The sequence below is a fragment of the Melanerpes formicivorus genome, unplaced genomic scaffold (assembly GCF_026170545.1).
Source record: "Melanerpes formicivorus ecotype bairdi unplaced genomic scaffold, bMelFor1.0.p_v2 SCAF_3, whole genome shotgun sequence".
Lineage (NCBI taxonomy): Eukaryota > Metazoa > Chordata > Aves > Piciformes > Picidae > Melanerpes > Melanerpes formicivorus.
The window spans coordinates 11,733,837-11,878,015 of NW_027142355.1; the positions used below are offsets into that span (position 1 = coordinate 11,733,837).

Genomic DNA, 144,179 nt, shown 5'->3' on the forward strand with positions numbered 1-144,179 from the left:
TTCCATTTCACATCTCCCAGGCTGCTGACTAAATTTGCCTTCATGTGAGCTAAGTTTAGATGCATACTTACATTCTATCTAAGTGAAGATTTAGATTCAGCATAAAACTAGTTTCAGAGCAAGTGACAGGGGGATTAAAATACAAGCAGCGCATAAGCATACAAGGTTGACATCATCAGAATGAAATTACTTTCTCCTTATTGTTCTTTATAGACTGCATATTGACCATGAAAGTGAACTGTTTTCTGTAGCATGTTCAATTGACTTTGGGAAACTTCTTTAAATCAAATTGGAAACATTTTGAGATTTCTCAGGAGAATAAATGAGAAATAAATAGCAAAGTGGCATTTCACTGAAGTGTCTAGTCACCAGTCATCATTAGTTCTGACAGACAGAACAAGATGTTTAGAAAACTTGTTGAATATGGTCTGTTATCTAGCTATGTACCTAGGCTTTTATCTGATATAGCTCTGAGGTTTTTAAATAAAAAACAATGACTGTTGTATTTGGGGGTGGAAAATCTCTTTATCATAAGGACCTTGTTGTCAACAGTACATTGTTTCTGAGCTATATACAATTTATTCTATGGCAATATAGTTCCCTTTGTTTTAATATTGCTGTGAAAAATCAGGAACATTGCAGTTTGCCTGGTGAAGGGCAGACAAAATCTGCTCTTATTTATGCTTGAATAAATCTAAAACAACTGTTGACTTAAACTGATCATTTAGATGCTCACTGCTGTACCAGAAGAGAAACTGATAGACAGAATGATCATTTTTTTCTATCACATCTGTTCCCGCATTGCTGAGCCCAGGGTTCTGATGGATAATGTGCAAAGTCTTTGAAAAACCCATTGTCCTCCATCCTAGATCTTCAGCCTTGTTCTGACCCTAGCTCCAGTCTTTCTCTGCTATATTGCAGAGACTCGGAAACTTCAGAAACCTTTTCCATGGCTAAGGACTTACAGGCCATGACCAAGGCACTTAAGCTTCTTCTAGATAAATTATATTGAGCTCTTGGCATTCTCTAAGCTTTTCCAGACTTCAAATCATTCATGCAGTACTTTTCTGAATCCCTTCCAATTTATCAACATACTCTTTAAAACAGGGATCCAAGAAGTTGTCAGTTTTCCAGTAAGGTTCTTGGTAATGCCTCAGAGAGAGATAAATTCTCTTCCCACCTCTCATCAGTACTTTATTCCCATGCAGCCAAGGATTGCTTTAGCACTTTAGCCACTTGGCTAGACTGGGAGCCCACCAGCAGTCAGCCATCCATTGTGAAACAGTTTCTTGACCATTGCTTCCGAAATACAGTCTTGAGTCCCATTACCCACATGAAAATATTTCAGCAACACAGTTCTGTCTTTGTAATTCAACTCAGTATTAAAAGGCACTTTATCCAAGGATGCCCAGATTCTCTGTCATCAGATAGCTCTGAAGGACTGCCCTTTATCACCTACTCACTGTCCCCTTTTTACAGGCAGGGCCAGTGGGGTGTGTTCGCACCCAAGTTGTGAGGGCTGTTACAGAAAGAGGACCATAAATGAGCACTTTCGTGAAATCTTGGAGAGCACACTGGGAGACTGTATTCTTACATATAATTGCTTTCTGAATCTGTCCATTAGCCAGTTTCTGAGCCTTTTGGATAGAGGTTTGTATAGCCTTGTGTACAGAGATGGGTTTTTCTTTGTAACAGAATGTCATGAGTTATCAAATGAAATACCTTACAGTGTCACGTTCAGCAGCGCTGTTACTTTTATCAGTCAAACTGCATTTCAAAGAAAAAAGCAACATCAAATTCAAAAGAAATACTGTTCGGTCCTCATTTGCCTATGCATTAAAAGAAAAAGAAAAAAAAGGCAACCAATCTGCAAAACCTCAGCAAATAAGAAAATATATTCAGTTATTTACATTTTCAAAGAAAAATCTTCAGTTCATCTGCTTTGCAATATTCCTGAAAACAGAAAGGTTTTTACTCCTTCCTGATATTCAGCAACTCCCACAACATCTGAGACAGCTAATTTCACTCTCAAGCCATTTAAAGCAGATGGATTGTAGTCATGCACAAAACTCTAATGAATAAGTAAAACTACAGTTACTTATTATATTATATAATAGCCATTTGTAAAGAACTGATCATTGAAGCAATTGAAGTTTTCAGTTAATTGCCTTTGTCTGCCTCCGTGTGCATTTACTGCCATCCAGCGCTCCTGCGAGATATGACTCTACCGTCCACCAGTAAGAGCTAACCCAAAGCAATATTTGACTCTTAAGGAATTCACTGACTGCATTTGCAGAATAGTGCTGCAGGTATTTTACAGCAATAAGCTGGCGCATCGCTCTGCTGTGGGAGTGTTTGAAATGCTGCGGTATTCAACTGTGCTGACAGCTTCCTAGTGACGGGACTCTGATTTTCCTGCCCTGGGGGTAGGGCTCTGTCTGTCCAGGTTTGGAGGGGGCTTATTTGAGCTGCTGTTTTGCAGGTCTCAAAGAGAAGAGGTGTAATGAAAAATACTCTAATTAATGGCTTGTTTTGTTTTTGAGATGTTAATCTTCTGCTTGTTTTATTTTAAATCCCCTGCACACGATTGGATTTTGCATTTTGTAGCCTGCAAGTATTCAGAGAGTGTATTGCTTCTGCTTCACTGAAAGATAAAGCTCTGTACACTTGAAAAATATCTATCTTACTGGGGTGATTTCTTTTTTTTTCTTTTTCTTTTTTTTTTTTTTTTTTTGGAGGGTGGAGGGGGAAATCAAGCTTCATAAGATCTGCACACATTTGTATAATGTCCAAGAAAGTTAAACTAGCAAAGATGGGGAAAGGAAGAAAAAAGAAAAGAAAAGAAAAGAAAAGAAAAGAAAAGAAAAGAAAAGAAAAGAAAAGAAAAGAAAAGAAAAGAAAAGAAAAGAAAAGAAAAGAAAAGAAAAGAGAAAAGAAAAGAAAAGAAAAGAAAAGAAAAGAAAAGAAAAGAAAAGAAAAGAAAAGAAAAGAAAAGAAAAGAGAAAAGAAAAGAAAAGAAAAGAAAAGAAAAGAAAAGAAAAGAAAAGAAAAGAAAAGAAAAGAAAAGAAAAGAAAAGAAAAGAAAAGAAAAGAAAAGAAAAGAAAAGAAGAAAAGAAAAGAAAAGAAAAGAAAAGAAAAGAAAAGAGAAAAGAAAAGAAAAGAAAAGAAAAGAAAAGAAAAGAAAAGAAAAGAAAAGAAAAGAGAAAAGAAAAGAAAAGAGAAAAGAAAAGAAAAGAAAAGAAAAGAAAAGAAAAGAAAAGAAAAGAAAAGAAAAGAAAAGAAAAGAAAAGAAAAGAAAAGAAAAGAAAAGAAAAAAGAAAAGAAAAGAAAAGAAAAGAAAAGAAAAGAAAAGAAAAGAAAAGAAAAGAAAAGAAAAGAAAAGAAAAGAAAAGAAAAGAAAAGAAAAGAAAAGAAAAGAAAAGAAAAGAAAAGAAAAGAAAAGAAAAGAAAAGAAAAGAAAAGAAAAGAAAAGAAAAGAAAAGAAAAGAAAAGAAAAGAAAAGAAAAAAAAATGAAAAAGAAAAATAGTGCATCCATATTATACTGGGGCTGTGAGCTGCAGAATCAATCCTAATCCTGGCCAAATCGTTCACACAACATTTTTGGAAGCTCTGTAGATACACTTTAATTTGGGTGGGTATGAGATACCTAAATAGCTTTATGTACCCATCCATCTTCCTTTGTACTTTCGAGGTTTACCAGCTAGTAGTATTGTCCATAATCACAATGAGCTAATATATTGTGGTTAAAATTTACTTAAGAAGAAATGTGTATTTGTGTATATTAACTGATGCCTATTTTGCCACTGCATGGTTATTTAAGAAGCTGTAATACACAGCACTGAATTACTTTGTGTGTGTGTGTGAGAGAGAGACATTGATCAAACACTGGAACAGGCTACCCAGAGAGGTTGTAGGATCTCAGTCCTTAGTGGTATTCAAAATATGACTGAACATGGTCTGGAGCAATCTGCTGTGACTGCCCCTGCCCTAAGGAGAGGATGGACTGGACAGTATTAATTATGCTAATGAGCTAACTACTTTTTGTTTTCTATTATGATAATGAGCATCTAACAACACAACAACTCATATCAGCATTCATAAATACCACATAATTTAACTTCCAGAATACTGAAATAGCCAAGCACATGCTTATGTATCAGAACAAGCCTACTGGGATGGATATTCACATTAGGCTAAGCACACAGCAGACAAATATGTAAGCTTTACCTCTTTTAACACAACCACTGCTCTGGTATCTGTGATATAGATCATGAAGTATGTTTAAAAGTGACAAAATGAAGGTTATATGGATACTATGAGATGTTGTGTGTCCAGGGGAGATAGAAGTGAAAACACCTTTTGGTACATCCATACATTCCCCACGTAATTCTTCAAGTGCACACAGTTCAGCTGCTCCATATATCCCATGTAAGTTTGGCCTCAGACTGGAAATACAGGAGACGTTCACTTCTACATCTTTGTTTAACCATGTAGGCTGGTGTAAATGAAGCCTCTTAGCTATTCTGATCCAGTTGGTCCTTGTCCACCCCAGAGGAGTAGCACCCCAGAAGTCCCCACCATTCCCTGGAGCACACATCCTGGCAGGCAGAATGCCATATACCTACCACAACCATTCCTTTCTCCATGAGAAGAAAATAAAAAGCCTCCATAGGTCTCACTTGTGTGATAGGACAAGGGATAAACTAAAAAGGGGGTAGACTCAGACTAGCTGCAAGAAAGACTATGAGGAACTACTGAATGCAATTTTTCAGTGTTAGATTTCGTACTACAGTATTATATTTTACTTTCAAAATCATGTTCATTAAAAATTTCTGCCTAGCATAGAGAATTTCAACTGAACCTTAAAAAAACATTTTCACCTTTATAATTATTTCTATTTTTTTTTCCTTTCAGAATAGTGAGTCAAAGGGGTTTAATGTGATTCATTTTTGTTTTTCAACTGATTCTAAATCCAGATGGTTTTACATTCTTCAAATGCCTCAAACACAGATGACAGGGAAATGCAGATCCATTCTAATAATGAAAAGCCTGTCCTGAAGACTTCCACCTTCATGTAAAGAAAAACATCACAAACATATAAAAAAAAATCTCTGACAGGACTTTGCTGAGAACCTATATAGAAGACTGGAGAGCAAACTGTCATTTTTCAATCCTCAGTAGAAAGCAAAACAATTTATTACTGGATTTCTTTTTTAAATTACCTTTCTTTACAGTTTAGGAAATATCACAGGTGCATAAAAGAAATGGCTTGATCTTTGCAGCTTGTGGGAGTAGTGGGGAGGATGCTTGTTGGTATCACTTTTTTAAAGAAAAGGTAGAGTATGGTCCTACAGCTGGAGTCAGCAGTAGCTTTTCCACAGTCTCAAACTGCACCAGGGGAGGTTTAGGCTGGATATTAGGAACAAATTCTTCATAGACAGTGATTGGCCATTGGAATGGGCTGCCCAAGGAGGTGGTGGAGTCACCATCACTGGAGGTATTTAGGAGTAGACTTGATGGGGTGCTTGGTGCCATGGTTTAGTTGATCAGATAGTGATGGATGATAGGTTGGACACAATGATCTCAAAGGTTTCTTCCAACCTGGTTTATTCTACTCTATTGTAGTCTGGTCTATATTCTATTCTATTCTATTCTAATTCTATTCTATTCTATTCTATTCTATTCTATTCTATTCTATTCTATTCTATTCTATTCTATTCTATTCTATTCTATTCTATTCTATTCATGTGTGCCCTTGTATGTCTAAATGATACTCTTAACTCTAGGCTGGCTGCAGATTGTCCTGAACGAAGTACTAAGAGCCTAGTGAACTTTGATACTCTCTCTCACTTTGATACCCTCTGCTCACAGCTCAAAATGGAAAACTGGTTATTTAAGCCCATTTAAAAATACTAAAAGGAATATGTAGCACAGGGAATGCAGCTGAAACAGAGAAAATAGGTTTCTTTTTGAAGCGTAAAAAGAAGAATGGGTTTGTGTTTTTCCACAGATGTCTGTAAAATTAAGTAAGGAGAAACCCCCTTGCCTCTTCAGTGAGATTTTTTATAGAACCATTTGAAATTACATTTCTTCTGAAGTTTTACCTAACCTATAGAATAGAATGGTGCCAGAATAGACATAAATCCCACCAAACCTAGAAATATTAATTGGGCCTTATCTATTGTGAATGGGATCTGAGAGTCAACACAACTCCTCAAAGTAACATGGCAGAGGTAAATTCATCATACAGAAATGTGATGGCTTGCATGAGTCCTCTTTTTGAAGTCTGGAGCTGGGTACCATTACCAAACAAATTTGTGAAGCTCACCAGAAGATTTCTATCAAAAAAGTTCTTTTTATTTAGCATGACTATAGGTAAATGATGGGAGACACAGTCTCACCAAAGAGAGGACCCTTGGACCCTCAATCTTTCATATATTCTCAGGAGGCTGACAAAGACCAACAGAGGTAAATTAGAGAAAGGAAAGTGGGTTGCTGCCTAATCAGCATTCCTTCCCTAGGATTTTTTGCTATGAGGTAGAAAAGCCTGAAGACTGATGTCACAGGGGGAAATGGGAGCAAAACCGGCATAAAATCCTATTTCCATGGATTGCAGCTTCAAGAAAAGATACATGCTATAGACTGCAGCTTGAAGCAGAAGCATCTAGATGTTTCTAAATTAGATGGTATTTTTTGAACAGTTTGTTCAAATTTTTATGTGTGCTTCTGTGAATATTCCATCTTGCATCAGGACAAAACAACAAATGTTGAAGAAATAAGTTTTCTCCTGGGATGAAAAACCTAATTTCTGCTTGGCTATAGAAAGTAAACAATCTGCAGTAGCTTAGAGGCTTAATTAAAAGCAGACTATACCTGTGGTAAGAACTGGCAAACATTGATATTTTAATGGCTTCTGTGAGCAATAAAAAAAAAGCACAAACTGAAACAGAATCAAAAATCCACTTGACTTTGCAGTGTAAGGAGGAAAGTAATTCTGAAGATCAGCAAGGCTTTGGGACTCCAGCCTTTGATGATGGTACCCTTGGAGATAAACAAGACTAAGCCAAGCACTTAAGTGATGCACTGGATAGAAAATATTACCTTAATGAGACGTATTTTATAGAGTTGTGTGGTTTTACTACCAGGCCATGATTAAGACCTAATGAAAAACAGAAACAGAAGTGCTTCTGAGATAGGGGAAACAAAGTTTATTGCTACCATTGACCAAACAGTAAACAGGTCCAAGCGGCTTTAACAGGACTTGCTGTGCAGACAGGGAGCTGCTGTGACAATGCAGATGGCCACTGTGGAAAATGCAGTAACACCCAGTTGAGATTACATGGATAGGATCTTAAAGAAAATACACTAACCCCTACAGGGTTTAGTTTTATTTTAAAGCATTGAACCTCCTAAGAAAGGCCCTCATTTGCTCTAAGGGCTGGCTCACAATAGAAAGACATCACTGCAGTGCTAAATAGGATTCACAGTCTAGTAAGAAGGAATAATTAATAGCCTTTAACAGCAGAGCAGGAATTTGAACAGAAATATGTTTCATGTTCCATGAACAGCAAACATTCCTATCAAAATCTCATCCTTGCTACTGCTCTAAAACACACTCCAAGACTCATCCTATTTGTGTGAATAGTTTCTAAATGGCCCATTTGTTTAGAAGTTCCTTTTTGCTCTGCTTAATCTTCCTCCTAGAATGAGAGTCACATTTCACATTAACGGTAGTGCCACAGCTCGTGGACCCTCTGCAAGTGTTGCTCTCCTTGCTGCTGCCTTCCCTTCACCAGCTTGCTATGAAGTTCATTCCACACTGATTCATGACCAGGGAGAAGAAGCAATAGCAAGCTCTTTCAGTCTCAATGATTTGTTCGTCTGTTAGTAAATTAAACAGGAGGGGAAGCTGGTTAATCTGGCAACAGGAAAGCTTTCTTCACTGAAACTTCACAAAAAACAAAGAACTGTTCAGTGGGCATTCATTTGTTCTTTTGATTATTGTAATCCTCTAACAAAGATAATTCATCTGGAGTTATGTTTAAATGAAAATAAATAAATAAACACACAAAGAAATAAATGTTCATAGTAATTTGTACCAGAGTCATACAGGAGAAACCTATGGTGTTTGTCAAGAAAGATTATAATGGAAAAGCAGAACACACACAAATTATAACCAATTCTAATCCTTTTTCTCCTTTATTTTAGACAAGCTCATTCCAGGAGAACTGATTTTCTGCAGTAGCTGCCTTCACTCACAGGGCTCTGATGAACAATCAGCACTGTGCACTGAAGCATGTACTTTCAATGTGTACAGAAATTCACAGTTCAAGAAATTCCCCAGATCAACCTGGAGATGGAATAGCAACAGAATTAGATGTGTTATTACAGATAGTGACCCAACACCTTCATTCTTCATCTTTCATTTACCTTTCCCTTTGCCTGCATCCAAAATGACAAGCTGAGTCTGTCTTCACTCATTCTCTTCTGTGATACAGTGTTTGATGATATTTCTGCAGGCCAAGAATATTATTACTCTCCTTTTAATTTTGGTGTTTTTCTCCCCTTGCTGTTCTCATAGAAGCCACATATGGATGGAAGAGATAAACAAAAAATTCACAGTGTGCAGGCTTTGAATTAAAATAAAGTTCTTGCCTCCCAGTTTTTTCATGTAGGAAAACACACAAAATAGACTGCATTTCTTCAGCTTTTCCAAGAGGAATCATTAGGTGATTTTGCCTTTGCCAGTGAAAGCAGCAACAATTTCAGACTGCGACAGGTGGGATAATTTTAGTATCTCTTGTTGTCTACAAAGCAAACTTTTCATCCTAACAAACTTGTCATCCTCATGAGCCTGCCACCGTGTCTTTGGTCATCACGCTCTCCAAACAGCAGCTTCACCTCCCCTGTGCTGTACAAGTCACAGTGACGGAAATCTCTGTTACACCAAAAAGAGTGAGCCAAAACACCGGTGTCTCTGGGCCAACCCAGCACCTGCAGCTGGGGCAGAACACAGCATGCTGGCTCCTGTCAGAGTGGCCAGCAGTCTGCTGGGATAGGAAGATATTCAGGTTAAATTACAAGGATTTATGAAGTCCAGCATTTTTAGTGTATCTTCACTACCCTTCTTCAAACTACTCTGCAAGGCATTAACTTCTTTCTGAGGCACTGAGGCAAGGGACATCAATGCTTTTCAGGTTGTAGAAAGCGAACCTGAAATCCACAGAAGCCTATTCATTTAATATATATTTAATCTAGCAGTCTCAGTTTGGATTTGCTGAAATCACTTGAAGCATCTGTCCTGCTGAAGATGAACCTGGCACCAAGTCTTGGGTTAGTAAGGCATTGCTGGGCTGTGATAATGCTGGAGTTTTTGGGAGCATGCTACCTGACACCCAGCTTTTCAAAGCCATGCAGGCTGTCAGCACTAAGTGTTCATGAACAACTAACCACATGTAAAGAAAGAAAGGTCGATATCTAGTTGCCCTTATCCCCACACCCCTCCCAATTTATTACAGCCAAAACCAGTGGCAGGCAGAACCTAAAGTCAGGTGCTGGGACAAGAGTATTTTCAGTTGTGCCTCCTGCCATGCAAAGGCTGTTGCAGCAGCTGTAAGCAGCAGCCTCCTGCCTCCAGAATTATTTCCTCACTTGTTGGGTGACCCAGGATATCACAAGATCTTCATATCAGATGTAAAAAATAACTTGTTCTTGAATAGCAGGTGATATTTTCATATTCTAGTTCAAACTTTTTTCTTAGCAGGCAAATGAGAGGGGATTTTTAATTAGAATGGAAAAGAATTAACCAGGTTGGAAAAGACCTTTGAGATCATCGAATCCAACCTATCATCCAACACTATCTAATCAACTAAACCATGGCACCAAGCACCCCATCCAGTCTCTTCCTAAACACCTCCAGTGATGGTGACTCCACCACCTCCCTGGGCAGCCCATTCTAATGGCCAATCACTCTTTCTATGAAGAACTTCTTCCTAACATCCAGCCTAAACCTCCCCTGGCGCAGCTTGAGACTGTGTCCTCTTGTTCTGGTGCTGGTTCATAAAAATACTCATAGTAATTTTACTTTAATAAACACCTTTACTTTAATATCACACCTAGGACTTCCAGCTCCTCTCACATCATTCAGGTCTTAAAGTTTTATCAGCAACATCAGCAGCACAGAATTTGTCTGCATGGTGCCATCGTCTCTTACCGGTGCTGCCTGAAAGTTCTTTTTGTCCTTCTGCATCAGCCACCTGCCCAGTGGGTCATCCTCCATACAATTCTGCATAGCCATCAGTCCTGTGGAGCTCGCCAGGCACTTTACATGCCAGTATTAGTGATGGCTTTCATTCATTTTAAGTCCCCTAGCAACAGCATATGGTCTAGCATGCAGCAAAGTGTCTTATGGTGAGTGCCAGGGTTGTCTCCCTATCTATTTAGCTCTTAAGCCCTGTAGTTAATTTCTCCATCATCCTCCCTTCAGGTCCCCAGTTACTTTCCCAATTCAAAGCTATTGTCCCACAAGTACATTATCTCTGCAGTTCTCCAACTGAAGTTCCAAGAGTGGTGAAACATGGAGTCCCATCACTCAGCTTTGTGGCTGTGAGGACAAGAGGGACCTAAACATGTGGGGAATCAGGTTAACATCTTTAGAGACTTCCCTTCCCTAACACTAGCACAGTGGGTACAGATTCCTCACAGAGCACATTTGATGGTGTGCCAGTGACGGAGGATTTCCCTGAAGGTACTTTAATTAGTTCAAGCTGGCTTATTCTACCACAGGAGAGCACAAAGGTCTCATAGATTTATTGTCACAGAGCTCTGAGCTGATGCACCTGATAGCAGCCTGCAACAGATCTGTTTGCCATTAAATCATTAGCAGGCCACAAAAATTGAAAATAAATCCAGCTGCTATTCACCAGACTTTGGCCATTTCATAATCTTACGAAACACAAAAATAGCTATGCTAATGACATTGTTATGAATCCAGCTTTATTGCTAGTCATTACCATTTTAAAGTGTCTTAAATGGACTAGTAATCACCATAGCAACAAAGCAGCAGTCAGGAGGAATACTATCAAGAGAATCCCATGTCTTTAAAGGGAATATGGCTTTTTACATATTTTCAGTGAAATCTGGGTTTCTTCTGATTTTAAGCCTCATAACAGACCAGAGAATATGAACATGCCCATGAAAGCACAGAATATCCCCAGTCAACACCTCATATTAATTGATGCCATGTTTCAGGGGCATAAGTAGAGAGGCAAGTAGGAATTAGTACATCAGGAAGGATCTAAGTATGCATTAGGGTAAAAAACACATTACAGAAACAAAAAGGAAATCTTGCACCTGGGAAAGCAAATAACTGGAATCTAGAAGACTACAGTGTCTTGCTGTACCTCAGGCTTCTGGAGGGTTTTTTATACTGACTTTTCCCACTTCTGCCTTCTCTTTCCATAGGTAAACACTCACAGAGCCTTAAAATGACCTGTCATGTTACACACCATAGTCTGAAGTCATCATTTCAGTTGTTCCTTAGACACTGGCATCCACAGCTAAATATATTACAGATGAGATAGAAACATTTTCAAAACTCTGTGTTACTGCCTGGTTTTAAAAGTTTACATCTCCCTAAAATAAACAATGACACTTAAATAGCTATTGTCTCTTTCCTAGCTTTTCCTGTTTCTGGAAAAATTGATGGTTCTCAGGAAGAAGCAAACTGAGTCAAAGAGATATAACAAAGATTTATTATGTTTAATAACCTTTTGTATTAAATTGCCTTTTTTTTCATTTTATTTTTTTTAACATACTGACTCATATCTGCACATATCCCTGAAAAACTCTCAGGATAAAAATTCCTCCTGTGATATTCATAAAAAGCCAAGTTCTTTTCTTGTTATTTTTAGGAGAATGGGTTGGCCTGCAGATGACAAATTTTCGGTTTCTTCAGCATGGGTGCAGCTCCCATACCTGCCTCCAGCTTCCAAGGGGGTCCAGCTTGACTCAGTGCAGTGCTTTTCCTGTGCACGGTGCTGTCAGCAGAGCTGCAGTCCCTGAAGCAGAGTGCTTAAACGGAAGGCCCACGGCCTCCCCCGGCTGTGCTTCCTACAATGGCACAAAGAATAGATGAGCAACTAGCACCCCCTCCTCCGCTTCTTTCTGTGAGGTCTGGTTGAGGTTTTGAGAGAATGAGTGGAGAAAAAGTGAGCACTTGAAGGAGCTGCATGTAGCTGGCTAAGCACAGCTCTCACAGCAGCATACCAGCTCTCTAAATGTTTGCACGGGGGGATTTTGTGCGGAGCTAACTTGTGCACACAGACATTTGGTTTAGCTGTTTCTGTTCATTATTCTTTAATATTATAAACTCAGGAGTAGTCTTTAATGTTTATTCCATTTCTATTAAAAAATTACCTTTAAAACTGATGGGCATTGCAAAACTGGAAAGGGGAACATGGGAGCAACTGTATATATCAGCTGCATTATGGGCACCAAAAATATGCCTGCAGCTGCAGATGCAAGAGGAGCTAAACCAGCATGTAACAGTTTGCTGTCCTAGAAAGGAGTGTACATTGCTCTTCTCATTGCCTTCAACTCCTCTTCCAACCTTGGTGACTCTGTGATTCTGGCCTCCTGCATTGCCTTTGCAGAAGGCAGGAAGCTCTTAGCTTGGTGCAAAACCAGTCAGCTTAAAAAGTTTGAGCAGGTGACAGAGTTTAGGCTTTTCAAGGAGGTGTTTACCCAGTTGGAACTGGGGACTGGCCCACCTACAGAAGCAGGCATTAAAAGGCTCCTGTCATCTATAAGTAAGGGGAAAGCTGTATGGTGCACGGCGAGTGTACATTAAGCAGCCCAGCTTGTCAGGAATATAAAATAATAAACCTACTGAAATAGTGGGAATAAATTTTAAGTATGAGTTAGCAGAGCAGCAAGTCTGGGTTGTTTGCTGAGACCATATGATTTTTTATTTCACTCTAAAGTCACCAAACACAACTGATATTTACCACATGGTGACCTCAAATGAGGACCACAGTGCTCATGTTTTAAAATGGCTGTTAGGACAATATAATAAATCCACATTCTTCCCATAAAAATTCCATATACATTTCTTGATATATGAAGATAGCATCTCTCCTCCTTTTCCAAACACCCTTCTGAACCCTGTTTCAGGCACAGATGGTGGAAGAAGCACTAACAGCCATCATCATTCCAATTTTGGACTGAAGCTGCTTGCCCCCAACATCCCATCTGTCCTCCCTTCCTGCAGACACCACTTCATTCTTGCACCACTCAGACCAAGCCCAGGGTTTAATTCCTCTCTGCTGTGCTTTGCTTTCCTTGGAAAGTGCCCAGAGCCACTCATCTTGCAGAAGGACTTGAGCACAGACACAGCTGCCACCACTCCAGGAGCTACGCAGTCAGGGTTACTTATTTTGGGAAGTTGTAGGGGTCAGCACACCATGAGAAACAATGTGAAGCTCCACCTGTTAGCAGAAGGTGGCTTCCTGAGGTATCTCTCCTGCCAGGTGAGCACTGTGAGCAATAATGGTGACCTGTGAAGCTTTGGGAACTTTCCTAGAGCATGTCCACTAACCAACACCACTCATGTATTTCCTGCAGACATCCAAAACACAGGGTGCTTGCAAAAAAACCCTGTCTGAATACTGGACAGCTCTGCATTGATATACTAAGCCCTTCCCCCAATAAAGGTAAAGGCTACTATTATGCACATATTCCAGCAAAATGTCCCTATCACCATCCCCCCTCAACCTTTTTTTGCAAAGAACTTTTGTTCCCAAATGCTTCTCAGACCATAAATCTGCACATTTATAGACTTGCATGATATTTTTAGGAATCCTTTTGTTTAGAAACAGCTCTAGTGAGTGTTATTGCTTATTCCTGTTGTGTGTCTGATTAATATCAATACTAATATCGATATCAATATTAATGTCAACATCAATATTTGTGTCTAATGATGTTTCCAGTCAGACTAGACCATTTTTCAAAAAGCAAAAATACCACTGTATATAGCTGTTTGACTTACAGATTTTATACTAGGAGCAACCCTTCCCAAATACTTCTCTGACCTAAAAAACTCAGGAGAGGATTTTTAGAAGTTCTAATTGTGAGAGGTTAAAACCTCAACCCTGTGCTCAGGACTAGCATGAAGATACCTAAGCAAAAACTGGCTAAGGTTCAGACCTTCTCAAATGCCATTTTGCAGTAGGCAGCTATTTCTCTGTTATTCCTCTGCAAACATGTTTTGCTTGACATAGGCTTTCAACAGTAAGAAAACTGGCTTTGTCAAGAAAAGATGGACTGCTTTTCAGTGCTCACATAATGGTTTCAAGAAGCATCCACTCCTTTGAGTTGTGCAACTCATGGGGGGCAAACACGCACATCAGTTGGAGAAAATGGAAGCCACTGAGTATTGCAGAGATAGCAATTTAGCTCCCATTTACACAAAATAGAAGATGCAAAAGATACAAGGCAGCTTTAGTGAAATGGCGATGCTGATTGACAGCTGGCTGAACACAAGTGTGCTCAGCTAGCCAGGAAAGCCAACAGCATCCTGCTCTCTAGCAGAAATATTGTGACAAGCAGGACCAGGGAAGTGATTGTCCCCCTGTACTCAGCACTGGTGAGGCTGCACCTCAAATATTGTGTTAGTTTGGGGGCCCTCATTACAAGAAAAACATCACTGTCCTGGAGTGGCTCCACAGATGAAGCTGGTGAAGGGTCTTATGAGGAGCAGCTGAGGGAACGGGGGTTGTTTAGTCTGGACAAAAGGAGGCTGAGGGGACACCTTATCACTCTCTCCAACTATCTGAAAAGGAGGTTGTAGAGAGGTGGGTGTTGGTCTCTTCACCATAGTAACAAGTGGTAGAACAAGAGGAAACAGCCTCAATTTGTACCAGGGAAGGTTTAGATTTTATATTAGAAGAAGCTTCTTCACTGAAAGGGTTATCAAACACTGGAATAAGTTCCTCAGGGAGGTGACTGAATGACCATTGCTGGAGGTGTTCAAAATACATACAGATGTGATGCGGAGGGACACGGGTTAGCACCAGACTTGGCAGAGTTGGATAAATGGTTGGACTCTACGATCTTAAAGGTATTTTCCAATCTAAACGATTCTAAAATTCTATAAATTAAAGTCTGTGAGAAGCATTAGCACAAAGCATTTTTAGTTTTATTTAAATAAAAATTTTAATTTATACAAGACTTCCTAAACAAACAAGATTCTCTTAAAAAATTTACAGGGCAAATCATTTCATTATTTCAATTCTTCATACTGTATAAGTCCTTTGTCAAACAAAAGTTACACTGATAATGAATTATTTACAACTTCAAAATAGAGACTCAAACTTCAGACATAAAAATTTTAACACCCATTATATTTCAGTGATTAGTAGAAATTAAACATCTGCCAAAATGTACAGAATTCAATAAAAACTACCAGTGTTTTAATACAAGTTTAAGTAGCCAAAAAAACCAAATACATCCTTTATCCTTTCATGACTGGGTAAAATCTCTCTTCTCTTTATCTGCGGAAACAGGGGTAGGGTTTTGCTGCTGGCATCCAGTGTGATGTTGCTACTAATAAATAGCTTATTTCATTCAATCTTGCCTCACAAAAGCTACAGAGCATGGAAAGGCATGATTTCATATTTCAGCTTTTTTTTTTGCCTTTTGAATTTAAATGGTTACCAATAAAGAATTAAAGCAGTCAGTTTTCATCTCCCTTTTTTGTTTTGTTTTTAAAAGGGACTCAAACTAACCAATGTACGTCTTCAGAAGTTAAATCGATTTATGCACAAATGATCTAGCAATGAACCACAGGCATTAAAAGAATTGCAAATATAAACAGCAAACAGACAGACAGAATGACAAGAACATTACTTGCTGCTATTAGAAAGCAGCACTTTACATTTAGTGGCATGACCCAGCCTGTTATTAAATCATGGCAGCTGATGCAGCAAAACTAGGTAGGAATATTGGAATTTAAGGAGAGCGCTTCACTGTAATTCTAAAAGTCAAGTATGTATTTACTCAGCATTCATCCCCTTCTGCCCTCCAAACTTGGGAGGGTGCAGCAACAGGAAAAGCATGAGCAAATGCATGAGCAATTTCACCAAGGTTACTCTCTGTCTCTGAAGTCATTATGCCACAGAAGCAGTTACTTAGCAGGAGGCTGGACAAGCCCATGTGAAGTGAACTTTGCAAGATATGTACATAGATATTTGTCTGTTATATTACAACTTGTGTGTGTTGGTTTTAACCCAGTCTGTTTTCTACATATTGGAATGGAAAAATGCTGCATTGCAGTTTGCACTAGGTTTACTGCTTTAAGAATTGCTAACTATTAGGTTCACATTGTTAAAGTGTGGAGTAATTTCAAACAAACTTACTAGATTTTGTAAGAAGTTTGTAATTTCTTTACCCCGAAAAAACCAAAACAAAACACTTTAGGAACATGTTGTATGCATGAGGCATTTCAGCCTGGTAAAAGGATGATATTTTCTTTTCTTCTTTTTGGAAGCCAAGGTATGATTAGCTATCGTGGCACCATCACCACAGGACCTATAGCTCCTCCAGCAACCAGAATCTAGGACAACCCCATATGCTAGTGTCAATTAGTGAAGGGTGGGAGAAGGTAGTAAGTGCAAGTCAACCGATTTCCTATGTAAACTGATGTTATGATTAGAGCGAAGGTATAAATTACACTTGAAAAATGATACAAAAATAAGAAAAAGAGCATGCTCTCAGTAAAAAATATAGTCTTCTGTTTCTTCAAAAAAAAGGGATAACCTTAAACACACCCAAGGGATTTTTTCTTAAGACAAAACAAATGAATCTGATCAAGATTTATATAACATTAAGCAATTTTTAATGCCTATTTGTCAGTCACACTTACTGTTCAGGGAAGCTTCTAGAAAGGAAAACCAAATGATAATACACAGCAATTACAAAAAGAGTTTAAAGTAGGTTTGATGAAAAAAAATTAAGATCCAGGATTTTTATTTGAACTTAAAATCTGCATCTGTAAAGTGAAGAAATGATAAACTGCTAAGCTGGTTCCCCACCAGCTTCACTTATATTTTATGTTTCCAGGCCCTCAGTTCCACCATACCCAAGGAGGTTTTAGAAAAACACCCCTTTTCAGGTCATGTAGAGACATGTCCATGTGCTACCCTGAAGGGAGAACTCAAAAATAGAATTTTAGCCATTATTATGGATTTGCCCCCATTCTTGTTCACATTCCCACCCAGGACAGTTTTACCCCATCACTGCTTCACTGTACAATACCCAAGAAAATCACAGTATTCAACAATATTTCTTCATATCACATTCATATTAAGTTCTTCATATCATACCTCTTCCCAGCCAGACTGAAATAAGGTTTGAACAGTTTAACTGCCACCTTCTTCATTACTTCTGCATTTGTTGAGAGACTTTAATTAAAAGCTGCGTTAAGAGTTAAACATTTTTTTGTGCTTATCTCCCTTCTCCTTTCTTTCATTTTATGCCTTTCAGTATGCAGAAAAAACCTACTGCTTTAAAGAAAAAGGAAAGAAAGATCCATCAAGTTAAGTCCCATGAGAATTTGCATCTCCATTACTTTTTGGGGAAGACATTCATATAGTGTCTGGAGACATCCATAACGTTCAACTCAAAAGACATAGCAAAGGACAAGGCATACTGGAAGGCTTGGTGTAACTCCTACTGTGCTTTCATGAAAATGCAAATAAAATTCTAAACCTCTCAGTTGGGTGCTATTATATAAAGTATAAAAGCTATCTAAAGGTCAGTATGTGCTTGGCTGCTAAAAAAGGCCTGAGAGAGTTTAGAGAAGGAGCACAGCCCTCCTGTGTTACCTGGTCCCTTGGTTTAACTGTTACTAATGTTTAATTTTGCAAAGGGATAAAGAGCAACATATCAATGTCTCTCAAATTAAGCTCTGAAAATGAACTAGTGCTTTCAGCTGCTACATTATGGTATTTTATTACAAGATAGCTCAAGAGAAAAGCCACATTAAAATAAAAATAGTCATGTCTCAGTTTCATTATTTCAACCTCCCCTAACAAAAAGCCTGCAAATCTTCAACGCATCAACATACAAACACCTTGTACACATAACATGTACAATAGTTGAGCCCTTCTATGTCAAGTATCTTCAGAAATACAAATATATGATGCCTAATATTTTAGGAACAACATTTTGGTGCCCTCTTTTATAAAAAGTATCCACTTGCCTTCCTTCCTCTCACTTTGGTTAATTAAGAAAGGAAGCTATAGTTACCAACTTTCTCTTCCAATTCACTGTACAAGCAATTGAAACATCTATGCAGGAAAAACTGAACCTAACCAAATTGGGAAAACATCCTTCTGCAATGCAAGAATTAGAAAGGAGTTATTTTAAGTGCAGTTATATATATGGAAATACTAAGATGATCATACTTCCTTTAATAAAGAATCTAAGCAGAAACTGAGCTGAAAAAAAGAGAATTCAAGCTGCTGCAGTCATTCTTACATCCCAGGGAAAAGTCACTGATAAATGGTCAAATGTATCCTTAGTGATATGAGTGGAGTTAAAGCGATGAATCCATTCCATTTTATTAGTTCTTTAAGTATCTTCCCAGCTTTTAATGTCAGTAAATAAACATTAAAAGTGCTTAATGTGCAAGGCTAATCGTGATGATAGCACTTTCACTGTTTTGTTTCATTTTATTGATTTTGGTTGTGGTTTGGGTTGTATGTTTTGTGTTTTTGTTGTATTTTTTTTGTTTTGTGTTTTTTTTTCCCATTGTTTTTTTCTTTTAATCTTTTTTTTTACAAAACCCTTAAAAACAAACATGAAGGCATATATAAAATACACTTGATTTATGTAAGATAGAATATAAACCACCAGACAAGAAAAATTATTGCAAAATAGATGAGGATGTTCATTTTCTTTCACTACCAAGTTGTAAAATAAGAAAGTTTCCTTTAGGTCTTCTAGAATAAGATACTAGCTCTCACTACTTGATGATGCAGAGGTTATTTTCACATATTGGTTGAATATGGTCTCAAAAGCTTCATCTCTGTGTACCATGGCACCAAACACCAAAGGCTAAACGAGAGGAGAAAAAAAAAAAATCATGTCAGTCTGGAAATTAAAAATCTTCCTCTAGGTACAGCTTTGAACACATTAATAGGAACAGGAATAGTACTCAAAGTGCATTAATAAAGACAAACATTTTTTTTCCTACTAGACTAGTTTCTAAGATTTGGGGTTTATTATAACTTCATGAAACAACCATGGCATAAAATGCATTGCACAGAGTACTAGCAATGGAGAATATTTCACCTCTCTTTCCATACAATCAGTGCATAACTTTCACCTGATATACTGCTGCCTCCATTAAAGGTATTAAAAATCTTTATCAGTGCATCTTTCTTTAAGCTCACAGAACACTTATGCAGGTAGATGAACATTTTCAACTTCATAATTAAGTACTTTTCAATATCAAACAATGATCAGAAAGCCTGGAACAATGCTTGTGTGTCTTGGAGAAATGTTATTTGTAGGTGATGTTGTTGCTGTGCCACTTTCCACCATTTTCCAAAGATCAGAGAGAACAAGAGAGGTCCCTGAGGACTGAAGGAAAGCCAATGTCACTTCAAAAAGGGCAAGGAGGAGTACCCAGGAAAATACAGTCCAGTTGGCCTCACCTTCATACCTGGAAAGGTTATGGAGCAGCTCATTCTGGAGGTCACCTCTAAGCACATGGAAGACACTATAGTTATCAGGATTAGTCAGCATGGATTCACCAGGGAAAATCATGCTTGACCAATCTGACCCTCTGGGGTGAGTACTGGGAACAGTGCTGTTCAATATATTCATGGACGACCTGGATGAGGGCACTGAATGCACTGTCAGCAAGTTTGCTGACACCACCAAACTGGGTGGAGTGGCTGACACACCAGAGGGTTGTGCTGACATTCAGCCAGACTTGGACAGGCTGGAAAATTGGCAGGGAGAAATTTAATGAAGTTCAACAAGGGCAAGTGTAGAGTCTTGCACCTGGGAAAGAGCAACCCCATATATCAGTATAGGTTGGGGACTGACCTGTTGGAGAGCAATGAAGGGGAAAAGGACCTGGGGAGTCCTAGTGGATGGACCACAAGCCAACAATGTGCTCTTGTGGCCAAGAAGGCCAGTGGTATCCTGGGTTGTATTAGAAAGGGTGTGGTTGAGAGAGGTTCTCCTCCCTCTCTACTCTGCCCTGGTAAGGACACATCTGGAATATTGGGTCCATTTCTGGGCCCTTCAGTTCAAGGACAGAAAACTGCTTGAGACAGTCCAGCAGAGCCATGAAAATGATTAAGGGAGTGGAACACATTCCTTAAAAGGACAGACTGAGGGAACTGGAGCTCTACAGATTGGAGAAGAGGAGACTAAGGGGTAACCTCATAATATTTATAAATATGTAAAGTATGAGTGCCAAGAGGATGGAGCCAGGCTCTGCTTGGTGATGCCCAATGACAGGACAAGGGGCAATGGGTGGAAGACAAGGCACAGGAAGTTCCATGGAAACAGCAGGAAGAATTATTTCACTGTGAGGGCAACAGAACACTGGAACAGGCTGCCCAGCGGGGGTGTGGAGTCTCCCTCTCTGGAGATACTTAAGACCCACCTGGATGAGTTCCTGTGTGATCTGGTATAGGTGATCCTGCTTTGGCAGGGGGTGGTGGACTAGATTATCTCTTGAGGTACCTTCCAGCCCTGAAATTCTGTGATAGCCTTCTGTAATGGGCTAATTAGCTAGGCAGATGAGTGGAGAGCAGTGGATGTTGTGTACCTTTACTTCACCAAGGTTTTTTCACTGTCTCCCATAACATCCTTAAGTAAACTCAGGAAGTGTGGGGTAGATGAGTAGACTTTGAGATGGATTGAGAACTGGCTAAAAACAGAGCTCAGGGGGCTGTGATCAGCAGTGCAGAGTCCAGCTGGAGGCCCACAGCTAGTGGTGCTCCCCAGGGGCCAGTACTGGGTCCAATCCTGTTCAACATCATCATCAACAATCTGGATGAGGGGATGGAGTGTACCCTCAGCAAGTTTGCTGATAGTATGAATCTGGGAGGATTGGCTGATATACCAGAAGGCTGTGCTGCCATTCAGCAAGATCTGGACAGACTGGAGAGTCAGGCGGAGAGGAACCTAATGAAATTCAGCAAGGACAAGTGTAGAGTCCTACACCTGGGTGGGAATACCTCCATGCACCAGTACAGGTTAGGAAAGCAGCTCCATGGAGAAGGACCTGTGAGTGCTGGTGGACCATTAGAGAGCAATGCACCCTCGTGGGCAAGAAGGTCAGTGGTTTCCTGGGGTGCATTAAGACGACTGTGGCCAGCAGGTCAAGGGAGGTTCTTCTCTCCCCTAGTGAGGCCTCATCTGGACTACAGTGTCTAGTTCTGGGTTCCCCAGTTCAAGAGATACAGGGAACTCTTGGAGACAAACAGCGGGCTATGAGGATAATTAAGGAGAACAGAAGGCTGAGAGGGGATCTGATCGATGTTTAAAAATACCTTAAGGAAGGGTGTCAACTGATGTGGGCCAGTCTCTTTCCACTGGTACAAAGTGATAGAATAAGGGGTAATGGATACCAACTGGGACATAGGAAGTTCTGTCTTAACACGAGGAAAAACTTCTAAACTTCTTTACTGTGTGGGTGAAAGCACTGGAATGGGTTTGCTCAAAGAGGCTGTGGAGTCTCCTTCTCTGAAGACTTTCAAAACCCACCTGGATGATTTTCTGCTTTGACAGTGGGGCTGGACTAGATGATCTCCAGAGGTCCCCTCCAACCCCTGCCATTCTGTGGTTATTTTAAAACTAGGTTTAGTCACATATTAAGAAAAGCTTTGTTCACCCAAAGCATATTTGAGGCTTAGAGAAACTCAAACCTTTAGCACCATAACACTGAAACACAAAAATTGCATCTGATGATCACACCCTTCCATCCTAAAGCCTCCTCACCCAGAAATACTCTCAAGTCATTAGCTTTTCATTCCAGACTGCACAACAGAGCAGCCCTCATGCTACTGATGAAAAGCTGCTGGGGAATGGTCAATGAGGGTAGCAGAACAGCAAAATATTTCTGAATTGTTAGACTAAAATAGTTCAGATGCAGCAGAAGCAGCTAAATGTTGAAATTAAAGTTCTGAAGCCAAATATACAGAAAGCCAGTCAATTCAACTAAGAACTAACAAAACCACTGACAAAAGGGGGAAAAAAGTGAGTCTTTTATGTTGGTGCTAGCCAGAGAAGACAAAAAGGGCATGGAGTCTAGCACAGCAATGCAGACAGAGCCAGCTACTTACTTTTTGTGTAGATGGTGTTGATACAGCAATACCCATCCCTGATCCCGGGAGAACAGAGAGCACTTTATACTGAAAAATAGAAAAACAAAACAAAAAACCCACACCATAAAACACAGATGAAAGCTATCTTAATATACTGAACAATTGCAGAAGGTGCTGAGAAGGTTACACAACTTGTCACTGGTGTATCCTCCCAGCCATAACTAACAGACTCCTATATAGAAACAAGCAGCAGCCAGACACCGTTCTTTGGCCATGGAGTCATTGGGCACAGCATCACCTGTAAAGTGAGATGCCTGGGGACCATGCCAGCAGCTGGTTGGTGCAGGCAGGTGGTACACCCCAGCCATATGTGCATACCTATGTGAGTGTGCCTGTGAGCATCACCTAAATGCTTCCCCTGGAGTAATATTCATTCACTGGAGCAGCGAGCAGACCAGAAAAAAGTTGCTTCTTCAAAGTTAAAGACAAACGGGGTATGTATAGGTTTGGTTGTTTCATTTTGTTTGCTTGGGGGTTTTGTTTGGTTGGGTTTTATTTGGGAATTTTGCTTGATTTGAGTTTTTTCAGGCTTTGTTGGTATTTGGTTTTTCCATTTGTTGCGTTGTGTTTGGGAGGGAATGTTTGTTTGTTTTGGTCTGTTGTTTTGTTCTTTGTTTCTTTTAAAGAAAGACTGTAATGCTAAGAAGGGATACAAGTGGCTGAACGGGAGAATATCCCAAAGAGGAAACAGACTCCAAATCTGGTCTGTGTTTCCCACTCTCAAATAAAACCAGGTACAATACATTTTTATGCTTGGCTACATGGTCCCTGGCTTATCTTCACTAAAAACCTACACAGCTGAAAAGGACCTTCACGCCACTAAAGGCCTACTAACCAACAAGCCAGCACTACTTCCAGTATGATGCTTTAAAATCCATAAAAAGTGAATTCCAATGGGAATGTTCAACTTATGCATAAGTTGACTGCTTTACAAACACATGATATAAATAGAAGGAATTAATTTGAAAATCTAGAGGTACTTAAGCAGTAGACTTTAGGCTGAGGTGTGTCTTTACACAGCATAATTTCATCTGTGGCACTCATGGATACAAGATGTAGAAAGCAGTAGTGTCTGTATTTTAGAACAGGACAAGCTCACAGAAGGTAACAAAATGTGACATTAAAGGCCACAGAGAGTGATACAAGACCTCAGTAAAGCCATTAGTGACTGCAGGCTGATAAAACTCGACTGGACATTGTAGTTGCCATACTTCCAGTCATTAATTTCTTGCCTCTTGTTAATGACAAGATCTCAACTAGATGAAACTCCAGCCTGATCCAGTCTTACCATTCTAATTATTTACTTTTCTTCACTGACAATCATCTCTCATCCCTCTGCGGCATCTCCTTTGAAGATGGTGCATCAACAGTCAAACAAATTATATTACACAATTCCTCCTAATAATAAATCCTCTTAATGCCTAAACAGTTCTAGTCAATGCAGGAATTAAGACACAACACAACTTAAAAATTAAAATGATTTCAGGAGTGTAAGAGTTTAGTAAACTACTTTGTTTTTATGCTCATAACGAGTTTGCTTGTGCTGAGTCCAAAGGGCTAAACAAACAGTTCTGGGAAATATTCCTGATCAAAGGATTACATTTTACATACAAAACAACATAAGCAGAAAAGCAAAACATGACAAGCTGAACAGAAAACCAGCTACTGCAACACAAAACAGACGTACCTTTTGAATATCTGTTATATCCGTTAGCTTTATAACTTTATTTCTTTTAGATGAGCCAGATTTGGAGCTTTCAAAACACAAATAACTGGAAAGAAGGAAAGAAAAATGTTCATTTTTTATATAGTAATCTTAGAAAAAGTTCACAAAGTTCTGTCACTTCAGAGCAAACACTCGTAAATTCTAGCAGTTGGCAAACCTGTTAGAAAGCCCAGAATCAGAGTGAAAAAACCCCAAACTTGTATTTCTATTACTGCAATGAATGGTTAAACCTGACAAGCATTTTAAAGACACTCAAGCATGTATATCCTTAAACAACTGCAATATCAAATCCAAAAAAGAAGATTAATGGAAAACACTGTGTTTGTTTCACATTATTGTGATGCAGACAAAAGCTCAGATTTCTAAATGCTAGAGTGCTCTCCATCAGTAGGTGACGTTGCATACAGATGAGTTTTACTTTCACTCATTCACTCCAGGAATTTCAGTGCAAGACCCAAACGGTAGTGATAATAGTAATGTGGCCCTGGGAGGCTGGCGGGTAAAGCATTCACAGAAATAAAAATCAAGTACTAGTTTTGAAACCAAGGCTTGATTTTGTATTTTCTTTTTGTTGCACATTGTTTCAAGGAAGCAACACATTCAGTTTGGTTTAAAAAAAGAAAATAAGAGTATATGGCAAATAACCACTAATCACAACTCTTCAAATACACTTAGATTTTAGGTTTCTTTTTCAGTATACATATAATCAACATCAAGAACTGCAGCTACTAACAACTACTATTCTCCATTGCTATACAAACCCTTTCATGGCAAGATGACATTTGTTAAATGTTACCACAGCCCAGATTCAGCTCTCCCCCTCCTATGGTGCCTTTTTTTTGAATGTTTTAAAGCACATGAAAAGGCATTTTTGTTTCAAAATATCATTAAAGGATTACTTCTACTTTCAAACTTTTTAGTACCTTAGGTATTTCCCTCCTAAGAAATGTGTGGAGTGCAACAACTCACTTTTCTGTGACATAAAGAACTCCATTCCTGATGTAGTCTGTGGGCATCTTCCTATCTCTGTTTATCAAGCAACAACGCCAGCCATTTTCACACACTGAAAGTTGTAACAAGAAATGTTGCTTTAAGAAACAGATGTTACCCCCCAACAGTTTCCTCATAAAACAGCAGCAAATACTGAAAATTAAACCAGATCCACGAAAATAGAAGTGTTGACAAAGAAGAGTCTAAATCAGGTGAGTTTAAACATCACAACGTTTTAACAATGGTCTTTAAAAAACCCCAAACAACCAAAACCGAAAAAAACGCCCACAGAATTATTCCCCTTGCATTACCACAAAAGGCACACCAGGCTGTGCATTCTTTCAAAGAACTATAAGGACAGGGAGTGAAAGACACTGTCTCCATTCATCCTAATTTAAAGGAAGTCCTTTCAATCAAAAGGACTTATAGCCGTACATTGCATGAGAACGGGAATTCAACTTTAAACCTTGGAAAGCGCTCTACGACTGTAGCCTTTCGCTGCACAGTACCTGCCAAAGGACGCTCATTCTCTGACAGGTTAAAAATTTCATGGAAATTGCCCCTCTTGGTGGTATGAAAACGACTCGTGTCTTCATCTTTGCTTATTCCAGCTGGGGCACTGGAGCCCACATAACTTCTGGATGCTGCTGTTTGAAGCTGCAGAAAAATAAACACAATTCCAAAATTTGAACAGCAACGTTAAACCTGGGGTCTTAAGAGTAACTTAGATAACTATTCTTCCTAAACTAGCTAACTAACTAAATCTGTAACGCAAAGTTAACTTTGGAATATTGCATTAAACTACTGCTACAGCACACAAAACTCTAATGTGCTATCTGAACATAGCTTTTCAAAGTGGCAGTCTTCGGGGAACACTGTCTGCAGGGGTGAAAGCACATGGTGCTAAACAGACCTATCTTAAAATACCACTTTACTGTAGTGAAGAATATATGCAACTGTAGCTAAGTCTCTGCACAAAGCTCCAGTTATGATAATAGAAAAACAAGTAACAGTTAATACATTATCACTATTGGTCCATCTCCAAGAGACAGACAAAGCACAAAATATTACTGCACAAAGTAAGTTTAGAAAGAAAAAAGAGCAAACAAAGAAAAAGCCACACAAAACTGCAGAAGCTCATTATGAATACAAATACTGAAATTGAAAAGAAATGTTCCACGCTAAGATCCATACCTTTTCATGCCCTGACAGCTAGCAGGAAAAGAAACAAACAACAGAAATGTGACAGTGACAAAAAGAAAAGAAAGTAGTCTATTTAACAGTATAATATATAGAATAAAACATGAACTGAGTGACACTGCCAGAACTTGCTCACAAAACAAGAGACTACACACAAACAAAGGCAATTAAAAAAAGAAGTTATCAGTGGTTAGAGCACACCAGTTTATTCAGGTTGCCTTAGAGCTACTGATCTTTGTTTTCACATTGCACTGAATTTTGGGTGTTGACTTGTGAAATAAAATCAGAATGGTTGTCGGCATCCTTGATGGGGGGCAAAAAAGGTAGCATGGAGTTCTCAAAACCCAGCTACCTGAGTAAAATCTACTTTTACACTGTGGATACTGCCCTAGCAAACAAGCCTTGCTTCTTGAAGAACAGAAGACAGTTTCTTTTGGAAAGTTTGCTTCCATTTTCCTTTTCATCTTGGGAAGGGCACCATATGACTCCAAAGGCTGGTTTTTGTCACTGAAGCATTAACAGCTCTGTTCTTAGCCCTACTGTACACAAAGAGTTAAACAAGTGGCAAACTGACAACATGCAGATTCAGAACTAAGCCCTTCTGAAAAGGCCTGATGCTGTCAGAGGCCAATTGGCCTCCGCTGCCTTTTTTTTTTTTCCCACCTAAGTTGGCAGCATTCAACACTGTAGGATTAGTGCTAACAAAAGAAATGCAAAGCAAATGAAAAAATGTGCACTGCAATTGCTGACTAGAAACCATGCTGCCAACAGGCAAAGCAGAGGGTATTTACTGTCCAGCTTTCAGGGCAACTGTAATAGAATGATGCTCCAGGGGAAAAGAATAAAGAAAATGGACATTGAAAGCAAATGGTTGATGGTAACTGTGCTATTGCTTCAGTTACTGCCCTTCTGTGGTGTCATTAGCATCACTAAGCCCCTGGAACCAAAGAAAGTAACAGCTTCTCCAACCATTTGTGTGCACATTAAAAATCAGATGAATTTTCTGAAGGCTTTCTTGGACAGCTTATTTAGCACAATATGCATGTAAACAGATGAAGCTCTATGGCCTAAAACATGACAAATATCAGGGCAAGAAGTCCAATGCCTTTTTGTACTGAAATATGAAGTATTCCTGCTTTCTGCTACAAGGCCTCCTACGTACCCATTTTATGAATCACAGAATGTTAAGGGTTTGAAGAGGCCTCAAAAGATCATCCAGTCCAACCTATACCAGATCACACAGGAACGCATCCAGGGAGATTATGAAGAGATGTTTAAAACTTCAGTACCACAAGCAGTCCCATGAGTGTAGACATGAGAAAGTTCTGCTCTTTTAGTTCTAGCCCTTCCTAACACAGGCAAGTGTTTTCCCTACCTTTAAAGCCAGCAGCTAATTTATCCACATCCACCCAGGCTTAAGACAACCTATGGTCATTACAGCGGAAAACAAAGCATTGCATCTGATTTTGATAAGGCTTAATTCATAGCTGGGAGTGACTGGATTTGTAATGCTGGAAGAGCCCTGACTATCTAAAATGTCACCAACAACCGGAGCATAGGAATACCTGAAGGTATTCCTTTCCACTTGAACTGACACCATTTTTTGGCACACTTCCTTTATCCATCAGTTACTGTTGTCAGGATTATTCTCTAAGGACATGGGGTCAGAGTGGTGGTACAAGCAATTAATTGTCTAGGTATATGGCATTGTGTCTAGGTTTATGGCATCACACACACTGTTTCATGATAAGAAGCCAAAGCAAATGCACATATGCTGGCACTCATGCCTTTGGGTTCTTCCTTTTCTATGGAAAAAAAAACAAAACACCACCACCAAAAAAACTAAAAAAAGCCTTATTAGTTTCTAAATTTCTGTGCAAAAATCTATTTTTTTTAATACTATGAGGGTTCCAGAAATATCTCATGGGGTAAAAGGAGTTTGTGCAAAGTTACTGAGACCAGGCTGTTTTCAAAGACATTTGGAAGCAGATAATGCAGTCCTGCAAATCCTTTTCAGGCAGATGATCCAAATTTGTCAACTCTGACACAGCAGTACCAAAGTCTTATTCAGTACTTGTGAAAACTTAAGCCATAAGAGATAATTCTTCTGTGTAAGTTTATGGATTCAAGTTCAGCAATTCAAAGCCTTTCCACTTCCAGGGCAGATCAGGGACTCTGCATGAAGCTGCCATAACCACCACAGTATGTGAAGGACAATCTGCACATTTGAGAGGCAGAGGAACTTTTAAGTTCATCTTCCATGAGCAAGAGAAATATGGGCTACGGACAGCTCCATCTATGTGCTCGTTCACCTCTCTCATCCCTTGGAAAACAGGAGCAAGAAACTAATTTTCTGTTAGAGACTGTCTTTCCCTACTACTTCCTTCTGAAATGCCTAGATTTTGCAGCAGTTATTTTACCCCTAACTACTCCATCACCTCCAGAACCTCACATTCCTCCTTCACAGGTTAACACTCGAAAGTTCATGTGTCAGTCTCTTTTAGTTTCCAGTTGTGTACTCAGGCTGAATTATTGCTATATGCTGCACCTTTTAGTCAGGGAACTTATTACACTACTCAGATACTAAATGAATGCAATTGGACATCATGATAAAATGAAATTTGACTGAGGTTTTATTACAACTATTTTTATGTTTAAACTAATAAACACTGACAAATTCAGGGACAGGGAAAAGAATAAACTGCTTTTCAGCTATTACATCAGGCCCAAAACAACTTTGTAAAGATATACAAAACCCAACTGTTAAAGATTTAACTATGAGATTTTAACAAAAGAAAAATTTACTGTTGGAGTACCAACAGGGTGACAAAGTAATCTATCATTGCTATGTTAAAAGGTCATCCAACTAAAATAATCAAAACACATACTGCCTAAAATCTGTAAACTACTCTGTTACTTCTGCTAACACTTATCCCATTAGTAAGATATGTATTATACTTAAGCCTTTTAAATTTCTTTTTCACTAACTTTTCTTTTCCTTTTTATTAACTGTTCTTCAATATGCCCAGGCAGCTGAATTTCCACTGTAAAATTATTTCTGAAAACAGAGAAGGGGAATACAAGACAACTAAATTTTGACAATAAAAATCACACAGAATTCATGTTACAGAAATTGATTATGAATATTGAGTGTGTTATTTTAGTGTATGCTTCATATGATTTCCAGCACAATTTACACACACATTTTGATAATTGATTCCTTTCCTATGAGAAACAGTATCCATATAAAAGCTGTGGATCATGATAAAATAATTATAAAAAAAGAACAGAAGTAACATTGACTGTTAGGATTTAATTAACCTTCCTTTTAATGTGCTCTAGTCACTGGGGAAAAGTGAAAGGGAGAAAGGGATCCAATTTTCAGATGTTGGGAACAGCGCGATAAAAAGATTTATTACCCTTACCCGTCTTGACACTGTAGCATTAGATCTATCTTTGAGCTGAGGATCTGTTGGGAGACTTGTCCAGATGATATAAGGAGTATCATACTTAGCTCTTAGTCTGGGGCATCGTTTGAAGATGAAATCAATAAGGAAAAACTTGATTCCAGCATAGAGTCCTGAATAAAAAGTAATCACTTTAGTACACATGTCAAAGGGGAATTAATAACATCACTATTTTGATCATGTTTTAATAAGTTCACGAATGAAACCAAATTTGGTATCTTCAGTCATAGCATTAAACTGTTCTCTCAGGTTTAACATTTTGATTCTTCTTCCAAAGGCAGAAAATTATTTTTCTTTTCCTCAAATGCCCAGATTCCTTCCACCCTGCCCCACACTCTTCTAAACCACTTAATGTAGCTTCGTTTTATGCAGAACAACATTAAAATAGTTCAGACATATATGCCTTATTACCAGAAGCATTCTGAAAACATTCAACTCTGCAGCTCCTTGCAAGAATTTAAATGGCAACAGAGGGCTCTCATGTACTTCATTAAACTCTATCTTCCAGTATATCCTCTTATCTTATGCAGGGTATTTCCTTGAATTCTACCAGATTAAGAAGGGCTTGAAATAATCTCTCAAAACTTCACTGAATCCAATTCAGATGTCTTTCTAAGAGTCAGAGTAAAGAACATAATTCTTCAAACATTTAATTTAATTGCTGTGTCAAGTGAACCTACGTTTACATTCAAGCGAACACAGTTTGAAGTTCAGTTACATGAAAAGTAATACTCATTATATAATTACTGTAATGAAGAAAAAAAATCCCCAAGAAAACAATTCTTCGTTCACAGGACATGGCTTCATATAAAGACGAGACAGTCCCATACTGTAGCAAAAGCCTTCTTTTGCCAGTTCCCAGCTAAGAATTTAAGTATCTGCAACTTCACCCACAGAAAGCTGTTCAGTTCACCTGGCCTATCCACCAAGTTTTACAGGTAGTCCCATCAGAACTTTAACTTTTTTCTAACCCTGCCATCTGTGTGCCTTCTATGTTGTCCCACGTATTTCATTTGCAAGGATGTACAAGCAAAAAGTAACCAAAATATAGGGCTTCCTGGAAGGAGGCCTTATAGCTACCAGTTTGAAGATCCCTGAGACTTCAAACTGTTTGCTGTAAGGATGAGGTAACACCTCATCATAAACCCCTGCTCTTCAAGGACTGAATGCATTATCCAATCTTTTTCTACCTTATTATGTATCCAGAGATCCTTTCCAAAATGTACATGACAAACACCAAATAATGAAAGTACTTTAAAACAATTCATTTTTTGTTAACTCTAAAATCCTCCCTCTGTAGATGACATTAAGCATCAACACATTAAGTCTAGATTGTAACAGGTCACTTATTTATTGCATTTACCCATTGCAAGCCCAATAATCCTGTAGGGTAAAAAGCAGGATGCAATAAATGCTGCCCATAGGGCAATGTAGAGCTTCTGTGTTATTTCTGGTTGGACCCACATGAACAAGCTGCAGACAAAAAGAAATATATTATTACTAGTATTCCAGACATTGGTCAAAACTTGATTTAAGATGGGGAGAAAAAGACTAACATCAGATAACTTACTTTTTAATTTTTTCCAGTATGTCTGCCATCTTGCCAAAAAGGTTCTGCATAAGAAGCATCAGAATTAGAACTGAGTCCTGCATTATCTGAGGTTTTTCTGTCCACACAACAGACACCAGCAGTTACCTTGCTCTGCTGCTAACAAGTAATTCCCAGAAGTGATTTTTTAAAACTAATTTTTAGCCATTAAAGTACTTCATAATTGAGTAAATAAAAAAATAGGATAGCAATATGTGATGATTTTCATCTCATTTAACCCCTTGTTCTGCCATTTGTGATTGATTGCTAGAAGTGAGGAAGCTATTTGACCTCACTGTCACAACTGGAAAGTGTTTACATCACAGCAAAGATTTTAAATTAAGCTGTCAGTCTAAGAGTTAAGAGCTTCTGTCAGTAGGTAAACAAACTGGGAGTTTCTTCTCACACTGAGTACTGAAGTCTCAGGAAGTGTTTACTGAGCTCATCAAACCTTAGACTCTCAGCTTCTTTAGAAACACACCACCAGGTGTTTACCAAGTACCCTTTGCATTACTAGGTTCCATGTAAATCCAGCAGCTGTTGATGGAGACATATCCCTGCTCAGAACTAAGGTTATTCAGCCATCCTCTCTAACTCATTCTTGCTGCCACAGCATCTGCAAAGTTCATTTTCCCAATAAATTTCCACAGGTGTTCATATAAGCATGAACACTACTACTAGCAGAAAGAAAATGAGCATACACAGTTGGCAAGAGAATGGTAAATTACATTCAACAGTGACACACCATGACACATGGCACTAGGCTGCAGTTCAACTGGATAGTGGAGTCACTGTTAGGAGTTAGGATACTTCAAACTGATGGAGCTGGGAGGAAACCTGTCCTCACCCTCTCCCACACAAGCAATAAAGGATTGGGGGCTGGTAGTGTTTAAAACCGACTCTCCCAGACATGTTGTGCAAACAAACCTGAATTAATAGGGTCTCTTCATCACAGTTCTGCAACTTGCACACTTAGGATACAGACCCATACTACAGTACACTGGTAAGATTCATAATCTGATCTATATTATCAAAAGCTCATTCACAAACGTTAAGGGGAAAAAAACTGTCAGAAGCTCCTTCGTTCTTCAGACCTTGCTCAGAGCCATGACTGGAGAATCTCAACTAGTTCTCTGAAACATCACGCTGTTCCCAGAAGTTCCAGGCATCTTTCTGAGACCCTTGCTGCTCATAGGTAAAGATCCCCATGCAAAGAAAATGTTGCTTTTTAAAGTGTCTGTTTCCACACACTGCATAACAAAGTACTTCGACTGCTTGGACTATGAATTTCCTTGTCCAAGTGCAGCACAAGTACCTGTGCCTTCTGAGCCACGTCTAGAACAAGCTGAAACTTTTCAGACACCGTCAGGTCCTCTTTTGGAGGTTCCTTGGGCAAGAAAGAGAAAATCCATTAACTTTCAGCTCAGCTAAAAATGAAACTTTACAAACCTCCTCATGACAGCATGACCCTTCAACATTCTGACAGGTCTATGGTCCTTTCTCTCTAAACAGTCTCTGAAATTGCCAAATTTCAGTCTTGCTTCAGATCTACTGCTTACATCTTTCATTGATGGTTATCAAAGCTTTTTCTCCATGTCATATGTAAAAATAGTTATATGAGGCCATGAAAGAAAGTATTTAGAGTAGCCTGGTTGCAATGACTACAACCACACACTTAAACTGACCTCTTTCTTGCTTCATGCAGAAATGTAGAGGGTTTTAGTGTTTTATACCTAAAACTTTATTTAACTGAATTGTTGGCCTTTTATGAATTACAAAATTATCCTTGAAATAAGGCCTCACTAAGTCTTAAGAGGTTTGAAATTCAAAGAACTCCATCTGGGCCACTCAGTTTAGGAAGGATGCTGGAACTTGGCCAGAGAAGGGCAACAAAATTGGTGAGCGGTTTGGAAGACAAATCCTATGAGGAGAGGCTGAGGGAGCTGGGGGTGCTTAGCCTGGAGAAGAGGAGGCTCAGGGGAGACCTTATTGCGGTCTACAACTACCTTAAGGGAGATTGTAGACAGGCAGAGGTTGGTCTCTTCTCCCAGGCAACCAGCACCAGAACAAGAGGACACAGTCTCAAGCTGTGCCAGGGGAGGGTTAGGCTGGAGGTTAGGAAGAAGTTCTATACAGAGAGAGTGATTGCCCATTGGAATGGGCTGCCCAGGGAGGTGGTGGAGTCACCATCATTGGAAGTGTTCAGGAGGAGATTTGATAGGGTGCTTGGTTGCATGGTTTAGTTCATTAGGAGGGTTGGATAATAGGTTGGACGTGATGATCTTCAAGGTCTCTTCCAACCTGGTTTATTCTATCCTATCCTCTCTTACACTAATGCAGTGCTTCCTGCCTAAAGCATGACACGCGAGCATTTATTTTAAAAATGTTACAGAGGCAACAGAATGCAAGGCTTACTGAAGATCCCACAGGATCTAACTTGTCTCAAGCTGTTACAATAACATTTATTCCAGAAATGTCATTCAAGACTGGAATACTTTACAGTGAAACACCCAAACCTACTGCTGTTACTGAATTTTTTTTTAAATTTTAAGAGAGGAAAAAAAGCTGCAGTGTCTTTATTTGCACTTGACTCTTTCTTCCTCTTACTGCTGCCCACATAATCATAAAAGGTTTTGAATGTGCAATTTTTAATGCAGGCATGTGGGTCAAAAGAATTAAAGACCTACCATGGGTTCAGAAACTTCAGGCACAATGCTCCACTGTATTCTCCAACCCCTAGAAGTTATGGAAACAGTTAAAGAGAGCAAGTACTACTACACCTGCCAACACAGACTACTTGTAAGGCATTAAAAAGTAACTTTTAGCAGCAAGCACTTACAGCTTTAAATAAATAACTAAATCCCCACATCCACAAAGAACCCACAAAATAATGTAAGCACAGGTGGCCAAACACAGCTTCACAGTGATATATTTTTTATATTTTTATATATATATATATTTATATATATATTAGCTGTGTAGATTCACAGAATCGTTGCTTGCAGGTTTTGCAGCAGAAGTGGATTCTGTGCACACAGCAAATAACTATGAGTATTTTTTCCCAGGATTTTTTATGTGATCAAAATTATATCAACTTTTCCTGGAGCCTATTTGTTACTGGCAATTTCCAAGTAAGAGTATCACACAGTAAGCATTAAGAAACAAGAAAACTGTTTTAAATTAGGCACGTCAAGATCCTCCTCTCACCATTTTAAGCGCCTTAAAGGCAAAACACCATCAGCCTAAAAGAGCATTTTTGAATACTCATCTTAGTGTTTTGGTTTGTAGTTTTTGTTGTTGTTCTTGTTGATGTTTTTTTTGTTTTCTTTTGTTTTAAAGAAAGGCTTAATTTTTAGTAGAGAATGAATGTGTAAATGAAAGATACTTTACATAAAGTATGCCAAGGGCCACTGAAAAAGGCAGAAGTGCTGTTTTAGGCATAGGTGAAAATTCTGTCCAGGAAAAAGCAGTAGGTTCTAATATATAAGGTGATGTTCCCCAACTACTTTGAATACTGCAGAGTATTTTAGAATTTTGAAGTGTTGAGGAATATATCTGAGAGCATGCAGCATTCATGTATGATGATCCAAGTCACAGGAAATGAAGGTAATTCCTTGGAACAGTCAAAAGTCATAGAAATCAAGCAACAAAATAAAGTATATTAGACTTTGAATTTCACTTTGTTAAACTGAACTCACAATGTTAAAAAAGGTAACAGTTTACAATTCAGTGCAAGAACAACAAAGCATCTTTCAAGCAAAGCATGATGAAAGATTAATCTAGTGCTTAAGTAAATACCTGGCTATGAGGTAATTTAGGGACAACCTCAAAATTGCTAAAAATAAGAACATGGGAATGGCCCAGCCATGCCATACAGCATTCATGTATATCTGCAGATTAAGAAGGAAGAAAAAAGAGATGTGGATTACAAACTGCAGTACAGTGAGCTACACAAAATACCATTTCCCACTGTACTGTTTGGTTCAGAATCACAAAAGCCAGACCACAAAAGGTACTAAATTTTAGCAGCCCCATGACAGACAATAGCACTGTATTGATGCGTGTGAAGTACAAACTGAACTAAATTTCCAGAGATGACAGTTAAATACTGCTCAGCTGCTTGACAGAATTAATATTTTCAACAATTCATTTACATGAGGGTATAAAGAAAAAATAGTAAACCTTGAAGTCTGTGAATATGCTATATAACCATGATATGGTCAGACATCACCTAGATGAGGTGAAGCAATGGCATAGTAGAAGAGTTATAACAATTATATTGGCGATCAGTCACTAGTGTCCCCCAGGGATCAGTGTTGGGCCCAAGTCTTAAGAGGTTTGAAATTCAAAGAACTCCATCTGGGCCCCTCAGTTTAGGAAGGATGCTGGAACTTGTCCAGAGAAGGGCAACAAAGTTGGTGAGGGGTTTGGAACACAAATCCTATGAGGAGAGGCTGAGGGAGCTGGGATTGCTTAGCCTAGAGAAGAGAAGGCTCAGGGGAGACCTTATTGCTCTCTACAACTACTTTAAGGGAGGCTGTAGAGAGGTGGAGGTTGGTCTCTTCTCCCAGGCAACCAGCACCAGAACAAGAGGACACAGTCTCAAGCTGCACCAGGGGAGGTTTAGGCTCAAGGTGAGGAGAAAGTTGTTCACTGAAAAGAGTAATTGGCCATTGGAATGTGCTGCCCATGGAGATGGTGGAGTCACTATCCCTGGAGGTGTTCAAAAAAAGATTGGACGTGGTACTTGGAGCCATGGTTTAGTTATTAGGAGGTGCTAGGTATTAGGTTGGACTTGATGATCTCTGAGGTCTTTTCCAACCTGGTTGATTCTGTGGTTTTGTGAATTAGCCCCTTACAAGGCAAAGAGGTAAACTCTTGCTCTATTATTTCAAGATAGCTAGATCCCAAGTTTTTACCAAGCTTAAGACAACTGCAGAAAATCAGGCCTTATTTTACCTAAAAAATAGATGAGAATTACTTCAAATAGTATTCTGTCCACTTTACAACTTCTAAAGCTACAGAGACTACTGCTTCCCTGCTGAAAGATACTAGGTTTTTCACTGGTAACCCCAAAATGAAGGATTGCTCTGGCTTCAATATTCCAGAGCTTTCTGAGTAACAGCTGAAGATCCTTCTTTCAGCTTTTATGTGAAGAATGGGTTTGTTAGGAGAGGTGAAGGAAAAAGGAGTAGATCAGAATGGAGTGAATACAGAATGTGGAATTCTCCTTTTCAGTATTTCTTGAGCTGTGCTGTGTAACAAAATGTTAAATAAGGCTCTGTAACTTACAGAGAGGGACCACTTAATGAAAAGGTGTGTGACATTTTCCCCAAACAAGCTGTATTAGGTAGGTAGGTAGTTGGCAGGGACTACAATGGTAGTTTCTGTGAGAAGCTGCTAGAAGATTCCTCTGTGTATGACAGAGCAAGTGCCAGCCAGCTCCATGACAGACCCACTACTGGCCAAGGCTGAGCTCATCAGTTATATGATAGCATATATTGGAAGGAGGAAACATTGCTGTGCAAGAGCAATTGCAGCTGAAAAGAGAAGAACATGTGAGAGAAACAACTTTGCAGACACCAGGGTCAGCAAAGAACCAAGAGGGAGGAGGTTCTAGAGGCACAGGTGCAAATGTTCCCTTGTAGCCCTCGGTGAAGACCATGTGCCACAGGCTGTCCCCCTGCAGCCCACAAGGTTAATGGTGGAGTAGATATCCACCTGCAGCCCATGGAGAACCCTACAATGGAGGAAGCCCACACTGGAGCAGGTTCCTGGTAGGATGTTATCCCATGGAGGACCCCTGTTGGAGCAGTCTGTTCTGAAGGACTGCACTTCATGGAAAGGAAACATACAGGTGAAGTTCATAAAGAACTATAGCCAGTGGGAAGGACTCACATTGGAGAGGTTCATGGAGAACTAACACACTGGTATAAGGGAAGAGTGTGAGGAGTCCTCCTGCTGAAGAAGAAGGAGCTGCAGAGAAAACATGATGAACTGACTGCAATCTCCATTCCACATCCCCCTGCACTGCTTGGGCAGAGCAGTAGAGAAACTAGGAGTAAAACTGAGTCAAGGAATAAGGAAGGAGCAGGGATTTTTTTTCTCATTATCCTACTCCCATTTGACTTATTTCCCCAAGCCTGTTTTGCCTGTGACAGTAACTGCTGAATGATCTTTCCCTGTACTTTTCTCCACCTACTAGCTTTTCATTGTATTTTCTCTCTCGCTAGATGATGAGGGCAGTGATAGAGCAGTTTTTGTGGGCACTTGGCTTCCAGCTAGGGTCAACCCACACCACACAGGTTCATTCAATTCAGCTACAGCTGCTGGTAATAATTTCCTTTGATATAAAAATATTTCATGATCAAAAGACTTTATATCATTTAATTGACAGTTAGAAGAAAACAAATCACAATTCCTTTAACAGTCATGTCACTCTGTGGTAAGTGAACCTCCTTACAGAGCATGGGAATGATTGAATTTAGCTCATAGACCTGATGTTTCCACATTAAATGGTATTCAAATCACGGCATTTTAGAATAGAATAGAATAAACCAGGTTGGAAGAAACCTTCAAGATCATCACGTCCAACCTATCACCCAACACCACCCAATCAACTAACCCATGTAACCAAGCACCCTGTCAAGTCTCCTCCTGAACACCTCCAGTGACGGCGACTCCACCACCTCCCCGGGCAGCCCATTCCAATGGGCAATCACTCTCTCTGTGTAAAACTTCCTCCTGACCTCCAGCCTGAACTTCCCCTGGTGCAGCTTGAGACTGTGTCCCCTTGTTCTGGTGCTGGCCGCCTGGGAGAAGAGACCAACCCCTGCCTGTTTACAACCTCCCTTCAGGTAGTTGTAGAGAGTGATAAGGTCACCCCTGAGTCTCCTCCTCTCCAGGCTAAGCAGCCCCAGCTCCCTCAGTCTCTCCTCATAGGGCTTGTGTTCCAAGCCCCTCACCAACTTCGTTGCCCTTCTCTGGACTCGTTCCAGCAAGTCAACATCCTTCCTAAACTGAGGGGCCCAGAACTTTGTGACTCATCTCTAAGTATGATCCTAATGAATGGCAAAAATGGTGAATTTTAGTCTCTTATCAAATATAGCCACTGTCAGTATTACAACCCTAGACAACACGAGATTTGGCAGAGGCTGAAATACCATTCAACAGGACTGAGAGACAGGAGACAAGAAACAAGAGAACAAAGCCCAGATCATTTTAAGTTATTTTAAACAGTTACAGAACTATGCTACAACCCATAATGGACCATTAAAGTGGCTTTAAAATATAATGCAAGTGGTATTTTGTGTTAAATGAAATTACACTATTTGCTATGACTTAACTGCAGCATATATAGCAGTTTCAGTGGATTTCAGTAAATAGTACATTTTCTAAAGGTTCTTATTACCCTTGGAGGAACTGGATAACTTACAATAAAGGCAATAGCAGAAGTGTAGATAGAATACCAGTCTGATAAGGCAGAAAGATTCTTCACAAAATTAGTTACAGGTTTGGCACCTCTCTCTAAATGGAAACCAAGAAAAAACACAACTGTTAGAATTAGCTGTCAGTGGTTAAATTGTTTGCAGATGACAAACAACCAAATTAGAAAATTAATAGAAATATTCAAAGTCAGATAATGATAAAAATGCTTATCCAAATTAAGAAAAAGGAAACCTATCAACATAACTGAACAATTAGTTAAGTAACAGATTTCCAAAAAGGAAAGTCTTAAGACAAAGGTTATGTTTAAACACTTGAAGTACAGACAAAAGTAAACATTACACTCTACAAAGGTACCTTGGATGCTGATACAAATCTCTTCTGAGTCCTGTCCATATTACCTTGAAGACCAGTTCATCCCTTGTAAACCATTGAGGAACAACTTGCTGCTTCTTGACCAAGCTAGGCTAACAGCAGGCTAGATCCTTCTTGGCTACATTTCTGCAGAAGTCTATCTATTGGTAGCACTTCACTGCTTACTACTCCTAAAGCAAGAAACCTTGCTGCCTGAAGAAATTTGTCTCTTGCCTTTGCAGACCTTTGGTCTCACAGTAACTGCACGGGATACTAATCTGTGCTGGAAGAAGCACCATGCCCATGAGCAGATGCACGCAGCCAGCCAGTGACAGCAGGAGGAGATGATCTTCAGCTCCCCAAAAATCACTTATCTATACCCTACTCTTCTAAGCTATTCCACTTGGTCAAACTAGCTAGGGGACACAAGAAAACCCGAGAGCACCTTTGCTTCCTCTGCTGGAGTACAGCAAGCCCCAGCATCATTCGCCCTCATTTTCATTACATGTCACAATTTTGGAAGGCTTTCCTAAAGACAACTTGCATCTTGCTGTCCTAGTTTGTTTGGCTTGAAATTCAGCTATTCTCAACACACTTCCTATGCAAAGTAATTAACCAGAACTAGATTTACTTGAGCATCAGCAACAGCCAAAGCAGATGATGAAGTGAGTGGAAGAGAACACACAAGGCACTGGAGATCGCAGACACAAGCATTTCTTCTGTCTGCTCTGTTCCATTAAGCTACACTGAACCTGCTGGGAAGATCAGTATTTGGAATCTGCTGGCAACAAGGTTCTGGAGAGCTCCAAGCAGTAATCAGGCACCCCTGGACAACAGAGTTCTAGATTTTGTGGCTCACCTAGTGGAAATTAAGGACCACTCGAAGCTTAAATTTAATGCCTTTTTTAAAAACTATGCACATCCACCACGGAGAACAGATCACAAGTATTCTCCCAAATGAAACTAGAATGAATAGCAGTATTAGAATAAGGAGAACAAATTATTAGAATAAGGAGAACAAATTGACCTTACACAGAGATTACAAACCCTTGTTTCAACTTCACCTTTCCCTCTACAATAATTTAACAATTTGGAGCACAAATCAGACTTCTGTTTTGGGCTTTTTTTTTGCCTGGCAGCAACTCTTTCCTGCACAGAACTTTTGGAGAACTTACCTAATTTGTTTAACCTGTCATCTTGCATCTTCCACCTCCCAAAATAACTTATTAGCTACCCAAGAGACAGAAATGCAAGACACACTCAGGGTATGCATCATCCAATAACTTCTCCTTTGAATGCTAATAGACTTATCAAGCAAGCTACAAAGAGCTGAGGTATCAGCCTACAAACACTGTTACTTTTGCCACTGCTTATGAATTGACAGAAGTATTTCAAACCACTGTATTTTAAAACACAGCAATCCTCCCAATTACTAAGAACTAAGTTTAGTTCCAGAAAATAAAATATTTCAAAATACTTACTTAATCTTCTCATATTTTCAGTTAATCTGAAAAATAATACATAAAAGCAACTTGTCACATAGGTAAGCAGTGCACAGCTGCATACGTTCGATCCCTGAAATACTGCTCAGCTATAAATTAGATGTTTGTGCATAAAGCATTCTTGCCTGTTATGAAATATCTCTCCAGTAACTAATACAGCCTACCTGGCATCAGACCACAGTTTTTGAGAGTCATATGACAGAACCTAGTACATACTACCACTCTTGCTCTACATCAGACAGCATATAAATTTTAAATGTCATGTCTGGCCTTCACAAACTGCTTGAGATGGCTCTGTACTTGAGTTTAATTACTTCTTTTGAGCATGAGTTTGCAGAACATGTAAAGAGTTGTGAAATACAACTGAAAATATTAAAAAAATGCAAATTAAAAAAACACAACTTGTAAATAAGCCAACAGTTTCTCACAATCATGCTAGGCATATACCTTCTTGCACTAAGTGGTTCTTCTGTTTCCACTGTACTCTCTTCTGGCTGAAATCTGAAGTCTTCAACATACTCCCCAAATTTGTCAAAAAACCATTTCTGGACTCTCGAACTGACTGTGTGACTACGCTTATCTACAAAAAAGAAGCACTATGTATCAAGATAATATCAAAAGACATCTTCATCCAAAGCCTGCCCCTATTCCAATACACCATGCTTCATTGGGAAGCAGACTTCACACAGCTTTCCTGTCGTTTGCCAACACTCCTCACAGAAATTCAGTTCTGCCACTGCACAGAAACCCTGACTGCACTAAACTGAGGGTGATTCCTGCTTTGCTCTAAATATGGAACATGGAAGCATCTTATTAGCAGAAATACAGAGTTCATTTCAACATCCTAACAAGTAAGAATTTTCAGTAGACACTGTAAAAACATTTTCTGTTCAGGAGGTTCTTGCAAACAAGATTGCTGTAAATCTCAGTGCTCCTACTGTGCTGAAGGGTCAGCTCTAGAACAGCAAATGTAAAGCATAACGCTCCTGAGCAGAGAGCAGGACAACCACATTCAGCCACCTGAATTTGACAGCAAAGGGAGATGGAAACTTAAGCAAGATTCTGTAAGAGAACTTTTACTAGCCCTTTTGAACAATTTATAGGCTGTAATAATTGTACATGTGTGATTCTGCACACACACATACATAAAACATGCCCTTTCTTTTTTCCTAAAGCGAGGCTACAGAAATTATGCTGTATATGCCACCTTCTATATACGGAATATACAGTCATACTACTGCCTGAGAAGTCTCATGTATAGCAAAGCGATGAAATAATGCACATTTTCTATACACCAGTTTCAGAGGAAAAATATAAGCATATATATATGGATATATATATATGGAAATAATATAAGCATATATATATGGATATATATATATGTGGAAGTAATATAAAATGGAATACAAAATGGAGTACATGGAAGTAATATAAGGCTAAAGTCCTTAATGTAACACAAGTGAGATCAGTTCTTCTTACAATCACTTTCTGCTTTACTCACAGCTCACAAAATCACTGCCTAGAAGGAACAGATGGACCACTCTTTGGAAAGGAAGGTCAATACAGCAATGTCTCAAAGAGGACACTGGTCACAACTATTCTAGGACCAAATTTCATACAGAACTCTGTAAAACCAAGATGATTAAATAGAGGCATGAAAGATTAACCAGTTAACTACAACAGCCAAAACTATTATTTTAAGCATGTGACAAAAATCAACCAGTGCCCAGAAAATAGAGTCAAACTATTTATTAATGAAGGACAGTGGCATCCAGAAAAACAAAGTGACAGTTTACAGATGACAACACTTCTGTTGGAAAACATATTCATGACATAGTTTCCCACATCCAAGTACTTCACAAAGTAACAAGAAACAAACAACAACAACAAGAAAAAAAAAGACATTGAGTATCTAAGACTGAAAAAAATGGCAGGTAGAAAGTATTGACAAGATAGGAGTAATGACTTCAAATTTAGTCTGCACATTTATAAAAGTCTCAAGAGAAGAAAGCTTAAGTGTACTGAAAGATTGAGAATCTGCTTCTTGCCTTAGTTCTTTCAGAAATTACAACATTACTGAATTCATTGTAAGCAGTATCTTGAGAAACCTAGATGATGGTGTAGATGCCCAAAAACTGAGTTACTCTTAAGCTTATTCCTTCTCCAGAATATACTTTGTTTTAGAAAAAGGAAGAATAGGGTTTCATTGCTTATAAGAGCTTTTTCAGCTGAGATCAAAACAGAGTTAAGGGTGGTGAGACACTGGAACAGGTTGCCCAGGGAGGTGATAGAAGCCTCATCCCTGGAATTTTTTAAGGCCAGTCTGGGTATGGCTCTGAGCAACTTGAACTAGCGCGAGGTGTCTCTGCCCATTGCAGGGGGCTGGAACTAGGATGACCCTTGTGGTCCCTTCTAACCCTGACAATTCTATGATTCTATAATATATATTATACCTGTTTTCTTGCAAGACAAGGATCAGAAAGGCATGCAAGAATGAAGTTGTTAGGCAATAGGTTTCATTACATTCTTAAATGCTTTACAGTACATAATTCCTTGCTTGCACATGCAAAGTCAACTACAAAATAAATGCAGAAACCTGTTTAGAGAGATAAGAAGCTTTTCAAATTATCTTTCATATTCAGCTTCTTCAGAAACCTGCTTAAGGATCCAGCAAGTTTATGGGTAAGGTTTGGTGTTCTAAGGATCAAAAGGAAGGGGTGAAGGAAATCCAGCTGAATCAAAGTGTTAGCAGAGATCTGACCAAGATTACCTGTTCCATTGGCTTGCGCCTGTGGCTTTGCAGGTTGCTGAGCTGAAGTCACCTCTTCCGTCCTACAAATAAAATAAACAATGTGAAATGCTATAGATGATGAATTTTTTCCCTTTTAGGTAAAGGGACCACCACAACCTCCATGGTATCCATGGCTGAGGTAATGTAACCGGACAATAGAAAACCAAACTATGACAAAATTCAAACTATTAACCAAGTCAGAGAAATTCCATTCACTGGAAGGAGAGATGTGGCTTAGTCATTTCCTGTCACTGACAGCTCAATTTTGTCTTACAACTACTACATAATTTAATATAAAATTTCACAGAATCACACAAATTCAGAGCATGTTAAGGGTGGGAAGGGACCTCAAAAGATCAAGTCCAATCCCTGTGCCAGAGCAGGGCCACCTAGAGCAGGTCACACAGGACCGCACCCAGGTGGGTTTTGAACTTCTCCAAGTGAAGGAGACTCCACCACCTCCCTGGGCAGCCTGTTACAGTGCTTTGTCACGTAAACATAAGGTTTTTCCTTAACCTCCTATGCTCCATCTTGTACCCATTGCCCTTTGTCCTATCATTGGACATCACTGAGAAGATCCTGGCTCCATCCTCCCACCACACCCTTCCTGGGTTTATGAACATTAATGAGGTCACCCCTCATTATCCTCCAAGCTAAAGAAACACAGCTCCTTCAGCCTTTCTTCATGAAGGAGATGTTCCATTCCCTAAATCAACTTTGTGGCTCTGCACTGGAGTCCCTCCAGCAGTTCCCTGTCCTTCTTGGAACTGAGGGGCCCAGAACTGGACAGAATGTTCCAGATGTGGCCTCACCAGGGCAGAGTACTAGTAGCCACATCTCATGTAATACACCCTAGGATGCCATTGGCCTTCTTGGCCACAAGGACGCATGCTGGCTCATGGTCATCCTGTTGTCCACCAGGACTCCCAGGTCCTTTTCCCCAGAGCTGCTGTCCAACAGATCAGCCCCCAACCTATACTGGCACAGGAGGTTGTTTTTTCCCAGATACAAGATTCTACATTTGTCCTTGCTGCCATTAAATTTCTCCCCATCCAAGTCTTCAGCCTGTCAAGGTCTCACTGACATAGCCTTCAGGTTTGTCAGCCACTGCTCCAATTTATTGCATGACTTAAGCATTTGAGTTGTACATACACTGCAATGCCTGTCAGGAAAACTCTTTCCTTCAGCAGCAAATAAAAAGAGATTCCATACCACAAGATAATAACCACAGTACTGGAACAAAACCACAGTTTAATGCATGAACCTTGCCATTGTTACTAGAGTCAAATACCGCTCATCTTCACAATGAGAGGAACAGGTGGTAAGAATTATTTCAAATGTTAAGTTTTAAGCTCTTCAAATGCAGCAATAGCAGCCAATATTAAAAATACCTTTTCAAAACTTGCAAAACTGAAATAATGGTCTGAAACCCAAAAATATTCTAAAAATGTATGGCAAGTAGCAGGCATCATTGGCCTCATCTTTCAAAATGAATCAAGAATAATATTCTCATCCACTAAAAGTGAGCATATCTTGGAAAAGACAAATGCTTTTGTCATTCTGCATACATGCAAGGCTTTAAATTACATTTGCCCTATCCACAGCCTCCACTTGCCAACTTGTCTTGAGAATACTTCATGCTTCAGTCCAAAAGTTGTCAGTTACTCATGTAAATATCCTACAGAATTTTTTTGAAGCAGCAGTTTGACAACATAACACCAGCTGCAGAAAGCTTTACTTGACAGGGATTTGTATGATTGAAAAAATTACTGCTTGAAACAAAAACATGTTGGTTATGCAATTTCATTATCACTCATTTATCAGACAATACAGGTGCTTTCAAACATTCCCTTCATCTTTTGCCCCTCAGGAAGGCAACCAAGTAAGATGTCAGTAAATGGGGAGTGAGAAGAGGGATCGCACTGTACTGTGCAGACTGCAAGAATAAGGATATGTACTTCTCTCTCCTGACAACCCTCTAAAGTACATTATGGAAGGATCTCGCTGTTACTGCCTGCACACAGAAAAGGCTACAGAAAGAACACACTAATGTGTTCTGTCTCAACATCAGCATGCATCAATGAATAATGATTGAGAAACCAGAGAACTAATTACCTCTTCCTTCCTAAGCACTCCCCATATGTAATGAGCTTTTCACATCCTTGTTCATTTTTGAAAGGAACATTTAGAAATAATTTACTGATTTATAAATTATAACTGGACATCTATCAGTGTGGAGAAGCTAAATTTGACAGTTTCTGCTTTCAAATCCATTTTTATTCACACCCCTACAGGACTTTTTCACAGTGGCTTCTTATTTGCATCAAATCTTTTCAAAAGCCATCCAAAATTTCCTCAGTTTGTTTTTCCTAGTTAAGGTTTAACTTTGGTTTCTGTGCCTTTTCCCCAGTTTCTATACAAACAATGGGTTCCTCATCCAAAAACTCCTCTGCTTATTATTTCCCCAACACACTTGCATCTCCTCCACTTCCAGCTCTGTCTCGCTAAAGACAGACAGAAATTAATGCAGTCAAACTTGCACAAATGATTCTATAGCAATGTCTTGAGATAGTCATTCACGAACAGGTTCACACAGACGAAAGCCAATTACTCAGCCTGTTCCAGTCATGTAAAAGCACTTCAGGGGTATTACACCTGAATGACTCCAGTGACAAAGCCGAGATGGCATCCCACCACTGCCAGCCTTGAGAGCCTTCAGGCTGGATCTTCCTTTGACATGCTGGGATATATTTTCAGAAAGAGCAAAGCGTCATTACTCCCCATGTTTCTTGAGGGAAAAAAAACAAAACCAAAACAAGAATCTCATCAAGAAGCAGTTGTGGATAGCACCTCACTGGGCTCCATCAGGTGATGGTTTGGTATTCTTATTTTCTTTTTTGGCTAAGTCTTACTTGCCATCTGCCTGTTACTTCTTCCCCATGAAGAACCTGACCTTTACGAATCATCAGGTTAATGACAGCTCATTACTGCACCTGTGAATCAGGCTATAATTAGCCACTTCAGACAGATATGGGCCAGGAAGCTCAGAATTCATTGTTTAGGCTTGCACACCCACTGGGAAACTCTATCTCAAAACCAGGTCATGTCAAGACCACTGACAGAGAAGAGAAACTACCTTTCTTGCAGTCTCTGAAACACTCTTCATGCCAGAGATCAGTTAAAAGGCTGGAAAACATAAATGGTCCCCACAACAATGCAGCAAAAGACAGTGTTTCAGGTTAGGAAGGTTCCTAACCGCGGCCTGCACTGAAGAAAACAAGCTGCACTCATTCCTCTGGGACCATGCTTTCAGCCCAGAAAAGAGATGTGATTGGTAACATCAACAGACCTCCTACCTGAAGCTAGGTCATGTTTATGCAACTAGGGCATTTAAAAGCACAGATTAAACAGCCAAATGAAGAAGACAAAGATAAATGTCCTTTTTTAAAAAAGACACTGCAGACGAGAAGCATGAATGTCAGAGTGGTTCATAATCAGCATACACTGGTATACTCAATGCTGCCCAACAGAATAGCACCAAAGCATTTTTTAGCCACAAGTATGACAAAAGTTAAGGGACTGAAAGCCATTTACCTTTAATAAATACTCTGGTTTGTGCAAATTAGGCCTTGAATACAGCTGCAAGTTGAGGTGTATGCAAATGAAAACCACATCAACAACTGGGATTGCCTCCAGAGCAACCTCAAGCTGAGGCATCTTCTCAATGGACAGAGTCAGCCATGCTCTCAACATAACGTGTGGAAGACAGCATCATTTAACAAGAGGCCAGGATAAGCAGCACAGAAGGAATAGTGGCTTATGCAGAAGCATTGCCTACTTGCTCCTTTTAAAAAAACATCACAATGATACTAGTAAAAAGGTCTGCTCGAGCAAGAGCTTGTTGGCAGGTGGTTTTGCAAAACTTGGTTTTGTGAGTTTTTTGTTTTTTTTTTTTTTTCTGTGTGATGGAGCTAGCTCACAATTTGTAAAACAAAACAGCAACACCCCACAATTTAGACTGAAAAAGCATTGCTCTCACAGACTATTCCAAATTACACATGCATTGCTCCGCTAGCAAAATGTCATATAAGTTTCAATTGTCACACCAAATGTTGGGATATCCTAAAGTGGGTCTACGGAAAACTTCAGCTGAGACACCATGTTTCTGAATACTCATACACACAAACAAAATCCCTAAAAATGCTTCTTGCACTCCTCTATGAAGGCACTCAGTGAAAGAAGCCCACATTATTCAGAATGAAAAAACACACTAGATTATGAACTCGATGATCTTTGAGGTCCCTTCCAACCTCAGGAATATTGAAAACAAAGTTTTCTCCTTGCTGAACACTTTGAAGCATGTATTTATATAGCTACATGTACTGATCTACTTCAAATACCTTTGAAGATTGCAACTACTAAAATAATTTCTTCCTTCTTACACCCCAGCATGGTTTGGTTTCCATTAGTAGCTCACTTCTGTAAGTAAAGAGTACATGCAAACATGTTTATATGCATATCTATTTAAGGATTGTATGAAAAATTTACTTGAGAAGGCAGACTGAATTTGGTTTTGTTGACATAAGCAGAGACAACTTTCTGCTCTTACTTTGCTTAATGAAATTAAGTTTCCATCGGGTGTAAATTTGCCTTATTATGTATTCGACTGTGTCAGCCAACACTTTGCCTGTAGTCCTAATTACATTTTTAAATACTTTTAAGTGCAAAAAGACAAAAAGCAGTGAAGACAACTTTCACACAATGGAGTGCAAGTGCTAAGTGGAAAAAATAGACAGCCTTATTTTTACTCTTCTGGGTAGAAACTGTGAATTTTTCAGTCTTATTTTGTTTTCACATTGTGCGTATCTGCCTGTCCCCAGAAAGGCCAGATCACCAGATCAACCCACTACACCAGTGCATGGCCACAGGGATGACTTAGGAACCAGACTCCTCCACAACAAACTCACAGAGTCTCTGTTAAGTGTGCATGCAGCTTGGCACATTAGGTCAAAACTGCACAGACTGATTTTGCATGGAACCAGTAACTTTGGAAAACCATCAGTGAGAAACAGTAGCTAAAAAAATCCCACTGTACTGGGAACTGAGGATAAGAGGGAAGGCCTAATTTATCTTCTCTAAAGCCTTGGTAAACCCATACTGAGTACTGCATGAATTCAATCTCTTTGTCTTCAGACAAAACAGTTACAGAACAGCAACTGAACTGATGAAAGGGATGGAGAATTCTTGAGGTTGCACTGGAAAAGTTGGAATTTTTCAGAAGAGAGGAAAAGACTGGTTAATGGCAGTAAATAAACTGAATGCTGAGCAGTTATTCACTAAATCTCAGAATTCTGTAACCATGAGGCATCCCTTGAAATTACTAAGAAATCTGTTAAAAAGGGAAGAAAACAGATTGCTTCTTTAGGTCTTTTGTAATGTATCGCCTCTATAACTTCCAGTGGTAGATAGCTCCAGCACTTTCAAGAGGCAGTTAAATATATTCACGGATAACAGGTCTGAAAACATATACTGAGAAGGCAGCAACATACCTTCTGATACTCCTAGGGTGTTTGTGGATGCTTATGAAGAGCAGCTGAGGGAACTAGGGTTCCTCAGTCAGAGAAAAGGAAACTCAGAGGAGACCTTATTGCTCTCTACAGCTAACTGAAAAGAGGCTGTAGCAGAGTGGGAGTCAGTATCTTCTCCCAAGTTACAAGTAATCAGAAAAGAGGAAATGACCTCAAGCTGCACCAGGGGAGGTTTACATTGGATATTAAGAAAAAATTTCTTCTCCAAAAGGGTTGTTAAGCATTGGACCAGTCTGCCCAGGGAAGCAGATGAGTCACTATCCCTGGAGGTATTTAAAAGATATATAGATGTGGCACTGAAGCACACGGTTTAGTGGTGGACTTGGCAGTTTAACATTTGTGGTTGGACTTGGTGATCTTAAAGGTCCTTTCCAACTATACAATCCCATGATTCTATAGGAGTAGGAGGCAAACAGGCCACAGAACTCCACTAGTCCCATATTTTTCCTGACAGCTTGACAATAAAAGCATTTTTACACTTGGAATGAGTACAAAAGGAAGCAGCAGGCTGGGAAAAGTTTGCATGACTTTGGGAAACCTCCTACCAAAGCAAAATGTTTTGCCTGTTTGTTACTTCTCAGTAACTGGCAGTGCTCATTGCATTCAATTACCAGCTCAGCCTGCACTGTCTCCTGATGACAGTACCTGAAAGTGATCCTACTACTTAGACAAGCCATCTTAGCTTCTACTGAGAAAGGTAACATAGGCAACTACATATGCAACTGGTCTAAATCAATGAGGTCACCAAGCTGCTGCCAAGATCTGAAGCCCATGCAGCTGGGCAGGTTTAGAAGACACATCATCAAATGTGATGCTTTACATCACAAAGGTGAGTGCCCTCAAGGCTGAAAGGACTGAGGGGTTTAAGGAGGCATGTTCCCATTTGTCATTGCCGTGCTAAAGAAGGCTCAAACTCCAGTCACTCACATTTAGGGTTGTGCTGTGGTACTGGGTTATCCTTGCTGCTTCTACAATAAGAGTAACAAGGATTGTGCTGTGTGGGGATGACAGAGATTTTTAAAAGGCAAAGCATAAGCAATGTTACAGCAAAGGTTCTGACATTCAGTAACACACACTGCATGCTGATAATTCCAAGTGAGATCTCAGAGGAAGAGTATCAGAGAAGGTGAAGTGAAGAATACCCCAAGCATCAGGACGTGTCTGTGGCTAGGGCAGTATGTGCAGTCAAGTAATTCAAGTGTAAGTGGGTGTACAAGACTTTCTTTTTCAGGAAAATATAGACAGCTCCTCTCTCTGTGAGCTACTAATTTATTTCAAGAGAATCTAGGCTGGAAATGGATGCTTTCACCAGAGCTCCTCTGAGCCAGATCTCAAATGGCTTTCAGCTTTATAGTGAGGGTCTCTTACCTTGCTTTAAGTACTTCATTCACTTTTTGTTCTAGTTCTAATCTCCTCTGTCGCTCCTTTTCTAGCTCCTGCTTTAATGTTTCAGCATTTGTTTCTTCTCTCAGCTTCCTGAGCTCCTCCTCTGTTCATTAAGGGAAAAGAAAAAGATACAGTTACTCTGAAATATTTCTGCAAGAAAATTAAAACCTAACTATAACAGATTAGGTAGTGTGTTTTTTATCTGTGCTATACTAAATACAGTCACCAGAAAAAAACAAAACAAATGAAGTAATCAAAGGCTAGAAAGAGTTCACATAAAGCACACAGCTCTACCATGTACAAAATATTTAGTTATAATTCTTAAAGCAAGAAGGAAAACAACTTTAAAGCTCTCATCAAGATACAATGTATTAAAAATAAGACCCTGGCCCAAGCTACCTTTATCTAAATTAAAAGTTATATTCTCCAAAGAAATAATCTTCAGGAAAGGCTGTCTATAGCTAAATCCAGTGGTGACAACAAGAAATGGACCTCAAAACCAAACAAAAAAACAACCAAATAAAACCCCCCACACAAACCAAAACCACCACCACCCCAAACTGTTGTGGTGGTTCATTGTTGCTGTTGTTGGTTTTGCTTTGGGGTTTTTTTGGGTCTTCCCCCCCCCATGTCAATGGGTAGAAAAGAAAAATAAACATACATTCACACAGAATTATACAATGCCACATAATCCCCTATCCCTTGATTTCGGCACCTCTCTTTCTTTACACAAATCAGATGGCCCCATTACGGAACTGAGTATCTTTTAGTTTTGTGTTGTAAGACTAGGAACTTTCCCGTTTCTGAGGTTAGTGTGTCCTAATAATTTATACACACACATTCACATACATATATACTTTTAAAACAAAATATATGCATTTTCATAACTTAAAATGAGAAATCAGTATCATCTATATATATGGCTTTTTTGTGACTAGACTTCCCCCAACCCCCCCAGCAGTATTCTTATTTACGACCAGGGTCTCTTGTCACTGATCCACTTTCCCAGACAGGTATACAAGGGACAAACTGAAGACTGAATCCTTTTCTTTTAAACAAATAAACAAAAAATTCCTCTACATTTTGGCTCCTCTGCTGGTTTTCAGCTCAATATCAACAATACATAGTGGTAAAGCACGTGTATTTCAAGAATAATAATTCTACTATGAACACAGACACAAGAGTTAAGATTTTTATGTTGTTTCACAGGATTCGTCTATTATGCTCCACCCTCTTCTGTTCCTTTTTACATACGGCCACGTAAATCTTTGATAATCAGATGATTTTGGTATCTGAGCTTCTCTGACTCCAATCATGTGTTTTGAGAAGGTTTGTAGCCCCAGAACAAATGCTCAGAAGAACTGACAAATTCTCTCCCCTGTGTAGGTGGCAATACCTCAAATAATTTTATCTGCTGTGAAAGTTAGGTGGTGGTAGATCATATGTAATCCTGCAGCACTGAAAGGTTTAGAGCACAGAACTAGAAGAGATGGGAAAAAGACACTAGTCAAGAGGCTACAGACTGAATTTCACCAAACAGAAAGGAGTTCTGCTGTATCCCCACTGATGCTTTGTTAGTGACACTGGAAAAAGGAGTTGGAGCACAGAAAGTTATCCTCCAGCACATAAAACTAAAATTTGTTCCCCAAGGGTAGGGTAGAGAACTTTCACTGTTGCAGCAGGCATTGTCTCTCCTGTAAATAAATGGAAATATATGGACATATGTGTATGTCTGTATATGGACCTGTTGCTAATTACATATCCACAAAGAATTTTAAATACAAAAAGAAAACTACATTTGTAATTGGTTTATCTACCTTCAAGGGTTCGCCTTGTTCCAGAACAAAAGCATGCATGCAGCTGAGGGGAAACATCTGTTGCACTCCAAATGCACTGCAGCTTGTGCAGTACCATGAAGATACCACAAAAAGTTCTCCAGACCATTAAAGGGAAAAAATTCTTCATTAAGCACTTTTTGTTTAAAAAACAAGGAAGTGACTATGTATTGTGTATACATAAGCAAACCACAAGTTATGTAAATTAACCTCAATGCCCTTGAAAGCCTACTCAGATATTCCAGCTTCCTTAATTCCAGTTGTTCTGATTGTACTACATCATGTTCTATTAAAACCAAAACAAAACCCCCAGAAACTTGATCACTAGGAGGACAAGCAGCATCAGAGACGCAGAACTTCTTTATGCAGGATGCAGAGTTAAAGGGTACACAATGAATGAAGCAGAACGCCTACAAAATAAAACAAAATGCAGAATCTCATCAAGGATTTTTACAGTTTCACATTTCATGGCATTTCCTAACTTTCATATACATTACTGCAATTCAAATCCACCCCACTCTGGCCCCTTCAACCCTTCAAAGCAGCATTTGTTGCTCCTTTGGCAGAAGTGTGGTCTGGCATTGCAAAACCTCCGTGTTTGGTTAACTAAATGCTCTAAAGCCCGCTAAGTGACAGAACACACAAAAAGAAGGGGAAAAAAGTAAATAGAAAAAGTAAGTTCTTCCTTGCTCTGTCCCTTGAAATAATCTAAAATTTGGCCAAGCTGAAATGAACTTAAAAAGAACATTTCTCTAGCCCTGAGGGTTCCTCCTGTAAAACAACTGAAGTTGACTGCAAAGAGCAAAGGTCATGGACCTTTGAGAAGAACTCACAGGAATGTTTCAACATGGTCTCCAGCTTCACAGATGAGTATCCCCCCCCATGATGAGAATAGAATGCCCCTCGGATTTCATCTTCAGACAGTGAAAATTCAAATATCACCCCCCTTCCACATACACACACAAAAGAGTAAAACATAACATGTCAAGACTCAGCTCCAAGATCAATCAGCTCCCTTAGTTTCCCTTCTAGGCACATCAGCCACAGCTCCCTGTCTCCTTCTGGGCAAGAAGTGTTAAAATATTACAAGAGGCTCAGGGCATGTCTTAGCTGGACATGTATGTGATGTAAGCAGTCACTGAGTTGACCTCATTAGAAGGGGAAGAGTCCTAACAGCTGAAAATATCTCTTGAAATACTGACAGAGAAAATGCTCCCTAGCCGGGGAACTAGACCTGGGAAGCAGAAGTATCCTTAAGAAGTGCAGCTGGCCTCTCTGAAATGCACAGCCATGCACCTAGAAACTGGAGACATCCCGAGGGACCATGGATATGCACATAATTAAGACTCTGTAACAGCAATTTATCATGTGAAAAGGTGGGGAGGAAAGGGAAAAACTTCCTAAGGACTTAAGAACTGCCACTGTCTGTTCTACCTGCAAGAATAGGAAAATGGTCTGGGGGGAAAAAAAAAAAATGGCCTGACAAATCAGAAAACATCAAATCTACTGGCTATTCTGGATGAAAATCAGAAAAACATCATCATCCATTGGCTGCTGAAGTAGAGGTGTCCTACACCTCCTTGTTTGTCTAAGATAACAAAGATGACTTAAATCTTTATTTAAAATGCAGCTTCTCCCAGAGAGAGTTCCCTACGCTGCACATTCTTTTCCTTTCCCAAGTAAGCTGAACTCTCTACAGAAACTTTCTAAGAGACCTTGGACCCTCGCTGGAGAGGGGAAGGCTTATCCTCCCACTGCTGGGATGGCTGAGTCCACCCTGTGGGATGATTTGGCACCTTCTGAGCTCTGTTTAACAAACCTGATACTGATATTATTGTGAACATACATGTCTCCATATATATGTATGTGTGTATACACAGACAGACACACACACACATATAATCTATTGTAACTACTTCAGCCGCTATATTATTGATAAGTTTGCTTCACTACTGGTAAGTTTGTGGCAACCTCTAATAGTATAAACCTCCTTGGCTGCTGCCATACTATTGATTTCTGCTAACAATTTTTAATAGCTTTATTTATACACACACACACACACACACACACACTCGTGCTTTTATTTTGTTTTCATATATCGATAGTTGCTAGTGGTGAGTTTTGTGGTATTAGTGTAAACCAATAAGTAAGTAGAGAAATTGAGTAAAGAATCTTCAGTATGCTTGTATGTTACAGAATCCTATCAAAGCACAGTCACAATCTCTACATACCTGCAGGCTGGGCAACCTTTTCAAGCCATTACAGCAGATGTGACTCTGAACAAGTACTTAAAAATATTTCTAATCAATTTGATTTGTGTTGAAAAGCAAGACTATATCTGGATAACACTGCACTTTTACAAAGAGAAAAACATGAGAAAAGGCAAAAAGAGTGTTACATTAACTTATGGATTACTGCACTATTAACCCTAGGAGAGTTGACCCTATAGGAAAAACCATCATCATCTCAAAAGTTACCAAGACAAACTTTACCCATTTCAGGTTTTCTACACATTCTACCCTCTATTAGGTGTAACACAACTGTCAAACCTGCCCTCTAAGAACTTGATCATTTAAATTCAAAAGCTTAACAATTCAAAGTGTTTCTTGATACCAGGTAATTGTCAGAAGACAAGTTACCAGGTATTTCATTGAATCATATGTCATCAGCCACTAGGGCAAATGAAAGCATTTCAGTTCGCTCCCCAGAATACACAAGCTTGTAAGAAATGTATTTAGTCTGGGCAAGAACAGCATCTGAGTAGCATTTAGAAATGAAGGCTGACCCATCAAGCTGGGAAGGCGTGGTAGCAGGTTGGATTTCTAATTCCTCATTGCATGTGCAGTAAAGCGGATGTTTCCCTTAATGCGGGGATTGGAGGTGGATTAAAGAATCTCTTAGTAGCTGTTTTACATAACAGCATTCCTTTGTAGGCCTACAGGTACCCTGCAAAATCCTCTCCAGGGATGAAGTGACAACAACAACAAAAAAACCTCACCACAAACACACACAAAACAACAAAAAACCTCTCAGAACACAGGTAGAGACTGTAGGTCATTGCTTCTAGCTACCAAATAAGTTCAGTGTTAAATCCAGGAAGATAAAGTTAAAAACTAGAAATGCCAAAAAGGGTACATGCACCCTGTCATATTTACATGGGGAAACACCAGTACTTAACAAGACAAAAATAACCCCTCCACGTCTATGCTAATTATGGCAAATCTCCCAACAACCCTTTGATGATCTCTGAGGTCTTTTCCAACCTTATTGATTCTATGATTCTAAGAGGGACTTGTGCCAGTACTATCTACTTGCAGCGCAGGAACTTCCTCTGCCAGGCATGTTTCATGATGCTAGGGTGTGGAATGGCAGCCAATGTTACAGCATCACAGGGAGCATGACACAAACTATTCAAAATATGTTGTGATTACAGTTTCCTCTAAGTTTCCACAGCTGAAGATGCCAGTGAAAGCATTAGCTACCTAGATGGAACACAGCTATCTACAAGCTCTGATCCACCTCAACAAGCTCTAGCAATCTGTGCTACACTGAAATTCTCCACAGCAAAAGCAAACTTCTGTTGTAATTTCTGTGACATTCAATGAATTTATTCAGTGATGAGAAGCCCTGTGTGAGCAAAGAAACTCCTGCATGGAAAAAGTAAAATCAAGAGAAAGTGCAAAAAAAAAATCCCCACAAAGCACCACCTCACATGATCTACTACTATACACAGATCAAAATGAATTGTCCACATATTTAGCTATACAATTAATCCTCAATGAACTCATTCCTCCTTCCTCAAAAACTTTTCCTATTGCTCTAAAAGACTCATTGTGAACTACTTTCTCTTCAGATGACCTTTCCTCAACTATAGTGTGTAGAATAAAATAATGTTAAAATTTTTTCAAGCGTTTTTAACTCAACCAGACTATGGATGGGGACAAAAACTAAGACATCCAAATGCTAACCAGATGAGGGGGATGGGGAATCAACCACCCACCCCCCCCAAAAAAAACAACACCCCAAACAAAAAGTGAAACAAAACCAAGTCACCAATGAAGGAAAACTGAAGGAAGAACTAGAGGCAGCTGCATTTGACACCACCTTGTCAGTGTAATGATTTTCTTTGTGGTTAAGTCTCTTGTTTTCCTGAGTCTTTCATACAGAGAAAAAAAGCAGGGAAAGAGCAGGGAAGATTTTTCTAATAGAAAAACTGGTGTCATTAAAAGCTGAAAACAGAGAGAGAAATACCCTTGAGTGGATATCCTTTCCTCCCCCCCTACCCTATCTTAGGTGTTTTGGTAGCATGGAGAAATCAAGCAGTTCAATATAAACTCCACATTTTCACTATATCCTTTCTCCAGCTCAGTCTGGCTTACCTGCACACATCAAAAAGAAAAGTGACACGTCAGCTTTTGAAAAAGTCATGCCAATTTGTCTAAGAACAAACAAACAAAATAACCCCAACAAAACCTAACAGTGAGTTGGGCAGATAAACAATCCTTGTTTGAAAGTTAAACAATCTCTTTTTTTTCCACTTGTTTTGTTTCCATCATTCTGTTGTGCCTCTCCTCTTTCAAAAGCAAAGGTCCTGTTCTAGTAGTCACAACAAGCACAGCTTTTGAGGACCGATTTTTAAGTCTCTTTGCATACACCTGCAGGAGGGGGAGCAGCATGGGCTCTTTACACCAACAGGAAATAAGCCAACTCTGGTGTAGAAGCAGTGGAGGGAAGGCTGTGTCTGAACCATCATCCTGCTTCCCAATGCAATTAATATTCCCCTTGCAGTCTTCTCAACAGCAGAGTTTCACATGAAGTGTTCTTCTGTTTCATGTATTGAGGGAGAGTGATTTACAAAGCATATCACATTTGACAAACTGCCAACTTGTCTAGTCTTCTCTCTCACTACTCCTGTTACATCCCACTTCAAGAGGGTGAGGTTAGGAAGAATTAAGATGTCATTAGTATGGTATGTACAAAATAGTCACGTCAACCACCAATTAGTATCTTAACATTTTTATCTAGTGTTTTCACTAGATCATTTTCCTGCAAGTATTCAAACTATCTTAAAAATCTGCTGAGACAGATCCCCTTCTCAAAACATCAAGTGGGAAGTTTTCTATTGCTAGATACACCTTTGTGAGTTTGAAAGTCATGAGAAGCACTGCTGCTCTATGAATTTTCAGGAATTTCAGAGACTGAAAATGCCAGTAGAGTTTCAGAATCCATTTAAAATGAAGGGAACTGAAAAAAATTGCAAGAACCATGTTCACTCTCAATTTCTGGCAGAAGTGAAAGGCTATAAACATTTCAGTGCTCACCAGATAAGGGAGCAGTAGGCTCCTCCAAAGCTTTCATGTTAGTAATTTGAGCAGGGAAGGGCAGGACCCACATGAGGCTCCTGCAATCTCCAGCCCAGCTATACAAAAGGGACAGGCACAGCAGGACTGACTGCTGCCCTGCCTGAGCTGTCACACTGACTCTGCAGTTTATTAAGCCAAGTTGGGCATGCAAAAAAGGTAGAAGCAAGAGCACAACCCACCTACAGGGTATGGTGTGTAGGTGGCATGTGTTTGAGCTGGTGGAGGAACTAAAACAACACGATTCTGTCACCACAATTCTGCACTTAGTGAGCCCCGCAGAAAGCCAGTGTGATGGCGTATCTTCAGGGTTGAGTCCTCCAGCATTCTGGTATCTTCATGCCACCATCGTTCACACGCTTTGTATAATGATGACAACAAATTGCACAAGCCAGGCTCAGAACAGGGACCAGCTCAGGACTCCAACCAAGGGTGTTCTGACACAGTTGGTAACTGGAGTCAATTTGTGGCCTACAATTACTGTAGCTGTTTGAACAGGTATTTGTATTTCTGTACAGAAGAATACATAGTACAAGTTTTTTGCTGGTCACAACCAACACCATACACTTTGCCTCTATAGTTTATCACTACCTAATACCCTAAAGCTGCCCAAAACCTATGTATGGTTTTCTAGAGCTCTACTTTCATGAGATCAATATTCTGTTAGGTCACTTCTCTTACAAAGAACCATTGGGTCACTTATATCAAAAGTGGAAGCCAGAGAGAAAACACTGTGAAGACAGCCACAAGCAAGGTTTAAAAAGGCATGAGAATGAAGAACATGGGGAAGCAGAAATGTCAATGGGACAGAAGCACAAAGCCAGCTTCTTTTGTAATGTTGGTATAAAACACATAATTGAAATCAGCAGTTTCTTAAGTCTGTAGAGACTCCTGTCAACGCCTGCTGTAGAGACTGGAATGCCAAACCCTTGTGAGAGAAGACTGTATTTCCTCCTAAAGCTTTTCATGCTCACACAGCACTTCAATTTACCAGTTTATGACTAACCCTCCTCTCTGTCACCTGTCTTTGGTTACTCTTAGCTGCTGCTACCACCACCTCCCACTTCCCTGAGCTGCTAAAATTAGCACTGCAAAAGGCTTGAACATCTTTGAGTAAGAGTTAAATAATACCTCATGTAGTAACCATAGGGTGCAGGCATGCTTAGAAAGCATCTTGTGGCACAGACACCAGAGCACTGATACAAGTGAACAAGGCACAAACAGTAAGAGGAAGGTGCAAACTCAAAAAGATATTGCCTGTCGTTTTGTCTTTTAAATGCAAGAACAGAAAGCAAGTTTTTTCCTTTCTTGTTCAGATACAGATAGATCTTGGAAGCACAAGAAAGCACAACTAATCTTAGCATATTAACCTAGCTGCCCCATTTCAGCAATTGCCTTCCCCACCTGAAGCCTCAGCCAGCACTAAGGCAGCATTCAAGTGTGTTAAGAACAAGTTACAGTAATATACAAAGTCCAGTAGAAAAAGATGATTCTGATGGTGATAGCTCCAAGACAAAGCTTTTCCATCCCCGTGTATTCAGCAGTCCAAACTAAGCTCTTTGCACTTTTCACTCAATAGGCTTTCAAGTCTTGTTCTGCAGAAATCCACCTCAAGAGGCATGTTCTCACCAGACCCAACAAGCACAAATTCAGCCTTCTTGTAGTACAGCTCAAAAGGAGCCATCATATTACAGAGATTAAGACCATTCCCACACAGACAGGAAAAGCAACTTTAGCCCTTTCAGCTGGAAGAGTCAGGTGATCTCTCCCTTGCTTAAGACATCATTATCCATGATCCCCTCCTCCACCCACCATCCTCCTGTTAGCCTGAAGCTTAAACCCCTTGCATTTCCAGTCACATTTTATTTACATTTACAGCTATGCAACACACTAAGAATTCCTCATTTTCACTTCCTCAGATGTTTAGATTATCTCTTCACTAAGGAAAAGATTCATCTAACATCATAGATCAAGATATTTTCCATTTACAGACAACTATTTCTCTCTGGTAACTGCTTGCTCCAGATATCCCCTTAGAAAATATATGGCAAGCTCTGAACACTAAAACCACCTTCATATTCTGAAGTTCAAAAATAACTCTTTAAAATTACCATTTTGGGAAGCAGCTAAGTAAGGATTCTCTTTGACTTATTAGAGAGCTCTCTACTTCTATGAAGTTAAAGGAATGCTTGCCCCCCTCTTTTCCTTTGGCTTTATTTAGCTATCCTGTCTTACAAGCCAGCAGTGCAGATCTGCGGAGATAAAATCCCCAGAATTACAAGTGCCTCCAGCCACGAACGCAAACTTTGTCTCATATATACACATATAGAAAATACAGAATCTCAAACAAGTAACACTTGAAACCTAAAGATACTCTAAGATGTATTTCTCACTAATGAATAATTCCTGTGCTGTTGAGATGTGCTTTAAGGCCTATTACTTGTTGAAACAGCAGCCAAAGAAATGCATTGGTCACGGCTTCAGAAATCTCTTCCTTCTTATAATTACTACTAGACAAAAACACCTACTGCAACCACATTAAGGTTGAGTTGATTCTAAGATGTCAACACCAAGACAGAACTACATAGCTTTTGCCACGTACTGAGGTATATTCTGAGTAATGCAATGAGGAAAAATTAAAATAAAGAAATAATCTAGGTGACCCAGAAACCTAGGGCATGCTTTTACATTCCTCATGGAGAAGTGTCAGCCACATGCTACCTACACATCAGCCTATGCGCTACCTGCACACCAGCACAATTCAAATTTCTGATGCCAGCTTCTGCAGTTTAGAGAAGCCTTATTTCAGCAGGCTTAAGCCATTTGTTTCTGCAGAGCATGACATTTATACTTACGTAAAAAGTGTTTTTCCAGTAAGGCTATTTCCAGGTGACCTTTGATCTCATTCAGTCTGTCAGACTCCGTTCTGTTGAAATCCTGGACTCCTGAAGCCATGATGATGGTCCCTGGACCAGCCTATAAGAAAGTCAGAACACACTGACAGCTCAGAGACAGGTGTTTTTTATTATTTATATATGTCAGCTTCTGGGGCAGTAAACAATCAGTCACCTGAGAAACGTGCAAGTATCAACAACTTAGCATGCCTCTTGTTCAGCATTAAATCACCAAAATAAATGAGTGAAAGCCAATCAAATGCACAGCATCCATGTGAGTTTACAGAATGCACTTTGGCAGATCTCAGGGAGTTACAGAAAACAAAGATTCCTGCCTTCCCCGCTGCCACTACTGCCTCTGCTGTATCATCATTTTGTATGTATTTATACTATTTAGGATGTATTTATACTACCCCTTGCCTCTTCCCATGAAATGAATGGTCAGTGCAACATACAAAATTCTGCAGTTAGCAAAAAACTTTTCTATGTATTTACTAGGCTTCTAGAAAACATATATTGTACATTATCTTCTCATGGAATTTGCAATTCTGAAGACCATGGTCTCTCTGCAAGGAAGGGTTCCATCCAGCACAGACAGGTTACTGCTGAAGGATGTCACTGGTGCCAGAAGATCACCCTGACAGGCCACGAGAGGGGGAAGTCAGGAGATTATCTGTCTTGACAGATTTAACAACACCCCTCAAATGATCTTAGTGCTGAAAATGCTGCAAAATGCAGAAATTAAAGAGCTATTTGATTAGTTAGGAAGAGCAGTGACAACTACCACCTCCACAAAGTGAGCACAGAAAAATCTCAAGCCCACATGGCAGAAGTCAGGTGATGCTGTCTTTCTCTCATCAAGTGAGCATTTTTAGACAGCAGGGAAGAGGGTGGGTGAGGGCATCTCCTGGGTAATGGTTGTTCAGGCACTCAGTGCCAGCCCCACTAGTTACAAAAAGTTTTTCAAAGAGAATTAAAGGAGCTTCTCCAACACCTTATACTCAAAATCGAAGTCCTAGGCTATAGAAGCCTACATCTAAAAAGTATCTCAAAAACAAAACGGGATTTATTTACCTATCATAACTATTCCCTCCCCTTTATCCCTGAAAACATTCAGGAACTGTATAGCTTTCAAGAGTCAGCTTGCATACATTTAACCATGACAGCTTAAATTACATACATATATAAATTCAACTAATCCACAAGAGAGCTACTTAAAAGATATTTTCTGTGTTTTGGGGAAGAGGTGCAGAAAACTCACTATTTTCCCTGATGAGAATGATTTGCATTTTTAAGATTAACAGTGTGGAGATACCTATCAAACATCTGTTTCCTTGCTTGAGCTGAACAGATGCTGAGTTTAAGCCCCAACATTTGTCTATACAGGCAAATTAGAGCTCTGTAGCCATTTTACTGCACAATGTTCACCTGGCACTAACTCCTCACCTGGGCTTACTCAATACAGTGCCAAGCTGAGATGCTATTTCCAGTCCCAAAAGCAATGCACACCCGCATAGCACTCTGCCAACATCACTGATCCCGATGAGGAGCAGAAGTTGTTGGCTCAGCAGCATCCCTTTGCTGCCTCCCATTTAGGAGACAGCATGAATCATGCCATAGAGGAGACTGACAGATTACAGGGTACTCCTCACACAGGAGCTGCAGCACAGCATCCTCCCCACCATGCTCCACATTTCTCACTCACATCTGCCAGCGAGGTGCAGAAAGACACCACTTACAACCACTCCAGCCACTGCTGAGGAGTAACAGCTGTCTGTTTGCAGATGAGCATGGGATGACGATTAACTCGTGTGTTAATTTCTTATCTACAGAGCTCAGTTGTATTTATTTATGCTGCAAGATTTAGCGTTATCACTTGCCAGGCACTTGAAGAGTCCCAAAGAGAATGGTGTGGCTGAAGGCAAGCAGCAGCACCCCTACAACACACTCCAGGCAGGAACAAGGAAAGCATTATTAGTTTTTAAAATGCAGATTGCTGCCCAGGCATTAACACATGCCTTTCTGCATTGCATAGCCACATCTGGAACAAAGGGACAATCTCTGGTTCCAGCATGCAGATGGTCATATGGAGCTGTCTAAAGAAAGAGGGCCACTGCTTCAAAGTAAACAGATAAATAAATAAAATCACGTATGTGCTGTACCCATCAAGAATGTGCCTGTGCATTGGTCCAGTGATTAGGCAGTACCAAGCTCTTGTCCAACCAGACCTCAGACCCCAAATCCATGCACTGAGGAGGAGACAGGAGCACAGAGACTGAGATGAGGGAGAAGAAATGGGCTGGTATATATCTACACATATTCAGGTTTTCATCCTCATTGAAGATATTAAAGATATTTCAGCCATAGATAAGCTACCTTTCAGAACATCTAGAGAATGTCTACATTTCCATCTAAGAACCAGCTCCACTTTTGCTGCTTCTTAGATACTACATCTTTAATTAATAATCCCAGGATACCTTGACTATCTCTTAGGAAGAAGGAAAAAGAAGAGTTGCACAGTACTGACACCAGTAATATGAGTCAACAGGACTCCAAGTTTCCAAAAGTCTATCTGCTAAAGTGCTGGATCCAAGAAGTCCAACATCATTTGACAGGTTAAAAATCATGAGGCATACATCATTGAACTAATACAAAAGGTTACAATGATCTTATAAGCTGGAAGGGGGGGGGGGGGGGGGGGGAGGATTTAAAAAATCCACTAAGTCAAAATATAGGTCTGCTTGCTAAGTATACTAAGATTAAGATAATGTCATTATTGTATTTTAGTAAAATACTTTAACCAGAGTAGTAATATACAGAATGATGCAAGTTTGGTGGCAAATAAAGCATTCCAAATTACTGACATTATAATGCATTAATGAATACGAGTTAGAAGAGTTCAGAAAATTGAGCATGTCTAGGATGGCTGTATGGGAGACATGCAAGTGCGTGATTCTCTTGTGTCAGAAGTTTTTACTCCACACCGTCATAGCTGACAAGAGCCGATAAAAAGCTAAAAAAGATAAGAAATGGAGACTATAAAGTTGCTGATCAGCTGTCTAGCTCTGAATTAAAACTGTCTCAGTCTGAAGTTAGCATAACTGACTCAACTTGTAAGTTAACAAAATTATTATCTCGTATTAATTCCTGTGTTAATTGGGTAAAGGTTTCTCCTTTCTGCTGCCTCTGTTGGCTAGTGCTGGAACTCGGCTGGGGTTAACTACACAGTACTGTACAGATGCCTTTGCTTGCTTCTGACTCACAGTAAAGGCCCTGAAGGCTTCCAAAGATTTCTGCTTTTCTTTTTGCCTTTCTAGCTTTGACAGTATTTGACACAGGAGACCTCTTAAAATGTTAGCAATCACTATTACTTAGTGAAGACCATGCACAAGGCTTGGCAGTGCCTAGGAAGCCAGCAAAACACCAGCTGAGCAGGGAGTCAGAGAGAGAAGGGTTAAAGAAAGATTTCTGATGATGACAGATTGCCTTATCAGAGTTCAGATCTGCTGTTCCAAGTCACATTCAGCTCCGGATATGAAAAAACACATCTACCACAAATGTGTTTTTTAAGCTATCTGCAGCTCACACTTTTTGTAACAGCATTTCCCAACTTCAGAGTTTTCTGCCTCTCCAAATCCCCTTCATCCTGTGAGCCCTGGTTATTTTGTTTTGTGTGCTAAGCACTGACTGCACTCTCACTGTACAGCCACAGATAAAGTCTAAGTAATTTCTTAATCAAGCAGATGTGGATCTGTCCTCTCTCCCTACAGCACAATACATCATCAGACAGAAAAATAACTGGCCAATTCTCTCTATTTCACTTGCACAGTCATCATATGTGGATGACTTTTCTCTAGGAATATCTAACAAAACATTGATGTCATTTCAAGTGTGTAATTCATTTAGAGGAGCAGTTCGCAAACACTGAGGATGGGGAGCAGCAAGGACACAGCACATCAAGCCTAGGGACATAACCATCCACTGAAGTCACTTCTCAGGGCCCAGCAGTGGCCATGACACAGAGGAGAAGTAGCTTAAATACAACATTTTAACTTGCATTCATTTGAGCAGTAAGGACAGAAAAAGTCAGACTACAATGCTTGTCCAGGGAGGTGTCTGGCTCCAGAATTTCTCAGCTGATTCTTCATACATGCATTTTCTTACTGAAGTTATGAAAGGGTTTCCAGTGCATGGTACATTTACCTGCTGCAAGGAAAGTGAGAACCCAGCAACACTGCTCAAGAATGAAAGCATCTGCATCAACAGTTAATCCCTAGCAGTTATTCTTGAAAGCACAACCACATTGGCAAGCTCCTAGAACAGCTATATTTTACATAAATTTAAAATAAAACTAGTGCTGCTAGGTTCTGAGACTTTAATGTCTTAATTGTAATGTCTGCATCAGGCTTTGTACCTTCCAGTCATGTTTTTATTGACATGTTTCAGGAAAAGCCAAACTGTACTGGACCAGCAATTAATGTTTTCCGTACCACAATAACTTAGATTTAATCCCTGCACACCAGTATAGAACTTGCATAAGTAGATTAGACTGCTTTCAGTACAATATGCCACATATAGTTCAGGAGGAGACTTGACAGGGCGCTTGGTTGCATGGTTTAGTTGGTTGGGTGGTGTTGGATGATAGGTTGGACGCGATGACCTTGAAAGTCTCTCCCAACCTGGTCTGGTCTGGTCTATTCTATTCTAAGTGAGAGGTTAGCATGCAAATTATGTTCTCCATACAAGAGCTATTGACTTATAATTCTCACTGTCAGGTTAGTGCAGAACCTCTGTGGGCTTAAACACAAATTTGTTCTTTCCCCTCTTTACCGAAGGGGATGAGATTCCCCTCTGTACCAAGTTCACTCTTATACCCACACAGAAAACTGAACATTTTCTCCTCTTAAAAAAAATAAAATAGGGAAATTAACAATGTACATAAATTAATCTCTAGCACAAAATGACAAGGCATAAGTTAAAATGAGGCAATTCAAGCCAGGACTGGCAAATACCGGGATGTTACTGAATATCTTTGCTTTAAAAAGACAACAAACCATCTACAGTAAAGAAAGAAAGGAGTAAGAAATAATTGGGGACACAATTAACTCTGCAAAGAGTTAATTTGTTAACCAGCACAGCTGTCTTGGCAATGATCTGACAGCAGTGTCCAACTACCCACAGAGACCTAAGAAAGTACCCACTATCTAAGACATATCTGGTAGTCAGGGAACTTCAGTAGGGTGAGGGGTTAAAATACCCCACATACACATGCAAGCAGACAGCCTGTAAATTGAGATCAAGATAGTTTAAATTAAAGAGTCAATTCTTCTCAGTGATTTCTGAGAATTTAAAGGAAAACAACAAATTCTTCCAATCTCAGGACCCTCCTACCAGGAACTAGCTATGTTTATTATTGAAGTAAACAGGTAAAACTCATGGTTTAAGTTAAAGAATAAGGTGGCCTTACCTGATCATCCTTTCTGTTCTTCTGTAGGGTGCAATTTTGCATGTGCTACTTAGTAACACATGTGAAGTATCGAGATTAAGCCCCATCTGGGACTGAACATTCACTTTACTTGTAGGAGGTGTGCAACAGAGGATACTCTTCATTGCAGATAGTCAGAGCTCTACAATCACAAGCTTTCCTGACTTTTCAAAACATCCATTTGTGGCAAGTTTTTGGATACCCTTGGTAAGTTCAGGTACATACATAAAGAAGAGGCATCTGATGTGCACATTTCGAAGTGTACTACATACTACTGAGGCACAATGCAGAAGGGCCTTTCATCCATATGGCTGTACTGTACTGTTCTAATAGAGAGTATTCTTAAATGGCTCTGTAATGATTAATACACCAGATTGGGGGGGGAAGAAAGGAAAAAACAACAAAAAAAACAACCCTGAAAAAAAACAACATGGATTTAGGAAGGGCAGATCCTGCCTCTCCAACCTGATCTCTTTCTATGATCAGGTGACCCGTCTGGTGGATGTGGGGAGGCCTGTGGATGTGGTCTACTTGGACTTCAGCAAGGCCTTTGACACCGTCCCCCACAGCAAACTGCTGGCTAAGCTGTCAGCCCGTGGATTGGACCATTACACTCTGTGCTGGGTTAGGAACTGGCTGGAGGACCGAGCCCAGAGAGTGGTGGTGAACGGTGCCACATCCAGCTGGAGGCCAGTCACCAGTGGTGTCCCCCAGGGATCAGTGCTGGGCCCTGTCCTCTTCAACATATTCATCGATAATCTGGATGAAGGGGTAGAGTCAGTCATCAGCAAGTTTGCAGATGACACAAAGTTAGGGGCAGATGTTAGTCAGTTAGAGGGTAGAAAGGCTCTGCAGAGGGACCTCGACCGACTGGACAGATGGGCAGAGTCCAATGGGATGGCATTCAACAAGCCCAAGTGCCGAGTGCTGCACTTTGGCTACGGCAATCCCATGCAGAGCTATAGGCTGGGGTCAGAGTGGCTGGAGAGCTCCCAAACAGAGAGGGACCTGGGTGTGCTGATCGACAGCCACCTGAATATGAGCCAACAGTGTGCCCAGGTGGCCAGGAGGGCCAATAGCATCCTGGCCTGCATTAGGAATAGTGTGGCCAGCAGGAGCAGGGAGGTCACAGTGCCCCTGTACTCTGCTTTGGTTAGGCCACACCTTGAGTACTGTGTCCAGTTCTGGGCCCCTCAGTTTAAGAAGGACATCGAAACACTTGAACGTGTCCAGAGAAGGGCAACAAGGCTGGTGAGAGGCCTTGAACACAAGCCCTATGAGGAGAGGCTGAGGGAGCCGGGATTGTTTAGCTTGGAGAAGAGGAGGCTCAGGGGTGACCTCATTGCCCTCTACAACTACCTGAAGGGTGGTTGTAGCCAGGAAGGGGTTGGCCTCTTCTCCCAGGCAACCAGCACCAGAACAAGGGGACACAGTCTCAAGCTGCGCCAGGGGAGGTTTAGACTCAAGGTGAGGAGGAAGTTCTTCACCGAGCGAGTCATTCAGCATTGGAACGGGTTGCCCAGGGAGGTGGTTGAGTCATCGACCCTGGAGGTGTTCAAGGGGAGACTGGACATGGCACTTGGTGCCATGGTCTAGTCATGGGGTCTGTGTTGATAGGTTGGACTCGATGATCCTCGAGGTCCTTTCCAACCTAAGTGATACTGTGATACTGTAACATGGGGTAGAGATGAAGCCTTTGCCAAGGGAATGGCTGACAGTGGAGTCATCTACATATTGAAGATGCAGAGAAGGAGACCAGGACTCAAATTTTGCATGACTATGCTGTTACAAGCCACCAATCTTGCGCTTTCAAGTCCATGAGTTCTGTACTCAGATTTTAATAGAAGCAGTGAAGCAGCTACAGTGAAAGCACAGTACAGCTCACACCTATCTGAAAAAACATGCAGCATAACTTCAGTTTATGCACAAGACTCAAACTGACTTTTCTATCCTTTTAACAGTTCCAAAGGTATTGAACAGAAAGAAACCAACAAGACTTATCTTCTTATGATCAGTGTTAACAAAACTATAATATCAAGTTGCTTACAGAGACTGCAAAAGAAAAGTCACTCTCCCTAAGCAACTAAAAACAATTCAGTCACAATTCAACCACACAATCTCAGTAAGGAACACGGGGATAATTCAGAATTGCGCTGTTCACACAATCTCAGCCACTATTTTATACTGACTTAAACATAAAAGTGTTATTTTTACCCCCAGCACCTCTGCAACACACAGGATTATTTGTTCTCCCTTCATTTTGTGGATGGGCAGCAGTGATCTCTGGGGAGCAAGTGCTAATGGCCCGAACATCCTATCTGAAATTTAGCCCTTGTAAGTCGGCCTTTTTTTTGCATATAAGTTTGCTTATTTTGCTTGTATCTCTAACACAACTGCTGCTCTCTGGCTGTTGCAGCATCCCATTGGTTTGGAGCACCCAAAGGTGCTGAGGAACAGGACAAAGCAGTAAGTCTGATGCTGCTGCTTTCCTCTCCCTTTCTCTCTGCATTTAAAGAGCTACACTCAACTGGACTTATCCCATGACAGCCTACTTAGTCTGCAATCACAGAATCAAAGAATCATTCAGGTTGGAAAAGACCCTTGGGATCATCAACTCCAACCATTAACCCTACTCCACAAAGCTCAGCCCTAAACCATATCCCCAAGCACCGCATCCCTATGACCTTTAAACACACCCAGGGATAGTGGGTGACTCAACCACCTCCCTGGGCAGCCTATTCCAGTGCTTGACCACTCTTTCTGTGAAAAATATTTTTCCTGATGTCCAGTTGAAACCTATCCTGTTGCAGTTTGAGGCCATCCCCTCTTGTTCTATTGCTAATTATCTGTGAGAAGAGACCAGCACCAGTCTCTCTACAACATCCTTTCAGGTAGTTGTAGAGCAATGAGATCTCTCTTCAGTCTTCTCTTTTCCAAACTAAACAGTCCCAGCTCCTTCAGTTGCTCCACATAAGACTTATTCTACAGGCCCTTCACCAGCTTTGTTGCCCTCCTCTGCCCTTGTTCCAGCATCTCAGTATCTCTCTTGTACTGAGGTGCTCAAAACTGAGCACTACACTCAACGTGTGGCCTCACCAATGCCAAGTACAGGGGGGACAATCACCTCCCTACTCCTGCTGGACAATGGGTTTCTAATACAAGCCAGAATGCCATTTACTTTCTTGACCACCTGTGCACACTGCTGGCTCATAGTCAGCCACTTATTCATTAGAACCCCCAGATCCCTTTCTGCTAGACAGCTTTCTAGTCACACTTCCCCAAGCCTGTAGCATTTTATGGGGTTATTGTGACCCAAGTGCAGGACCTGGCATTTAGCCTTGTTGAAGCTCACACTGTGAACATGGGCCCAAAACAGCTAGAAAGCAACATGTTTCTCTTCCGATTACTTTCTCAGCACCCAGAGCTCAATAATTTGAGAAAACAGTGACCATCATCACAGACACATAGCCATAAGATTTCCTAACTAGTCAAATGTGGGAGAAGGATTGTTTTCAGCTATCTTCGGAAGGCTACAAGGAAGATTCGCCTTTGCTTGAATTAGAGAAAACTATGTTTTGTCTTTGACTCTGAAAAGAATGTAAACACCTTGCAACCAAAGGAGAGAAAGGCAGAATTTGGTTGGATGTGTTAAAATATTGTTTTGTTATTTTGACTTACTGTATGCCCTAATTACAGGCATGCCAATAGAAAATGACCAATTGAGATGTGACACATATGCCTTCTGATAGAGTCTATAACTTCGCGTCTTCGCCTGCTTATGTCTTGTCCTGGAAGCTTTGCTCAAGGTGATTCGAACATCTACACAACAACAAATGGAAGCAGTGCAACGAGAAGAATAAAAAAAACCAAAACTGTATTATAACAGTCAAAACTGTAGGTTTACCTCAGTATTTTCTCAGTCATACCATCCTGCTCCTGAAGAAATAGAGAAAACACTATCTAGAATTTAAGACAGATCTTTCTGTAGCCTGTAGTTCTGCCATTCCAATCATTCTGATTGGACACAAAGGGTAGTCCCTGCTCTTTGCACTAAATCTAATGCCTTAAGCTTAATGAAAATAAGATATTATTTACCTACGAAAGCCACAGAAAATGCTATGTTGGAAGGGCTGCAGCACAGATTAGTTCTGGTATACACAATACACATATCCTAAAAACCAACAGATCTTATTCAGTAGAATAAGAGTAAAGAAAAGGTGTTCAACAGACTTTCTTGTCTACAGAGATTAAGGGTTTGCATATAATAGCGTTTTTTTGACTGAAAACCATTCTATCATCTGCTTGTTCCATGATTATAGGAAAAAATTCCGGGCAAAAGAGGGCCAAGAGTGCATTTAATACCATGCAAGCCCACTTTAATTTAAAAAAACTAATAGGATACAAGCTGCCAAACCCAAAGGAGATGGTTAGGCATATACAGTTTGAGGTCTTTGGCTAAGATGATTGGACTGTGGATTGGAAACCAGCTAAACCACAGAGTTCAGAGATGTGATCAGTGGTGCAGAGTCCACTTGGAAGCCTGTGGCCAGTAGCGTTCCCCAGGGATCAGTACTAGGTTCAGGTTCTCCTCCCCCTCTACTCTGCCCTGGTGAGACCGCACCTGGAATACTGTATCCAGTTTTGGGCTCCCCAAAGAGTGGGAGAGACAGGGATCTGCTGAAAAGAGTCTAACAGAGAGCTACAAGGATGACTGCAGGACTTAACATCTCTCCTGTGAAGAAAGACTGACACACCTGGGGCTGTTTAGTCTTGAGAAGAAAAAGCTGAGAGGGAATCTTATCAACATCTCTAAATATCTGAGGTGTGAGTGTCAAGATAACAGTCCCAGTCTCTTCTCACTGGTGTCCACTGATAGGACAAGGAACAGTGGGTACAAGCTAGAGCACAGGAGGCTCCATTTCAACACAAGGAGAGACTCCTTTAAGTGAGGGTGATGGAGCACTGGAACAGGCTGCCCAGGGAGGTTGTGGGGTCTCTTTCCCTGGTGACTTTCAAAACCCACCTGGATGTCTGCCTGTGTGTCGGCCTTAGGTGATCCTGCTTTGGCAGGTGATTTGCACTCAGTGATCTCTGGAGGTCCTTTTCACCTCTGAATAGTCAGTGAACACTAGTGGTGACCAAGTGCTATGCTTCTAGAAAGCAGCTTTCAGACAACCTGACCACTTTTTGGACGTAAGAACTGCATATTTAATTTCCAAGTAGGGTGGTAAAAATTCTAACTTTTTTTAAAACAATATTCAACTTTTCCTGAAACAGTGTACTTTAAAGAAGTAAGCCTGTTCTGTTGCTTCTGTTCACAAGCACCAGAAAGTTTTAGTACCCAAAGAGTTTTGATCATCCTCTGCATAGACGTGAACCAGCTCTATAGCATTAAGTACTACTGGATACAATACTGAAGTGAAGATCAAAGTGGTGAGACTCTAATGAAGCCAGAGTGTCTTAACCCTACAATACTAGACAGTGTCCTCTGAGCAGACCCAAGCTCCTCAGACTGCAAAGTCTTTCCTTCAGATGTGCCCATTAGTAATTCAACAAATAAATAAATAAATAAACCCCCAGCATTCAGAAACCCATACTAGGTTAATGAACCTGCCAACCCACAACTTCTAAAATCAGTAGTAGGGACAAGGAACCCTAATATTAAAGCACTAATTGATCTTTACACAAAATGGATGCCTATTACTGGAAACCTTCTAGTTCACAAATCTTCAAGTGTTAAATCCAAAATACAGTAACAAAGAATTATTAATCCCTCTTATTTTTATGCCTGGCAACCATGCAACATAATGATACTTAAATACTTACAGGATCTCTCAGCTCTTCATTGTCTCGAGTTGATGTTCGAGGTATTTTCACCGGGATTTCATCCCCACATTCAGTGTCTGAAGCATTTGGAGACTCTGCTAAATCAAGGAACTCATCTCTCTTGTGACCTCTGAACCTTATTTTGTCCAACTTCTTTAGCATGTTCAGCACTGCACTTTTCTGCTTTACCTTAACATGACGATTGGAGTCTCTGCAAGAAATGGACAAGCGTACATTAGAAATCTTGTGATAAACCTAAATACTGATCACTAATTGCTTCTAACCATCTTTCAAGGGGCTTTCTGCCATTACCGGAAAACCATGCTGCAGCTTACCTTTTCAACAGACATTTGTTTCCACAATTTAATAAATGCACAATTTGTTTTTCAGTAGTTGATAATTTACCACCCTCCTGCACTATTACAGCCTTCATCTCAAGGGCCCAATCTGCACTCCAAAGGTTGAGAAGTCAGTTTCTAACAGCTTACTTGAAAGAAAAACTGTCTGGTTGGCAAGTCCAAGTTCTTCAGCTTGCTGATGCTTCTTATCAAAGACAAAAATCCACTAAGATTCACAACCAATCCTTCAATTCCCAGAAAGACTGCAGCAAAAGAGTAGAGGCTGTGGTGGTTTTAGGCTATGCCTTTAAAATTTAGTTACAGATTTTGAGCAGAAAAGTAGAAAAAAAAATAAATAAGTCACTACTGGGCATAAAAAGGAAAACAAAAGATTATTCTAAACAAATTCATTGGATAAATATCTACTATAAAACAGGCTGTACCAAAACAATTCTCTTTTCTGATCTCTCTCTGCTTGCTTCACTTGGGAGAGACTAATCTACATTTCAGCTGACCTTGGCTGCGTTGTTTAGTTAAGTCTAATCCATTGCTTTCTCTCTGCTCCTTTCTCTCTGGGGGCAGAGGGGCACAGCAGTGGAACAGCTTCCCTGCTCTCTGGCCAGGGGGATTTTCTTGTTTGCTAATTGTAAATATCTGTATAATATTGTAAATACTGTGTATTTTGTACATAGTCATTGCATTCCATTGTCGAGTGTAGTCTTTGCTTGTAAATACAGCTTTCATTTCCTTCTGAGCTGATCTGGCAAAGTTAAAGCTGGAGCAGAAACTTCAACCCACCACATTACAAAACATTTGGCACCCAACATGGGCAAATTGCTTGATTGATTAATTCCTGCTCAGATTAAGGAGGCAAAATGAAGCTGTTTAAATTAAGCTGTTTTGGGTTTTGTGGTATATTCTGCTATTGGGTTTTGATATATTCTGCTCTGACTGAATGCTGTACAAGTGGTGCACGTTGGCCATGGTTGATAAAATTGGTGGATATTTAGCATACAAACTGTTCCTTCGGTTTAAATACAAGCTACAAATGCTGTATAGCCACTGCTTGGGATTCTTTTGGCTAAGAAGTTATAATAACTTGACTGTAACTGTTCCTGCAGAGATATATGAATTTAGTATTCCTGTTACAGAGGCTTATGTGAGCAGCTGGGACCCCAAAATGATTTATTTGCTGTGTGTGATTCTGTTATTGGTGATAATAGTTGTGTGCTTGTTGATAGCACTGTATTGAGAGATATGTGCAGCAAATTGGTGTTCTATTTTTAGATGTATCAGATGGAGATATCAGAGGGCTAGTTCCAATTCAAATGCAGAAATTTCTAGTGACGAGGAAGACACAGAAACAGGACAAACAGCCGGAAACAAGCCGGCAGAAGTTAACGGGAAAGCAGCTTTGAGTGAGAATAGATAGGCATCTGCACAAGTGTCTTGGTAAGGTTTCTCTGTGGATGCACCTTTTATTGGCAGCTCTTATGAGATACCCATCCAGCAATGATCTTCCATGGAACCCTAAGCCTTGGAACACCATGGATGAGGGAATTAAGCACTTGAGAGAATTTGCTGTGAGAGAAGTGATGTATGGAGACCATGGTACTCTGAATCCTGATGAAATGCCTGTAGGAACAGGTCTTGCCAAAAATCACAACAAACTTGCTCCTCCTAATTATGCTACTATTCTGGCAAGCAGAATTGTGGCAAGACATTATGGGGGAATGCCTCCCACTGTTGGCCGTTTCACCAACCAAATGAGACAGTTAGAGGATAGTCTCACACATGTTTCTTTGGTCTCAGCCATTGAAACTCTGTCTGGAAAAAATGAGAATTGCATAAAAGACCTGAAGGAGGAATTTAAAACCCCCATGTCCAAACTGGCACAAGGAGATAATTCCAATTCTTCTTCTTCCAGATGGATACAAGTTTCAGCTGTTAGAAACAGACATCCTCCAAGGAGGCCATTCCAAAACGCTTACTGCTTCAGGCTAAGAAAACAAGTACCTAGGGTCTATCAAAAAGGCCAACTGACATATCAGTGCAGAAGATCCAAACAACAACTAAAGATTGTTGAAACAGACAATAAGCTACATTCAAATGCACTGTCAACATCCTTAAAATTACCACTACTGACAATCCTGTATATCCTTTGCCAGGTTTCTATTACTCCCTTGGAGATGCAAAGAAGAATAATTTTATATTAGTAATTATTTCACAATTATTTAAAACTATCATGACCAAAATTTTACTGCAAAAGAAACAGAGCAGCCAGTATTTTTGCAGACTGTGCAGGTGTCATGCCATCTGAAGTAACAAGAAACTCCCAGGACATTGCACTTCAGAGACAGCATTATGACATGAGCAATATATAAATCCTAAATCACAAACTGTACTGGGAGAATCATTTTATTTTTAAAAAGACAATAAAATAAACTGTAATTTAAGTATATAAACTCATTGTAATGGTAGCTTTTCAAAACACTACACTGTATAATTTCTGATGTAAACCAGACCTACCAAATTAATCCAATTCAATGCTCTGTGTGTATCACAATGTATAAAAAAGGCCCCCAAATCCATTTATTGCTGGTTTGCTATAAACTGCCAGAGCAGTAGCTTACTGGAGTAGCAGAATTGAACTGATTTAAAATAACAAAATAAACTGTTTTCTCTCCTACAAATTCTGTTCCCCATTCCATTTGTAGGGTGCCACAGTGCTCTCTCAAATGAATAGTCACAGCAGTAAAAAATGGAAGCACTCATTCCTGTTACTATGGGTTTTCCCCCTATGGCAAACACTGTCCTCCTCCATTAGAAAACATGTTTAGCTTTACAGCACATCATCCTAGACACTGGTATACCAGAGATGAAAAATCCAAAGCAGATCTAGACACGTGTCACCAAGATTATAAATAAAAAGCAAGAAAGAAGATCCTTTTCCTACTGGCTCCCACAGCCTTTACACTTGGGGTAAATCTCACCTCCTAGAACAAACCTCTTTTCCACAGTTTTTCATCTCTCCCTGCAGATTCTCCACTTACCCTAACAGTCTGGCAGGGACTACTCACACCAAGTTCAGATCATTTCCTTCAAAACCTGCCTTAGCCCATATCTCAGCCAAAGTTTATTAAGCACCCTTTACTGAAACACAGAAGTTTGAAACTAATATAAAGACCCAAGAGTGCAGTGGGGAGAGGAAAAAAACAATTCCAAACAAATAGAAAAAACAACCCACAAACCTCTTCCTTTATTAGAGACACTTAAAGTTGCAGCCTTTTGTTTAATCCTTCACTTGATCCACTTGCAGTAACTCACACCAAGGTTATTTTCCATCAACAGCTTTTCATTTAAGTTCTATTACTTGTCAAATCTAAGTAAAAAATAGAAACACTTCTTGCTCATTCATTGACTATTTGATGAAGAAACTTGTCAGCTATCACAACCAGAAATATCTCTAGGCCCTACTATTAATAGCAACTACAGAACAAATGCTATCAGGGAAGTTTAAACCTCTGATAAGCACCAGCACAACTGTGCTCCCTTCCATCTGAAAGATTTCCATCTATGTTCAACCACTATGCAAGTCAAATCCACAGCAAAGCAGTTGTAAATCAAACCCTTTTGTTCACCATCCATTCTGTCACTGCTAATGATACAGCTATTTGAAAAAATAATGATTATCACACATGAAACTGTATCAACAGTGGACAAGTACGCTTCCAAGCCTTCCCCATTGCTCTTTTGGATGGAGCAGTTAACTCAAAGCTGCATAAGAGCATTGCTGCCCTGAGCAGAATTAGGAGTCCTGAGCTTCTCCTGTTAAAGTCATGTTTATTCACTACTCCCCAAAGACCAGGACTGTTTCTGGGCCTCTTTTTGTAGTCTGGCATATACAGCACTTCGATGGATGTTTCAAAGCCTGAATTCAGTCTTCCCCTTAGAGTGGACTCAAATTTACAGATCACACAAAAGTAGTGAGAAGCAACAAAAACATCTTGGGAGTCTCTAACTCTTCTCTTCAAAGCTCTGCCTTCAGGCAACAAAGAATGAAAGACCCCCAAGGCCAGTGAAAAGTTCCAGCAGTGTAACTGCTCGAGTTGGACATTGTTTGGGGACACAAAGTTCTAAATTCCAGACTTTTCCTAAAATGGTTCATGCATTTCAGCCCAAGGTCACAGAACAACCTGGCCAGCAGACAAACTCATTAACGCTTTTTTTTTCTTTTGAACCAGTAAAACTGATGTACCTACCTTACGTGGATTTATCACCTATTCTTTTAAAATGCCAACCTTTCTTTAGAGTACTAACATATCACTAAAGAGAGTCATCTTAAATTCCATAATACAGAGCCTAAAACAGAAGGTGATGTCAGCGTCGATATTCTTAAGGTATTATTTAGCAGGTTGGTGCTTAGAAAAGGAAATAGTAAATAATCGTGTTCCTAGACATTTAAATGCTTTAAGAAGCTGTTATACAAAAATATCTGCTCAGTTATAATATTTTTAGACAATTTTAGACAATATTTTTAGACAAAATTATATTATTTTTGTTATTTGGAATGTACCAGGCTCCCAGATTACTTACAGTTACATTAACCTAAGCAAAAACCTAAGCTTGCCATCAAGCTCCTATAGAAACTCATTATCTGGCCTCCAGCCAAATGCACCATCTAAAACAGGCCTTTTATATCAGCAGCTTCCTCTTGCAAATACTACTTTTTTTTTTTTTTTTTTTAATAAAGATCAATAAATATGGAGACATCTGGTCAGTTTCTCAAGAGGTTTTGTATTATAAGAGACTTCAGTGAAATTTAGATTATTTTTGATGAAGCTTTTCTAAAACATAAGAGCAGAATCTGACCTAGAATCAAATTTCTTGTAAAATATAGTAATTAAGTATCAAAATACTTGGCCTACCACAACAGCTATTCATTTCCTCACCCTCTCCCAACTACACATCCACATCCTGGACTCAGCCTGGAACTCACAGCTGAACTAGCTATTTCTAGTAGCTTCCCAGACCAGCAACATCCAACTAACGTGCAGTTTTGCACATGCAGAACTCAAGAATGAAAATACAGACCTACATCTTCTGTTGCCTTCAAACTAATCATTAAAGAAAATGTGAAATAACAAAAATAAAATACTGTTAATCCTGTGTGTTGTAAACACTCATTTCACAACACTGTCATACATGCTCTGCTCTTTCATGAGTGTTGGAGAGGCTGGGATGCAGAAGAGAGGAGAGAAATCAGGGAAGGGCAGCAGTCAGTATATCGCAGCTGTCTGAAATCCACCTTAACTTGCCCCAGGTTCTCCTGCAAGTGGGTTATAGGTTTTGGTTTCTGTTGATGCATTTAGTTTTTATACAAGAATACATTGAATGTATGTACATGGCTTGGTAGACCAGGCAGAAATTGAACAGCTAAATCTTCAAGTGTACTTTGCTAGAGAAAGGATTCTGCTTTGCAATCCAGCATTTTAGTTTTCCTTAACTCTCAGCAAAATGCAAACCTGACGGGCAAAGTCCAACAACACAGCCTCAGCAAGTGTTTATCTGGAGCCTAGGGGAAAAAAAAACAGCAACAACAAAAAGTTACATCATGGATGAATTTCATCTCAGGTCAAAATGGCCACAGAAGATTACAACACAGCAAAGTAACCTTCAAAGCACCTGTGTTCCTTTTGCTAGAAAAACAGCATTTCAGAAAGTTGAAGATGACATTGGAGTTGAAGCAAATCTAGCTTAGCCTTCTCATCTTTACACTCCATCTCCTTCACATCCTCCTTTCAATCTCAAAATGTCTTTCTGCAGGAGCCCAAGGGAAGAGCTCTGTCTGGTATCCAAGAAAAGCCAGGCACCGTGTAGATACTGACACGATGTCAACACTGGGATGTTTTGGTCTCATTATGAGCAAGGTATGGTACAGACAGAGGAAAGTATCAGGATTACATTATTACTTCTTCACTGAAATGCTCCTCTGTATTATTATACAGCAGTTGACAGGAGAGCAAGAAAACAGCAAGATATACTCAGGCCATCAGCGTACCAGCTGATACTGAAAACAAAGCTTGGTATGTGGTTTTTTTTCTGAACATATCTAACTAAAACTGAGAGCCTCAGTAAGTGTACCTAAGCCTACAACAGATTTACAGTCCAGCTCTATAGACTGCTCTCTGGAAAGTTCTCTCTTTCTACATGATTTTTTTTTCACCCCAATTTCTCATTTTAAGAGACAGATTCTCATCTCAAGTCACTGTATGAACATTTTGTACTTATTAATATTTAAGAAACTAACCAGAGAAAGATCAACTGACTACACTTGAGAGCCCCTTGTCTGCTCAGCTTTTCTTCCCCGTCACACATCTCTCAAACTGCTTTCCAGAAGGCTCACATCTTACTCATAGCAGCTCTTCTTGAGCAACAGGAAATGGTTTTATGTAGAGGAAAGGGATGCCTTTTCAAAAAACTTTACATCAAGATCAGCTTAAGCCATTTAAGCACACAGAAGGGACACAAGCCTCACTCAACATGGCCTTTTCAGGAACAGTGCCCATGTGAGACTTCAGTCACCCAGGATTAAGCAGTATGTTTTCTGTATAGATTGATATAATTATTTCTTATTGTAATCCAAGATACAGCAATACTTTGAATCAGTTGGACTGGCCAAGAGCAGCTTACAAACACTCTCCAAGTTACAAGTGTTGTGCAAGTGCCCTCAAATTCTGACATCCACAAACACACAGGGCCTGACCTCCAGAGCTGAGTTCTCCCTACACTCAACATATCACAGGTTCATCTTGGAATTAGTCACTACCTTAGCATCACAGTCTGGTAAAGACTTCCTCCAGTTACGTCATTCTTGGCCCCAGGGTCATGCTATGATGTGATGCATATACAGAGCCAACTCTTTTCTGGTTTTGAGTAACAGATACTAAAGGCTCCAAATTCTTCCAGGGTCAGGAGTCCTTAAAACTCTAGGTATAGATTAGACTGGATAGAGATAGACTAGGGGAACAGAATTTTTTGGGTATTTTGTATGAGAAATTACATCAGTGAGGCTACCTACGTGTCAAGAAATATTATGCTTAGCAATTGAGGTTTATTTTTCCCCTGAGTTTAAAGGGAGATGAACAAAAGAAAATCTCACTAGAATCACCTCCTCTGCATTACAAACTGCTGGCAGAAGCAATATTTCATTAACACAGATCAGAAACAAGCAGAAATTTTTGTTTCAGTGTTTCAGGCCTAATTAGATACAGATATTAATCAAGCATCAACTCTGAAACAATTTAAAGTTGTCCACTGACTGAGGGAAGGAAAAAAGAACAAGCGAAAGGCTGTGTAACACGCACTAGGGTACAACACAGGGACTGGAGACAGAAGTCCAACACACCAATCTTGACTGCCAGGGGTAATGTTGTCACAGCAACCATAATGCAGCTCTATGAATATACATTACGCTAAAATCTCTTTTTTTTCCAAAAGAGACTAAATGTCATTCAGCTCACAACATGAAGCTGCCTGGGAGATGAAACAGGGGTTTACAATAAAAAAAAAAATCTCCAGCTCAGCTGCTGCAGACAGGAGGGGTTGTGGGAAGAGAAGGAAGACAGAACATGGCAGCATGGGGCTGTAGGATGCCTCAGCCAGAGGGCACCTCAGACATATTCAGCAAACTTTTTAAGGCAGAGGTTCTCAAAATGAGCTTCTCAATCCCTACAAAGTTCCAGACCTGTGCAAAAGGAAAATTGTGGGTGGAGGGGCTAAAAAAAAAGTCTAGACACCAAAACAAATAGCTCCAAACAACATATATGTACCAACACAGGTCACAAACCAGTACATCAAGAAACAAAATCAAGGGTAGTGACTATTTCAGCTGAGTAGCTATGGGAGTTGTACTTTGTGCTTAATCCTCCACTTAACATTATACCAGAAACACACCTCCAAACCACTTCCCCAAATGGGATGACACCCTGTCTTTCATCATGATGCCTAAAATTAGCAAGCTTCCTTAAATTAATTCCTTGGTAAACTCTTAAATTGTGAATTTTAACTCCCAAAAATGATAAAGCTCATTTTTCACTCCAAACACCTATGTGGAGAGCAAGGGAGGGGAAAAAAAATAAATTGTAACTTTTACTAAGCCATCAGCAGAGCACACCAGAAACCCTGCATGAAAATGAGTGTGACAGCAGAAAGAAGCTCAAGCAGCACACACAGAGTGAAGGACTTATCAGTTCAAGACAGTGAGCAGTTAATCAGCATTGGTGTTTGTCAGCTACTCTACCTAGCACTGGGAGACGAGTAGCACGTCATTATAGTAAAAAAAAAAATAACGTATCACCCCCCAAGTGAACTCCTCCCTTCCTGGTCACCCACTGGGTCGCATCCCCTCACTGAATAACTATTCTGACCACAGACAAGGCCAGCCAAATCTGAAGCCCACTTGATCACAGGCCGATACCAAAAGGATCGGCCCTGTTCATTTCTGCCATGGCCTTCATATCACTTGACCACTCATGCAGTTTACCAGCTTGTTGCTGATGCAACTAATTTTTGTGTTTGTTTTCTGGCAAGGTCAGTCTAATGAGAGCAGACAGCTATGCAGCCTCACTTGTGGTTGTACAAGCTAATAGAGCTGTCCTGCCTCCTGCACAAAAAATGTTTCTGGTCATAGGCGTAGGGAGAATACATCCTTTAACAGCAGTCACTTGCACTTAAATCAGGTTAAATGACTACAAAGGTCCACCCTGAAGACATGGTTTATGAAGCTGCTACGATGCACATTTCTGAAACTGGTCACACACCAGAGCTTCAGTCCCTCCTTCTGAAGGATGGGGGAAGAGCTTATCACAGCTTGGCGTTGACAAAAGGCCTTTTTTCTGCTTCCTCACTCTGAATTTTGTCTACTAATGAGGGAGCTGCAGGTGAAGACAGGAAGATGAGCATCAGCAGCTCAGCAAGAACCTTCACGTGCAAGACAGTTGAGGTCTGGCTGCAAGAAAGCAGGGCACAGAGGAAACACTGCCATAAGTAAGCACCCTGAGTCCTGCCCATAAAAAAAACCAAGACGACATGGGTTGACAGATTAAAGGAAGGATAAAACATGACTAACATAGGCCAAGATTAGGCTATCGTTGCATACACCTCCTCTTGACATTCAAATGGAAGTGTAAGAAGCCTAGCTTGACATAGCCTTCAGAATGAAGTTGGGCTTTAACGATCTGCTTTAAAAACAAACATTGAGTCAGAAATACACGTACTAGCATTCTGATTAATAAGTTTATTATGGAAGGTGAACACTGTTTATAAAGTGCAAGTCCTACCAACCCTGAAGAATTTTAATTCTACTCCTTCAAGTGAAAAAAGGCAAGTTATTAAGGCCAGCGCAGCTATACCTGTTTGATGCTGACTGCATTTTTCACAATCTCAACAAGCATGGACATCATCTTCAGATGACAAACACAGATAAATCAGATAATAGAGATACTGATAAAAAGAGACATTGTGGAAATTAACCATAATCCAGGCTTAGAGTAAGACACTTTCAGAACAACTTTCCAAGGTCCACACAGAATGGCTTGGACCTAGCAAGTATTTCTTTGAGGAGGCCCTCAACAGCAGAAAAATACTCCATCTGCTCAGGAGGACTGCTCATAGTTCACCCAGCAACCTTCAGAAACTGCACAAAGGTATACAACAAGGTGTAGTTTTGAAGAGTGACTATGCTGGGGTTTTTTGGGGTGGGTTTCTGTGTTGGTTTTTTTGGGTGTTGTTGGGTTTTAAAAAAAAAAAAATTCACATTGCCCATCATTAAACAACAAAACAAACACACACACACAAAACAAAAACACAACCAAAAACAAACAAGAGAAATAAGAAATACACACCTTCAGACAGGACACAGCTCACAGCTAACCTGATCTCTGCTGACTTCCATGCAGAGCACATACCCACACTGAGCACAGCCATAAAACATAAAATAGTTACTCCAGTTAAGTTTCCCATGCATGCTTGTCTTTTCTCCCAAATTTTATTACTTCATTAAACCAATTTTGTTTTGCAAACAAAACCAGAATAACTCACCACTTAAAACGCTCAACATTGACGCAAATTAATTCCAGCCAGAAATCTTAACCCACTCATCTCCAGACATGTGAAGAGCAGTTCAGCTCTCCACCTTTGTCAGCATAGCATACATGGCTGCATGCATGACTGACAGAGGAACTGGGAGGAAAGATGGAGATAGGTATCCATATTCTATTAGCAATTTTGAAGTGTCCTTAAATCATACATAGATTTGAGGAAAAGGAAACAAGAAAATCCACAATTTCAAGAAAACAAATTATGTTTTAAGTGTGTAAGGAAGGTACAAAGCCTCTTCAAAGCATGTAAACCAGCCAACTGAGGTTATTACCATAAACTATCCCAGTTCTTAGTAATTTGCCCATATATGTAGGAAATTAACATTAATAGTGCTTGTTATGTCCTACTGCCTCATAACTGTAGGTGGCCCAAAAAAGAAAATTATATGCAGCAGTTAACAGCTACATTTGTGAAGGAACCTGAAGAGACTGAAACAAGGTATCACAGAGGAAGCCTTTAAATAAACCGGAACACATCAACTTATCCAGCTCCCCTGTTCTGCCAAGGGGGAACCTGACGTTGGCAGCACCACTAAAGTTAAGTGGTATTTCCCCCATGAGAAGCTAACTCCTCTCTTGATAGTGTCACATGAGCAAGGGTTCTACTGTATTTCAGCAGAGAATGTACTGGACTCAAGGAAGAGGCAGAAAAAACATGCTATGCTTTTTGATCCCAAACATTGGAACATGTATGAATCCAGCGGTGTTCACATTTAATGGATCAGCTCTTCAGTTTACAAACAAGTGCTCTGTTGCAAAACAAAGTATTTTCTTGTCAGAAAATACCAGAAATATACCATGAAGCCTACCAGGCTGCTAAGATGATACAAAATCCAGTAACAGTAAGTAACAACCCAGCACATTGCTGAGCCTTCACACTTGAAATAGATGTAAATTAACACAAAGATAGCAGGATAGTTTAGTAACAAAGTGAAAAGAAAACAAAGGAGAAGAAATAAGATTACTTCAGTCATCATTTCAATCAGACAAAGCAACTAAAAAGCCAGCTACAGAATGGCATTTACATCTGCCTCTAAGACTGGGATGAGGGCCAGAATTACACTACTTGAGCTGACAGGTTTATTTATGCAATGGCACTTCAGTTAGCAATGATAAAGGTCTAAAGGTCAAAGCACTTTAAGGAAAAGAGCAATAAACATACAGTATATCTTAGCAATTATTGTTGGGGTGGGGATGGAAGGGGCACACCCTCACCTGCTCCACCAGCCCACTTCACCTGTGCTCATTACAAAGCTTCCTAAATTCACAAAGGAGATTTCTGCAGAGATCCTACTTTTCTTTTTCCTGCCATTCTTAAGAAATTGTTTGGGCTTGCAAGGCAAAGCTGGAGAGAAGACGGGGTGCCTCATGGCAGAACTGTGAGGTCATATCATCAGCTTAAGCCCAGAAACCACCCACAGATCTCCAGGAAAAAAAAAAAAAATCCATATCCTACTGATAGTCCTGTCAAACACTTCTATTTATTGTAGAATACAAAAAATCTTCAGAAACTAAACAGCAGCTTTAATCGAGGGCTGTTCTGGGTTTTATTGCTGTGCTCCACAGCATACCTTTCATTAGCCCTTCAATAGCTGTATTGCAATAATGTTAGAAATAGGATATATAATAGTTTTCCTTTATTATAAACAATATGGCAATATTAATCAAAATATTACTAACCTTTATTAATATGGAAATTGCCAAACGTCTCAGAAGGTTTGACAGATGGTTAGAATATATTTACAGTGGGAAGGTACAGTATTTGGGCAACTACAGCAATGTGAACAATTTTACGCAAACCAGGAGGAACTAACAGGAAGAGAATACCCCGGGAGTGAAATGGCACTCGACCACAGTGGGGGCATGGAGACTCAAGAAGAACAGTTATGCCAAAGAGGCAGTTAATTAATTACTCACAGCTGGTTGTACTCAGGTAGGGAGTGCTGCTGCTGTGTATTAGAGGCTTTGGGGCGCTTTCACGTGCCAGGCACGGCAGGTCGCCCGCAGGACGGTCGTCGATGGCTGGTCTGGCTTCAGCAGACAGTGGGCTGTTAATGACACTTCTTCACGATGGGCACTTGCTTTGTCCTGGGTGATAGGAGGCACGGCAAAATCCTGGTCACAAGGGGAAGCAGGCTTGGTTCTGACCCCTAAGCTCGTGGCTTCCTGGTAGCGTGCGGTGTATATGCTTGTGGCTTTATCCCAGGAGCTGGACCAGGCAACTCGAGGCAGTTTCAAGCCAGGCAAGGTCCAAGCAGGTTCAAGCACGCAAGGCTTGAGCAAGGCAAAGGCAAGGGTAAGCAAAGCACAGGCAACTAGAAATCAGCCTGTATATAAATCTTGCCCAAGAATGGTTGGACCAATAGGGCATGAAACCAGCACATAGTTACCCAATGGGAAAGAGTTCTGCCAGGCTGTGGCCAGAACACATGCCCTTACCACAGATACAGGGTTGTTTACCAGACATGCATGGCCCTGTCCCCTTTGTTCCACTTCCTGCGTTACCCTGGCTTTCTGCAGGAAGGAGGGGGAAGAAGGAGACCATGTCTAGACACCTTGGTGTCTTTCTGGGTTTGTTCTGGGGCCATTTGGCCCTACCATGACAAATAAGCAGACTGAAATACACAAAGAAATACACCACTCTTTCAGAAGAGGCAGCCACACAACCCAGAAGACATGAAAGCAAGTTTTCCTGAACTAGAAGACTCTTTCCCAGTTTGCAGAACTGTCTCTAGGTGCCCAGGAATCATGATAAACAGCAAGTACTGGAAAGCTGGGTCAAATTTGTGTACAACCAGCCATAACACTTTTGACTAAGAGTTCACACGTTTACAGAAAAAAGCCTCTAGATTTTGTATGTAAGTTAACAAGGAAGAAGAGGTCAGACTACTTCACCCTGGTGTTCTCACGTGAGGGTACATACAAGAGCCTGTGGAGGATAGAATTTGTCTCCCTTCAAGAATGACTGGGTTACTGGATCTCATGCAACTGAATACCTTTAAATAAAGGACATATTCTTTAGCTGACTGGCTATCATGTGAGCTTTCCTTTCTACCTTGCTAGGCAGAGAGCTTTGCTCTCCCCCATAGTGCAGTAATAATATTCACATTACTAGTTATGACTGCATTTTGCAAAAAAACTTCTACTTTAAGAGTTGAATCTACTGTTTAATCTTTATTCAAAACTAAGAAGTTATTTCAAATCATCAACTTTTAGGAAAGAAAATCTGCATCATGATCTACTTCAAGACTTGGTGTCTGCCATTTCCTCCACCAGAAACCTATGTGCTTCCTTAGCACCATTTCTCAACTTGTATTTCAGATAACAAGCAACCTGTGGTCATACTATCATCTTCAAGATCCAACTCCTTCTTAGAGTTTCCACTAAGTATTTAACTAAGGTTTTTATCTACTTTTCTTCTGACTTCTACAAGAAGTATTAACTTCATTAACAATTACACTGCTGAATGAAAAAAACCTCTAGAAAATGACAGTCTAACTGAAAAAAAAAAAGGCAAACAGACATCCATTTTTGTGCTGTACTTTCATATTAGCACTCAGATAATACCATGAGCTTTCAGACAGCTGAGAAGAAAGCAACCTTCAGGGTAAAATAAATACAGTTTCCTTAAGACAGTAAGGAGTACAAACTGCATGGGAAGATTTTCCATGACTTAACAAAGACAAAATGTCACCAACAATGGTCTAGTGAGTCATAAACAGCTCAATACTTAAAAGTTTTATCTCTAAATGAAAGAATATTTACGTGATTTCAAAGTACTAACAAAAACCCCAGAAAACTAGTTTTGAAGAGATCCCATAGTATCCACCCAGAATAGCTGTATGCATGCAAGTGAAATCCAAAACAGAGGCTGCACACAAACGGGCTTGCATTTCACCAGGAAAAAAAGATTGAAAATGCCAGTCATTGTTTCTTGTTCATAAAGCATATGCTGTCCCCGCTCGGCTTGAACAGAGGGCTGCCAAAGGGCCAGAGAGCTTTACCAGGCAAATTCAAACTGCTAAGCAAAGTGAGCTCTACATTTCTCCTATAAAATATTCCAAGAAACGGCATTTTTGCCTCACTTGTTTTCAATGTGTTGTTGTAGACGGTAAGTGATACGGCATTAGAGGAAATTGTTGTTGGCTAACCTCTCAAACTGGGGAAAAGTTGCTACTGGAAGAAACAGGAAAAAAGCAAGATTAGCTTTAGAAAAGTGTTACTTGCTGGAAAAATGTTTCTTAATACAGTTTTCTAGGGAAGTCAGAACTATTATTCACTTTGGCTGGTTATTCTCATAATTGAAAGCAAAAAGAAAAGCTGTTGAATGCATGTGCCTTGATCAATCCTACAAGCAGCTGTGCTAGGGAAGGAAGGCAAAATCCTTCAACATAGGCCCAGACTCTTTAATAAGCATCAAAAGCTATATATTGAGATTTATTTTTTTTTCCCAGAGAAACAAAGGCAGGACTAGATCCAGATAATCAGAAATAAACCACAGACCTCATTTTTACAGTGTTTTGTAAGCTCTTAATGTTATTTTTAATTACTGAAAGTTTCCAGGAAGCCCTCACAGCTGATGAAAATCTTGTAGCAGCTGGCAGTTCTCTTAAAGATCAATATGCCCAGCCAGGTGCTCCATGGCTTTTTGGATATTACATTCCTCATTGTACAATTCCAGGTGATCGCATAGAGCTGCTGAGATCCTGGAGGTTTACACAAAACAGAACCATACTACGTTTTCATGGAAAAGGCAGTCTCAGATACTTGGTGATACTTTTAGGGTTGCTTTGCAGATTAGCCCTTTAAGAAGAATGTGAAGGTCATAGATAAAAGCACTGCAGAAGTGCAAAAAAGTTGTAAGATTGATCAAACTGGAATAATGCCTAGAAGTGGTTTAATGCTTTGAGAAGTCAGACTGCCTAAAGAACATAGTTATACAGACTCCATTTATTCCTGTTTCTTCTGATAATATGATCCTTGCAAGCTGACATGAGACTTGGAAGTTTACAGAGCTGGGATTTACTATTATCTCATGATCACAGCACAAAGTCACCCTAATGCTAGTCAAATGAGGATGCTTTGGATGTGTGCTGCTCTCAGGTTCCACACTTCACAGCTACCTCTGCCTCATACAAACAAGATGGCAGCTGCTGGGAATCAAACCTCTCAGCTACATGCAGAAAGAATTAGCGGCCAGGATCTTCAAAGATAGTACTTGCAGGTAACTCCCTCAGCATTACTCCCTGTCTCACAAGGGAAAAGGTGAGCAAATGGAAAGATGAAGAAAGCCTCAAAAGTGAGTTCAGAAATAGAATCCAGGACTATACATCATCATGCACCTTGATTTTGAATCAGGTAGCCAAAGCAATGTTCATCAAGGGCCAGGCAAGTGCAAGGAACATCACTCTGAAGGTGCAGTGCATTTTACCTTTGAGTGCTGAACATGGTATTTTTTCTGCTGCAACACATGGTATCTTGTTGCAATAACTGTGCATCTTACAAATGCACATCTTACCCAGGCTACCAGTCCCTTCACTCCAGAATGGGATTATAGGTATTTTCAGACTGGTCTCCTCTTTGCTGCTCACATCTCCAAGGTTCAAATTTCTAAGGCTCAAATTGAACATGCAACTCTCTCTAGCCAATCCAGAAAGCATGAACTCACTCAGTTTCTGGCTGCACGTTGTCCCTGGAACAAAATCCACTACTGATAGAGGTCAAAACTTACTACTGGTAGTGGTCCCACGACTACAGGATTGTGCAGAAAAGTAGCCTGCACCCCAAGCACAGAACTGTAAAGGTCTCTAGACTCATATCTGGAGTAAACTGAGTCACCAATCCTGGATATGTTTAAAGGTCATTTGGATGTGGTGCTTAGAAATATGGTTTAGGGGAGAACCTTGCAGTAGGGTTATTGGTCAGACTTGCTGATCCCGAGCGTCTTTTGCAACCTGAATGTTTCTGTGATTCTGTGAATTTAGACATCCACATCAGTCCAAATATAACTAGGAGGGCCCCTGAATTCTAGTTACAAACATCACCTGGCTCTACCAAAAGATCCTTATTCAGCTCATAGCACAAAATCATAGACTATGCATGGCGTTCAAACTATATTTTAAGAGATCCTTCTCTAGAGGATCACATTTCCCCATCCCTGTGGATGCAACACTGCTTAAATACTGGTGAAAGTTGTAAATCCACACACCTCTCTAGCCCAGCTACATTTCCCCAGGATTTACAATACATTAACTTTGAAAAGTGCAGCAAGTTATTTTAAAATGCAGTTACTGTGCACACCTGGGAATGCAGAGATGAGATCCACAGAGGGGAAGGAAAACATGCAAACCATTTCCTGAATGTGTAAGGAACATGGACCCTCAAGTAGTGAAATCCAGTGAGAGGCTGGATGACTTTTTTCTGAAGATAGCTCTGGAGTTAAAACTCCTAAGAATCTCTTCTGCATGCACATTTCTAATTTGAAGCAGCTATTTTTCAAAATTGAAGCTAATGATAAAACTTCAGGTTGTGAAATAAACTCTGCTTTGAACATGTAAAGATGCATGTGTATCCTTCACTGGTCCTAATTTTCAGATTCTGAGAACTGGTTGGTTTCCAAACCAGTGAATTTGAAGTGCATAAGTACATAAGTAACCCAATACCTGAAATTAATATTGAAGGAACAAATGACTTCTATAACATGGTAAGAAATGCCCAGCATTAGTAATGCCAGATACTAACACAAACTGCTGACAGGCCTATCATGACCCTCCGATTAGACAGTTTTAGCAGTTGGAAACTAATTGCACTCAGTCACTAATTGTATACATTGGGCCAGCATGGAGTGCATGGCTTTGTTCTCTTTAATTAAGGTAAGTGAAAACCTCTCATGTTATGCAGTTACTTTCAGGGGAGTACTAAGGAAAATATAAAATGTGTCTATTAACCATTATATTTGAACATACAGAAGGCAAACAACTGCTAGCTACATTTTCCAAGTAATTTTGCAATACTCTTAAGACATTGAAAAAAAACCATCCTAACCAACTAAGCACATCTAAGGTATATGGGAGGGAACACTCAATAGTTAATAAATGAGTGTCCCTTCCCATTGAGTTTGATGACAATTTCAAGGATAAAATAGTATTTTGTGCTTCATGATTTTTTTTCTTGTTCTCCTTTCTCCTTCCCCATCCAGGAGCAGCATTACACTAACAGCATTACACCTGAAATGTTGACCTAAAAATAAAAACCTTGTTTACAACTTCTATACTTAACATCCACTACAGTTACTATAAGCGCATACAAAACAGATGTGGTAGAATAAGGAAGCATCAGAACTTCACTCAGTTTATAGACAGCTGCTCACCTTCAGGCATGTCACAAGGGAAATGCAGATGTACAAAGTGTCCATGGTGCATGCAGGTCAGCCCTGCTGGAGTATAACACAACATAGGATGGCTGCTGGAGAACCAAACCAGCCCCCAGCAAGGATATGCCCTCACATAAGTAACCAAGCATTCACACAAAACTGACAGAAGCTGTTTCAGACAGCAGTCCATATGAACACAAATACCCATGAAACTCAGCATCTAATGATTACACTTAGTAGGCATGTGTAGTCAAACCTAGTCTTAAATCCCTTAATCACAGGTCAAAGTTCTCAAACATGCATGGATGGGATCAGGAAAATACTGAAGCACTTGTAGGTTTTTTCAAGAAGGAGCATGAGCTCTTGCTCAGTGAAGCTGCAACAATGACTCCCTGTACCACAGTGACCTCACAGACCTGCACTCTAAAATGAATGCTCAAATTTTACTTTAGAAGTTTCTCATTTTTACAGCAATGTGGAAATGTGAAGCCATAGCTGGAGTACTGTGTCCAGTTCTGGGATTGCCAGTACAAAAACCACAGTGAAAGTCCAACAAAGGGCCACAGAGGGGTTGGAGCAAAACGTGAGCAAAGGTTGAGGGAGCTGGGTCTGTTCAGTTCTGAAAAGAGAAGGCTCAAGGTAGGGGGAGGGATGTAGTTGTCTTATAAATGCATATGAACACCTGCAGGAGTGTGCAAAGATACCGGAGTCAGACTCTTTCCAGTGGAGCCCAGTAAAAGGACTAGAGGCAATGGGCACAAACTGAAACACAGCACAGTCCATCTGAACATCAGTAAACACTTTTTTTACAGTGAGGATGAGCAAGCATAGGTTGCCCAGGAAGGTTGTGGAGCCTTTACTCTTAGATAATCAAAAGCCACTTAGGTTGGGCCCTGGGAAATCTCTTTTAGACAGCCCTGCTTGGGCAGGGGGTTGGATCTAACGACCTCCAGAGGTCCCTTTCAACCCCAACCACTCTGTGATTCTGGGAGACAGACTAGATTTCTTCAGTTACTGAGACACTTAAAACAAGTTTTACTGTAAGTTTGATGCATTCTTGTATCTACATTCTTCACAGACCATCACAAAACTGCATTAACTTGGGATTTGTCAGAAGCTGCAATTAACTGGAATTTCAATTTCCATTAAGATGCAGGCACAGCTTTTAAACTAAAAAAAAAAAAAAAAAAAAAAGACATTTTAATTATGCTTCAGGAATGTTTAGAAAAGACCACTGCAGAGGTGGGGGTGCAAGGGGGGAAGGGGGAGACATGGTTTCCCGATCAACACAAGGAATATTACATACACACAGGAAGACAAGATGCAAATAATTTTTCAAACACACACACAAAAAAAAGGAAAATAATTGCATCATTTAAGCACCTCTGAAGATCTGGTCTTGTAAGCCATGGAATTCAACTTATTGCTTCCAGAACGTGCACCAAGATAAAGGATTGGATGTAAAACAGAGGACTGGAAAACCAGCAAGAGCAGTCCTAATCATAGGTATAGTGATTTTGGTTTGCACATAGTAACTGTTCTTTCAGTTTAGTCAAGGTAAGAAGATTTAGGCTGCAAAAGAAACTGTACTATTATGGTGAAGAAAAAACATCCAGAACATCCTCTGTGAAGACTGCAAAGCCTGTTAATATTTATGAAATCTGGCTTCAAAGACTCCTTCATTTTCTTATGCTGCAATAAAAAGCAGCACTAACTCACTGAATTTTAAGGTGAGTTCACCACTTAACAATAACCCTCCCAGGAAAAGGCCTAACTTCTTTGGGTTTTGTATGTTTGTATCCCCCATATCACTGACGATGACCACCAGATGAAAAAAAGGCATTTTGCATTTCATAGAAACAAAGAATGATTTGGGTTGGAAGGGACCTTAAAGATCATCCAGTTCCAATCCCCCTGCCATGGGCAGGGACACCTTCCAGTAGACCAGGTTGCTCAAGGCCTCATCCAGGCCGGCCTCAAACACCTCCAGGGAGTGAGTATCCACAATCTCCCCAGGCAACCTGTTCAAGCATCTCACCACACTTAAAGAATTTCTTTCTAATATCCAGTATAAATCTACCCTGCTCAATCTTCAATCCATTCCTTCTTATCCTATTGCAACAAGCCCTTGTAAAAAGTTCCTTCCCAGCGTTCTTGTAAGCCCCCTTTGGGTACTGGAAAGATGAAAACACATGAACACCAGAAGCACCCAACATTATGACTGAAAGGCTTATGTTTGATGGCTGTACTTCTCTGCACAGATTACTTCATGGATTATCCTGCCACCATGCAAGAGCCAGGGCAGTGGGCAGAGACAGAATCTCTGTTGGAAGTCTCTAATTAAGCATTTGCTGTCAACAGCTTTCTCTCCGTTAAAACTCTGTGCTAAAAAACAACACATTAGAGGAAGTCATTGTTCCTAGCATGGATGCTGCCATGCAGATATTTAGTTGAGAAAATTCTGTGTAGGGAGGAAAAAAAATGAAGAAAGTGTTACAGGGTAAATCTAGAACATTGCATATTTTGTTTCAGCCTGACATAGTGAGGCTTGGACAAGAGAGCCTCCAATCTGGGACAGTACCTTTTTCTAAACATAACATTGGAGTATTTTAGTAATAGCCAGGGCTTTGGGGACCTGGACACCATCTCAAGTACTGTGTTAAGTTTTGGAGTCCTCACTACAAGACAGGTATTGAGGTGCTGGACAAAATGCAGAGAAGAGCTACAAAGATGGTTAAGGATCTGGAGAAAAGGTCTTACAAGGCACAGGTGAGGGAACTGGGATTATTTAGACTAGAAAAAAAGGAGTCTGAGGGGAGACCTTCTTGCTCTCTAACTGGCCTGAAAGGAGGTTGTAGTAAGGCGGTTGTCAGTCTCTTCTTCCTACTAACAAGTGATAGGATGAGAGGAATGGCCTCAGGTTACACCACAGGAGGTATTGATTGGATATTAGAATAAAATTCTTCGCTGAAAAGATTATCAAATACTGGCATAGGTGCCTGAATCACCATCCCTGGAGATTTTAAAAGATGCATACATGTGGTGCCAAGGGACAGGATGTAGCACCAAACTTAGCAGAGTTGGATAACGATTGGACTGGATGACCTTAAAGGTCTTTTCCGAAGTGATTCTAGGATTCTATTACTTCAAAATTAGAAAGTATCACTGCTAAGCCTGATAAATACTGGGGGTAAAGAAAGGCAGGAAGAGACCAGGACAAGCCACTGAATAGCTGCACAGCTTTAATCTAAAAAAATTCAACAAAGCATTCCTTCATTCAAGCATTCCTGAAGAGCATTTACTTTTCACACCTATAAGAAACAAAACATTGGGAAATGTGATCTGCTACTCCTTAAATAAAAAGATATTCACCGTAAAACTGTTAATGGACCATAAATTACACAAAACACAGTCTCCTATCTTTGAGAATCCCTATGGATTTGGTAGTAACTGAATCAAAAAACAATGTACAACTTTTCAAAAGGCATAATGAAGTGAAATAGGGTCTTTGTTAATTTTCCAAAGACCTGTCATTGCTTTGAGGGTTAAACAGTCAGTGCTTCTCCTTAGTTTTGAAGTCACAACACATATATAAAGTATCAAATATATGTACATCATATGTATCCACAATGTTCCAGAAGCACATAAATGCAGTGCTTCAGGATATAGTTTAGTGGTCTTGATAGCTGGATTACAACTGGACTCGATGATCTTGGAGGTCTTTTCCAACCTTCATGATTCTATACCCCAGGCATTACCTGACCTTCAACAGCAGTACTAATCATTTCTCAGACACTGCAGAAGTTCCCTTACGAAAATAAAACATTCAAGTAGGGGGGGATTCCCAGGTCTTAAACAATACTGAACCTCATTTGCATGTGATATTGCCTCAGCCATTCACTCTTATAATAGACTTCAGTTCCTACAAGCTTTGAATATCACATGTCAGGAAGAGAATGAGTAGGGGCAGGAAAGAATTTCTGCACTGGCTATCTGTTGTAAGTCACCAGATATTAGTTTCCAGCCAAGACGACAGCAGGGCTATGCATCAGCCCTGATTTTGTTTCTTCAATTAAGATCTTCTCTCTGCAAGCCTCTTTAAAACCAGGTCCCTTCAAAGAGTGGAGCTAGAACAGGCTTTTCACTGCTGCTGCTCTTAATTCCTCCCTCCCCCATAGGTGCTGATGTCAGGTCACCAGGCCACAGCAATCCTGACAATGTGGGCAGGCAGACCAGGAAGGCAAGCAAAGATGGGCAATGCCCTCACCTAGAGCAGAGGCTATACCACTCCAAGAAGCGGTACACGTATGTTCAAGCAGCAGCAGCCTCCCCCACACCATTTGACCCAGGATGGGCTGACCAGGTTTGACCAGGTCCACAGTTAAAAGAAAAAAAAAAGCCCATCAATCTGACACTTTAGCTCAGGTTAGTCCCTCCTGCCACTGGCCAAAACCATCTCTAAAAGCTTACCAGCAGAGCTGGAAACATGACATGGCTCATCTTCAATTCAGTCTGGCATCTCAGCCCAAAGCCACCTTTATTATGACAAAGGGATGAACCAAACGTACTTGTGGCCACCATATGAAAAACACTGAAATATAACAGAGGCTTTCAGGGCCTGGGCATTTCAGGTCAATTAATTTTATATAGTTTCATAGCCAGTAAATTGAGTGTCAGCCTCAGAAGAACACAGACAAGGACTGAGAAAAGCCCTCCCCCCTTTTTGAATAACTAGATAAGGCATTTTAAAAAAATTAAGACAGCTCATATCTCTAATTCTGAGGAATGAAACTACTTCTCACATGTTAAAAATAAAAACAGGATACTATCAGATAAAGCAGAGCACAGGCACCTGGGATTCCTTACTTTATTAAATACTTCCTCTCCCCACCCACATGTCAACCAATACAGGAAACGTGATACTCAAGAACTTGTCCATCATTCATTCCACATTCACACAAGCTTAACAGTATCACAACCACTCAAGCTAAAACTCTGCAGCTGCAGTAACAAAGCATGACACAAAACCATGACAAAAAGCTGTTGTTTTACAATTTGCCCCATAGGTGTGTTTAAGCCCAGTGATGACACACAGAAGCACACAGGAGGCTCATGAAATACGTGCACACCTACCAGAACTTTTCTGAAGGAGTCCAGGTTGACAGCTTGGACTGTAGAATGGCCATTTATCCAGTACCACAGCTCTGCCATCCTCAGTCTCCTTGTAAGTAAGCTGTCTAGTAGCATTTCTTTGCTCCTATTCCCCCAACATCCCTGCACCTCATCACTCCACACCAAGATAAATCCAGGCACTACACACTTTGAGAGAATGGTACCTTATTGGCTACTATTTAATAGGAACGTGTGGCCAGGCCCTAATCCAGTAAGGCTCAGCTAAAGCTCAGGAAGCAAACCCCACAACATAAACAACGTTCCCAGGTCCTGTTTCCGAATCAAACACCTCTATGGCCGCAGGAAGAGGTATAGGAGGAGTGTGATGCAGCTCGCACTGCTCCCCGTCTCGCCAACAGAGATCCCTGCCAAGATCAAAGCCAACTGCACGGCAGCGTGAAGACGAGAAGCAGGTCTGGCGAGGACAGCGCACCAGCAGCTGCAACACGGCCCCCAAGACGACAACTTGAGAGACCAGCTAGGACGAGCTGCGTTTGTACGTAACGATGTGACCTTTACCAGGTTCACTGCCACCCTTCACACGCTGTGTTTACTACAGCCTGTGACTCCAGGCTTTGCGCTTCACCTGGGTGGAGGTGGTGTTGCAACACCTGTCCACGCAGCCCCGTGTCAGAGGGACGCGGGAAGGAGAGCAGAGCTGCTCCGTCACCTCGGGAGGGGGATGCAAGGCACCTTGTGTGCCCACCGGGACGGTCTACACTTTTCCGCAAACCTAAGAAGGCCCAGAAAGGCTGAGCCACCGGCCGAGCTCCTCAGTGGCTCCCCTCGCACCACCCCCCGTCTGCCCTCTTTCCCCCCAGCCCTGAGAAAAGTGAACAAAAGACGACCCCTCTCGGGGGTCCTCATCCCAGAGAGAGGCGGGCTCTGCGCGGCGCGAGGCACCACGCCCCACGCCCCGCACGCAGCCCTTCCCCGGGCTGAGGGTCGTGCCTGGCCACCAGCCCGCAGGGCCAGCGAGTCCCGGTCGCTCCGGCCCGAGAAGGTCGGTACTACTATGAGAACAGAGAGGGTTGGATCCAATATATGAAAATCAATATTCCACATACAGCTTACACAAGCACACACGGGAGGCGGCCCGCCGGGGCACTCACCCTGCTCGTAAATCGGAGCAAACTCTCATTCACGCTCCCCGCGATGCCCAGGCCGCCGGAGCCAGGCGACGCCCCGAGAGCCGCCGGTCGCTGGCCTGCGCCGGGCCGGGCCTGGCCAGGCGCCGCAGGGGCCGGGCGCGCCCTCTCAGTCCCGGACAAAGCGCTGCACCCCTGCCCGCTGCGGGCGACGGCGGCAGCAGGTGCCCCTCCGCTGGCGCCCCTGAAGCTGTGCCGACCGTCCTGCGCAGCCGCTGCCGCCGCAGCGCCCAAGCTGTTCGCCGGGGCCGCGCAGCGCGCCCGCCCCGCCCCCGGGGGCCCCACGGCGGGAGCCCGCAGAGGCGGGGCGGGCGGGGCCGGCCTGTGGGCGGCCTCACGGGCGGAGTGGCCCATAGGAGCGCGGCGGCGCAGAGGGAGGCGTCCTATCGGTCCCACCCGGGCTGCAGCTTTAGCGGCCGGTGGCGGGTGCCGTGGTCTGCCCAGTGCGGCGTTCGCAAGCTCTGCGCGGAGCGACAACGAGCGAGCAAACACCCCTCCCCCTTCCCCTTCCCCCCAGTCTCGCCGCCTCGCCCGGTGTGTACCTGCCCTGCGCCGTGCCGGCGCCTGGAGCTCGCCTGCGGAGGAGTCCAGACGCCTAGCAGGCAAGATCCACTATACTGTGCTGGCGGTAATAGTGCAGTGTGCGCTGCCCTCTGCTATAGGCACTGCACACCAGCGCAGTCCGCAGCGGGGCTGCGCTCTCAGTGCGCTGTTCGTTCCGCAGCCGGTACCGTGATGCAGAGAATGGGTGGCGGTAGCGGGCGTTGCGGCTGGTCTTGAGCCCAGCAGGATCAGGTCGTGCTGCGGGCGTGACAGGTACACGGGCAGGGAAGCAGCTTTGCCGTAGCAATTAGGAGTCGCATCGCCGGCGCTAATTGAGCTCTGGTTCGCCGTGTGCTGAACGCGAAGCACATTCCCGAACCTAGGCAAAGCGGTGGCAGGGCCAGGGGCTGCAGTCCAGCGTGGGGCACCCGCCTCCGGGGTCTGCGCTGGGCCAGGCTGGCTGTCCGCAGCCTTACCACAAACACGCTGATAAACTCGGGCCCACAGGGAAGGAAGGGTCGTTCCTGTGTATAGCAACACTGTGTCAACGCTGTGTACGTTTGTTAATTATTTAGTAAGCATATGGGGCTGCATAGCATTGTTCATGCACAGTTTGTATTTTGCACTGCTTATTGTTAACCCTGAGCTTAAGAAGTACAAAATGTGTATGCCATAAGAAACCCTTTTTCTTCTCATTCTCATGTATCTTCTGGGCATAGCGTTGCAGGAACTGCCTAACAGAGTGGCTGTCATTCAGTGTAAGCAATATTACACAATTCTCTAACAGATTGTCCTCCTCAGCGTGTGCCTCTAGTGCAATGGAGATCAGCCATAGTTTTCTACGTGGCATTCAGCAGTGACCCCCTGGAGGGAATGGCTTAGGGTCCACTGCTTTTCTCTGGCAAATTTTCCTTTGTGCAGGGTGGCACATTCTGCACTCACTAGTGTTCTATTTCACATCATCTCATGCCCTTTGTGTGCTGGCTTTGTAAATCTCTTCTTTTTTGAGATCAAGAATTTATGAATCAAAAGATGGGGGAGTGGAGCCATGTGGAGGCTGAGTCAGATTGTGGAAAAGGAAAGCCAAGTGAGAGTGTGCAATTGCATATCACATTTACAAACAGTTTCATTCATCTCCATATGTTGCTCCTGTTACTACTAATAAAACTGGTTTCTCATACTGGTGCTGCCCTTGGAACACTGATCTTCCTGGGCTTTTTACTCTATACCCTCCTTAGTACTTGTGTTATACTGTGTTATTTTCCCAACTATGTTTGTATTACACTGAAGACATTAATAACAGAAAAAAAATCTGATGATTTCCCATACCCTCTTCCTTCTTCCTATTATTCAATGTGCAAAGGAATGATAGATTATCTACCAGAAGCAATTTTCCCCTCTGCATTGGTAAGATTTCCTAATTACAAAACCAAAAAAGAAGATATTTCCCTGAGCACTCACCCCTGTCTGCTTCCTCTTTTTCCTCATCCCACTGATGATACCCAACGCTATCACAGTAATTTTGGAGCTGCAGGAAATCTAGCTTTGTCTACTGAATGATTTCTACACAAGCTTGTGTAGGCAAAGGAAGCCAGAAAGCAAAGCCTGCTATAGGCATAATGGTGTCAGAGGTTTTCTTCATTGCTAGGGATGTGTAACCTTGGAGTGTACAGTAATTTCATTAGTCTAACACTGGGAGAGAAGGAAAAAATGTTGTATTGGAAAAAAATAAGGTGTTTCTTTTAGGTGTAAAATCAAAGTTGTGATTTCAGTGACCTTCATTATTTCTATTTTAGACAAAAGGCAGCAACTTAGTACAGTGGTATCATTTGTCTTCCCCTCACCTCATCCTTTGTTCTCCTTGGGTTTAGCCTGTCACTTCCCAGGGTTTGACTGTTCCTCACTGGGGCAGCAGCACCTCTCACCCGTGACTCAGAAGTGCTGAACGAGCAGGTGATATTTTTCTCCAATTGCTTATTTCACAACTTCTCTGCTGTGCGAAGTTTGTCCTCTTACTTTCTATCTGTCTTTATCTGTCTTTTCTGCCTCTCTCTCTTTCTTTCTTCTTAGGACCCTCTAAATTTTTCTTCTGTGTCCTATGCTTCAATATTTCTGTTTTGCCAAACAATTTGCTGGTTACTTTACCCTCCCCCTTCTCTATATTTTTTGTCTGCTTTTGCCTTTTCTCTCATTTTTGTGCCCTGTCATATATCTTCTCTTTCCCTCCCCCCCCTTTTTTTCTGTCATGGTTTTTATACCCTGTCTTGCTTTCTCCTTCCTGACATCTCACTTCATTCTACTGTCCTATTCTACCTTCCTCTTGTCGTTTTTTCTCCATATGTCCTTTGGTCATAGTCCTCACCCATCCTTTCTCTTAACTTATATTTACATATGTGCAAATGTACATGTGTGTGCATATATATATATTTATTTCTATATATGAAGGGTTGTCTATACATATATATGGGGGGTGTTCTGTGCACACACATGTATGTATGCGTGCATGTATGTGTGTATCTCTGCTCTGCTCCAGCTCTTCTGTTCACTAGATGAGCAAAGGACAGACATGCTGATAGTATCATCCCTTTCTCAGCACCTGAAATACACTGCTCCTGCCCATCCTCAAACACATGTATTGGGTAGATTGAAAAATTAAGTATTTGGGAAATGTTCCTAAATTCAGAAGTGAACATGAGAAAGCATCTTGCTCAAGCTGCATTGTGAGCAAAACAGTGATAGTGCTCCCACTGAGAGTACCAGAGGGTGCTTGTAAGCACTTTGGACCCAAATAAGTCTGGTTTTTAGTAGTGAAAAGTCTATAATTATGCACCTCTCTGCAGCTATTGGGAGAGAAATGTTTTTCCCCTCGTAAGAGCTAAGTCTCTCTGAAAAGGACCCTGTGTGGGGTGAGGCTGGGATCTCAGCTTGTCAGCTTCCCTTTTTTTCTGAGGCCAGAGGGAGAGGAGAGAGCTGTGACTGTAGAATCATGTGCATTGGGTGGGAGATGGAAGAATAAATGCATAACCTGAAAATATTGCATTAACCTTAGAGGGTGGAGTTGTTTAATAATATTTCCCTTTGACTTTCACTGACTACAAACAGCATCATTAGGGATCAAGGGCAAATGTTACATTTTGCTATTTAAATAACTCCTAGGTTTTAAAAGATCTTATTTAATAATTACACTTTTTTTTTTTTGTCTTTCAAAAAGCACACTACTAACTCACTGGTATGAAAACAGCTCCATCCCACGGATTCCACCTCTGCTTTCTGGCAGCTTACCTGACTCATAAAGAGTGGGGGATTTTACATGCCACCTACATCAACTCAACATTTTCCTTTGTAGTGAGAGTTAATCACCACCCTTGTCATATTATTTTGCTGACCTTATTGAAGATAGGATTTGTCAGGGGGGAGTCTTTGTCTTATCAGGGGTACGGGTTGGAAGGGACCTCTGGAGATCACCTAGTCAAATCTCTCTGCTAATGCAGGTGCCCAGGTTGTTGGGAGCTACAGAGAGGACATGGGAAAGTGAGGGGAAGCTTGAGCAGAAAAGCAGATGACAGCTTTCTTACAGAATATGGGGAGGGGGGCTGAATTTTTTGAAAAGTTTAGAAACCTGACCTCCTGTTACAAGGTGACCCACTTAGTGGATGAAGGAAAGGCTGTGGATGTTATCTGCCTAGACTTTGGTAAAGCTTTTGGCATCGTTCCCTACAGCATTCTCCTGGAGAAACTTCTCATGGCCTGGATGGGTATATGGTTATCTGAATAAAAGCTTATTGGGATGGCTAGGTCCAAGAGTGGTGGTAAATGAATTTAAATCGAGTTGGTGGCTGGTCACAAGTGGTGTTCCCCAGGGCTCAATACTGGGGCTTGTTCTTTTTTATGCCTTTATCAGAAATCTGGATGAAGGGATCAAGGGCACCCTCACTAAGTTTGCAGACAACACCAATTTAGGCTAGAATGTTGATCTGCTGGACAGTAGGGAGGCTCTACAGAGGAATTGATGGGCAAAGGTCAGTTGTATGAGGTTCAGCAAGGCCAAGTGCCAGCTCCTACACTTGGGTCACAATAGCCCCATACAATGCTACTGTCATGGGAAAGAACGGCTAGAAAGCTGCCCAGCAGAAAAGGACCTGGGCATGCTGGCTGACAGTTGGCTGAACATGAGCCAGCAGTGTGTTCAGGTGGCCAAGAAGACCAACAGCATCCTGGCCTGTATCAGAATAGTGTGGCCAGCAGGAGTAGGCATATGATTGTTCCCTTGTATTCAGCACTGGTAAGGCCACACCTCAAATACTGTGCTCAGTTTTGTGTTCATCACTACAAGAAATATTTTGGTGCTGGAATGTATCCAAAGAAGAGCAGAAAAGGTGGCGAAGGGTCTAGAGCACAGGTTCTGTGAGATGCTCCTCATAGAGGGTACAGGGTTGTTTGACCTGGAGAAAAGGAGGATAAGGATCTCCAAGTAACTGACAGGAGGTTATAGCAAGGTACAGCTCAGCCTATTCTCCCAAGTTATAAGTGACAGGCTGAAAGGAAATGCCCTCAAGTTGGACCAGGGGAGATTTAGGGTGGACATTAGGAAAAATGTCTTCACTGTAAAGGTTGTAAAGCATTGGAATAGTCTGCCTAGGGAAGAGGTGGAATCACCATCCCTGGAGGTATTTAAAAGATGTGCAGCTTTGGCACTGAGAGACATAGTTTAGTGGTGACCTACAAGTGTAGGGTTAGCAGTTGGACTGTATGATTTTAAAGATTGCTTCTAATCAAATATTTCTGTGATTCTATGATAATATACAGTGAGATCATTGTAATAAGGTTTTCTTTGCTATTTGTTAAAAATTGGTGTTTACCCCACAGTCATGGAAGGGTTTGCAGAGGACTCATCTCTGACATGAGATGTGCCATCTAGACAGTCAAGATGCATCAGCTGAAGAGAACCATACCCCAGATAATCATTACAGGGAGTATGCACTGAGGAAGAAGTTGTGAGGTTATAGCCACAGTGGTAAAGGATTTAAGAGGAAAAAGTTTGTATTAAGCTAACTGAGAGAGTCAGGAAAAACAGGCATACTTTTACACATACAACATTTCTCCTGTCCCTATAGCCTGTGTGATCTTATCTATTATGATGAGAGAGACTGTAAGTAGTAGGCCGGTATTTGTGAAGCAGGAAATGCTACATTAAAGAAGACATGAAGATGTGAATGAGAACAAAACATGAACATGGCAAGACAATAAATGCAATGTGCGTAGGAGACAGTGGAAGAAGGGTGTGAGGAATCATAGAAGCATAGAATGGTATGGGTTGGGAGGGACCTCTAGAGATCACCTAGCCAAATCTCTCTGCTAATGCAGGTGCACAGGTTGTTGGGAGCTACAGAGAGGACATGTGGAAAGTGAGAGGAAGCTTGAGCAGAAAAGTACGCGATGTTTTTGCAAGAAGTTCTTGAAATGCGGTACAGGCAGGACAGAAAGTTAGGAAGAGCTCAACATTTAGGGTGAAGGATGGCCAGGGAAAGTATTTGATAAGAGTCCTCATTTCTCCCACCAGAGCAGGCAGAATCAAGGAATGGGAAGGAAAGGGAAAAACCTAAAGAACTGATGTAACCCACTGATAAATGTGAATGAAGGAAGGGTGGGGAAGTTCCTGTCATGTTGACAGAAAGGGATAAGTCCTCCAGTTGGGTTTTCTGTGGGACATGGAAAATGTTTGAGTAAAAAGTGGGGTGCTACAAGTCAGAAGAGCGGGAACAGCCTATCAGGAACAAGCTGAGTCTACCCAATACAAATATATGAGTTATTTCCATTGTTGATGTGTGTAAGCCTTAAAATGCATTGAAGATACAGCAGCTCTGCCCTGAAGACAGATGGACGCTGCAATTGTCTCACCTTTCCTGTCACACCTTCCACTTTCTCCTATGCCAGAATTAATCCCATATTCTCTCCTCTCCTGCACTCTGGGTCCTCGGTCCGGCTCTGATTGTCCTACTTGTCGATTGTCCCTGTGATAACTGGAGCATAACTTGAGATAAGGACTCAGGAGCTACTTGCAAATATGTGCTGCTTGAAGCAAAGGCACTAGTGAGCTTTGTGGAGAGTGTGTGCTGAGAAAAGCACCAACAGGAGAGAAAGAGAGCAAAGGGTGAGCACTTCATCTGAAGAAGAAACAGATTGGGACACCATCACAGTGAGGAAGATAAAGGTGTGGAAGCCTCAGGACGAAGGGTAGTGTAGGATGATGAAGCCACAGATAGTTAAAAATAACAGTATGATACAAATAATGTGGCACTCCACTGGCATTTTAAACCTGCTGCCTTTGTAAACCTTTCTGTGTTTTGAAAAGCAAGCCATATACTGAATTGTTCTATTTGCTACTGACTAGCCAGGACCACTGGCTTTTTGAGGCTGTCATTTTGTCCAGCAACCCTCATTTTCTTTACTGTGGGTCTAGTGGCTGTAACTGAGTCTTCAGCAGAGAGCTCTTTGCACCCTGCCTGACATAAATATTGATGTATCCCAAATTATGCTTTGATTTCTCTAGAAGGAAGATGGCCTTTTTAGCTTGTATCAGTACACTGACTAGTCCATGTGATAATGATTTTTTTCAATGTTTTTGGAGAATTGCAAGTTTTCCAACTCCATGGCTCTTCCAAGTAACGTGTTAGTCTGTGTACAAGGCTGGATGGGACTAAGTGGCAGCAAACATGCCAAGGCTTTGAACCTCCTGGTACTTGTAGTGGGTGTGAGACAAAGAAAGAAAGAAGGAACACTGAATAAAGGACAGAGAATTATGAAGTGGAGGATATCTGTGCAGTAACAGAGCAACATAAAACAGAAAAATGTTGTCTCATTAATGTAGAGCAGTTTATTGCTACTGCCATATCTTTGAATTGCCCTTTTTTTTTAAAAAAAAAATCAGATTTTTGTCTTTGAAATACATAATATACAAGTTTCTTAATCTTTCTCCCCACCTCTGTTGCCTTCATTCTCTCACTTCCAAGTAAGACTGCAAGTGAGGTTCTTTATTTGGACAAGTGCTGTTCAATATTTTCATCAATCATACTGGTAGTGAGATTGAGTGCACCCTCAGCAGAGTTGCAGATGATACCATGCTGAGTGGTGCAGTTGATAAGTGTGAAGGATGGGATGCCATTCAGAGGAACCTGGACAGGCTGGAAAGGTGAGCTGAGAAGAACCTCAAGAGATTCAGTGAAGCAAAGTGTAAGGTCCTGTACCTAGGTCAGGGCAGTCCTTGATATCAATACAGGCTGGAGGATGATGAAGTTGGGAGCAGCCCTGCAGAAAAGGAATTGGGAATGCTGCTGGATGAGAAGCTGAACATGCGCCAACAATGAGCACTTGAAGCCCAGAAGGCCAGTACTGGAGTACTGTGTCCACCTCCCAAGCCCTCAACACGAGAAGGACATGGACCTTATAGAGCAGGTCCAGAAAAGTGCCACATAAATGATCAGGGGGCTGGAATACCTCTGCTATAAGGACAGGATGAGGGAGCTGGGGTTGTTCAGCCCTAGGGAGACCTAATAGCAGCCTTCCAGTACCTGAAGGAGACCTATACAAGAAGTCTGGAGAGGGACTGTTAAAGGCCTGTAGTGATAGGATGAGGGACAGTGGTTTTAAATGAGAGAAGAGTAGATTAGATTTGATGTTAGGAAAAAGTTTTTTACTATGAGGGTGGTGGAACACTGGAACAGGTTGCCCAGGGAGGTAGTTGAGGCCCCATCCCTGGAGATATTCAAGGTCAGTCTTGACAAGGCTCTGAGCAACCTCTAGTGGAGGATGTCCCTGCTCAATGCAGGGGGGGATTGGACTAGATCAGTATCACAGTATAACTAAGGTTGGAAGAGACCTCGAGGATCATTGAGTCCAACTTGTCACCACAGACCTCATGACTAGACCATGGCACCAAGTGCCACGTCCAATCTCCTCTTGAACACCTCCAGGGACGGTGACTGTACCACCTCCCTGGGCAGCCCATTCCAATGACGAACGACTCGCTTGGTGAAGAACTTTCTCCTCCCCTTGAGTCTAAACCTCCCCTGGTGCAGCTTGAGACTGTGTACCCTTGTTCTGGTGCTGGTTGCCTGGGAGAAGAGACCAACCCCTTCCTGGCTACAACCACCTTTCAGGTAGTTGTAGAGGGCAATGAGGTCACCCCTGAGCCTCTTCTTCTCCAGGCTAAACAATCCCAGCTCCCTCAGCCTGTCCTCATAGGGCTTGTGCTCAAGGCCTCTCCCCAGCCTTGTTGCCCTTCTCTGGACACGTTCAAGTGTCTCAATGTCCTTCTTAAACTGAGGGGCCCAGAACTGGACACAGTACTCAAGGTGTGGCCTAACCAATGCAGAGTACGGGGGCACAATGACTTCCCTGCTTCTGCTGGCCACACTATTCCTAATGCAGGCCAGGATGCCATTGGCCTTCTTGGCCACCTGGGCACACTGCTGGCTTTGTAGGTCCTTTCTAACACAAACCATTCTGTGCTTCTATGATCTCTAGTATAAATTTATCCATGAACATTTTAAAGCAGCTTACTGTCAGTTCTTGTGTGAGAGTTTACTTTTGCCTTCAATAACTCTTATGTCCTTAGTGCTCACTCCTATCTATTTCTGGAGAGTAGCCAGCTCCCTGCTTTGGGGGAGCTTTGCTGTATTGTCCCAGCTGTGCTTTTCTCCTCTGCTTCCACCTAAAAGGGTCTCCATTTTCCTGCTTCACACAGTGATGACCTCTAATGCTCAGAGGACTCTCTGCCTGTGGTAATGTGATCTAGTGGCTGCAGTAGAGAAAGGTGTCAGCAGTTCTGGATTGTATTCCACATCCAGTTATTGAACAATGTGAGATTTGGGGAAGGACATTTATCTTTGTTTCCCTGCAGGCTCCAGTAATAGTCACACATCTCCATTTTACAGTAAAATTGCTATTACTATGACAAATTAATTATTAATACACACATTACAATATTTTTCAGTATCCTGTAGCAATGAAATCTGACTGTGTGCCACTCATTGCTCATTAGTTTCTGGCATGACGCGTATGTGTGGTACCCATAACTCCTGTATCTACTCCTGTATCCATGTTCCCAGATACACATAATCCTTTCATATAATCCTGGCTTTTTCATTAATTGCATGCTTCCCAGTAATATTTTTTAATATTTTCAGTACTTGCTGAAATGTGAGTAATGTAACTGGGAAATAATGATTGAAGTTAGTGACTGTCATTTAGAAGGAAAATTGATCATGACTGATTAGAGCTGCACAGATCATGTCTTCCCCTGGGTCTTTCTCATGCAGTGGGAGAGGTGTTGATATTGCCCAGATCTGTTGAGCAAATGTGCATTAGACCAATATATATCACACAAAAGCTGTTGATAAGTTCTGTTGGGCTTATTTCACCCATGCCATTGAGGGCATATTGCAGCACGTGTGTTACACCCATCACCCCGCTCATTAGGCATCACATTAAGACTCATAAGCCTTAATGACTTTCTATTTCGAGTCTAATTTGTGAACAAAGCTTTCCACTTCAGCGTGGTTTTATATCTACACATATTATTCCCAGTCAGCATAGTATGAAAGGGGAAATATTTTGGGGTATGATATCCAATTGTTTTTCAGAAACTTACTGAAACCTGAGGATGGAGCACGTAGAAGGAAGAGGTGCCACCCTTCTCTGCATCGGTTCCCACATAACTCCTGCCTTGACTCAGGAGCAGCTCTCCTGGGACTGCATTATCTCCTTCTCCCACCCACTATGGCCTGCAGGTGTTGGGCCTTAGCTTCTCTCATACTTTTGTCTATGGCTGAATTAGTGCATTTTCAATAGATGCTTTTTCAGCACCAATGAAAATAGCTTGCTTAAATGCCATAGCAGTTCTCTAGGCTTATTATCACTGCTGATTTAGAGACCATGGCAGCACTGTGGGAGCCATTTAAATAGCAAACTCTTCAGGTTTATGGATTTCTGCTTTTTTTTTTTCAGAAAAATTGATGAGATCAAAGATCAAGTAATTTTCATTTTTTATATGTAATGGAGCAATTTATTTTGAATCCATACTTTGTTTTCAATAGCATGGGTCATCAGGAATAAGTAAAGTGCCTTTCTGATGTGTAATGGATCATTATAGTATTACAGTCCCCAGTCACCTATGATTTTTATTCTCACACTCATCTCCAATAGCCTGTACTTCGCAAATCAAGATAGGTAGAATGTGTGATGCTAATGAGTAGTAGAGCTGCTGTGATGTCTTGCTTGAAACTTGGAGTGGTACATTGTGCTGCAGTTTATGTTGTTAAGGTTTTCAGGTACTGATAAAACCCCAGGAAGGGAGTGAGCCTGGTTGTGTTCTCTGTTGGACTGTGACAGTACTGAGGACTTTCACTTTGTGGCAAAGCTGTCTGGAGTGGAATGGTAGTAGAGCTGGTCCTGGGTAAGCGTTTAGTGAATATTGATCTATACAAAACATCATTTCTCCTTTTTGCATTTATTAGATCCTGTTGGTCAAGCATGTAGATTTGAGATATTCCAGAGAGCTTAGATAATGGGTACATTACATGAAGAGCAAATGAAAGTCATGCTGAAGCTTTTTAAAGTATTCATTTATGCACAGCAACAAAAATAAAATTACACTAATAAATGATAAAATGTGGAGTCTGATCTATACAGTGTGCTGACTCCTGGATTTCAGTGGAAATCAATGTTGACTGTTGGTGCTAAGCATCTCTAAACATCATATGTCTGGTGTCAGACCTAGGTTAAACCTCCACTAACTTCAGGTACTCCTTTAATCAGAGTAAGGACAGAAATATTTAGCCTCCTGACAGTCATTCTTCTCACTGTGCTGTGTCACTGTATTGCTCTGCTTGATTCGTGGATATAAATTTCTTTTCTTTAAAAATCCAGTGTGCCTTCTCTGCATGGACAGAAGTAGCACAAGAAATTACAGCTGTTGCTGGTGATTAAAATTGTGTTTTCTAAGGTCACAAATGGAAATGGCAGGAAAGAAAAGAGGAAAGATTACTCTAAGAGTATCCTGTACTGTACTCCCAAGCAACATGTTAAGGCAAGCAATGATAAGGATCAGTCAAAGAGCCAGTGTATCTCAGTGCTCTGTTCTGATTGTATTTCTTGTAAAGAAATCTAAAGATCACTTTGTACAGTGTATCTGTTTTAGGGAGTGTGTTTGTAGCATTTCTGCCTCTGTTAAGGGGGAGTGATCACCTTGAGTTTTAACCTATTTTCAAGGTCCAATATACAAGCATGACTCTTTTCCCTAGAAAAACTGCATGTGTGTGTCCAAGGTTAAATATTAAAATTATTAAAATGATAGCTGTACAGGAGCAATCATATAGAGTACAGCACAGCATGTGGGCTTGGGGATGAGGCCTTATTACTGATACTGGATTACCTGGGAGGAAACCTGGGAGCCTCAAAACTGATCTCTGCATCCCTCCACCATTGGAAAAAATCAGGCATTTCAGACCAGTGTACCTTATTCTAGGAAATTCTCCTTCTCATTACTTCAGAGCAAATATTACCTCATCATCACATGCTAGGCAACATACCAAGAGAAAAATTCTTTCCAGTCCAAAATATTACTATCAATTTTTGCACAGAAGGCAGCATCACCAATGTCTCACAATGAAATGTTCATGCTTCTGATCTACTTTACTACCTAAGGCAGAGGTTGCTACCAAATAACCATAAAACATCTGCTTGTTTTCTTAGCTATTGCTGTTTAAAGGCACTTACCAGATGAGCAAATTCTGGTTTAGTAAATTCCAGGTAGATAGCTGTACAATATAAAAAAAAGAGGTTTTGCAATTTAGAGAAATATACTATTCTGATAACAGTGATTTGCTGACATCTGCTAATTTGTAAACTGTATTTACCAGACCTGCTGTTGTGCTCTTCCAAGCATTTCAGAGCAGATGAAGCCATTAGAAAAATCTTTCTTTTTGGTGGTAACATTCTCTAATTTGTTGTCTTTCTTTGTGTTTCAGAGAGAGCAAAACAAAAAGCAGCAGCAAGTTTCACTTTACATTTCTTGACCTGTAGGATTAAACCAAACTTGTGGTTGGTTTTTGTTTGGTTTGGTTTATTTTATTTTATACAGCAAGAGAAACTAAAGAAAGGGACAATAATTGGGCAGAACTAACAGAACATTCCTATTTAAGGGGCATAATAAACAGCAAATGCCCGCTGGCTCTCATTTGCTCTAGCAAGGATTAAAATAGATCATCAGAAGATTAGCAAATATCAGAATACCAGATATCCTGAAGAATGAGAGCTTGAATTTTTTCTACAAACATTTATTTTTTCACCAAGGAAAGATTTTGTTCTCCAAAGAACAAAGTGCTGATTCTAAAATGTAAATGTTATGGCTGATTATGAAATTACAGCAAGGGAGAAGCCCAGTGGGCATGGGGATTTATGATGGATGCTACAGAGCTCATCACAGCAAGGACAGTTTTTAATAGAAAAAAAGAAGGGGAAAATTCATGTGCTGTTTCCACCCCTGCATGGGGAGAGAGCCAAGAAAAAGAGCTAATAGTCCACCCATGCTCACCCATGCACACTGCTGGCATTGATCCTACAGACTAAGCAGCAGGCCAAAAATGAACAAAAATGCTGTGGGAGCTTCCCTGCCTCTCTCTCTCCCTCCATCAATATATCAGGGCTGTGAAAAACAAAGACAGCATCAGGCTTCACGTGGGATTTCTCAACAGGACTCCTCTTTCATCTCAGATCTGAGAGACTGTAGTGATTTGTATCTTCAAATACATCTTCAGTTCATTTTCCTTTTAATGATGCTGAAGAAAGGGATGTCAACACAAATGAAGATGTATCTGTCACTGCTTTGGTTTCTAGCAGCAGGCAGGCTGATGTTTGGAGGTGGCTAGAAAAAATACTGTGATTTGTTTTGGTGTTGGTTTTCTGAAGAAGGGGAAAGATGCCAGCACTGATAACTGATTGACTCAGAGCATACAAAACCATAAAGAAAATGTGCTCAAAGATTTTCTTCAAAAGCATGAGACTTTTGAAATGTCACTATGAGGCTTCAGAGTGGCTCCTCTTGCGTGGCCATACCTTGTGTCCCAGAGACCTTGATGACTTGGATGTGGAGATGAGCACTATCTACCCTTGTTAGGAGGTTTTGTGGGATGTTTTGGGTACAGTATCCTGTGAGAAATGTCCATCAGAGGAACACAGTTCACAGAGGTTGTTCTAGGTTAGAAGTACCCAGGTTCAGTCTCTAAGAGTCACAGAGTGACTTAGGCTGGAGGTGCCTCTGGAGAACATGTAGTCCAGTTCACAGCACAGCTGGTAGCCATGGGTTGATCAGGGCCATATCCAGTAGGATTTTGAGTACCTCCATGGAAGGAGACCCTGCAGCCTCTCTGAGCAACTTGTGCCAGAGCTTGTTCACCGTCACAGCAGAGAAGTGAATCATGATGGCAACACTTCCAAACTCAAAAACTAATTATTATTAACCTTTTTACCTTTTTTTGTTTGGCTTGGGGTTTTTCTGTGTGGAGTTTGGGGCGGGGGTGGGGTTGTGTTTGGCTTTTGTTGGTTTGTTTGTTTGGTTTTTTGGGAGGAGATTGGTTAGCTGGGGTCTTTTTATGAAAAAAAGAAACTATTTTCATTAAAAGAAACCATGTTTTTAAAGGTCCCCTGTTTTTTCCTCAACAAACTGTGTACGTGAGCATGAACACTTTGGGAATAATCCCGCTACTTCTTTCTTCACATCAGAGCAGCACCTGCCTGTGGATTGCCTTGCACTGTTGGTAGAACAGTTTGTGATACTGTTGACCATTATTAACATTATTTATTTAGCATCTGGCAAATTGAGCCGGACTCTTTGTGCTAGGCACTGTGCAAACAAACTGGAAGGAAGATAACTTGTTCTCAAATAAGGTGTTCTTTACCTGTTAAACAGTAGGCTGCAAAAAAGAACTGGGTGGAGGGAAGCAACAACACCAAAGCTTTTGTGCTAATCTCTGAACTTTAAAATGGCTTCCCTCATCGTGGCTATACGTGGGAGGAGAGCAAGATCCTTGCCATACTACCTGAGGGTGTTAGGTAGTCAGACAGAGATGTTCTACAGGTGTGACCTTCTCTGGAGACATGTGAAATCACTCTAGTGCCTGCTGGGCTCTGTATTCATCCTTTAAAAGCTGCAGTACAAATGCCTTTATCAATTAATTCATATTTTAGAAGGACACACTTTATAAAAGGCCTAAGAAATAGCAATTTACATTTTTTTCAGTTGTGGTGGTTTTCTGCCAGAAAATTAGCTCAAAAGAAAAAGAAGCAAGTGCACAGTTACTTCTTCTCTTGGAAAAATTTTTGAGTCTGCAAACAAGAGCAGTGTGGGATTTCTTTTCCAGATATTGCTTTCCAAGTTGAGAAAGAGAGGAAGAAAAATCATGTTTTTACCAGAGGGAGAAGATACTCTGTTTAAAGTGGCAGATGTCAGAGTTTTGAAGGGTGTCCAGGACATTTAGGGCAGTCTAATGCTTGCTCTCATAAATGCCTATACTGAAAAGAATTCCCAGGAAGATTAAGAAAGTGGGTGAGGTGTCAGAGTCAAGCACATATCACATGAAAATCATGTTATTTGGAGATTTTAAAGACAATGTAGAAATTTATCTAGGAGAGCACATCTGGGTACCCCATCCTCAAAACAAAGCATGGGGCTCTGAAGGCTCCTTCCAGCTGCACATTCTTGGCATTTCTGTAATACTGTTTATTCATACACTCAAAATGAGAATTTTGCCATGCCAAGTCTCAGAGTCCACTTTGGTCAGAGCCATCCTGACTATCCCTGGACATGACTCTTTGTCCATGCTTTTCCACCTAGTTCAGCTCACTTGACGATGAAGCTTTGCTGGGGGTAAGCTCACATGAAGGAGAATTACTCTCACAACCTACCCATCTCCTTCCTCTTTCTGTGAAACTGTTTTTCCTGTAACTCCAGAGTCAGCAAAATACATTAGTTTATGATTTCCACATGTTATAATCACATACGTTACAACTACAGGTTTCCTGAAACTTGGAAAAGATATTCATGTTCTTAAATCAAAGCTAAATAGAAGAAAGCATCAACAGCTTTTGATACTTTTGTTCATATGTCCTTTCCTTTTCCATTTCCCCTTTTTTTCCCTTTTTCCTTTTCCTTTCTCTTTTCCCTTTCCTTTTCCTCTTCCTTTTCCCTTTCCCCTTCTCCTTTCCTTTTTCCTTTCCCCTTCTCCTTTCTTTTTTCTTCTTATACTCCACACATGTTGTTAAGTTACTAGTTATGTCAGGGATTTGAGAGAGATTTGCATGTATTTACCCAGTTTTGGCTGGTGTTTTTTCTTTAATACTTGTTTAAGCATGAACTGTTTAAGGGCTTGGTGTAGTGAGGAGTTAGTGGTGTCTTTGCAACCTGCTATATGAAGTTTTGCTGTATGCTGGTCTGTTACACCTAGTTAGGCAATATCCCATTTTGGAATGACAAACTACTTATTTTTACAAGATGAAAGAAAGGACACTTGAATGGGTCTCTCAGGCCTCACAAAGGAAAAATTCCTATTAGGAAGAAACTTCATTACTTGAGCAAGAACTCAGAGCTAATGACACTGGTGCCAACTTTTGCTTCTAGCCAGGCAGGCATTTTGGAAGGCTGTGGTGGAAATATTGTCTCACTGCTTCCTAGTATCCTAAGCAGTGCCAACCTACTGTTGCAGCTGGGTGTACCCCCACTTGAAATGCTCAATGTTACCCTTTGCCTAACACTGCCCAGAACACGTGGCTGCCAGAGCCTATCACTGGTGCCCTGTCAGCTAAAGCAGCCAGCAGTGGCCCTAATGCTTGCTGCAGGTGGAAGGTAGCATCTCACATTCTGAGGACTTGCTGCCACGGAGGTTTCTCACATGGCTTGGAAGCAGGAGCTAGTATCCACAAAGATGTGGGTGCACAAATCCAGCATTAGCATCAAAGATGTCTGCAACTGGAAACTTCTTAGAGATTTGGCTGCAACACAGTGGCTGTGTCTGGCTTTGATTGCAGATGCAAGCAACAGCAGAGAAGCCAGGCCATGGTGCAGGGTGGCATCTCATTCCTTCCCAAGAAGAGGCAGGACTGAGCATGCAGCCATTGCTTTGGCACAGGCACAGTTTGGGTCTCTTTCTGATGCTCTGTATGTGCAGACCATATGTTACATCCCAGCTTCCTCTTTCCTGTTTATTGCTATTCATTTTCCCATGTGCCATCCTCCCTGAAGCTCTTTCTTCACTTCTAATCTTTCTTGCCCAACAGACTGCAGTTCCAAGGTCATCTTCAAAAGAGGTTCAGATCAATCCCTGAGGTGATGCTGGAAGCTGATCCTCCAGCAAAGACTGGAGAAGCCTTGCCTTTCAAGGGAGCTCTCAAAGTGTCCTCTGAAACACAAAGCCATTTACTAGGTTATGACATAGCTATTCCTTTGACCCACATAGTAAAGCAAATGTAAATGTGTAGTTTTATGGGAGGCAGCCAGTTTTATGACAGGTTTAAGTACTGTCTTTTTGTTACTGCACTTCTGGAGGACAGTAATTGACTGCAGATTTGGGCTCTGCAGGTTGGCCTCTGATGAAGAGAAACTCAGGGAGGATGAGGCATCTGTGATGTAAACTGGCCAGCAGAGGCTCAATCTCGCTCAAAAGCAGAAAGCACTAAATATCAGGAAACTATTTCAGTCTGTGTAGCTTCTCTCCATCAACACATAGCCCAAAAGCTCTTTGACTGTTTCCTCTTGTCCACATTCCTGCTTCTTTGCCAGGTGATTCCTACCACTTTCTGAGCTTTTCTCCTCTCTGGTGTTTTTGCTAGCCAGTGTGAATACTGAGAGATTCCTGTTGCTCAGCTAGCTAGCATAAAACCATACATTTTTTATATTCCATTGCAATACATTATGTAAAACAATAGCCACAGAAATGCAAGCACCCACAAAGTAAACTTTCACCTCCATGCAAAGGAAAAAAGGGTCTATTCAAGACAGTAATAACCATGTAAAATCATTATGACTAATCTTATATAAAAGTGGTTTCAGTGATACTTAGCCAGTTTCCAGCCTATTCCAGCAAGATTTAATTTAATCCATGCTGGAGTTAGTATTTTCTTTGGGACTGCAATGTTTTTCTCAATGTTTTTCTCCAGCCCCTATTTGCTAAGTAGATGCCAGGTAGGTCTGGGACCAATGATGTTTACAAGACCGATATTATGGGGATTTGAGCAGAAAACAAAGAAAACCTATACACAAAATGGAGCAGTTCTCAACAGAAGCTCAAAAATGCTAGCATGGGGTCATGGGGTGTTTGTCTCAGATTCAGAGATGTTGCTTGTCTCTGATTCACTCTTTCATCTGTCAGTAAAACTATACTGTAGAAGAACAAAAAGGAATTTGATTTTTTTGGTGTCCTTTCCAAGCAGCTCCAAGATACAGAGGAAGAGCTCTCAGGATGCCAGAGCCAGCGAAGTCCACCTCTGCCCCTAAAAAGGGCTCCAAGAAAGCTGTGACAAAGACCCAGAAGAAAGGCGATAAAAAGCGGCACAAGAGCAGGAAAGAGAGCTACTCCATTTATGTTTACAAAGTGCTGAAGCAGGTCCACCCTGACACTGGCATCTCCTCCAAGGCCATGGGCATCATGAACTCTTTCGTCAACGACATCTTTGAGCGCATTGCTGGAGAAGCATCCCGCCTGGCCCATTACAACAAGCGCTCCACTATCACCTCCCGGGAGATCCAGACAGCTGTGCGCCTGCTGCTCCCAGGAGAGCTGGCCAAGCATGCCGTCTCAGAGGGCACCAAAGCTGTCACCAAGTACACAAGCTCCAAGTAGCCATGCATCACTTCTCCAATGGGACCATCAAGCACTGGACCCTCTGCGCAAGCACAGGTGGGTGGCCACGGTCTGGGTAAACATCACAGCTATTATCCACAGCAATTTACAGCCTTGGGATGGGCATGAGAAGCTGTCTGGTGGAAGATGAAACAGTGATCTGGATGTCAGCTGATTTTCATAGTCTGTTTGGGACATGCAGTGGGTTCAGCAAGGCTGGTGAAGGAGGCCTTTGTTTTCACACCTCATCTGAAGAACGGACTGACATCCAAACTCTCCTCTATGCTTGGCAAACATGCATGTTTGGTTGGCACCGTCAGGAGAGACTGGCAGCAGCAACACAGTGATGCCATTTCTGAAGTCTTCCTGTTTAGCTGCTTTTTCACAGTCATCCAAGATGGGCACTGAGGAGTCAGCGCTGGTATCCTCTCCCTCATAGACTGGATCCGTCCTGGTGTGCAGTGGCACAGCCCACCCTGTGCTGGCAGAAGCGGCATCAACTGTAACTCGGCATGAGCTGTGGAATAAAATCTACATTGATTCAACAGCTATCTGTGCTTGACAGACTGTTTTCAAGAGCAAGACTGGCAGGCACGTAGATGCCTAGGATGATACCAAGCGCTATTCCTCCTTGTCACTCACATTGGATGAGCCATCAAACAGACTGAGGGTGCTGGCACTGGAGCTGTCTGCTGCCTCTCACCTTGTGCCAAAGCAGATGAATGGGCAAGGTGGGAATGCTGGGGCTGGGTTGCTACCTTCCCCACCTACTGTTTTGTCTGTTTTAAGGACTTGTTTTGATCTGCAAGACATTGCTAATTCTGCTGCTTTTCAGAAGCTATTCCTGCCTTGACGCTGCCTGGGTTCCCCAAGACAGAGTGGTCCCTGTGGGAATCCCCTCTCCTCTGAGTGCTAGGGTGGTGCAGGACAAACAGCACAGAGGTATCAGGAGGGGACTGAGGATTTGGAAAGACGTGGAGTGGGAACAGAGGTGGTTAATGCAGAAATCACTGTGGGCAATTCACTTGGTCCTGCCTTGCCTGCTTTACTCACCAATTAGAAAGCAAAACCAGAAACTGGGGCTGGATGGATATATAGGGGTGCTTGCCTACATCCCAGTGATACTTTAAATATTAAATCATTTTAAACCATGTCTGATACTCTCCACATCTTTTTAAGTCCACAACAAGGTAAGCAATAATAAAATCCTGATAAAAGCCATAGAGATTAGTGGAGGAATGTCTTGGTTACAAGTTTATCTTGCCCAAACTGCTGGATAGCATGTGTAGAACTGGTGTGAAGTTGAAGCTTCCTACTCAAAATACAAAATTAGCCCTCAAAAAAATAACAAAATCTCTGGTAGGCAGTAATGCTCAGATAAAAATTATTCATGTCTAAAATAACTGCTTTCTGCAGCTTATTCTGTAAATAAAAAGGGCTGGAAAGAAACAAGATCCAGAACTAAGTGCAGGTTCTCCCAGACTCCCAAGACCTTTCTTTTAACTGAAAGGTAAATTCGTACCCCAAAATAGCAACCTTGCAGTCCATTTCTCACTTTCTCCTATGTTTATCTCTATCCTGTTTCTTCACACTTTGAGTGATGGGGACTCTTGCAAATTTATATTGCTTTTGGAGCTGTAGGACTATGTTTTTATAACAGTGTTGCAATCATTTTCCAGTTGGTTTGAGAAAAGGTCCATGTGGAGGTGCTCAACCAAGAGAATCTCAGAAACCACATGGCAGCACTGGGGGTCATGTGGTCTCTGTGGAAGCAAAAACGTCAAGTTGCTTATGGGCTGCTTCCATCTCCCTTGTTTCAGTTTGAACATCCCATATAGGAGCTTTCCCAGCAGACTTTGCTCATTGATATCACACAGCCATGTTTCATACTCTAATGCCATCAGGAATCCCTAGCAATGTCTTTCAGAAAGAGCAAAATCTGGGTGTCAGCATCCACAATGCGCAGCTCCCAGTAGCAGCAGCTGTACTTGGTAGCATTTGTATCCTGCATGGCTTGGGTAGGATGCTTTGGAGGTGACAGCTTAGCACTTCCTTTTGTTTTCCAATCAAATTGTCAAGATCAGATAAAAGAGATGAAAATGTGTATGTGCAGTAGGCCTAGAGCCACTGTCCTTGGCCCCTTTCCCACCAGAAATCTGAGAGCAGATGATGCAGAAGAGGAATATAGGGAATATAGGGAATGAAGAGGAATATAGAGAATGAAGAGCTAGCTGGCAACACTGCAGCTTTTTCCTCCCATCTCTATGATCTGCAGGTTAGCATTCATCCCATGAGGGAGTCCTGAAGGTAGGAGTTCAGAATGGCATCATTCCACTCCAGTACTTATCTGGCACAGCTTCTAAATCCTCACTCTTTTGAGCAGAACAAAATCCTGCTCTACTGTCTTCAGGCTGCAGAAAGTGGAGAAAATAAAACGAGATGTTGTCCCTCCATGGTCTCCTGGGCAGCTCAGGCAGCTGGGGACAAGGCTGGGCATTCAGACAAGAGCTGCTGTCATCATACACATACAGTACTGGTCTCATTTTCTTCTGCCACTGTTGCCACTCTCCATTTTGGGAAATTATTTCAGACAGAGGAGAAATGGCAATTTAAGGCTATGAAAATACATGGAAGGTTTAAAGGGGTTTTTTATATTGTCTTAAGTCAAGTGACTGAGATTGGTCATGCTCATCCATTTATAGTTCAGGTTGTCCTTTCACACATGATTTGCTCTTCACTCTCCCTTTGTATCATTTCTTTTCTTGCCCCTAACAGTGTGGATCACAGTGTTGGGGAACTGATCCAGGTTAAAATGAACCAGGTTAAAAAGCTTTGTTTTAACCCAGGTCTGGTGTCTGCTCTGATCTGTCACTGTTGTACAGACATTTGTGCCATCCAAGGGAAGGGCTAATCCAGGAAGGACTAGGTTGACATAAGCTAGGACCGTCACAGAGAGCAGTTGAGAAATTAATGGTCTTAGTGTTAAAGAAAAATGCAGAATTCTATGTGTCGTGCAGTGGTCCAATTAGCAGCAAAGGTGGGGCTTTTAAATACAGCAGTAGGGCTCTTGCCCTTGCAGCGTCCCACAGTTTCTCCTAGAGTCCTGACACTACAAATCAGACACATCCCATTTCTGCAGATCCCAGAGGATTCAACTGTTACACAAATAAAAAGAAACAGACTGGGAAGGGGATTCTGTTCCCATGCAGCCACCCAGCTGCAGTGGTTCAGGGTTCTTGCTCAGTAGGCTAAAACCATGAGGTACACCCTTCCCACAGCTGCCTGCTGCTGTACAGGAGTATGGTTACAGCAGTTTAATAGGAATCACTTTGGCTGTGATGAGCTTGGAGTAAGCCTTAATATAATACAGGCAACAGAAAAAGGTCTGCAGGGTCAAGTATCAGTTGTCCATTCAGTAACTTGAGGTGTGACATATTGCACAGTTCCCTGGTAAAGGGATTTGCTGTAGAAGATGAGTTCTACACTTCAAGATTTTTGCTTTTGAGAAACATATACCTCCATCTCTGGCATTGAAAAATGTTTTTAAAACTAAGATAATATACCAAGCCCAACTATTTCTACCCAGAAGCATTCTTGTGTTTTGCTAATTAATCAAAAACAATCAACTGGAGATTGGAAGTTGGAAAAGGAAGCTGAAAAGGCGTAATATAGCCTCGATATTAACCTCACATTAACACCATGGACATCACTGCTCTAAGTTAATTGTTTTCATGTACATTTTAAGAGATAAAATTAGCTGTTACAGATCTAGTCCTGATTTTCTACCTTGCTTCCCTAGAAGGGCTTAAAATCTATCCACCCGTTACAGCAGAGCTCAGTCTACAGAACTGAGTGGCCGTGTGCATGGAGGTTTGCTCCTGCTCAGGGCAGACAGGTCTTTAGTCAAGCATGGGGAAAACTAATGACAAGTGTGGAGGATGAGTCTGTCCTGGACAGAGCTGTATGCCTTAGGAAGGAATGCCTGAGCTGAGACCACAGAAGAGCCCTGCCCAGAGAAGCCATGTGTCTGTATGTCCTTCTGTCCTGGTGACAGGCAGCCATGTGGAGGTAGCCCCAAGTTCTGGCCACCCCTGGAGTCAAGCCTGGCATGGTCTTTGCAGAGCCCCAAGCATTTGTCCCATCATAGCATTTCCTGACGGTTTACATCCAGACCAAATTGGTTACAGAGAAGGGTGGAATGAGAACTATTACAATCACTTGCTGCCAGAGTTTTTAGAGTTCCCTGGGACCAGCACCTGGGGAGCAACCCCTCATGCTTGCTCTCCATGCATGGTATTTTGTGGGCTTATGTACACAGTTTTTCTGCCAGTGTTACATTAATTATGATCTATGTTATATTACTGCTGCTGAATGAGCTATCATACAGCTAATTACCTGTTTTCTGTTAAATGTATAAATAAAATGTAAATGCCAACATATTGAAAGTCAGATGAGATCCACCTGTCTGGATGTCTTTGCTTCTGCTCTAAAACCAGGGTCCCTTCAAGCCCTACCTTTCTCCATCATATTTCCTCCAGACCTGGGGTGAGAGCAACCACCCTTCCAGCTGAAATGGAGGCTGGCTGGTCCTGGCAGGGGGTCAGTCATAACAAAGAGCAGCCTCTCACTGAGGGGACGTCATGGGCTGCCACTGAGACCTGATGGGGTGTCACTCTCCCCAGTTATTGGCACAGCATGAGCACATGTGTGTTTTCAAGCACTTCCAGTAAGCTTGCCCCCGGCAGAATCTAGTACTCTGCCTAGTACCAATCCTCTGACTCCCCAGGTATGACACTTTTGACTTCCACAGATTAAGAACTGTGAGATTCTTTGGTTGGAAAATTGTTTTGTACACATTCAGGATTACCATTTATCTGAATTAACAACTGCTGCCACTAGAAACAGAAACATCTTTTCTTGGCCTACTAGATGTTTACAGACAACAAACATGGAATAAGATGTAGCATCTAAAAACCCCAGGAAGGAAAAATCCTCCTTGTAACGAATGATCGGTAAATACACTCAAGTGAAACACTTACCTGCTGGACATAAGCATCATAATGCACTCATTGGAGTGGGAAATATATGTGCCACAATAGAAGCTGTGTGCTGGAGAAACAAGCCAAGACTTCAGATATGGCATATATCAGAAATCGGAGCTTAAAAGATTTGGAGTCTGTTTAAAGACAGGTTCATAAGCTTAATGTAATTGGGGAAAGGCTGTGCCTGGAGAAAACAAACCTTTGTAACTGACTGAGCTGAAGGCTGCCCAGAGAGGTTGTGAAGTCTCCTTCTCCAGAAACTTTCAAAACCCACCTAGGTGCATTCCTGTTCAGACTACCCTACGTGACCCTGCCTTGGCAGGGGAGTTGGACTCAATGATCTCTTGAGGTCCCTTCCAACCTCTAATGTACTGTGATGCTGTGATTTCTTTCCAAAGAAATAAATTATGCTACTTCTTAAGCCAATTTCCATTTTGATACCCCTTTTCAGAGTTGACACCTCAACCTCATAATCTATTGTCATGCTCCTTCAAGAGGTTGGGTGATAACTAATTTTTTAATTATTATTATTCAGTTATAATTTAAAAATTATTAGGTGGTTATTCAAAGAACCTAGCTGGATTTAGGTACCACATAGTTAAAGCTGCTGGCAGAACCAGATGCAAGAACTGAGGAGCATTTAAAAGTAACTGTGAAAGAGCAAGGTTTAAAAATAAGTAAAAGGAGCAGCAATTCATGCAACAAGCAGCCCACCTATTGAGCCCTTTGCCAACGAATGTTGGAGATGTTACAGTTTCGTTTAAGAACATATTAAGAGAAATCCACTGAGAGTTGCTAAAAGCTATGTTGAAAAATATTAGAGACTGGGGGAATAGAACTGTTGATGTTGAAAGAGACCTTTGAGATCATCAAGTCCAACTGCTTGCTTAGAGTTCAGAGTCGCACTACTACTGCTAAGCTACTACCACTAAATCATATCTCTAAGCACCCATTATAGGGGAAATGAAAACAAAGAAATGAGAGATCTGTGCAACCATCCTCTTGGGCAGATGTGAGAAGCAGCTAAAAAGGTTTCCCAAGGACTGGAGTGGACAGTTTCAGAGCAAAAAGGAAATACATAGGGAAATGCATTGGCAACCATTGATGTCAGGGTAAAATGTAATTTTGCATTCTGTGTGGACATAATCTCCCTCCTTAGCACCCAGGTCAGCTCCTGGGATCATGCACTGAGCTCAGAGGGTTGTGATCATCAGTGCAGAGTTTAGTTGGAGGCCTGTAGCTAGTGGTGTTCCCCATGAGTCAGTACTGGGTTCAGTCCTGTTAATCATCATCAACAATGAAGGGATGGAGTGAGCCTTCAGCAAGTTTGCTGACAGTACGAAAATGAGAGGATTGGCTGACACCCTGTCAGACTGTGCTGTCATTCAGTGAGACCTCAATAGACTGGAGAGTTGGGGAGAGTGGAACCTCAGGTTGTTCAACCAGGGCAAGTGTAGGGTCCTGCACCTGGGGAGGAATGATCCCCTTCACTAGTACAAGTGAGGGGTTGATCTGCTGGAAAACTGCTCCAGAAAAAAGGCCCTGGGAGTGCTATTGGACAACAAGTTCACCATGAGCTAGCCATGTGCTTTTATGACCAAGGAGGCAAATGGTCTCCTAGGGTGCACTAAGGAGAGTGTGACCAGCAGCAGATTGAGGGTGGTTCTCCTCCCCCTCTACAAAAGAAATATTTTTACCTTCCTTTCCTGCATGGCCACTGCACTTGCCTTAATGGTGGAGCATGGTTAGCCTGGCCTACATGAAAGATGTAAGAGATGTTTTGTTTCTGAAATGGTTAGAGTTAATAAACACAGATGGTGTGAGAAAGAGAGAGAGGAATGGAGCTTCTGTTTTCTCATATAAAGGAAAGTGTTCTCAAAAACATTTCTCATTTTGTCCCTCAAAGTAGTTGATTTAAAAAAAAAAAAAAAGCAGAATTTCCTACCTTTTATAATAATAATGATAATGATAATAATAATAATGATAATTCCCCCCCCCCCCAAAAAAAAAAATCTCTTGCAGAATTCATTCAGAAAAAAAGAATCCTTGCAGATTTAACTGTCTTCTAAAGATAGAAGATTGTAATAGTAATAGAAATAAGACTGATAAGAATGTGGAAGGAATGGCAATGGTTGAGTGTGAGGGACTAAAAGAGACCAAAGACAGGAGACTGTAAGTAAATGCTGTAAGAGAGGTGGGTCCTGAGAAGACCTCAGCAAGGAATCCACATCTTTGGTGGAAGAAGATGGACACATGCATCCTGGTGTCTGCGTGCTGGTCAGACAGCTTGGACACATGTGGCTGGTGAGTACGTGGCTATGAGAACATGAATGTGAGTGAAATCGGTACTGCTTTTGTGGGATAACTGCCTAGCTTACCATGAGGCAGGAAGGCAAGTTGATTTGGTACTCTTTGGGACCAAGGTAATTTACAATCAGCAGGTGTTTGTGTTAAGTGAAGATCTGTGGAGCTCACCTGCCAAAGAGCTGGATGAGTGAGTCTTATGAAGATACGACAGCCCTGTTTTGGTTCAAACTGATGAAGCAGAGCTCTAATAACTTAAACACCCAACTTCAAAATAGATGTTGAGAGATGGGTTGCCCAAACCAAGACCTTTGCCTAATTAACTGTGATTTTAATATTAAAGTTGACACCCCTCAGTATGCTAATGAGCAAAACTGAGTACATCCTAAATAAATATGACTGTGTTAATGTAACTCTACTCCCAAGTCATGCTAAATGTTGCCTCGAAGACAGGGACAGCCTGAACTAGGGTGTAAAAGTCAAGAGAAGAACATCTCTCAGGGGAGTATAGCAGCTGCAACAGGTGTGTGCAGGGGCACTGCACCAGCAGGTGTGCAGAGACACCAGAACCAGCATGATCAAGGACAGTCAAAAGGCTGTGCACCTTTTCCTCCACCCAAGACAGGAACATCTTCCTTGGTAAGAGCTGCACCTTCAGTATACAGCTTAGCTTTTGCTGCTGGAGTTCTTGCGAGGGTTTGCACCTCTGTCTCCGTTGGATGTCACCCACAATTTATTAACCTGAGGTCATTTTGCAGTCAGTACCTTTATCACTGGCAGTCCCAAATCTGTTGTACCTGTCATTTTAATAAACCACTTGATTGTTCTAACTTTCTGAACTTGTGTCACAGAAAGTCTTTATAGGGGCACTTGAAGGAGAGGCAAATATCAATTTTGCCAAATTGTTTGAGCAAGGGTCCTGGGCTCTGAGACAGGCAGACATTGGGATTTTCCCCATAATGCAACAATAATTGGTGTAGTTGACAGGATTGCCATGGATACACTGCTACAAGAATTTAAGTCTGCACCATTCCCAGAAGGAGTAGAATGGGCAGTAAAATTTTGTAAAGATAAGGATAAAGTGGTAGAGTAGATAGAATCATAGAATCAATAAGGTTGGAAAAGACCTCAGAGATCATCAAGTCCAACCTATTACCCAACACCTCATGGCTAACTAAACCATGGCTTCAATTGCCATGTCCAATCCCTTTTTTAACATCTCCAGGAACAGTGACTCCACCACCTCCACAAAACAGACTTGGAAAAAAAAAGAGATATTATCACTTTCACTTGTTCTCCCTATAATTCTTCTGTCTGGCCAGTGAGAAAGCCAGATGGACAGTGGCAGCTTACAACTGATTTTAGGCAACTGAACACCAATACTGCACCTTTAACTGACATTGTGCCAAACATTGCAGAACAGATAAGAAAAGGACAGTGTGATTGTTAGGAATGTTTCCATCTCCCAGATATAGCTCACAGGGGTACAGCATTTCCCAGACACCTACAGTGAGCCAGCTGGTGTTGGTTAAAATGCTTCATGTTGGGACAATGGTAGTGGTGCTACAATAGTACCCACCTTTCAACCAAATTATGCTGATTAAGATAAAACTGAGTAGATTTCTTTTCCTTTACAGATGTCCTGATGTCTCTGAACTGCACCTGGGATTAAGGATCATCAGGTGTGGAACTGTAGTGTCTGCAAGGGCTGCTAATTTTTTTTATTACAATATAGCTACTTTTAATTTTAGTTATACATGGAAAACAAAATTTTAGTACAAAATATTGTATTTGGGGAATCCTATTAATGCTAGTTTTGTGGAATGACAGTTTTAGCTTATGTTCAACTAATTTGAACCCAAATTGCAATTAATCTTTTGGACAAACACATAATGTTAGTCACGTTACTGCATGCTTGTCTGTTCCTGAATCTGCTGAGTCTCCAGTAAATCTAGAGATGGCTGGTGAGGGACTCAGGAGCACAGGTTCTTTTCATCAATCCTCCCAGTTCAGGGGAAGGGGATTGAAAGGGCTGATAGAATTGGGAAAATCAATAACTGGTTGAGGGAGTGGTGTCATGCACAGGGCTTTGGCTGTCTAACCCATAGGACTGCCTTTCAGAAATCTGTTCTTCTGGGGGCTGAAGGGGTACACCTTTCAGAGGCAGGGAAAAGCATGTTTGGCAACAAGCTTTCCAATCCAGTCAGGAGGACTTTAAACTGGGGTTGCTGGGGGAAGGATTCCTCACATATCATGGCCCATGATACTAACAGGCACCCCAGGCCTGGAGTTAAACCACAGGCTGGGAAGAGAGCACCTGAAGTGCAGGATAAGAGGGCCCCAGTCAGTAAACCAGCTTCAACAGAAGCCCTACTTAAATTCCTTATTACTGGCACATATAGCATGGGGAACAAGCAAGAAGAGCTACAGACATGCATGTGCCTGCAGGCCTATGATGTCATTGGCATCACTAAGACATGGTGGGATGGCTCTTGCACCTAGATAGTAGAATTAGATGGTTACAAGCTCTTCAGGAAAGGCAGGGGAGAGGGGAGGGGGTGTTGCCCTCTATTTCAAGGACCAACTAGAGTCCATGGAGCTCCACCTGGGGATAGATGAAGACATGACAGAGAGTTTACAGATGAGGATTAAAGGGAATGCAAGAGAAAGAGACATCATAGTGGGGGTCTGCTACAGACCACCTAACCAAGAAGACTGAGTGGATGAGGTTCTCTATAAACATAGGAGCAGCTTTGTGTTCACAAGCCCAGGTCCTCATGGGAGATTGCAACCAGTTGGCTATCTGTTGGAAGGACAACACATCAGGGCACCAGCAATCCAAGAGGTTCCTAAAGTGCACTGATGATAATTTCCTCCTCCAAGTAGTAAATGAACGCACAAGAAAAAGTGCTATGCTGGACCTTGTCCTCACCAATTAAGTGGGGCTGGTGAGCAATATGAAACTGAAGGGCAGTCTTGGCTGCAGTGTCCATGAAGTGAGAGAGTTTAAGATACTTAAGACATCAAAGAGGGTGCAAAGCAAGCTCATTACTCTGGATTTCAACAGCAGACTTCATCCTCTTCAGGTTTATGCTTAACAGAGTGTCATGGTATAAAGCCCTGGAGGGAAGAGGGGCCCAAGAAAGTTGGTCAATATTCAAGGACCATGTCCTCCAAGCTCAGGAAAAGCACATCCCATGACAGAAGGCAGGCAAGAGTGCCAGGAGGCTGGCATGGATAAACAAGATGCTCCTGGACTTACCTGGGGGAAAACAAAAAGTCTGTAAGGAAAAGAAGCAAGAACAGCCATATGGGAGGACTAAAAAGTTGTCCAAGCAGCCAGGGATCAGGTTAGGAAATCAAAAATGCAGGTAGAAATAAACTTGGCTAGGGACATAAAAGGGAACAAGAAGAAATTCTTCAGGTATATCAGTGACAAAAAAAAGTCTAGGGAAGATGTGGGGCCTCTTCAGAAGGAAAACAGAGACTTGATTATATGGGATGTGGAGAAGGCTGAGGTACTCCATGGCTATTTTGCCTCAGTCTTCACCAGTAAGGGCTCTAGCTGCACTGCACAAGCTCCAGAAGGCAAGGATAGGGAGTGGGAAAAGGAAGATATGCCCACTGTAAGTGAAGATCAGATTTGAGACCCCAACGTGCACAAGTCCATGGGGCATGACAAGATCTGACCATGGGTATGGAGGGAACTGGCAGATGGACTACTGTCCATCAGATCTGAAATGTCATGGCAATGCAGTGAAGTTCCTGCTGACTGGAAAAAGGGAAACGTAACCCCCATCTTCAATGAAGGAAAAAAGGAAGACCTTGTAAACTATAGACCAGTCAGTCTCACCTCAATTTAAGAAGGACATTGAGACTCTTGAACATGTCCAGAGAAGGGCAACAAGGCTAGTGAGGGGTCTGAAGCACAAGCCCTACGAGGAGAGGCTGAGGGAGCTGGGGTTGTTTAGCCTGGAGAAGACGAAGCTTGGGGGAGACCTTATTGCTGTCTACAACTACCTGAAGGGTGGTTGTAGCCAGGAGGGGGTTGGTCTCTTCTCCCAGGCAACCAGCACCAGAACAAGAGGACACAGTCTCAAGCTGCACCAGGGGACGTTTAGGCTCTAGGTGAGGAGAAAGTTCTTCACCAAAAGTGTTGTTAGCCATTGGAATGAGCTGCCCAGGGAGGTGGTAGAGTCACCATCCCTGGAGGTGTTCAAGAGGGGACTGGACATGACATTTGGTGCCATGGTTTAGTAGTCATGAGGTGTTGGGTGATAGGTCAGACATGATGATCTTTGAGGTCTTTTCCAACCTTATTGATTCTATGATTTTGTAGTAAGTCTATGTTAAGCTGAATATTTATCCATCAGGTGTACATACCGCCCAATTGGGCAGAACAGGGTAAGGAGGAAAAGTACAGTATAAGGGAGACTCTCAACACTGATATTATATCATCATGATTTGAGTTTTTCTGTTGAGTGATCACAGTCACAGGGTGGATGACATAGGACAACTACTTAGTTTACCATGGGGCAGGAAGGCAAATTGATTTAGTACTCTTTGAAACCCAGGTCAGAATTGCATCTCCCATACGCAGTTTAACTTTTGCTGTGTTTCTATTAGATCTATTGCAAAGGTTTGCATCTCCAACTCTGTTGGACGTTACCCAGAATTTAATCTGAGATCATCTTGCAGTCAGTGCCTTTACCACTGGCAATCCTGAATCTGTTGTTGTATCTGTTGCTTTGAACAATTAAAGTGAGTGATTCTTTTAACATTCTGAATTTGTGTCAGAGCAAGTCCTTATATGGGCACTTGAAAGACAGGCAAATGTTAATTTTGCTGAATAGTTCCAGCAAGAGTCCTGGGCTCTGAGACAGGCAGACCTCAGGAGCTTCTCAGGAACACAACAGTTTTTAAAAGAATTCACCTGCCTGTAAGCTGATAATGTCACCCTCCTGCCAGGACTTCTGTCTGTATTTACTAACACAAGAAAAATTGCCCAGCATAACTTTTTTAATAAACCAGGAGATGCTTCTGACCTAACCTGAAATGTCCTGGTGAAAACCAGGCTGCCTCTGAAAAACATTGTTCCATCTGGTAAAGCCATGAGTACTGCTGATATAAACACTCAGTCTTCCCTCTTTGCCTTAGACTGTGTGGGGAGACAGTCCAACAATAGGAGGCAACATAAGTGCAGCGCATCAAATTTCACTAAAGTGAAGGAAATGGCATTAACCTATTTCAAAATATAGGCTTCAGTTTCTTTGGAGTGCCACAGTATTCAAGAGCTCCCAGGAAGCCTGGTCTTGCAGGCACTAATGGAAACAGGCTGATGAACTGTTCCATCTCCATAAAACCTGCCCATGCAGGATGCTTTCTGAATCATGTCTGAGTTCTAGCATAATGGGAAGTCTGCAATGGCAAGAGCTACATGAGCACGAGGTAGATGATTGCTTTTGTTGAGAGGTTAATTTTTTGGGGATGAACATTTATCCCACAGCTACTTCCTCCTGTCATCAAGGTAATAAAAAGTCTCATCTCAGTGCTGACTTTAGAGATGTAACATCCTCCTCTCTCCTTCACAGACACTCTGCAATGTCACATACTTATGAACTCACAATAAAGTCCTTCCAGCTTCCACGTTGATTTGCACTGTGACCCAGGCCTAGAGCAAACCCATGGCAACTTTAAGCAGAAAATTCAGTGGGAGAGCAAAAGAAGAAAATTAAAATCCTCCCCATCTCCTTTTGCAGATGGCATTGTGGAGAGGGAACCCAGACACCTCTCCCTGCAGCTGATCTTGGCTAACAAAAGCTGTCTCCATGGGGTCCACCAGCAGCCTCTGGCCACTTAGCAGGAGAGAGCCAGAGCTCTTTTTAGCCCGGATGATTCAGCACAAAGAAGCCTTTATAGCTCAGCAGCAGGCATCTCTCGCCTCTTCTCATCATGCCTCTTCTCAGGTTTTAAATACAAGAGGACAAAAGTTCCTACAAACTCCTGATTCTGTCAATTCCCTGAACATATGCCTGTAACACTGTTTATGGCATTCAAATGTCTTTAAATGGAAAAGCTAGAGCTCTTACAGATCATGGGACACTGCATATACCATCTCTCTTTCAGGGCCAGCATCTTCCCAGGCATAAGCTAATCATCACTCGTGATATTCTCTGTAGGGTGGGATACTGAACAACTATGAACAGCAACAAACAGTTTGATGCAAGCAGCTGTGTGCCCTGAAGTATGAGCAAGAGGTCCTTCGTGCCAAAGGGTATCACAGCAAACAAGAGCCCAGACATATTTTAGAGGAATTAGAAGTGCATGGATAGCATGAAGAATTTTAATAACAAAAGAATTAATAGATGCAAGTTTGCAAGCAACAGGCACTCTCTGCTTTACAGCAAAGTCACACTAATTACAAAGGATCAGAAGGAAGAAGCCTTGTTCCACCTTGCCAGCTGCTATGAGGCTTGCACTATCCTCAGAAACAGTTCAAACCTTCTGGCCCTGGCAAAGAACCTCTGCTAAGTAGAGGAAGAACAGAAATTTGTTCTGTTAAGTGTCCTGTTCATGTGAATGAATCATCAGTCCAGAGCAATGGGAAAGGAATACTCAATTTTGGGGAGTTTTCTTTTTTTATTTTTTCATTTTCAGTTTACCATTTGGATCACAATTTTTCATGTTATCTTTAGAATCTTAGGGCTTAGTCTGGCTGTGGATAACTTTAAGCTATGCACCTGCCAAGGCCTGAGTGGACAATAGCTCTGAAAGTGACCGAGAGAAATGGGAAGACAACCTAAATACCTGCAGTTTTGCTTCTTGGCACAAAGATGCCAAAGCATCTGTGCCTATGAAAGGCTGAACAACTTTGTACTGATACTTAAGCCTGATGTTCTTCCAATTTCTCTCTAGGAAACTGTCAGGAAAGGCAAAAACACTGAGCCACTGCTTACTTAATCCTGTAGCTCAGAAAACAACACCCCCTTATTTATTTCCTTCCTCTCTTTGGACAAGTGAGAACATTGGCTTGAAACAAGGCCACCGACTATTAGGAGAAGCACAAAAATTGCTGGCTGTAGCCACCTATTCCCCAGCTCACGATGCCTAGTCCTGTAATTACCCCTGTTTCTAACCTGGGACATACCTCTCTAGTACTTCTGCTGATGTCGGGCAGCTATTTGGAAAAAAGAAAATGGGCAAAATACCTGTAGGAAAAAGTGCTTCTGAAGTAAAATAGGTCAATACCCTAAAAACTGTTTGCCATTATCTCTGAAATGCTTAATGAAAAAGGTGCAAACAACTTGGAACATCTCCTCCATGCTTGGCATCAGGCACACTTTCACTTTCTATTATTTGTCGACAGTGTGTCAATGTAGGAGAGGACCAAGGGCCAGGACTCTTGGAAATGAGGCCCAAAGGTATTACTTAAATCTCCCACATATCCCTATAACAGGGCTAAGTACTTGCACATGGGTAGAAATCCAATATTACTGTGCAGAGCTGCCCTTCTCCTGTATTAGCATCTCCCTGTCTCTGTAACTGAGCACTCAACTGAGATTTAAGGTGTAGGTGTGTATTGTCTAAACTGTACCAAGTGTTATATCCTGTCTTGATATGAGCCCAATCACTGTGCTCAGTAAGCTCCAATATGAGATCCTAGGTAGATTCTCAAGTCATAATTAAGTGAGATTTCACTAACAATTGAATTTACTTTTAGCAAGGTGGGGAAAGTCCTTTTTCATCTTAAGAGACTCAGTACTCTCCTTCAAGTCAGCCAGCTAAGACACCTCCTCTGAGGTGCTAAGTCACGCAACCTAAGATGGTAGCACCTTATTCTTACAGAAATAGTTGTGAGATCAATTGGCTTTTGAACTCTGAGCTGAAACAGTGCCTGTGCCATACTGACAAGGAGAGTCACTGAGACAGCCACAGGGAGAAAAGCCTTGGGCACAGATAATACACTCACCTGCAATCCAGTCCAAAGGCCTGACACTGAAGGACAATGCACACAAAGCTCCTTCTAGTAGCTCCTGTATGAGCTGGCTTAAACCTGCTTCTGACAGTTATTTTCATTCTTTAAAATAAAGATAAGCTGTGGATATGGCAGAGCAGTATTTGGTATAAATCAGTTCATTGAAACTCAGCCAACTTGTGTCATGGCTGAAATTAAACTGAAAAGAATAAGTCATCCATCCCAAATATTTTATTTTTATTTCAGCAGTACTAAAGTAATTCAAATGATCACAGGTCTTGACAGAAAACAGCTTCTATGCCAGAAAGCCTGCTCACAGGCACAGGGATAGGCTGTCAGGATGGCTGGGGTACAACAAGAAGCAATGCACCAAGGGACCCTGCCAGGCACCAAGGGAGCAAAAGACAACCTGACTCCACTGACCTGCCCCATACTGACACTTTGCAATCTGCTCAGTCTTTGGCAGGTCCCAGTGCTGCCATATTGATGAGGTACAGCCTATGTGTGCACCAAGATCGTGGCAAGAGGCTGTGACACTGCCATGTGCAGTCATTTGTGGGTGACTAGATAATGGAGATTCATGCTTGGTCTGTCTGGCATACAAAGTGGCCATTTTCTAGGCAAAGCTAGGCCAATAGGGTGTTCTTCGTGACTTCTACTCCCGTATATCATGGTGTGCAATAGCAGCAGGCTGTAGGCAGGACCCGTGATCTTCCCAAGCACAGAGGTGAGGCAGACAGGTCAATAGCTTCCAGGGTCATATTTTTTAACCCTTTTTATAGGTGGGTGTAATACTTCACTTCTTGCAGTTTCCAGGGACTTTACCTGAGTTCCAGGACTTTTCAAATAGTATGGAGAGAGATGTTACAACTACATGAACCAATTCCTTCAGAACTCAGGGACACATCTCATTGGGTCCCATAGAATTATGTATGTTGAGGTTCCTCAGGTAGTTCTGAATTTGATCTTCCCTTATAGTGAGCGAGACTTTACCCCTCTGTTCCACACCTAGTGGTCCATTGACTCGAGAGAAGGACAAAGCAAGATTGCCAGTGAAGACTGAGGCATTCCACATCTCTCCCTAAAACTAACATGATCTTACTGCACTGGGAGTTTGGGAGATTAGTAGCACTTAATTACACAGTTCTTTGAGTAGTATGAATCTTCCTTGCATGCAGGTTGGAAGAGTCACAAGCTAATGACAAATATTTGTTCTCTTTAATTATGTGTAGCAAGGGAGGACAGCCCAGCTCCTCCAGCTTTCCTCCTCCATCACTCTGACAGCTTCAACACCACCTGCTCTTAGAGAAAAGTGAGTACAGAAATAAAATCCACAGTGCTTTTTACACAAGCATCACAGGCTTGTGTTGTGAGAACATGCACTCTATTCATAAGTACCAGTAAGGAACTTGGGCACCCCTAAGGCATCAATGACCTTCCTGATCATAGAATCATAGAATCATTTAGGTTGGAAAAGACCTTTAAGATCATCAAGTCCAGCTGCAAACCTAACACTGCCAAGTCCAATATTAAACCATATCACTCAGTTCCACATCTCTTAAATAACCTCCAGAGATGATGACTTAAACACTTCCCTGGGCAGATTGTTCCAGTGTTTGACAATCATTTCAGCAAAGAAATATTTCCAAATATCCAATCTAAACCTCCCCAGGTATAACATAGGGCCATTTCCTCTCATTCTATCACTTGTTACTTCAGAGAAGAGACCAACCCCCCACCTCTCTACAAACTCCTTCCAGGTAGTTGTAGAGGGCAAGAAGATCTGCCCTCAGCCTCCTTTTCTTCAGACTGAAAAAAGCCAGTTCCCTCAGCTGCTCCTCACAAGACATGTGCTCTAGACCCTTAAAGGTGGTCTTTCTTGTAGTGACCACAGTATTCAAGGTGTGGCCTCATCAGTGCCAAGTACACTTCCCTAGTCCTGCTTGCCACCCTATTCCTGTTACAAGCCAGGATGCTGTTGGTCTTCTTGGCCATCTGAGCACATTTCTGGCTCATGTTCATCCAGCTGTCAATCAACACTTCAAGGTTTTTTTCCTGCTGGGCAGCTTTCCATCCACTCTTTCCCAAGAGTTATTGAGACTGAAGTGCAGGACTGCCACTTAGCCTTGCTGAACCTCATGCAAGTGACCTCAGCCAGGCTATCCAGATCCCTCTGTAGACCCTCCCTACTTTCAAGCAGATCAACACTCCTGCCTAGCTTGGTGTCATCTGCAAACTTACTGAGGGTGCACTCAATCCCCTCATTCAGACCATTGATAAAGATATTCAAGACAACTGGCCCCAATACTGAGGTCTGGGTAATACTACTTCTGCCTAGCTGCCAACTGGATTTAATTCCATTCCCCACCACTCTTTGGGCCAGGCCATCCAGCCAGGACTTTTATCCAGCAAAGTAATCTTCCATGATGTCTTTCGCTTGCCTTTTAGAAGATCTACCCTTAGCAAATGGTTGACATGAAGCAGGGAAGTAATGTGTTATTTCTGGCCAGTGAATGATTTCTAGATGTTTTGGAGGTGAGAGGTATCACTGTGGTTCGTCCAGCCAGACAGAGAGAGAGGACCAGAGCTGTAGCTGCTGTCAGTTGTGAGACATTCCACAAGGTGAGGAAAAAGTCATACTTGACAGCTGCAAAATAACTACCTAATTCATTTATATGGCTCATTTGGACATCTATGGGAAGAATTTTGATACAGCTACACATAAAACAAATCTTACCAGTAGCTGGCAGATGGGCATCAGCCGCTTTGTTAAAGCATGATAATTTTTTGTGACCTATGTGCTATCTGGGCATAGAAAATTCACTTGAACAGAAGTTGGACAGAGTTTATGCAACCTGATCCAGTGATAGATGTTCCTGTCTGTGGTAGGGGAGTAGATCTAGATGATCTTTGAAGGTCCCTTCCAACCTAATCCATTTTGTGATTCTAAGGGAGCGAAGGCATTTGTCACCTGCATCTCCATGTTGCTGACTTGGTGGCTACCAGCACAGGACCCTCACCTCTTGCTGTCACACTCAGGGGCTTAAAAATAGGGTTTCCACATTAACCTGCATTGCTGGGACATACCTAGTCTGACCCCAGGCACATGTTTCTCCTCTTCCCTCACCGAGTCTGTTGTGTAATGGAGTCCCAATCCACATGAGGGGGTTCACAGAGCTGCTGCAATGCAAATAATACAGGGTACAGCTGATACATAAGGCCAGGAGAAGATTTATGTCTTTGAAAGATCAGGATGGATGCTGCTCCTGTACAGAGAATAGATGATGCATGTACATTAAAAAAAAATAAAAAACCTGCTTTTAAGTAACCCCTGAAAACTCATGAAAAGACCATGAATAGAATGGAGATACTGTTGTCCATATTTAGTACTTAATACCTTTGAGTTTGGGTGCGAAGGTGTGGCACTTTAAAAAAAAAAAAGTTACTCTTGTCATAAAGCTAGATTTGAAAAGTCTGTGATTTAAAAAACTCTTCACAGGCAAATTATAAAGGTTTCCTACCAAAAAAAAAAATAAATAAATAAAAAGAAGAAAAACTAATCCCTCCTTCTAAAGAGCTTCACTCTTTTAGAGAACTAACACTACTCCACTGCTTTAGTCGTTGTCTCAAAAAGTAGAACTCTACCATGATTAATTTTTCATGCCTTGAGTTGGAAGGGAAAATTAACATGTGTTTCATACCAATTGTCTGCAACAGTTTTCTATTTAACTAATTGACTACAGAGCTAATGAGATGCAAAATTATTTTTTTATATTCGAATTTGGCCAGGATTATTTTGAGAACTATAAACACAGATTGGCCAGGACATTTCATTCACTGTCAATCAGACCGCTGTTTTGGAAATACCGTTACATTATGGCCTGGAAAGCTGTCTTGCAGTGGGGTTTGCCTCTACCTGGTGGCTGGAAGAAGAATTGCATAATGCCCAGTTTTTCTTTGGTGGGATGCAAGCAGTCTTTTTTGAATAGGAATATTCCAGCTCTGCGTCCAGTTCTGGGCCCCTCAGTTTAAGAATGACATCGGGACACTTGAACGTGTCCAGAGAAGGGCAACGAGGCTGGTGAGAGGCCTTGAGCACAAGCCCTACGAGGAGAGGCTGAGGGAGCTGGGATTGTTTAGCCTGGAGAAGAGGAGGCTCAGGGGGGACCTTATTGCTGTCTACAACTACCTGAAGGGAGGCTGTAGCCAGGAAGGGGTTGGTCTATTCTCCCAGGCAGCCAGCACCAGAAAAAGAGGACACAGTCTCAACCTGTGCCAGGGGAAGTTTAGGCTCAAGGTGAGGAGAAAGCGCATGTACACTAATGCACAAAGTATGGGCAACAAACAAGAGGAGCTGGAAACCTTGCTGCAGCAGGAAAGTTATGATGTAATTGCCATGACAGAGATATGGTGGGATGACTCACATGACTGGAGCACTGCAATTGATGGCTATAGGCTCTTCAGGAGAGACAGGCAAGGAAGAAGGGGTGGAGGGGTGGCCCTGTACATCAGGGAGGCACTTGATGCCATTGAGCTGGAGATCAGGGACGATCAGGTTGAGTGCCTGTGGGTGAGAATTAGAGGGAAGGCCAACAAGGCTGACATCCTGGTTGGAGTCTGTTATAGACCACCCAACCAGGATGATGCTGATGAGTCATTCTATAGGCAGCTTAAGGCTGTCTCAACATTGCCTGACCTTGTTCTCATGGACGACTTCAACCTGCCTGATATCTGCTGGGATCAGATAATAATAATAATAATAATAATAATAATAATAATAATAATAATAATAATAATAATAATAATAATAATAATAATAATAATAATAATAAACAACAATCAGGTTGGAAGAGACCTTCAAGATCATTGTGTCCAACCCATCAACCAATCCAACCCACCTAAACAACTAAACCATGGCACCAAGCACCCCATCAAGTCTCCTCCTGAACACCTCCAATGATGGTGACTCCCCAGGCAGCCCATTCCAATGGGCAATCACTCTTTCTGTATAGAACTTCCTCCTAACATCCAACGTAAACCTCCCCTGGCACAGCCTGAGACTGTGTCCTCTTGTTCTGGTACTTGCTGCCTGGGAGAAGAGACCAACCTCTGCCTGTCTACAACCTCCCTTCAGGTAGTTGTAGAGAGCAATAAGGTCACCCCTGAGTCTCCTATTCTCCAGGCTAAGCAATCCCAGCTCCCTCAGCCTCTCCTCACAGGGCTGTGTTCCAAGCCCCTCACCAACTTTGTTGCCCTTCTCTGGACACGCTCCAGCAAGTCAACATCCTTCCTAAACTGAGGGGCCCAGAACTGGACACAGTCCTCAAGGTGCAGCCTAACCAGTGCAGCGTACAGGGGTAGAATGACCTCCCTGCTCCTGCTGGCCACACTGTTCCTGATGCAGACCAGGATGCCATTGGCCCTCCTGGCTTCCTGGGCACACTGCAGGCTCATGTTCATCCTACCATCGACCAGTACCTCCAGGTGCCTCTCTACCTGGCTGCTCTCCAGCCACTCTGACCCCAGCCTGTAGCTCTGCATGGGGTTGTTGTGGCCAATGTGCAGAACCCGGCACTTGGATGTGTTAAATCTCATGCTGTTGGACTCTGCCCATCTGTCCAGCCTGTCAAGGACCCTCTGCAGAGCCTCTCTACCCTCCAGCAGATCAACTCCTGCCCCCAGCTTGGTGTCGTCCACAAATATCCTGAGGATGGACTCAATGCCCTCATCCAGATCATCAATAAAGATGCTAAAGAGCACAGGGCCCAGCACTGATCCCTGGGGGACTCCACTGCTGACTGGCCGCCAGCTGGATGTGACACCATTCACCACCACTCTCTGGGCTCGGCCATCCAGCCAGTTCCTAACCCATCGCAGTGTGCTCCCGTCCAAGCCATGGGCTGACAGCTTGGCCAGGAGTTTGCTGTGGGGGATGGTGTCAAAGGCTTTGCTGAGGTCCAGGTAGACTACATCCACAGGCCTCCCGACATCCACCAGGTGGGTCACCTGATCATAGAAGGAGATCAGGTTGGTGAGGCAGGACCTGCCCTTCCTAAATCCATGCTGGCTGGGCCTGATCCCTTGGCCATCCTCTAAGCGCTGTGTTATTGCACTCAGGATGACCTGTTCCATGATCTTGCCTGGCACTGAGGTCAGGCTGACAGGCCTATAATTCCCTGGCTCATCCAACTGGCCCTTCTTGTGGATGGGCACCACGTTGGCCAGCTTCCAGTCCTCTGGGACCTCTCCAGTGAGCCAGGACTGCTGGAAAATGATGGAGAGTGGCTTGGCCAGCTCCTCTGACAGCTCTCTCAACATCCTAGGATGGATCCCATCTGGTCCCATGGACTTGTGGGGATCCAAGCGGCTGAGCAGATCACCAACTACCCCATTCTGGACCAGAGGGAAACTGTGCTGCTCCCTGGCTCCTTCTGCCAGCTCTGCAGGCCAGCTGTCTGGAAGACGTTCTGTCCTGCTAGTAAAAATTGAGGCAAAGAAGGTGTTAAGTATCTCTGCCTTTTCCTCATCCTTTGTTACAACGTTCCCCTCCGTGTCCTCCAAGGAGTGGAGGTTGTCTCTGCCCTTCCTCTTGCTATTAATATATTTATAGAAGGACTTTTTGTTGTCCTTCACGGCAGAGGCCAGTCTAAGCTCCAAATGTGCTTTTGCTCACCTTCTATGATCAGGTGACCCGCCTGGTGGATGTGGGGAGGCCTGTGGATGTAGTCTGCCTGGACCTCAGCAAGGCCTTTGACACCGTCCCCCATAGCAATCTCCTGGCCAAGCTGTCAGCCCATGGCTTGGATGGGAGCACACTGCGATGGGTTAGGAACTGGCTGGATGGCCGAGCCCAGAGAGTGGTGGTGAATGGTGTCACATCCTGCTGGCGGCCAGTCAGCAGTGGTGTCCCCCAGGGATCAGTGCTGGGCCCTGTGCTCTTTAGCATCTTTATTGATGATCTGGATGAGGGCATTGAGTCCATCCTCAGGATATTTGTGGACGACACCAAGCTGAGGGCAGGAGTTGATCTGCTGGAGGGTAGAGAGGCTCTGCAGAGAGACCTCGACAGGCTGGACAGATGGGCAGAATCCAACAGCATGAGATTTAACACATCCAAGTGCCGGGTTCTGCACATTGGCCACAACAACCCCATGTAGAGCTACAGGCTGGGGTCAGAGTGGCTGGAGAGCGGCCAGGTAGAGAGGCACCTGGAGGTACTGGTCGATGGTAGGATGAACATGAGCCTGCAGTGTGCCCAGGCAGCCAGGAGGGCCAATGGCATCCTGGCCTGCATCAGGAACAGTGTGGCCAGCAGGAGCAGGGAGGTCATTCTGCCCCTGTACACTGCACTGGTTAGGCCACACCTCGAGTACTGTCATGTAAACTCTTGCAATGATAATGCTGGTAACAGTAGCAGAGTGGCAATCCAGCCCAAGCAAGGAAGCTGTTCTTAGATCTTCCAGCAGATAAGTCAGCTATGATTATTGCATCCCAGTGTATCTCACTTAGCAAAACTGTCAATATATGTCAGGAATCTAAATGAACAGTGCTAGTGAGGCCTGCTGTGGAGGTATACTGAGCACTGTGTGCATTTAATGTGCTAGGTACTTCTAATCTAGAACCGTAGCACTGCAAACTCATGCCCCAAAGCATGACAGGACTCACACTCCAGAGGAGAAGGAAAAAACACAGAAAAATGCTTGATTAGGAGCCATGTCTCTTAGATCACTTCTGCATGGCCACAGAAAACCTCTGTGTCCATACCTAGGTGATGAAGTTCAGGGACAGGGCAGACACTGGGCAGTTCTTCAGGAACTTTCTGGTTTCACTGGCTTGGAACAGACTGGCTACGAACTACTGACAACCATCCTGAGAAATTCAGTACCAGGTAGGAAGCCTGCCAAGATGTGAGATTATTGACATTTTCCAGTTTGTATCCACTTTCTATTGTAACATTATATCTCAATAAGTCCTAAGAGAGACTGGTTGCAGATAGGTTAGAAGAGAAAGAATGCTAACTGATGATCCCTCCTGGCAGTCTCACCCCTCTCTTCCATTCTGCTTAGCAATTCAACTTGCTCCATCTTTTTGGCCTCTTTTATCCTGTCCCTTGTCTGCTGTTCACTGTCCTGTTTTGAGTCACAGAACCACAGATGATTGAGTTCGGGAGGGACATCTTGAAGTCAGCTGGTCCAATTACTCAGGCTCATGGCCAAATGTGACTGTTTGAGGCTGTGCCTGTAAGAAAGGGACAGTGCTGGAACACTCCGGCTGAATGTTTTGGAATAATAACGAAAACAATCAGATATTCTAAACTAATTTCATTGGTAGATTGGTAGAATGCAACTTTACTTTTTAGTTCAGTTGGAATTTTTTTCAGTTTCTCTCTGTCCTGCTTTTCCAGCCTGTCTGCTTCTGAGCAGCTGGAGTTTGACCTTGGATACCAGATAAGCACTAATCCTGCATGCGCTTTTGAGGCCTAACCAAATTTCATCCTTATTAATTACCTTTTCTCTCTCTCTAGCCCTTTTTGGGAAAAAAGGGAGGTAGGGGGAGAGAGAGGGGGTACAGAGGGGGAACCCTCCTCTGTCTGGAGGAGGGAGTTTTGTTCCTGTATTTTTCTTTGCTGTATATTTCTGTATATATATAGTAAATACCGTATATTGTGTATATATATAACCTGCATTTCATTTTTGCTTGTAAATGCATCATTCCTTTTGCTTTTCCGACTTAGTTAGCTGTGTTGTTTTTTTTTTCCCTCTTTGTGGGGGAGGGAGAGCTAGGCCTTCTCTCAACCCACCACACCAAATGGCTTTTGAGTATCTGCATGGACAGATACTGCACAACCTCCCTGGGCGACATGTGCCAGTTCTTGGTCATTCTCACAGTGAAAAAGTGTTTCCTTTATGCTCAGAGGGAAACTCCTATGTTTCAGTTTGTCCCCATTGCTTCTGGTCCTGTCACTGCACACCAGAGGAAAGAGCCTGGCTCCAGCTTCTTTGCACACTCCTTTCAGATGTTTGTATTTGTTTATACACTTGAGACACCACCCTGTTGAGCCTTCACTTTTCTGGTTGACCAGTCCCAGCTCTCTCAGCCGTTCCTCATGGGAAAGATGTTACAGCTACTTCATCATCTCTATGGCCATTTGCTGGGTTGTCTCCAGTATGTCCATGTCTACGCTGTACTGGGGAGTCCATAACTGGACCCAGCATCCCAGATGTGGCCTCACTGGTTTGGAAAGAGGGGAAGGATTACCTCCCTCAGCCTGCTGGCAACATTTTGCCTAATGCAGTGCAGAATACTGTTAGCTTGTTTTGCAGTGTGTACATATCACTGACTCAGTAGTCCTGGCACTGACCCAGTGCACAGCAGGCCAAATTCTGCTTTCAGCTATCCCCATGATTTAAGATGATTTTCTAAATCAGAATAAATTTGGCTCCACTACCTAGGTTATTATAACAGGGAAGGGAGAGAAGCAGAGATTTTGCTCTGAGCACGTTCATGGCAGACCCATTAAGTATTGTGGTTTGGCTGAAAAGACTCTCACAACCTCATAAAACCCAAACTACTGCTCACAAGAAGTAGCAAGGAAAATATGGGAAACAAACACTCTACAAAGTAATGAGCAGAAAGCCTCGTAAGCACCATGAGGGACAAGGCAAAAAATGTCACAGAACTCACCTGAGAAGAGTGGTTTCATTGAACTCTTACAGCCAAGAAGTTCCTACCTAATGGGTTAGTAAGGTAGAACCACTTTTGCATTTCAGAAAAATGCTGCCTTAAGACTGAACAAACCATCAAATCAAAAGTTACAGTATGTGAGAAAAGCAAGGCCTTTCCAAGAGAGCCATATGGCTGTACAATGGATAGACATCATGGATTCAGACAGGGAGTAACTTTGGTTTAGTAGAATAAGATGCAGATACAAGGCAAAAAGCCATCAGCATCATTACTATTCTCAGAAGTTCTGGGTATATGCAACATACAGGCAGGTGAAAGAGCAAAGGGAGAATAGGAAAACCCACTGTTCCAAACAAGACTGAAGGCTTCCCTTCATATCTTTTCCCAAGAAGAAACCCTACAGCACTCAGTGATATCCACTCATGTGAAGTCCAGCATCCCACCGCTACACCTTGTAACCTAGGACCTTCCTTTGCCACTGTTTCTCCTGACAGCATGGTTTGCTGGTTAAAAGTTTTAGAATAAAACTATTTTGACAATCTTTTTCATCAGTAGCAGTGGCAACTGCAGGAATGTTTTTAGTTCTGAGTCTCTCAGAAACCTCATAGTTCAGAAAACATCTCATTTCTGCACTGTGGGTGGAAATAGAGATTAGTGCTTTTTAATGTTAACAGCAATACTCCCTGCATGAGTAACACAGTCGATGGTGGGAGTCCTAGTGTTTCATCCATGGTCTGCAAAACCCAAGGGCACCCTGCATCCTCCTAATGTGACATGGCAGAAGGTAAAACTAATTGCAGAGACAGTAGCAAGGGATGATTAGAGTAGGAATGTAGTAGGAATGATTAGAGATATTCCCAGAGGATTTTTTTTTTCACCTGAAATGATACATTGTGCCTCTGAAGACAAAGAAATCATCAAGACAACATTTAGAGCTGTAGGTCAGTCCTGGAGAATCAGGCAGGGTGCTTTAAGTGCTGTTTTGACTCTGGACAGAGCTCTGTGCTGTTCACCCAGGAACTATTCTGTGGCAATAGTGACAGTGAGATTGGAAACCAGTCAGTTCCTGTCATTACAGAGAAAATCATCCTGGCAGCAGTGGTAGGAATGGAGTACAAACCTGACAGCCTAATAACCTTCCCACTCCCCAGTCAGTGTAACTGGTGATTATTTTTGTCCTTTTTCCTGACTACAGCTTCCAGGCTAGACTAACCAAAGATAAGGGCGTTTCAGGGAATGTCAGGCAGATTAAGAAATGACCCCTGGCTGTACCTGTGCAAGAAAATGGGTCCCCTTGTTTCCACATGGCACATCCTCCCACGATGGCGCTGCCAGTAAGACTGCTGTGCACAGAGAGTCTCCAGTCACTGCAAATAGGCTTGACCAATTTTACTTAAAAAGCAGAATTTGGACTGTTTCCCATGTTATAATTGCACATATATAAATATAATGATAATTATGATACCTAACTGAGACCTCAGCACACAAAGCTGACAAGTGATGACAACTACATTCATTAAGAGTGCAGATGTTCTTCCTCTCTTTTATGAAACAATATTGAGTGATCCCTAAAGAAATCCTGCAATCAGAGACTTGATCTGCTAATAAGTGGTGAGCCTGGTAATGACTGCTGGAGAGACAGGACAATCCATCCCCTCCAGGAAGAGTCTTGGTGCTATACAGCTAGTAAGGAAGCAGAAGAGTGGGCACTTAAAGACATTGGATTTTGAAAATGGAATGTATTTCTTGCATTTAGAGTGAAACCTATCTTTTCACTGTGTTTAGACAAGAAAATAAATCAGGGCAGAGGCTGTTCTTTGTCACAGAAAGCAACTAGTACAGCATGGTATGCACCCAGAGAAAAGCTCTTTTCTCTTTCCTGACATACACAGGGTAGACTCATCCAAATTTATCACTAGACATGGTCCCAGGGCTGTGCTAAGCCCAGCCTGGCATGGGCTGACCAAAGGAATGAGAAGACACGGGGAACAGCTCAACTTCAACGCATGGCAGTGGTACAACATGCTGGTCCTGCAACAGCACATGGGCCTGAACCCCCTGGATGTCTGCAGGAGAATGTGGTGTCTCTGCACAGATTCATGGAATGGTTTGGGTTGGAAGGGGCCATCTAGGGATCACCTAGTTCCGACACCCCTGCCATGGGCAAGGACACCTTCCAATAGACCAGAGTGCTCAAGGCCTTATCCAACCTGGCCAGGGATGAGGCAGTTTAGTGTCCTTCTTATGCTGGGGGCACCAGAACTGGACAAAATACTCCAGCTGGGATCTCACAAGAGCAGAGTAGAGGGGGAGAATCTCCACCCTTGTCCTTTTGGTCACACTTCTTTTGAAGCAGCCCAGGATGAGGTTGGCCTTCTGGGCTGCAAGTACACATTGCTGGCTCATGTTGAATTTTTCAGGACCTTATCCTCAAGGCTGATCTCAAGCCACTCCTCACCCAGACCGTATTTCTGCTTGGGATTGCCACAACCCAGGTGTAGGACCTTGCATTTGGCCTTGTTGAACTTAATGATGTTGGCTTGGGCCCACTTCTCAAACCCATCCAAGTCCCTCTGGATGACACCCCTTCCCTCCAGTGCAAACCAGACCACACAGCTTGCTGTCATCCGCAAACTTGCTGAGGGTGCACTCAATCCTGCTGTCCATATTGCTGACAAAGATGTTAAACAGCACTGGTCACAGTACCTGCCCTGAGTGAGCAAGAGCCTAAACTGGGGCCCATTACAGTCTTGCTGATGCTTTTCCAAGTGATTTAGTATACCAATTTTTCAAATGCTTTCTATTTTTTCACGTTCGGAGTTGCCAAGCCCCAGGGATGACAACAAACACTCAGAAATATGTTATGAAATACATCTACGAGGGGAAAAAATAACTGTTCCTAGGCCTTCCATGAAAAGATGAGATGAGATTTTGGTGCATGGTGTGCTTCCAAATCAAGACTAGAAATGAAAACTGCATTCCATCGAACTCTACAGGAAATAATAATATGAAACGGGAGAAAATAGCAATAGCTGTAATACTTCATCTGCAAAAAATACAGTGATTAAGAGAGATGCTGAACACCTACATAACCTTCTCAGTATTTTTGCTGAGACAGCCACAGAGCCTCAATTCTTACCATTATCTAAACAACCTGTGATGCTGAATTCATATTCCCAAGTTAAGCATTTCAGCTGACATTCTTATTTTTCTAACAAGTTAACTTAACTCGTACCTGCATGTGTTTCATTACAGCTGTGTGCTTCCTCCCCTAAGAGTCTGAAATACTTTGTCTTTGTATGTAATTGAACTTACTGAACACTTTAGACCAAAGTCATGATGTCATTACTTTCACTTTGCCTTCATGCCTATCTGTAAGAAATTATTTGAATACTCTTTTATAAGCAGTTTGCTCAATGGTTTTCCTGCTCAAGGGTTGCTGTGTCTGAGGAGCCCCCAGCAGACTAATGGAAAACTGTCAACAAAGTCCCATTGCAGGGAAAGAGCTCAATAGGAAGGTTACTGAGTGTGTAGGTGTTAAAAAAATAAATAGTCAGGATTGTTGACTCTAATGACATCAAATCTGACTGGCTTTTAGAATTGTGAAGAAGAATCTTGTAGCGTGGAGTGAACAGGCAATGTAATGGCAGATGATGCTGATAAGCATAAAGTAATGGAGATTGGAGGAAGAAACCCAGTCCTGTATGTAAACCATAACAAGTTCATAAAATCTTAGTAGCTCCAGAAAAAATATTTTTTATGCATTAAAATTCCTGGAAAGCAATGTTTTAGTACTAAATGTGTGTCAAAAGAATACAGAGAGTTTCAGAATTACCAGGAGAGAAACTGCAGCAGAATGTTGTCTTAACAAGGTATAAAACATTCAAGTGTAGTTACAAAAGAGCAGGTCCTTCCAGTGATACAAAAACATTTTCCCCTACTCCCATGTAAATGCAGAATGTCCCTATCCCATGATCATTCTGTGCAGTCCTGCAGAAGCCTGCTCCACAGCCAGAAACTTCTCTATGAGTACTTGAATTCTACTACTCAGTCTACATATCTTTCACAGCACCTCCTTGCTCCTCATGTTCGTGTACCACCATCACTAACTGCTCCTTGGTGACTACATCTGGACATTTATGATGCATAGAGTCCAGGCCGCTTCAGTCCCTAACCTGTCTCAGCCAAACTAGAGCTATCCATCTTTTGGACTAATTTCTTATTAATTAGTCCCTAACCACCTGATTAAATAACAGAAGCTGGCAAAGCAAGGAAACCTGTACTGCTGCACCTCTATTTTGATGGACTGACAGCAAACTTGCAAACTCACCTGAATCTCTTGGGCATAGCTGTGAGGTGATTTTTAAATGTCTTTCTACAGCCTAGGGTGAGACCCTGTGAGAAAGGGCAAATCCTGCAAAACAAAAGGTAATTTCCAAGGGTTTGTTTCTCAGTCATTACCTCTGTTAATCTGTAAGACATACATTACAGAAAGTCATGGGAATCTATAGACCTGGGCTTTCTACTCTGCTTACTGGAACTGGATTATTAGTCTCAGCCTTTCTATACTATCTTGTTACTGAATTTGTTGCAGGATTTGTTAGTTTGTAGAACTACATTTCCGAGGCATTAGCCTCTAGGTCACTTTTGCCATAAATAAAAGTCAAGCCATATTCAGCTTTTATTTGGCCACTGTGCAAG

At 41.6% G+C, this 144,179-nt stretch overlaps 2 protein-coding genes across 3 annotated transcripts; one reads left to right on the forward strand and one right to left on the reverse strand.

Annotated features, from left to right (window-relative positions):
• Window positions 1–18,721: 18,721 nt before the first annotated feature.
• On the reverse strand, window positions 18,722–96,268 carry GRAMD4 (GRAM domain containing 4). Of its 2 annotated transcripts, XM_068166393.1 has the most exons (20): window positions 96,004–96,268; window positions 71,850–72,060; window positions 60,500–60,620; window positions 50,432–50,552; window positions 43,455–43,516; window positions 41,132–41,264; window positions 40,664–40,689; window positions 38,818–38,909; window positions 35,181–35,272; window positions 34,070–34,118; window positions 32,698–32,769; window positions 31,365–31,408; window positions 31,158–31,267; window positions 29,753–29,907; window positions 26,322–26,339; window positions 25,637–25,784; window positions 25,107–25,200; window positions 24,099–24,183; window positions 22,370–22,438; window positions 18,722–19,118 (listed from the first exon to the last, which is right to left on the reverse strand). In XM_068166393.1, exons 1-20 carry the CDS (start codon window positions 96,030–96,032, stop codon window positions 19,017–19,019), a joined length of 1,833 nt encoding a protein of 610 aa, XP_068022494.1. In that variant the 5' UTR covers window positions 96,033–96,268; the 3' UTR covers window positions 18,722–19,016. The 2 variants fall into 2 exon arrangements, with proteins under 2 accessions (XP_068022494.1, XP_068022503.1); XM_068166402.1 differs by lacking the exon at window positions 26,322–26,339 and having other exon boundaries at window positions 96,004–96,267.
• Window positions 96,269–96,475: 207 nt separating this feature from the next.
• On the forward strand, window positions 96,476–118,990 carry LOC137455514 (histone H2B 5-like). Its single transcript, XM_068166416.1, has 2 exons — window positions 96,476–96,641; window positions 114,064–118,990. The coding sequence occupies exon 2, from the start codon at window positions 114,093–114,095 to the stop codon at window positions 114,471–114,473; it is 381 nt and encodes a 126-aa protein (XP_068022517.1). The 5' UTR covers window positions 96,476–96,641; window positions 114,064–114,092; the 3' UTR covers window positions 114,474–118,990.
• Window positions 118,991–144,179: the final 25,189 nt, after the last annotated feature.

Coding starts and splice junctions, on each gene's coding strand:
- GRAMD4 (XM_068166393.1), bottom strand. CDS start 96,032: ATGAGAGTTTGCTCCGATTTACGAGCAGG. Junction 60,621..71,849: donor ATGAAGAGCTGAGAGATCCT/GTAAGTATTTAA, acceptor ACTTTCTTATAG/GCTGGTCCAGGGACCATCAT. Junction 50,553..60,499: donor ACTGGAAAAACACTTTTTAC/GTAAGTATAAAT, acceptor CTTAATGAACAG/AGGAGGAGCTCAGGAAGCTG.
- LOC137455514 (XM_068166416.1), top strand. CDS start 114,093: ATGCCAGAGCCAGCGAAGTCCACCTCTGCCCCTAAAAAGGGCTCCAAG.